General features: G+C 36.1%; 2 protein-coding genes across 10 annotated transcripts; one reads left to right on the top strand and one right to left on the bottom strand.

The window, feature by feature from the left end:
* Positions 1-3,866: 3,866 nt before the first annotated feature.
* On the bottom strand, positions 3,867-41,042 carry POLK (DNA polymerase kappa). 7 transcript variants are annotated; one of them, XM_039364004.1, is made up of 18 exons: positions 40,890-41,042; positions 38,136-38,180; positions 32,321-32,335; positions 31,746-31,862; positions 29,156-29,327; positions 28,443-28,562; positions 27,196-27,348; positions 21,188-21,319; positions 19,909-20,053; positions 18,499-18,750; positions 13,073-13,197; positions 12,344-12,510; positions 10,992-11,024; positions 9,389-9,482; positions 8,242-8,413; positions 6,095-6,931; positions 5,510-5,561; positions 5,308-5,392 (listed from the first exon to the last, which is right to left on the bottom strand). In XM_039364004.1, exons 5-18 carry the CDS (start codon positions 29,288-29,290, stop codon positions 5,308-5,310), a joined length of 2,502 nt encoding a protein of 833 aa, XP_039219938.1. In that variant the 5' UTR covers positions 29,291-29,327; positions 31,746-31,862; positions 32,321-32,335; positions 38,136-38,180; positions 40,890-41,042. The 7 variants fall into 7 exon arrangements, with proteins under 7 accessions (XP_039219939.1, XP_039219940.1, XP_039219934.1 ...); XM_039364001.1 differs by lacking the exon at positions 32,321-32,335; XM_039364005.1 differs by lacking the exons at positions 31,746-31,862; positions 32,321-32,335 and having other exon boundaries at positions 3,867-5,392; positions 21,200-21,319.
* Positions 41,043-41,205: 163 nt separating this feature from the next.
* Positions 41,206-105,858, top strand: CERT1 (ceramide transporter 1). 3 transcript variants are annotated; one of them, XM_039364007.1, is made up of 18 exons: positions 41,206-41,622; positions 52,812-52,946; positions 65,265-65,381; positions 75,597-75,704; positions 77,163-77,301; positions 79,111-79,194; positions 81,622-81,779; positions 84,241-84,333; positions 87,557-87,643; positions 88,027-88,119; positions 88,865-88,939; positions 90,015-90,110; positions 91,236-91,368; positions 91,570-91,640; positions 94,328-94,456; positions 94,831-94,960; positions 99,930-100,066; positions 102,956-105,858. In XM_039364007.1, exons 1-17 carry the CDS (start codon positions 41,527-41,529, stop codon positions 100,055-100,057), a joined length of 1,872 nt encoding a protein of 623 aa, XP_039219941.1. In that variant the 5' UTR covers positions 41,206-41,526; the 3' UTR covers positions 100,058-100,066; positions 102,956-105,858. The 3 variants fall into 3 exon arrangements, with proteins under 3 accessions (XP_039219941.1, XP_039219942.1, XP_039219943.1); XM_039364009.1 differs by lacking the exon at positions 41,206-41,622 and adding an exon at positions 42,065-42,223; XM_039364008.1 differs by lacking the exon at positions 88,865-88,939.
* Positions 105,859-107,711: the final 1,853 nt, after the last annotated feature.

The raw sequence follows: 107,711 nt of genomic DNA, 5'->3' as shown, positions 1-107,711 counted from the left end.
AAACAGTTGTATTAAAAAAATAGATAGCTTTAATCAATTGCTTATGCTTACAAATATCTTACAACAAAAATATATACTACATGCATTTTTATATCATTGTACTCCACTTTTTTATATATATGAAAAATATGGGAAAATATGAACTAGATGAAAACATCTAGGGGGGAAGGGTTAAGCAGCAACCTGTATGCTTTCTGCTAACAATTTCACTTATCTAAATTATGATTTTAAAAAAACGTAAATACATTTAGAATCCGATAAATCCAATACAGTAGGCTTGTTTCAAGAAAGGCTATTTTAAAAAAGCAAACAGGAAATAGTATTTCAGGGAATTCATTCAGAATAATTGTTCCTAACTCTTTATTTGTTAAATCATTTTAAATACTAACCATAACTTTTAATACTATTTTATAAAGCTACAGTATTATAAAAAAAAAGCTGCGTGTTTCCAGTAAACATATATATTTGAGATATGCAGGCCATACAGAATTACAATTGAGCTGTTTTCAGTTGGGCAAAAGTAGCAAAATGTAATGTATATAAAACTGGATAATAGAAGGAATGGTGCGTGCCCATTTTTCAGTTATTTTAATTATTAGAATGAAAGTCTCTGTAGATTATATCTGTGCATTGCTCAGATGCTGCACATTTTGTTAAAATTTGATCAGGCTCCTTTAATTTTAATCTTTAGTCTATGCTGCACGCAATTTCGCTGCATGCAATTTAATTTAATTTAATTCTGCTGCATGCAATTTCTGGTGCCTATAGCTAACAGTGAGTGCTTGAAGTTTAGTATGTTTAATTTGCTAAATTTATTTCTTTTTTTAGAGGTCAGGCTAGTTGAATGATCTAGAGCAGGGGTGTCAAACCGGTGGCCCGAAGGCTGGATGCATAGGCTATGCCCACCACAGCTCTGCAAAGACAAAAATGTTGCGATATGTCATGTGACTTGATTGAGTTTGACACCCATGGTCAACAGCTTTACAAAAGAATTAAAAACCTCCCCTTTCACAATGCTGTAATCTCTTAATCAATCAATCAATCAATCAGTCAGTCAATCAATCAATCGGTCTTTGGTCCTTAACATAGCATAGAGTGTAAATGCAAGTGGCAGGAATAGTGTCTCATGCTATTATCTAGTGTGCTCCCTAGTCCACCTCAGTTTAGATTATTTATAAATTCAAAAAAAAATGGAATTTATCATTATTCACAATAAAATTCCAGCCTCAGGCATTCCCTTCATTTTCAAATTATGTTTTTCAGCCCCAGGTAGAGAATGTGGCTACCTCGATAGTTATTGTTATTAGTGTATGATGAGAACACGACAGAAGGGAAATAAACATATACACACAATCCATGTAATTATATACAAAACTTCTATGGAAGTTTGGCAATGGCCTCACAACTGGATGTCCAATCCAGCTATCCAATCGCCTCTGACACTGCTTCTTGCCAATCTTCCAGGGAACTGGAAAATACACGTTGCGGGCAATCTTGCACAATATCTTTAATAGTTTGCATTATCAGCACCACAATCACAACAAGGGACATCTTTCTATCCCCACTGATACAGGGCAGAGGCACTTCTTCCAGTATCACACTAATTTTGTTCAATTTTTTCCAGACAAGAGTGAGGCAGGTCAAAACCAAATGGTCAGGCTACAAGAAGGTACCTTGGCCCATTCCTCTCTCCAGGCGTTCTTGGAGTTAAACTGGGTAGATATTAAGTGAATAGTTGTTTTCCATGCTGGCCTATGGGATTTCAGTTTATTTATTGTTCAGCATCCTTGACCGCAGCCAAATGAGTTTGTTGTCTTCTAATGTGGGACGGCACGATTATTGCTAAGTATGGTAACTAGTGCACAGGAGTGGGATGCAATGTGTCAAGAGATGATACACATTGTCTCGTGCAGTTGGACATCAACCATTTGGGTGTAGTTTCTATTAGGCTACATGCTGGCACATTATTCAGCTGTGAAATAAACCAAAGCCAAGGCTGTCTATGGAGAGTCTCAGTCATCCGGGTCATGGTTGTCCCAAAGGTGTTTTTTCAAGAGGCAACTGGACTTTCTTGTTTTTGTTTGAAGACGTTTCACTTCTCATCCAAAAAGCTTTTTCAGTTCTGAAAAATTTTCTTGGGTGAGAAGCAAAAGAAGCTTCTTGGATGAGAAGTGAAATGTCTTCAAAGACAGACAAGAAATCCAGTTGTCTCTTGAAAAAGCACCTTTGAGACAAAGTGAAGGCTGTTGTTCGTAGGGTGTTAGCATCAGCAGGATGTTTCTCCCCGTCTGTTCAGTAAATTGTTGCAGCTTTTCAATTTTGCAACTGTTTTTTTCTAGGTACCTGAACAATACCCCAGTATGAAAGTGTGTCCTCTTACTCTGAAAATATAAACAGAATAAACTGTTACCTTATATAAGTCATTCATGGATTCTAGAAGTGGTGGTAAAGAACAGCCTCACCATTTCACTTGCTAATAAATAGACATTCTGTTATTAGTGACCACTCATAAACCAACTTTTTAACCTAACAAAATTACAATGTAGGAAATTACAATGTAGGTGACTGGCTTCAGATGGTTGAGGAACTCAGCTTAAGACTAAGGCATTATTTTAGTCTTTGAGTATAAATTCAACAAAATAAACTAAAGCATGAACCAGCCATACAGAATTGAAAAAACTGAAACAAGTATATTTATGGTTCATAGAGAAAATGCAAACTAGAGTTTCATTAATGTGTATTTATTTTACATATTTTGTGCTCATTTTGCTAAAATCTTTATCTTGAGTCTTACAATTAAAAAATCAGTATCACATTTTTTGGGGAAAATGCATCTTAAATTAAAATTATTTTGCAAAATAAATTACACTAAATAAATTACAAATGAAATTATTTTAAAGCACACAAACTCCACAGAATCATAAAGTTGCCAAGCTCATTTAGATCATGGTGTCCATCTCAGTGCAGGATTTCAAAGTAATAGACCCCCAGCTTCTGTTTAAAGGAGAGTTCAAACTTACTAGGTCCCTTGGTAATTGACTTTTTCAATGAATTGCCCTTAATATAATAGAAAATTATCTCACCATTTAACAGGAATTCGAATTCCTGTAACTTTGATCATTTATTTCATGTCTTGATTCTGATACGTAGATCTTGATATTCTGTGTAACATCCTTCAGGTACTTCAAAAGTACCACTGAATTTGCTCCAACCTACCAACCCACCCTTAATATATTTTCTTCTCTCCATTTCCATCTCACCTCTTAAGGCTTATTTTCCAATTTTCTGAGTATCTTTGCTACATTTTTCTATATCTCTTCCATGTTTTCTAAATTTGTCTGACACCTGGGCACAAGGGGTACTCAAAATGGAATCTGGCCAACACAGAATATACTGACCAATTTTTTTCTTGAACTGAAAAGTACATTTCTAGAGTTGCAACATGAAATTACATTTGTCTTTTTAGCAACTGTATCACATTGCTAATGCATGTTGAGCTTCTGCTCAATTACAATTTGAACTTCATATAAATCTATATTATATAGCAGCCATTTATTTTTGGAAACAATTTTAAAATGTAAAGAAGTAAATAGAAGTACAGTGGTACCTCAGTACTCATTGTTAATTGGTTCCGGGAGGTATGATGAGTACTAAAAATGACGAGTGCCAAAGAAACCATGTGACTTATTTATTTATTTATGAGACTTATATACCGCTTTAAGTGCAAGCACTCTCTAAGCGATGTACACCAGTAAGCAATGTGTGTATATATATATATATATATATATATATATATATATATATATATATATATATATATATTTACATTGCCCCCAACAATCTTGGTCCTCATTTTACCTACCTCGGAAGGATAGAAGGCTGAGTCAACCTTGAGCCAATGAGATTTGAACCGCTGACCTGCTGAACACAGTCAGCTAAAGTGGCCTGCAGTACTGCACTCTAACTGCTGTGCCACCTCGGCTCTTTTTACCAACTGACTCTTTGTTTCAGCCAAGAAGGACTTCCTGTCTGTCCCTTTTTCTATATCAGTGATCTTCCCAGCATGACCGACTTTCTGTCTGCTCTATGTAGCCGCTCCCCTCTTCCTTTTGCAGCAAACCTCTCAGCACGGCTGACTTCCTATCCTGTTATTCTCCCCCTTTTCCCATTGCAGTGCATCGAGTACCAAACAAACGAGTACCAAGACATTTTCATGTCAAAATGCATTGAATACCAAATTCAATGAGTTTTGAAGCAGTCAACTACCAAGGTACCATTGTAGTCCTCAACTTATAACCATTTGTCTAGCAACTGTTCAAAGGGGTTTCAAAAGTGACTAACATCTGGTCTTCACACTTAAGACAATTGCAGCATCCCCATGGTCACATGATCATGATTTGAGAACTTGGCAACTGGTATGTATTTAACAACAGTTGCGATATCCCAAGGTTATATGATTACCATTTGTGACCTTCCCAGCCAGTTTCTGACAAGCAAAGTCAGTGGGGGAAACCAGACTCATATAACAACCCTGGCAACAGTCATAAAATCAGGAACAGTCATGTGATGACTCATGTAATGATGGACGTTCCAGTCCAGTAGCTCTGTTCAGGATATGTAATTAACATGAAGTTTATTTAGCCTGCTTTTACTAATATCATCTATTATAAGCAGTACATAAAGTTTTGTTCTCCAATGAACAGTCAACAGATTCCTGGTTCAATTAACAAAGGCTAGAAGTGCTACATGATTATACAAAAAAATGTGTCTGAATTTTGGATGCTAAATATTCCATATTTTCTAATATTTTTATACAGAATTAAGGAAAGCAAATTAAGTCTTAAATTTTCATCTTTCTGCCTGTAAGATAATAGTGCTGGATCTATAAAGCACAGCTTTTAATTTTTAAATAAAATCCAAATTCTTTCACTTTCCCTTCCTATCTAACAGTTGTGAAGATAATAGCCAATAGCCATTACTATCATGTTATTCAAAGAGAAACTGACTTTTAAAAGTGCTTGATAATCCTAAACAAATAACAATATGCTTATTAGATTTAATACTCTTCATACATTTCATTCATTCTTTAAAATATGGGGCTATGATTTAAATAAAATGGAGGGTTAGCTGGTGCAAAATCATATATATGCAATATACATAAGTATTATATAATCTATAATCATAAATGTATAAAATTTTATATAATTCTTTAATGTTACATAATTTATACATAATACATAAGGTCCAAGTGACATATTTTATTCTAAGCCTCTGTACCATAACAATAATTAAATTAATTTATTGTGTTCATTTGAAAAATGATTCTATAGTGCACCTAGTATTGCCTGACTTGGCTTTTTTGGATGTTGATTGGGGAATTATTGTTCCAGATCTGAAAAGAAAAAAAAACATATATTACTAATTAAACAGCCACAGCAACAAAATGTTTAACATTAATATATTCTAAATATTCAAATAAACATTCTATTAACACTCACTCAGAGCTTACCTTTTTGTTCCTGCTGAAAAATATGTATTATATTGTCCTCTATCCACAGTTTCTGGAAAAAAATTACTTAATTTTTTAAATTGAAAGCAAAAATGTATTCCAGTAGAATTATAATTAACAAATGGGATTTAACAAAAACATCTACTATTATTTTCTTCTCCTCCATTGAAACTGGCATTCTATAGACTTTTCTATAGCCATCTTGTTCTTGCCCCCTATTTATATGATTTTTGCTTGGGAAGGAAAAATAAATATTTGCTCTTTTAACAATTATGCAGATAGTCTATACTTCCAATGACAAGTGACAAATGAGTTATACTACAGACTGTTGCATAGCTCCTGCATAATCTGTGTATAACAAGAACCCAGCAATGTTTATTTGTCCTGCATTTAAAAACTAATTTGTTACAATTTACAAAATACCTTTTATTTATCTACAGAAACATCAGCCTCTTTCTACACAAAATGGAGAAATAGTCAACTCCTTTATAGAAACCTCATATAAATTTGCATTCTGCACTTCATTTAACATTCCAAAAAGATGACTTTAAAGTGTTTTATTTAAATGATTGGTAAAATACTCACCATTATCTGAATTTTCTGTCAACTGCTTGATAATGCCTTTGTTTAAACAAACATCCACGTGCCTGTTGAACAATGTGAGATCCTTTGTTTTTTGTTCTATGTTGCAAACTGGACAAACAAAAATATTTTCAGTAATGCCAGAAAAACTTTGTAAATTGCTTCCTGAGCAATTTGACTCTTTTTTATCTATTAACAAGGTTCCGGAAGACAAATCATCCTTAGCATGCATTTCAGATACCGAAGCATTAGGAAAGCCACATCCATTCTCATTCTGTTTATGAACTAAGTGCTTAGGTAAAACATCTTTGCTACTTGCAGAAGCACAATCAACTATATTTGTTGACTGTTCATTCACGGGTGGTTTACTTATTTTAACTTTTATCTCTTCTTTTTTTCCCATATCCACAGGAGGATCATTTTTCCATGATTTGCTATTATCAGTAATTTTTGCATTTTCTTTTTCTATTGTTCCACTAAGGCACATATCAATATGCCTATTAAATGCTTCTAAAGTGCTATCCTGCTGCTCTTCAAAGCAAATAGGGCAAATAAAGATCTGATGTTCATCATCCTTTATTCGTTCTCCTGAAGTTATTGTTGACATTGTATCTTCTAGATGCTTCTTGTTTGAAGATTCATTTAAAAATATCCCTTGATTGGTTTCTTCTCTTGTAGCTCTCTTTTTATTGAAAAAGCTTTCTCCTTTAGATACTTTTGGAAAAATGTTGACAGCTTTCTTAAAAGCACAGCCTTGTTTTCCTGGTCCTAAGAACTTAACAATGCTCTTCTGATGGTATTTTTTTTCTTCTTCAGTTAAAAAACCCGATACTCTTACACCTGAATAGGATAGACAAGCCACAAAAGGATCAGTGAACATCATAGTTGTTTAAAAATATAATCAAAACAACATATGCTGAATTGCAGTCTGTTTCACATAGACATGTATAGGAATGCATAATAAGGTCACTAAATTCCTACTTAAATCAATTCAAATTTAGAACTAACTTTTCAAACTTCTCCCAGAATTCTCTTGTACATACTGGTTTCAGCCTAGCTTTAACATATACAGTGGAACTGGACTCCTTCCACTTCACAGGTCTCCTTGGAAATATCATTCAGGTCCCATCCCCTCTCCTAAAGGGCATGTTATGGCTTCCAATCATTAAGACATCTGATGGGACCCATAAAGCATGTCTTCTGTATCTTTGGAAGACCATATCCCCTGAGATTCACCTGACCCTGACTCTGCTGGCATTTCATAACTCACTGAAGATTAGGATGTTCCCTCAGGTGAGCCTGTTGTATGAAATGTTGGTATTACTGCGGAAGTGGTGGCACAGCAGTTAGGGTGCAGTACTGCAGGCCACTTTAGCTGACTGTGTTCAGCAGGTCAGCGGTTCAAATCTCACCGGCTCAAGGTTGACTCAGCCTTCCATCCTTCCGGGGTAGGTAAAATAAGGACCCAGATTGTTGGGGGCAATGTAAATATATATATACATTGCTTATTGGTGTACACCGCTTAGAGAGTGCTCGCACTTAAAGCGGTATATAAGTCTCATAAATAAATAAATAAATAAATAAATATGACCTGGGTTAGACTGTCTACAGATGTCACTGTATTGTTATTTGTTATTATTATTTTTTATTGGTTGTGAGATAGATAACCATATAAATATATTTAAAGATATACATAAATAACTTAGTCATACAACCTTGTTTTCCTATGATTCCCCACTGCACAACCTACCCGTAGAAGAGTCAGGGTGGGGATGGAGATGAAGAGAAACACAGTTTTACTCATTCAATTTCACATGCTTAAATCTGGATACAAACTACAAGCAATGAGTAATACTTGAAGCACCAAATGTTTTTTTGACATTGGGAAAGTGTTAAGAGTTCAACTGTTTTTGGAAGGAGACAGTAAAGGAATCATATTTTAAACATATATTCTAACAATTAATAGTGAAGCAATGTTGCTTTGAGGAACTTTCAATAACTATAATAATTGTAAATGTATAATATTAGTGTATAAGAAGAAAGTTTAACAGCAATTGAATGTTGATCAAAACTTTCATTTCACTCAAATAACTGACATAAGTTAATTGCACAAACCAGTAAGGAGCATAATTATGTGAAATGATACTTACCCATTAATCTTAAACGCAAAGGTTCTGGGGCCACACTATCCATTTCTGATTTAAGCAACTCTTTAGTAATAGTAAATATTTCATCTTCAGTAGAAACTGCAGAAAGTACTGTATTAGCTCTTGTTTTCACTTCAAAGTCCACATTCTTCAGTTTTAAAGTTACAGTTCTAGCCTATTAAAAAAATAGAGAATTTTATATTCTGAGACATAGAAATAGCTTAATAATTAGATACCCAACTCTCTGTAGTAATTTTTTAATGAATAATTTTACCTTATTTTCATTGTGTTTATATTTAAGACTTTTAAGCAACTGATTATTTTAATGTCTTGTTTTGTTCAGTTTAAATCTTACAAAAATTCTCTGTACTCTGATTCTTCATATTCAACCATGTCCAAAAAATGAAAGTCAGAGCAAATCTATACAAATAGAAACAGACTTAATTTTTAATGCTCAAGTAGAATTTTTGATTGAAACAAATAGAAAAAAGGGGTGTGAGACTTTATTTTTTGAGTTGGGAAGTGAACTTCTAAGGGAGTTAGTCATTTGTGCACTGCTAGAAACCTTTCCTTCTATTTATTTTCAGTTGCTTACTTGGCAACACCAATTTTTTTTATAAGTTTCATGACTCAAGAAATAAGTCTCCGTGTTCTTGCACAGAAACGCTGTAACTTACTATAAAAGGAGTCCAAACAATTACTCCATTTAACATTTCTCCAGAATTTCAATGAAATATTTTGCAGCTAGGAATTAAACCGGGGAAATCAACAAGAAAAGCCAAACACCTACCAACCTCCTGGTGGGAAGTGTCTTGCAGTAAAGGTGAAGAGGAAGATCAGCTCAATGAAGGAGAATGGGGGGCCATATACCATTTTTAGCAATAGGCAGTCCATTCCTAAGCACAAGTTCCAACTTTAAATTTAAGTTAAAGGCAGAATTAGGAACTGAACTCGTTTTTAACCAGTGACTGCCTGCAAATCTAACAAATCATCTTCATCATCAGCATAAATTCTGTTCTATCTAAATTCCTATGACCAAGAGGAATGCAGACAAATAAAAAGTACTCCCCACCCAAACAATACACTAATAAACTCAGAGGATGTGACCAGTAATAAACAGGAGAATTACAGAAGATATAAAGTTACCTACTTTAAGTCCTTCCTTTTTCAAATCCTGAGCAAGGTCACTGCAGAGTTCTTGACATAATTTGTATTGTTCTGATGCATTTATTTCATTAAACGTCCTGCCAAGAGAGAAGAAAATCTCAGCATGTTCTGCTCTTGACAAATTATCCAAGTAAGTTTAAACTAAGTCGTGGTGGAGCAGTGGTTAGAATGCAGTACTGTAGTCTAATTCTGCTAACTGCTGGCTGTCAGCAGTTCGGCAGTTCAATTCTCTCCGGCTCAAGGTTGACTCAGCCTTCCATCCTTCTGAGGTCGGTAAAATGAAAACCCAGATTGTTGGGGGCAATAGGCTGACTCTGTAAACCGCTTAGAGAGGGCTATAAAGCACTGTGAAGTGGTACATAAGTCTAAGTGCTATTGCTATTGCTAAGCAGAAAATATTTGCAAAATCTATTGAACAATACCTAAATACAAAAAGTTATTTAAATTCACTGCAGCATTAAAAATGAATGTTTCAGCTTATAATAGATGCTACATACTTACTACACAAAAATCAAAAGCCACAACATGATTTTCTGTGCCTGTTATGGTAATATATCAAAAGGAAGTGAAACTTTGGAACTAATAAGACAGTCCAGCATCCATTTAATAGTGGATGACGGATTTAGAACTGGATCAAGACTAGTTGTCTCATTTAGTTTGCACTGAAATTAGACACTGCTTTTACAATTATTTCAATGGGATCTAATTATAACAAATTTAGTCTTAATCCAGTTTAAATCTTTTAATTTATTACAAATATCCAATAATGACTTTGCTTTTTAAAAAACTGCACAATGAAAAATAAATTTTGGTTCTTTGGAGATCCAACATTTAATTCTACTTGAAATTCTGCTTATAAAGCTTACTAGGGGTTGGATCAAGAGAATGATCACAATTTCTTGGTACCTTCTCCTTCACTATTTCAGAGGATTACCTAACACTCTTCAGATTTTCCAAGGGTACAGACAGCTTATTAAGAAAGAAATCAATGAAAATAAGATTTTCCTCTGTTTGGATCAGTTGAAGTTTTCTCCTGTATCAGATGCCTGTCACTGATGGAAGCAGCATATCTAGACACGGAGGGAAAATTCTATTTTTATCTTAGGTCTTCTTGGCACAGTCACAATAATTATATTTGATATTACTGTTCTAATAGAAAAAATATTTTTTCTAGAAGAATGTCTCAAAAGAAGCTCAGTTATGTTAGAATTACATATTTTTTTATCTCCAAAGAACCAGTATCTCTTTTCCATGATGGGGAAAGTGTGCTGGTATCAGAATTTGGATAAATTGTCATTGCAGAATTAGTGAGTAGCAACTATCTATTATCTTTATGTGGACAGAGTTTTAACTGTTTTTATGTTTTTTCTGCTAATGAATGCCACAGGAGGTGGGCAATGAATACATTTAAATAATAAATAAATGAACAAACAAATAAGCTAATCCATAATTCAGGTAACTCCAAACTTTATTTGGCAATTTTTTAGTATTGTATTGATATCTCTTGCATCATGGGGTGTGTGTCACATTTACAGTACATTTAAATGCAGTCAAGAGGTGCACTTGATATACTTTTGAGCACATACCTTTCTGTACTCATACTTTTTCTTTCCCCGTCCCTTAAAAAAAAAAAAAAAGAAAGTTCAAGAGTGCTAAATTTCAAAGGTTAGCTCCCAATAAAGTAATGTCAAATTTTATGAGCAGACACATACACACACGCAGCAAAAAAAAGGTGATGGAAAAATAATGTTTAAAAATCAGGAAAAAATAGTTATCTGAAAAACAGGGTAAAGCAAAGATAAGAAATATTAGTAAATCTCATCATTTTCTGTATGTGTTCAACCTTTTTTTGAAAAAAAAAAAAAAGTGCCGGAACTCACACACGTCATACAACCTGCCTTGCCTACCCTACAAGGTTCCATCCAAAAAAGGTGCCGGAAAAATGAGAATATACCATCAGAGGAAGAAGTGGTAAGAAAAATCCTGGACTGTGCTGAGATGGACAAATTAACAAAAGAGATTTAAAAAAAAGGAAGACACAGAATACTATCTAATATGGAACAAGTGGTATGACTGGTTGGAGACTAGAAATAATAGAGGAGAATAAATGTGGAAAGGTCAAAAGTGGAAAATGTTGTATAATAATGTATAGTAATAATAATATGTATGAAGGAAGAAAAATGCAAATAAGAAACAACGGGGCAATAAGGACAAATATTCTAAAGAGGAATAAGAGGGGAAATGTAAATAATAGAAGATTACCGATATGAAATCGCTGTTAAAAAAAAGGGATAGTGTGTGTATGTGTGTTATGTTTTGTTTTGTTGGTTTAAAAATAAAAAAATTAAAAAAGTATATATATTCTGAGGTTTTCGCAGGTGTTTGTATGTAGGTCTTTGGTTATTCGGGTTTTCTCCCGCGTCAAATTGGAAGTGTCTTGGCGACGTTTCAACAACATCTCATTCGTCATCTTTAGGCTGGTGTTTTCGGCTTCGTGCTTCTAGGACCACGAAGCCGAAAACACCAGCGTGAAGATGACAAATGAGACTTCGTCAAAACGTCACCAAGACACAAGCCCTGGTGTTCAATATCACTCTGTCCTTATAAGAAAGTTTATCTTTTATTAGAACATAATGGAACTGAATTTATTCAACAATTTGAAAATATTTTTCAATATTGAAAATTGAAGAATTTCGCTGAAATTTATTTTTTTAAAGTTACACGTATATAGGTAATCTAGTTTAGACGTAAGGATCTTAGGAGAATTGAGGGAAAGTTCTAAGATTCTGCAATTCTGCTTGGAATTAGAATAAAAACAAGACTAGATTAAAGAACATTGAATAATAAGGCCATTATTAATTTCATGTGAAAAGCAACCTATTAATAAAATGTTCAGAAAACAAGTAAAATAAGGATAAGTACATTTCATATAAAATACCTTTCCAAATGTGTGGAACCCAAGCCAAGAGAAATTTCAAGAAAATTATGGCAGGATATTTCAGAAAACAGAAGAGAAATCAGAGCCCTCTGCTGGTAGAGTTCTGTGCAAGTCTCTATTTCCAGAGCTTTTAGCATTTTCTCTGTTACTTTTCCTATGCCTGGTACCTAAATGAGAATGAATTATATACCAGTGAAACAGGAAGTTTTAATGTGAAATCTTAATTTTAACAGTTTCAATATGTAACCCATTATCAACTATTATTAACTATCACCTTGGAAACTGAGCATTTTTAAAAGTAACAGAAATAATTATATAGCTTGATAAACTGCTGCACATAACTGGTGAATTTGTTGTTCTGCACTGACATATGTAAGTGATGCACTATGCGACAGTATCTGATTTTTTTGACCGGTCATTAAGCAAATCACACAGTCTTTACATGAAACATGTGGTTGTAAATCTCAATCCATCCTCCTGAATGGGTGTTTTTTTGCTGGCAACTGGCAGAAAAATCACAAATCATGGTCATGTGACCAAAGGACACTACAACCAGTTGTAAATGTAAGCTTGTTGCTAACTGTCCAAACTGCAGTCACATGACCATGGAGGGCAGTGGCAGATATAGAAGATAAAATGTTGATAAGAAAATTAGACACCAAAAGACAACAACTATTTCCTGAACACAACATTCATAAAAGTAGTAACATTAAATAAATATTTTTTCACCTTTCTAATAGCTAATTTTTTTATGAAGTCCATCACAGCATCTCTTTCTGGAGGGATTCTATATTGGCCATTAGGTTTATTTTTATCACTGCACATTTTTGCCAACATCATATTTGGAGCTATGCCTATAATTAAATGAAAAAAAAAATCAAATAGAAACAAAAAAGAATTATCACTTTCCAACTTCAATTATATATTATGTAAGAGACATAGTAATTCAGATATGACATGAAAGTTGAGTATAAAGAATACTTTTGTGGCAGGATCATGGGTCCGATCAAAACATAGGCCCTGTGGGTGCCCCATCTTAAAGTGGCTCCGTGATAGGCACCACTCCATAAAATGCTACTTCACAGGGGGATGAGATTAAAAATATAACACTATTTGGTTATGCAAAGGAAAGTAGAGGCTAGGTTACCAAACTGTCATATCTACATCATAATATCGGTCATAATTTGGATAGTTCTGTCATATTTTGGCCATTATGCCACAAGCACAACCAATACCTAGTTTTATCTCAAGCATTCTAAAAAAAAAAGAAAAAGTAAGCTAGGATCTCTAGAATAGAAACTTTCCAAGCCAACATTTTGTTGCCTGCATCGTATCAACTATGAATGTGGACTAAATTTAAAAATGAGTGACCAGTATGAAAGGAGTAAAATGAGTGAAGTGATCATATAGACCAGGGTTTTTCAAACTTGGCAGCTTTAGGAAGTGTGTACTTCAACACAAAACAATAATATAGACAGTACAAGGATTGAACTGCAAAACAAATACATATATGCAGGAAGATTGAATGAAAGATTGAATAAAAAAGATGCTGAGACTCTAGAAAGAGTACAGAGAAGAGCAACAAAGATGATTAGGGGACTGGAGGCTAACACATATAAGGAACAGTTGCTGGAATTGGGTATGTCTAGTTTAACGAAGAGAAGGACAAGGGGGGACATGATAGCAGTGTTCTAATATCTTGGGCTGCCACAAAGAAGAGGGAGTCAAGCTATTCTCCAAGGTGCCTGAAGGCAGGACGAGAAGCAACGGATGGAAACTGATCAAGGAGAGAAGCAACCTAGAACTAAGGAGAAACTTCTTGACAGTTAGAACAATTAATCAATGGAACAACCTGCCTCCAGAAGCGGTGAATGCTCCAACACTGGAAGTTTTTAAGAAGAGACTGGACAGCCATTTGTCTGAAATAGTGTAGAGTTTCCTGCTTGAGCAGGGGGTTGGACTCAATGACCTCCAAGGTCCCTTCCAACTTCTATTATTATTATTATTATTATTATTATTATTATTATTATTATTATTATGGATCATCGCACAGTCAGCCAGATGTTCAGACTGGATTTGGCATTTTGTCTACCTATCGAGTCCTTACCCAGGACCTGGGATAGGCAGATGTGGATGTTTGATGGTATTACAGGTATCGTCGCAGGATGGAAGCAATTCCTAGTAAGGCCGCCTTTTGCAATTGACTAATAGCGAATTTGTCAATGCCAATGGTGTTCAAGTGGTGCTCCAGTTGTTTTGGGATTGCACCCAAGGAGCCTATCACAATTGGTACTACCCTTGCTTGCTTTTGCTACAGTCTTTCTATTTCTATTTGTAGGTCTTTGTATTTTGTTATCTTCTCCAGTTCTTTTTGTCTATTCTGCTGTCTCCAGGCACTGCCACGTCCACTATCCAGACTTTTTTGTCTTTCTTATCGACAATTGAAGTCCCAGAGCAGTTTAATTTTATCATTTTCTATGACTTTCTCTATTTTATGATCCCACCAGTTTTTGCTTACAGGCAAATGATATTTTTTGCAGATCTTCCAATGCACCATTGTTGCTACTTTGTCATGTCGCTGCTTGTAGTCAGTCTGTGCAATCTTCTTGCAACAGCTTACCAGGTGGTCCACTGTTTCTTCAGCTTCTTTGCATAGGCGGCACTTACTGTCTGTTGCTGTCTTCTCAATTTTGACTTTATATGCATTTGTCCTTAAGGCTTGGTCTTGTGCAGCCAGAATTAGTCCCTCGGTCTCTTTCTTTAATTTTCCTGCTCTTAGCCATTGCCAGGTCTTGTTATTATCTGCTTTCCCAGCTATTTTTTTTAATATATTGGCCATGTACTACTACTACTACTACTACTACTACTACTACTAATAATAATAATAATAATAATAATAATAATAATAATAATAATAATAAATCATGCCCTTCATCCACACAGTGACATTGACAGACTTTATCTACCAAGGCAAATAGGTGGGCGTGGAATGCTACAAGTACATCAGATGGTTGAAGAAGAAAAAATGGCTTTGGAAGAATATCTGAAGAACAATGATGAAGATGCACTGAAATTAGTATATCAGGAAGGCTTACTGACTACTGGAGAGACCAAACTGGCCTACAAGAAAGACCAAATGAAGAACAGAATAGAGGCATGGGAAGACAAAGCACTACATGGCCAATACATTAAAAAAATAGCTGGGAAAGCAGATAATAACAAGACCTGGCAATGGCTAAGAGCAGGAAAATTGAAGAAAGAGACCGAGGGACTAATTCTGGCTGCACAAGACCAAGCCTTAAGGACAAATGCATATAAAGTCAAAATTGAGAAGACAGCAACAGACAGTAAGTGCCGCCTATGCAAAGAAGCTGAAGAAACAGTGGACCACTTGGTAAGCTGTTGCAAGAAGATTGCACAGACTGATTACAAGCAGCGGCATGACAAAGTAGCAACAATGGTGCATTGGAAGATCTGCAAAAAATATCATTTGCCTGTAAGCAAAAACTGGTGGGATCATAAAATAGAGAAAGTCATAGAAAATGATAAAATTAAACTGTTCTGGGACTTCAGAATTCAAACAGACAAGCACCTGCAACATAACACCCCAGACTTAACAATTGTCGATAAGAAAGACAAAAAAGTCTGGATAGTGGACGTGGCAGTGCCTGGAGACAGCAGAATAGAAGAGAAAGAACTGGAGAAGATAACAAAATACAAAGACCTACAAATAGAAATAGAAAGACTGTGGCAAAAGCAAGCAAGGGTAGTACCAATAGTCATAGGCTCCTTGGGTGCAATCCCAAAACAACTGGAGCACCACTTGAACACCATTGGCATTGACAAATTCGCTATTAGTCAATTGCAAAAGGCGGCCTTACTAGGAACTGCTTCCATCCTGCGACGATATCTGTAATACCATCAAACATCCACATCTGCCTATCCCAGGTCCTGGGTAAGGACTCGATAGGTAGACAAAATGCCAAATCCAGTCTGAACATCTGGCTGACTGTGCGATGATCCATTATTATTATTATTATTATTATTATTATTATTATTATTATTATTAATTGAAACAAGTGGATGACTGAAACGGGATGGAATTTGTAAGATCCTCATAAAAGCAAGGTTCATTTGCAAGGACAGAAAATATGGAAAGGAATAATGAATAATGTTAGTGTAAATCTTCCCTCTGAGTTTCTTTATCTTACTATGTCTTAATCTTTTTTGACATTTTGTGTAATTCCATCATATCTTTTTTAAGGTACAGTGACCAGAACTGCACACAATATTCCAGATGCACTCACACCACTGATTTTTATAAAGGTGTTAATATATTGATGTCTCTATTTTTAATACCATTTCTTATTATCTCTTAACATAAATGGATGTACACTGTGTTGACACCTTGATTAAACTGTTTACCACTAGCTCAAAACTTCTTTCCTCATCAGTCACTGCTGCTCTGATCCCATTTAGTTTGCACGAATACTAAGCATTTTGAGCACCAATTGTACTTTTCTATCTACCTTGCTTAGAGATTTCCTATCAACTTCCATATGCAAAACTTGCTTGCTTGCCTTCTCTGATCTCAAACTCCCATAAGCTGCTTCTCTGGGTAAGGACCTGCCTGGATTGAAAAAAGAAAATGACTGAGGAAGAAAGGAAAAGAAAGGGAGGAAATTATCTCCCCATTTATCTCCACTTTGACTTCACTTGCCAAATTCTTGATTTCTTTACTTGCAATATTATTTAACTTCATCTGAACAGACCATTACAGGCCTGTCTAGATACATTCTCTGAACTATGCTTGGATAATATTCAGCTTCATTATTCATTTGTTTTACATTAAAATTTGTGCTATTTAAATATCATTAATTCTCTTGTGGGTGTTTATCTCTTTCCATTATAAATACTTTTATTTGGGTTAGCTCTTAATCATATCCACTGACAGAATAGCAAAAGCTCTAATTTCAGATCAATTCAGAACGATTTCCAGACCTCTGTTATTCCAGAAGGTATAAAAGATTGAAAAAAATTAAACAGTAATGGGTTCTTCTTCACTGAAAGAATTTAAGCAGAGGTTGAACAGCTGACATGGATTTGGATGACTTCCAAAGTTCCTTTCAACATTACATTCTTTAGCTTTGTAGATGACCTTTGGTTATTAGTGTTTCCTAAGCTATAGTCTTTTACAACCAGTTTTTATTTTTGTTATTCATAACTCTTCTAGTCCGAAACAACTGAATCCCGTGCAAAGGACTGGTTTATTTTTTTTTTCAAAAAGTAATCAGTTATTTGGCCATTATAATAATTGCTGGTTGCAAATTTTGCCTACAAGCAATGTAAGAACAACTGTCTTTCCCTTAATTATTATAGATCTCTTATTATATATAAACAATACATTCACTTCCTTTGATTACATCCAAATTATTATATTTATTCAGAAAAGAAATCAGAGCTAATTCTTACTAATCTGAATCACTTTCACTGATTGCAGCCAGCCTCCAGATAAAAATCAAGGCAATAGGTATAATTTACGTTGAAGAGAAAGTAGGTGAAAAGGTTAGGTAAATAACTGAGAGAGTAAGTCTTAACAATCTTTGGTTATGGCCCAATGGAGTAGTGAATGGGAAACTATTTAAATAATATATATGAAAAGGACATAATTACAACTTTGTTAGTTGTGAACACTACATTCCTAGTCCAAAGCCTCCTCTCTCCTCAAAACAACATTGTAAAATAACCTGCATAAATAACAACTCTACAGGGAGAATCAGTCTGAAAGCAATTCCGCCGTTGTACACAAATGCAGAAATTCTGTGAATGATGGAGTCCAGAGTCATACCAATTCTGCCTTAATTTAATGGTCAGTATTTGCACTGGGACCACGACAATGCACATATCTAATAAGTTGTACAATCTTATATAGACAGGAGCCACGTAAATGAAATAAAATCTAATACACCCGGGAAGTATAACATAATTATTCAGCTTTGCACTTTTTGACTGGTATGTGGTTGGATAAGTATATAGCAGCAAAGAATCACAGATACAACTGTAGTCAATCAACATGTCAGATATTTTGTGAACATACTTACAGTAAATATGTACAGTAAATATGTCAGTGTTATAAACAATAAAAATATATTTACCAGCGCTGGCAGTCAGCCCAGTTTTTTGTTCAATTCTCAAACGAATTTCATTTACAACTTTCTCAGCTGATGTTTCCAAGATAAGTGACTTTAACTGAACACTTGATTCCTGGCACCGCTGCTCTTCTAAGAGCAAAGATGGTTGAATAGTCTGCTTATCAATCAGAGTGCCACTGTCAAACAATACTGGTGAACAGGAATGCATATCTTCACTCAAGTTTGATTCATCAGATGCAACTGTGTTCTGCTTTCCTGGTTTTTAAAAATTTTAAAAAATCAGACTATCATAAGCAAAACAGTCATTTCAAATTCTCTTGTAAAGCTAATAACAGAAATAGCTTTAGACCATGGGTCCCCAACCCCTGAGCAAGGAGCGGTACGAGTCCATGGCCTGTTCAGAGGCGGGTTGCACATCTGGAGGTGAGCAACAGGTGAGCAAGTGAAACCAAAACCATCCTCCCCCTCTGGTCCAGATAAAAATTGTCTTTCATGAAACTGATCCCTGGTGGCAAAAAGGTTGGGGTCTGCTGCTTTACACTTCAAAATCACTTATTTGGCAAGATTGTTGCACATATTGCTTTTAGAAAAGCAGTATTCTTATTGTTACTGCTGCAGAGTCATCTCCCATGAAAGGAATGAAAGAAAAAGCCACGGTGGCACGGTAATTAGAATACAGTAATGCGGGCTAATTCTGCTAACTGCCAACAGTTTGATCCTGAGCAGCTCAAGGTTGATTCAACCTTTCATCATTCTGAGGACGATAAAATGAGGACCCAAATTGTTGGGGGCAATATGCTGACTCTGTAAACCACTTAAAGAGGGCTGTAAAGCACTGCGAAGTAGTATATAAGTCTAAGATCTATTGCTATAGCTATTTATATGCACCTAAATATCCCCTCATACAGATGATTTGCACGTTTACAGAACTAAAATTTGGTATTGAAAGAAACAATATGTCTCTCTATATCTATACATATGAATACATCTCTATCTATTAAAACGACTAAAGAACTCACTGGTGTAGGGCTATCTAAAATTATAGTAAATTAGTAAAAATTTAAAGATTTTCTCCTTAAGGTGTGCAAATTAGAACTCCAGTTTAGGATCACAATTCTTTTTCTTGACTAAATCACTGGTCCAAGATAATAACCAGAACTGGAAAACCTTCTCCCATTGAAATGAAGACTCTTACATTTAATAAGCATTCAGAATACTGTACATTTAAAATTCTAGATTAAGATCTTATCATTAGCTTTTGCCTTGGAATGAAATTAATTCAAAATAAACATGAGAGCAAATATTAAAACTTAAAATATTCTTGTGTCACACAGTTTCTAGGTTTACTAGATCACAAACATAAAAGCAACATAATATTTTATTCTGACCTGAGAACTCCTGATAATTACATACCATTTAGACCAAACTTGGATGTACTGAGATCTTTTCTTTTACAGCAGTGGTTCTGTTCTTCTAAGTACTCTGTTATATTCAAGTAGGCTTCATCAAGGCCCATGGGCATGAATTGAGGATCATATTCCGCTAGTATTTCCCTAATCTTGATAAATATAAATACAAAGTTGAGCTATTATTTACCCATGTTTTAAATATATACCATACATCTAATCAGTATTGGCACTGTATCTTTTGGCATACATCATGGATCGATCATACATCAGGGAAGAAAGTTAATTATTGAAGAGTTGTTTTTTTTATTTCACTCCCTGCTAACTATAGCATCTTGGTCACTGAAGGTATGCTATTAACAAGAAAAACTTGTTCTCAGTGTAATAAAATGAGGGCTCTAATAAAAAATTGATAGTTAAAATGTTTTAAGACAGAAATGTCTCTCCATAAAGACATACAAACTCGCTGCTTCCAGGGATGGGTATCTCAGTTATTATATTTTGTCTCACCCATTTAACAGCAAGTAATAAAACAGACTATATACATTGTGGGAATGTATACTCCTAGTTCAATGCTACAAAGATATGCACACAATTTTTATGAAATGTCAGAACCATGAAGATAAGATAAGATAACCTTTATTGTCATTTTTATACTGTGGGCACAATGGCACACATCAAAAATGAGATTTAGTTGCCCACTCTCAAAGTGAAACACATATATGACACACATCTAAACATACTATGAACAACATAGTATGAACTATACTATGAACCATAATAAACTCGATGTCAGAGTGAAGACTGACTAGCAATGTTTTGGGTATCGGCAAACTAAAATGGACTGGAATCCTATGTCACTTAAAATCAGAGAGCGTCAAACTATCTGTAGGTATGAAATTCATAGCAGTGCTAATGTAGCCATCACTATTAACAGAAGGTGACTTAACTCAGTGTTAAGACACAAGTCCCCAAAATGACAGAATGATCTCAGTCTGAATGAGAGCAGATCAATAATATTACATTGGCTTCAAACTATGCTTTAGTCACACATGTAGAGGAAGTATAATTATTCTCTGGAAACCTGCAACAACTTGTTAGCATAATGCAAAAAACAAAAACACAAAAGAACATCCAACCCCATAATTTATTAATTATGGGAAGCAATGCTAATAGTATATGGAATAATGGGAAAAGTGTAACATAATTTTTAATTGTAGGTGAACTGCAGAGAAATTAAAACAATTAAATTAATATGCATTCTGCTATACAAATGAATCACATACCTGTTTACTTACTTCTTTATATTTCTTAAAGTTTAAAGGTACTATAGTAAGATGTGGACAAAGTTTCTTAGCAATAAATCCTGGCATAGCTGCACGTACCCCATATCTTCTAGCATGGTAATTTGAAGTAGACTTAAAAAAGACAAAACCATGATTTTTTTTTTAAAAAAAAGCTTTTTAAAATGGTTTGTATTACAACTAGATTACAAAGCTGTTAGGAAAACGTAAGAGTCATTAATACCAATTCAAGTACTACTTAAACATGAAAATTAGCTTCTACTGTGAAATCAACTCTGATTAGAAAACTATTCCATTTTGAAGAGACTCTGTTTTAAGGGTGGGGGGGTTGATGATGTGATTGAAGGGATGCTCATCATATTTGCAGATTAATTAATTCAAAATAAACATGAAAGCAAATATTAAAACTTAAAATATTCTTGTGTCACACAGTTTCTAGGTTTACTAGATCACAAACATAAAAGCAACATAATATTTTCCAAGGCCATCATAATTACGAATGGCTATTAAATGACCGGTCATAAATTGAGGACTACTTAAGTAATTTATCACCATCTCTTACATTACAACATATACTTTTCACCCCATATTTCATATCTTAACTAAAACCAAAATCCAAAAATCTCATCATTCATTCCTTATAAATTACAGTTCAGTAAAGGATGCCAGATATTATCTATCTTGATCATTTTCTCAAAAAACTGTTCAAGACTTTAACTGATGCCTTTTGTTCAGATAGATAATGTCTAGCATCCCTTACTGAACTATGGCTGATAAAAAAAATTCCAGCAACCGTTCCTTATATGTTTTAGCCTCCAAACCCCTGATCATCTTTGTTGCTCTTCTCGGTACTCTTTCTAGAGTTTCAACATCTGGATGCAGTTCTTCATTATTCCACACGTACAGACAGAAACTTGCCAAACTAAAGCACCCTAACATCTGCATCTATCATATACTCCAAGAACTATTAGGAAGGAGCTATCTTCATCCTCTTTCACAAAAAAAAAAATATCTGGACTGAGCTGCCTTTTATTTCTCTGGAATGCAGCCCTCCCTTCTTGGGAACATAGGCTAGTACATTCCATCACAATCAGTTTCACTTGTACAGTTTTCGATATCCTTTTCACTGCTTGTCACATTTATATCCACAAGTTAACTTCAAACCTAACTGGAATAACTTGTTGTTTTTTTTTTGTTACTTCCTTAACACTTCATCTATCCATCATCATCCATCCAATAATTCTGAAGACCGTTTTTTATAAATTTCCACCTGAAAGCTCAGTTATATTTTATTCCATTCTTTATCTAAATGTATTCTTTATTACCCTCTAGTTCAGTTTCATCATACCGAAGCCAGCCCACCCCATTGCTGGTAATGCAAAAAGAGTCGTGATAAGTTCTGACATGTCACATGACGCGGCGAGTTTAAAACCTGTGCTCTAGTTCCATTTAGTGCCCAACCTTCAAAGCCCCATTCTATCTTGTTTTGATTTATAAAAAACTCTTAACAAGTAGAATTTTCCACCAAAGGAATTCCCCTATTTAATTGAAATTATAGTTTCAAGTCTCTTAATCCCTTAATCTACTATAAACTTTTCAAAAATCAATATTCTACATATCCTTTAGCTATTTGATCCAAAAAATTATTTTCTCTTAATCTTAAAAACTGTATTTAAAAATCATTTCTCTAAGATGGCAATCACCCAGCAACTACATAATACTTGCTGTTCCAAAAGGTTCCAGAATATTTCATTTTTTAACATTTATTTTGTCTTGTCACATATGTTTTGTGAACTTAAGTCAGTGAATATATCTAATGGTCCCACCTCCTATTTTCCCACAACAACAATACTGTGAGGCTTAGAGAAAGTAACTACCCCAAAATCACCTAGCCACCTTTCATGCCTATGGTGACACTAGAACTCACAGCTTCCTGATTTCTAGCCTAGCACTTTACCACTACACCAAAGTAGTTTTTGTGTTCATTTAATTTCCATAGGAATAAAAAAACCCAAATCCAAAGTTATTAGGAAATAGGGCTTAGCTAAGTTTTATGTCCTTAAAAAAGGATGCATTCACAACTGTGAGCAAAGATGGTTTCTCACACAACTCGCAGCCCCTCAACTCATAAGCCCACTGTAAAACATTGATTCCTGCAACTTTCTCACAAAGTACAGCTGTGCCAAGAGCACATGGGTGATGTAAGGATTCCTCCCTAACCTGGAGAGAATTTTGGCAGCCTGGATCCTGCATCCCTTGTAAAAGGAACATCTAGCTTGCTATGGCTCTAAACTGGAAGTCCCCCGCTATATGCAAACATAGTCAAGGTTAGTTCAATTAATATAGACAAGCCGTCCTCATACTGCATACAGGGGGCTCAATTTTGCCATGGTCCATTCTGAAGCAGCCCTAAAACTGGTATAACAGGGTCATAAAGCAATTAAGTCAACAGGCCAAAAGGGGTTAGTGGTTACACTACCTTTCTTAAATAACTGCTTCACATCAGCATAAAAAAACCTATGTTAAACCCAGTCTTTCAGAATCCTATTACACGTTTAAAAATATTGCCAGCATCACCTGCCATATTCCTTAAGTACAATGTTTCCTTTTCTTGAAACAAGCAATGTATGCTGATTTTATCTTCTAAAAGATGAACTGGTGAAAAAAAATTATATAAACTCACTGACCTTTTCAAGAAAATGAGATTTCCTACTTACACTTCATTTATTCTGTCACTGAATAAGGCTTCAAAAATTTGAAGCAAACTGATACAAGGGAACATCTCAAATGCTGAGAAAATAACTGACCATGTAAGAGGTGATTTGAACATATATGAAACTTATATTTTGCTGGGGGTTATGCTGACAAATACAAATACAAGATTATTTCAAAACAACTATGTGCCTTTGAAATGATATTAAAAAGGACTTGCAAAGATGGGATAAACTACACTTATCTCTATTGGGTAGAATCTCTGTAATTAAGATGAATGTTTTACCAAGGATGCCTTTTCTGTTCCAGACATTATCAATACTTGCAACTGATGCACCATTTATGACAAAGGGATATTTCCAAGTTCATATGTCAAGGGGAAAAAAATCCAAGAATTAGATATAAGCTATTGCAAGATGCTAAAGAAAGAGGGTGTTTGGGTTTACCAGATTTGAAATGTACTTTGATGCATGCTGTCTAGTCTGACTAAAGGAATGGGTGAACCTCCAGAATAAGAGACTACTTGATTTGGAGGGTCATGAATTAAGGTTTGGATGGCACGGTTATTTATGGTATGACAAAATTAATGTTGACTTTAACAATCACTTCACTAGATGTGTCAAACTAAGAGTTTGGAATAAATATAAAACAAGGTTTTCCACAAGTTGCCTCTTTGGGTGTCCCCCCAGGAAGTTTTTTTGAGAAACGAAATGGTCGCGAAGTCAGATTGGTGGACTTATGGTAAAATAATACTTTTCAACTCTGGTGACCCTACCCTCAAGTCAAGGGAAGAGTTAGAATCAGAAGGCTATGTTTGTCATTGGTTTACATATCAACAACTGAAAGAAAGATTCAAACTAGATAAAAAGAGTTATGGGTTTGACTTTGTTTAAAATGAATTGGAAATCTTATTGCGTGGTAGTGATGAACATATTATTGCTAAGGTTTATAAAATGTTATTGAAACTGAATTTGGGAAGTGAACGTGTAAAACACTGTATGATTCAGTGGGCAAGGAACTTTGGATATAATGTGATGCTTGAACAATGGAGAATATATGGACAAAAATCTTAAAATTCACATTAAATTATAATTTAAAAGAATTTTTTATAAGATGATGTACCGCTGGTATTTAACACCAGATAAGTTATCTAGAATGCATAAAGGTATTTCAAATGAATGTTGGAAATGTAAATGTAAAGAAGGAACCTTTTATCATTTATGGTGGACATGTGATAAAGCAAAGAAATATTGGAGTAGGATTCATATCCTAATACAGAAAATTCTTAAAGTAAAGATAAAACTAGAAACTTTTGTCTGGGCTTAATGGAAAAAGAAATTTGGAACTTTGATCTTATATATGTCAATGGCAGCAAGACTATTGTATGCATAACAATGGAAGGGCATTTTGATTCCCACTATGGGAAGCTAATGGAGTTGGCAGAGATGGCTAAATTGACCGTTTAGATCAGAGGAATTCTGGGAGTTGAAGTCCACAAGTCTTAAAGTTGCCAAGGTTGAGATTAAAAAAAAGAATAGAAGTACTTTTGTTTCTACTTGGAGACCGCTTCTGGATTTTGTGCTTGAGGTGGAAAAAAAACTGAAACGTTGATTTTGGATTTTACTGATTAGATTGATTTGTTATAGAAATGGCTAGTTTATACTATTATGGAAAAGTAAGGTTGAGGTTCGATGTTAATGCTTTATTCTACTACAACAAAGGAAGTCAGAAGTCAATGCCTTTTCTTTTCTTTTTTTCTTCTCTTCATCACTTTTCTTCTCCTTTTCCCTCCCCATTGTGTTCTGCTATTTGCTTTTGTATTCTTTATTTTATTCTATAATCTAATAAAATATTAAAAACAATAAAAAAAGAAACTTATATTTTGCCAATCAACATTTTGACTGTGACTGCTTCACAACAAAAATGATTGAATATGTTGTGCTACAAAACCACTTTAGAAATCCTGTACTATTAATTATAGGCATCTCATTAAGTTTGAAAATGTGCAATGGTGTGGATTTATATCTTGATAAATATTAACACTTTGAAGGCAAAAAATAGCAAGGAATATAAACAGCAGAAGAGGGGATAGTGATCATTTAGTTTCAGAGATTTTATAAAGAAATGCCACTATGTGAAGAGCTTTGCAATGAGATAGTTATTTAAAGCAATATTCATTTATACAAAAGCTTGATTTCAATGAAAATACATTGGAGATGGTTAAGAACTGTGAGGAGCAGCCAAAGGTTTCTACCAAGAGAAGAATGCGAGGCAGCAATTTCTTTTCTGTCTTATATCCCCAAGCATATTTTTGTACTGCAAAGGAGATCACAGCTCTTCAGAGTAAATTATTAAAATGCTCTGGGGTTGCAGAGGTTCAGAACGTCAAGAGAAAATGAAAATGGTTGAGGGGAACATTGTTCAAATCATAATGAATTGTACCAAAATGGTAAACACTTGTTTGAAATGTTGCCCTTTATTTTGTTGCTTCAGTTCATCCACTATACTTTTCTTTTCTTATAATGAAGATCAAGTCAGGATATACTGCTCATTTGAATTGCTTGTAGTTTGTGATGGAGTACAGGAACGCCTCATTTAGTAACCAATAGTTCATCACGCATGCAAACTTATGATGGCACTGGTATAGTTCCAATTGGACCTCATCACAATGTCCCTGCAGTTATAATTTGCAACTTTCCCTACTGGCTTCCTACAAGCAAAGACAACGGGAAGCCAGCAGGAAGTTGCAGTCATGTGAGGTCCTCACATAATGCCCACATAGTCATTTAATCATGGCAACTTAAATTGCAATCACTAAGCAATGGAACATCATGGTTTTTTGACTTATGACCATGTCTCTTAATGACAGAATTTATGGTCTCAATTAGCAAGTTTAAATGAAAATTACCTGTATATATGCTCTTCACAAATATCAGATATTCCATTTCCAGCTGTTTGGGGCAGATGCAGAAATCTCCCAGAAAGCTGCTAGTCAGAGTCAATACTTACAGAGGCATACTAAAGTCACACAGAAAATATGTTTGCTACCATGTTGTAAGTTAAACCAAAGAACTGTTTTATTTAAAACTGTAGCCCCAAGCTATGAACAAGAACAGGAAAGGCAAAATATTGATCTTAAAAAATATTTGTATAATACTTGCAAAAATAATTGTTTTGCTTCCCTATTATCACAAATTTAGAAACAAGGAACTTGTATAAAATGAAAAACCATGTCTGTGTTTTCTATGCAGGTATGCAAATGCTGTATTTCTTCTTACCAGCATACTCAATGAACCCACTGCTATGGGTTTGTCCCTTAATTCAGGATTGTCTCTCATTTCTACAGCTGCATAAAAGGCATCCATGTCAATGTGTACAATAGTACAACTAAGGTCACGATTCTGATCCAGTTCCATTGCAAGTTTATCCATCTGTTTGTAAACAGATAAACAAAACTGTATAAAGACAGAGTTTTTCTCTTACTCAAAGTTGGATAAGTTTATAAAAATAACTAGAAATTACTTCAGAATTGTTTCATAAAATATATACATACATACAGTATCAACATTGTTACATAGTCCCTTTTATCACTTCAAAGTCTTCTGCTTGCAATAATGTGTTATTATTTGCACAATAATTAATTTATATCCTAAGTAACAGAAATGATCACATGAACCAACCGTTATATAGATCATTTCAAACAGGCTCTGAACTAATTTACTGTGGCATGAGAAAGTGGCATATTTAATGCAATAATTATGCTGTGATTATCTTTATGGCTCTCCCGGTTAATTTGTTTAATGTCCACAATGCTGTTCTTTGTATGTGAGTAAACAAGAACTAAGTATAACTCACATGAAGTTCTACTATAATCACAATTAATTGCTGCCAAGCTCTTTTTCCAAGAGCTTTCTGTGTTTTGAAATATCATGTAATTGATGAAAAATATATGCTTTCCCATCACTGATGTAGAAATAGTCAACATTTAATTTCCAAACAATATAACATTTTTACATACATAGGATACTAGTAAAATCTACAATAATCATACAGCTTTGGGAAACTGCCCACATAAATTTACTTCTTGGAAACATTGGGGCTGTATTTAAAACCAACATCATAGTTATGTGAATAAGGTGTTGTATAGAAATTTAATAGCTTCTAAGGCTGTAAAAGTTGACATTCAGGAGCCCCAGAAACACTAGTTGAAGCACTACAATGGAAAGCCAGAGCTCCTAGAGTTTAGACAAAGAAGATTGGCAAGATTCAGCAAGTCACAAACCAAATTGACTTATGTTTACTTAAATAGCAAGCCTTAAATTGAAGATTATCTTAAAACAGCATGCTAAAATGTGAGGCTGACATCACATTTGTATTGTATCCTTTGTATTCTAAGCCCTAAGATATATTAGTTATTTCAGATTAAATCAAGCAAACCTATGCAAAATGGAGTTAAATTAAATGGAATAAACTTTTCACTTTTTTCTTACATGGCTGGTCTTTTCAAGAGCTTTAATAAAATTACCTGCAATTGTGCTTTCAAAATCTGTTGCTCTGTTATTTTACTTTTTAGTTTCAGCATTTTTTCAATCCGTTTATTAACCTGCTGGTCTTTCTTAAGTTCATTTTCATAAAATCTAGAACCCTGCCAAAGAGATTAAAATTACTTCAACCTGGTATATATCTGTTTAATTATTTTTAAGTTGTGAAAGTCATTAGAAGAGCACCTACAAAGGACTTTGACCACCAAGTTTGTTGTATTCACTAGTAAAGTGGCATTTCTTAGATCAGGGGTGTCAAAATGCCGGCCCACGGACGGGATGCATAATGCCAAACCATGCCCACCCCATTGCCGGCAATGGGGAAAAAGTCGCAATACGTCGCAACACATCACATGACATTGCAAGTTTGACACCCCTGCCTTAGCGCATGGAAGAAAACTGGAATCACTAAATAACAAATCAAACATAGATACTCTGAGCTGTGCCAGAATGTATATATTTAGACACATATTTTGTGCAATATTTTGGTTACGACATTTCACTTCATGAAAAAAAATAAAACAATATAAACAAATAATAGATTTAATTTATAGATTTATTTTAACATTAATTGTAATGACTATTCATGCCTATTACCTATTCCATGTTGGTAAATACCCGACATTTTTTACTGAATACAACCAATGTGAATAACTAAATTATTTGTTAACTTATAAAAAAACTTATATAAACAAACCTTGGAGGCTTCCATTATGATTTTGTTGATCTTCTCTTTATCCAGCCCTTGCATTCCAGCTTTATTATCATTAAGACCCATCCTAAGAAGTAACCCCTCTCTGGAAGAGGCATTATCTTTGTTTGCATTTTCCATTGTACAAACCCAAGCAAACAGTTTCTCAGTTATTACCCTGAAAAAGAAGAATTGCATAGTTTTAGAGTCTACTGCTGTCACTCTCACAACATCATAACATAACAGAATTATCTACACATGCAGTTAACAATGTTACATTGTTTTTTATCCACAGAAATATATTCAGATGAGAACCTGGGGAAAGTGTGCATATATCTCATTTTCATTTATTATCTCTTATTAATTTATCTTAGTAATTGCAATATCATTTGCCAAACAAGTGCAAAGTAGCAATGTTTCTGGTTAAATTATCTTCAGATCAGTGGTGGGATTCAAATATGTGAACAACCGGTTCTCTGTGTGGATGCCGCTTCTGGAAGTCCATTCTGGGCCTGGGCAACAAAAAATTAGCTACTGGTTCTGCCAAGTAGTGCAAACCGGTTGAATCCCACCACTGCTTCGGATAGATTTGAAGCCAGCAGCGCGGAGGCCTTAGAATTCTCTCTTATACCTAGAAGTTTACTTTATTTTAAAAAATAAAAACAAGAGGACATAGAAACAACCAGTATCAACACAATACCAATAACATGACTTTAGCCATGAAAGCCAGCTAGGTGATCTTGGGCCAGTCACACTATCTCCCAACTCACCTCACAGAGTTGTTGTTGTGGGGAAAATAGGAGACATGCATGTTGGATATGTTCACTGCCTTGAATTATTTGTAAAAATAAAGGTGAGATACAATAAATAAAAAAAAATTTGCATCTCTGGTATATAATCTTTCTCAATATTTACAATTACAATTCAACAAAAAACTACTTCATGTCTTGGCTCTGTGGGGTATCTTTTTGGAAAGATGGATTCACCTAATTGAAATGTAGTACCCAAAATATAATACAGGCAGTCTTCGACTTAGAACAGTTCATTTAGTGACATTCAAAGTTACAACAGCACTGAAAAATGTGACTTATGATCGTTTTTCATAGTTACAACCTTTGCAGCATCCCTATGATTATGTGATTAAAATTCAGATGCTTGGCAACTGGTTCATATTTATGACCACTGTATCTCAGGGTCATATGATCACTTTTGTGACCTTCTGACAAGCAAAGTCAATGGGGAAACCAGATTCACTTAACAACCAGTTTATTAACTAATCAGTTGTGGAAATTCACTTAACAACTGTGGAAAGAAAGTTGTAAAATGGGGCAAGGCTCACTTAATAAATGTCTTACTTACCAACAGGAATTTTGGGTTCAATTGTGGCCCTAGGTCGAGGACTACCTGTATTAATATATAGCCAAACTGTGTCTTCTTTTTTTTTGACAGAAATTATTTCAAATATTAATTACAGTTTAGCTCCTGAGTGTCCACTCTTTTGGCTTGCCTGCGTCACATGAAATGAAAAGGAATTGTCTTGGGTTGTTGCACATAATATGCAGTAAATGGATATAAATCTGGTAATTTTGTGGGGCCATATTACTAACTGTCCAGGGCCACACGTGGCTCACGGGCCAAGCTTGGATATTCCTGCTTTAGCAGATTCACTGGTTTCTATTCTTTTGAATTATACATTATCAGTTTAGAAACTTACAGAAAGATGATGACACTGGGTATTGCATAATTCTATGACTGTTTAGAAAACAATACTACAAGATTGTCAGGGTACTCATTCTCTGTGATACAATAAGCTGGATAATCTCCAAATTTGAAAAAAAAAATCAGGTAGTTTTATTTGGGGCATTTTTAGACACCTAGACTGCAAAATTAATTTGTATAATTGATTTCATTTCTTTATCATAAATCAAAATGACTTAAATGATAGTAGTTTTTAGGAAGTCCTCATTTAGTAACCACATTTGGAATCAGCAACTCAGTTGTTAAAGAAAATAATTACTAAGTTAAATAGTGACTCTGCTTACAATCTTACTTCAACCTTAGTTTGCTTTACAAGCCTGTGAAAGTTGTAAATTAGACCATAAAATTACCTTTTCATCAATATAGTAACTACAAATGTCACTAAATAAGGCAGCTGTTAAACAGGGATTACATGTAACTTTAAGGCATAACAAGGATATATAATTACATTAGGCTTTGTTTAATATTTATGAGGTACATATTTTCCTAGGCATTTTCTTTTTTATATAATTAAAAATAAAAAAGCTGACACATTGAAACACTGATTATCATTGTTAAGGAACAGTGGGAATAAAAAGGCTGTTACTATTTCTGTTCATTCAATCTGTAAGTGATAGGATCTATAATATCTCAAAACTCTTCTTGACAAAAGATTATACAAGAAGTAGGGCTATCTTAATAGGCTATTCTGCCTCATATTATTGCCTTGATGTTAGTTGATACAGCAGTCCAATTTAATTCAAAGCATTGTTTTGAGTAGAAAATCAAATCACTCCACCTCACACATTGAAAGAACTTGGGTTATTCACTCTAGAGGATAAGGGATAAAGACAGGCACCTTTATGTGATCTGGTACTTTGAAGGCAATGTTCTCTCTAATCCATGATACTACTTCAAAGACATGCTTTTACTAAAATATTATTGAAGCAAGGCACCTCTTCAAAGTTCTGCAGTTCTAACAGAGAGATTATTTTAAGCCAGTGTGTAAAAAGTAAAAATATATCCAAAATATATCCAAAAACAGGAGTAGATAACCTGCCACCCCAGAGCTACATACAGACCAGAATTTACCAGCCCCAAACCACCTATAAATATTGGTAATGTAATTTCCGACAATTTTGAAACAAGAAAGAGACATTTAAAAACAATGACAGCATAGTTTAGAATATTCAGAAAGTTCTTCCAAAACCAAGAACAATTATGTACAATTTTTTATATCATCACCCTGTTGAGTTTGCTTCAAGGTGACACCCACAATGGCCCTAGGTCAGGGATAGGCAACCTTGGCTCTTTTATGACTTGTGGACTTCAACTCCCAGAATTTCTTAGCCAACATAGAGGCTGCTGTGCATGAGTTCTCTCTCTCTCCCTCCCTCCCTCCCTCTCTTCCCCCCCCCTCTCTGATCTGCTCACCTGGCAAGCTGGCTTCTTGAGGAGAGAGAGGGGGGGAGGGAGGGAGAGAGAGAGAGAGACCACTTAGAATTAGAATCTTTTGAAGGTATGAAAAATAAAGTTAAGTTCATGTCTGGTAATAACAAAATAAAAAAATGTTCTGCTATAAAGAACAATGAAGATTAAAGCATTGTTGGAATAAGATGACTACCAGTACAAGAAAGCCTCAAGAAACAATGCAATTGTAATTTGAGAACCCGTCAAGAGAAAAAAATCCTAATCAACATATTGCTAACTAACTGATTTTTATATAAAGAAGTGTATTAATCAGAGGTAATATAAAAGGGCCAAGAAATGGTAGAAATGGAGAAGCTACTTTATACTTCTTTCCCATCATCAACTCCATCATTTTATCTTCATAATTAAATTAAAATAGGAAGTATATTCCACAGCTAAATGGTGAACAAATTTCCATAATCATGAAGGTTGCAATTATGTTCTTATTAAGAGCATTATTATAAATTATCTTTAGTATGGGATTTTTTAAAATAACATCAAGTCTGGAAGTTATATAGAAAGATATAGTTTATTGTAAACACCCATGTATACTTGTCTATAAACACAGGAGAAGGCTGTTCCTCATGACAAATATTCTTATGAGAAATATTCAGGAAACTTTATTAATGTGGAGAAAGCAGTCACATAGCAATTTCAGAGAACCTTGGATTAGGTGGATTATCTAGACCCCTTTCAGTCAGGGTTCAACCAGGATTTGGGACTGAGACAGCACTGATCGCACTCATGGGTAATATCTTTGTGGGGTGCCTCGAGGTTTCTGTTTTTTCTCTCCTTGTACTAAATATACATATGAGATCACAGAGTGAGCTGATCCATCAGTTTGGGGTGAGATACTATCAGCACACACGACACCCAGCTTTATGTCTCTACTTTACTTTGGGAGTGATGCTGTGGATGTCTTATCCCAGTGTCTGGAGCCTGTTGGGGACTGGATGGAGCAAAATGGGTTCTGATTCAACCCTAATGGCTGTGAGTATTTGGATCCCCTGAGGAAAAAAAAATCTTTCATCTTTGATTCTGGATGGGGATGTACTGCCTCAGACAGACCTAGCATGCAATCTGGGGAACCTCCTGGACTTGCAGCTCCTGCTGGAAGGAGTGGTGGTGCACCAGTTGCATCCATACCTGGATCAGAATGCTCACAGCAACTCATGCCCTTCTAAATCTCTAGGTTAGACTACTGTAACATTCTCTACAAGGGGCTGGCCCTGAAGACCATTTGGAAGCCTCAACTCATGCAGAATATGGTTATTCAGGTTATAAATGGGGCCAGATACATGGCACATGTAACACCACTTTAACGAGAGCTGCACTGGTTTCCAGTGTTTCCGGGTGCAATTCAAGATTACGTTAAAGACCTACATGGGGTACCTGAGGAATCACCTGTTTTCAAAGAGTCTCTATCCGTCCAACCAGATCGAGCAGAATGGGCATGCTGCAGATCTCATTAGCCAAAGAGTGTCGGCTGGCAGTGATCAGAAGACAAACTTTTTCTGTAGTGGCCCCTGCTCTATCGAATATCCTCCCTTCATAGATTAGAATGGCCCCAACTCTGTTGGCCTTTTTAAGACCCTAAAAACCTGGCTATGTACTCATGCCCGGGTTACTCAATGTCTTAAGGGCCTATTTCCTGACTGTATTGCCAACTGACTACTGTACATTCCGGCGTATAAGGTGACCCAGCGTATAAGACGACCCCCGTCTTCGGCACAGAGTCGCATGCCTAGAAAGTCATCTTATATGCTGGAAACTACCATTATTTCCGGCGTATAAGACGACTCGGCGTATAAGACGACCCCCGACTTCGGTGCTAATTTTAATGCTTGCGAAAGTTGTCTTATATGCCAGAAAGTATGGTAAATCCCTTACTCCTATGTATATTTAAGCTGGATGTTTTAGTGTTCTAAAATATTTTTAGTTTTTTTAATTGTAATGCATTTTCTCAATTGTAAGTCTCCCAGAATCATTGACTGAAATGAGCAGCTATAGAAATTGAATAAAGAAATAAAGATAATTTGGTTATCCTACTGATCAAATTAGAAACTGATGCAGGAGAATATTGGTAGCTCAGGGTTGAACTGTGGGGTCACTGATGTTCTCTGAGCTTGGTGGTTTTCTTGCAGATGTTTCATTACCAAACTAGGCAACATCATCAGTGCTCAAAAAACTGAATGAAGAACATTATTCTGGAATTATAGTGAGATATCTTTCCTATTCCTTACATTAAGAAAACATTTAGAATGCATGTTGTTTTGGTTTTAAACTATTTTTGAAGCGCTTTATTTTTCCATTTCGTGAAGCTGACTAGAATTTAAAAAACATTTTGAAGTATACAGTATTTATTTACTAGAAAGGTAGACTAACTTTTTCCAAAATCATTTACCTATACTTGAGTCATTTTGAATTTAAGAGGAGAAAATCATTTTAAATTCAGGTTTGTCTTACTTTTAGGTAAATATGGTATCTTTCTTAATATTTGCTTTAGTAATTGAAAAAAAGTTATAGTATGAGATCCTCTCAAAGAAAAATACTAATAGTAATTCTAATACAGGGCTTTTCAACCAGTGGTACGGGTACCACCTGTGGTACATTGGCACCTGGCAGATGGTACGCGACCATCCTAGAAAAGTGGTAGCGGGGAAGAGGAATGAGCTGAACTGGTGGCAGCACCACACAAGCCTGAGCGAGAGATGGCTGGAGCTGCATGGCTGTTAGGGTTCAGTAGAAGCGCCAGGATCAGCGCCAGGCTCCAGCTGGAGCTCAGCGCTGATCCTGGTGCTTCTTACTGAGCCCAGAAAAAGTGCCGATCAGCCGGAATGTTGCAGCATCTCCAGGGTCTTGTGATTTACATTCAGATGCTTGGCAACTGATTCATATTTATGACGGTCACAGTGTCCCAGGGTCATGTGAAGTGACCAAAACCTGCTGCAACCACCCAGCAGATGGGGGGAATAAAAACCAAACATCCCCCCCACCCCACCTCTGCTGCCAATCCTCAACAGAAATGCTCACAATGAAAACCTCGGACAGGAGGAAGAGCGCCGCCGGGCGGGCAGGCGTCTTGCTCGGCTGTGGCTTGGGGGCACTTTTTTCAGTGCCATTGTAACTTCCAACAGTCACTAAGCGAACTGTTGTAAGTCAAGGACTACCTGTACTTTATCACTTTTTTCCTTTTTGGGGGGGGTGTCATCAAGTTTTTGACACCTTGCTAGGCGACTGGTGGTACTCGGATATTGCCATATCCTAAAAGTGGTACAATGAGTGAAAAGGTTGAAAAGCCCTGTTCTAATAGGAGTAATAGTTTTTTATTCCATTTATTTTGGGCAGGATGCTTTCTAAAATAATTGGAAAAGTAAAATATAGTAAGAAATGTTTTTTGACTGCTATATTTACAAGACTCTTCTTACTGATAGTAATGAGATTTTAACACATATTGTATACATGGACAATTAATGATGAATATATTATAAATTAACCATCCATTAAAATGAATTTAAACAGGTGTACAATTTTTTGTGTATGTTGTCTAAAAAACTTTGTTTTTAGCTTCTGAGTATTTGAAAAATTATTTCTCATTAGCTATACAGGATTTTATATATTTATTGAGATTTTCAAGTTAAATATGTCTCTGCTATAGTCATCAAGTCCACACTGTCAAAGACCAAAGAACCAGTGAGCACACCAGTGAGTTCTTCAGAACCTCTCCAGACACGGAGAAGATGGGTGATTGCCCACATGTACTCCAACCACTGTTTCTCACCAGAAGGCCACAGGATAGCAGTATTCTGCAGCTTTGTCAAGAGATGAAGAAATCAGTCATCAAGCTCAGAACAGCCTTTCAAAGGACACTAAATTTGCTAACCTCATTTTCTAGTAATTTGTGCAAATTGCTTATTTAACCACCTTAAAGATACTAGAGATCTTCAGTGCAACAAGTTTGAAAAGCCACTTGGTGAGTCCACCTTCATTTCTCAGCAAAAGAAAAATGAACTGTAAGAGTAACAACTTAAAAGAATTTCAAATAAAAGGCAAAAATCTAAATAAGATTTTGAACTAAGAAAGTTATTAACAAATTAGGGTCCATACAAATTTGGAACATTGAAATTTTTACTATAAGATTTTGAAACTAACTATATAAAATAAATGGCTTTTTGTGGAAACCAAAACTAGTTTATCTAGTGTATATTGTAATAGAAATTAAAGGTTTATTATTTAAATTGAACACTACAGGGGGCTAGAGATTCCAGACAAGAAAAAAAAATGTAAACTTGCTTTTGGTTTTGATCAGTAACAATATTAAAAATATTAAACAATGTCTGCTTTTATGGATAGACTAATTCAAAAAGTGTCAATGAATGACAGTTATGAAACAAAGATGTGAGCAAGAGCTGTAAGTCTACTCTAGAGATAGCCCCAAAGTGCATACAGGTAGTCCTTGACTTACAATAGTTCATTTAGTGACCGTTTAAAGTTATGACCGTTTTTCAGTTACAACCTTTGCAGCATCCCCATGATCATGCAATCAAAATTCAGATGCTTAGCAACTGGTTCATATTTATGACTGTTGCTGTGTCCTAAGGTCATGTGATCCCCTTTTACGACCTCCTGACAAGCAAAGTTAATGAGGAAGCCAGATTCACTTAATAATTGGGTTACTAACCAATTGCAGTGATTCACTTAACAGCTAAGGCAAGAAAGGTCATAAAATGGGGCAAAACTCACTTAACAACAGACATTTTGGACTCAATTGTAGTCGTAACTCGAGGACTACCTATACTCTGGCAGAGTTAATAGAAAATCTCCGAATCAAAACAAAACCTTTATTGTGTTCAGTGAGCATCAAAATCTTCAGAACCCGGAGGCCTAAAACCCACAGCCACTAACTAATCTTGCCATGATTAAACTAAAGCCTATTCTCTCCTAACCAAACCCCCATAGTCTCTGGGCACCAGGAAAGGTCCTAGTGGCATCACTTTTTTTGGCTTAGGAGAATACAACTGGCTATCATCAATGAACTGATATTGTACACGTGTCATATGATTATTTTATCTAGTAGCTTCATGTAGATGTTAAATAAGACTAGGGACAGGGAAGAGTCCTAAGGCAAAACCAGCTCCAGGGAAAGGAGGAAAATCAGTCTGGTGCTATTATTTTCTACTCCCAATTCCTGAAATGGGCCAGAAAAAAAATCACGATCAATAGCATCGGAAGCTGCTGACTAATTGTATTAAATCTTCAGTAATGTTTATTTGCAATTACACAGCAGATAAGAACGTTTCAAGTATAATAATAACAGAAATCTTTAAAGTATGCAGATTTCAACCTACATAATCTTTTAAGCGTGTTAACTGAAACTAATGCTATTGACTTTGAAACCCTAACATAAACAATATTGCTGCAGATGGAAATATTTTTTTCTTTGTGGCTGAGGCTCTTGGAGCATCATTCCATGATGGATTGCAATTTTCAGAGAAACTGCACCATCTCCTGAAACTTAATTTAACTCATCCAACTTGTTTTCTATCTACCTCATCAATTCCCTAAAGGCAGAAATGAACACTTTCAAACCAACCTGCCATTATCTTTAAGAGGTTTATCAAATGCAGCCAGGCACAGAATGGATATTTTAGGCAACTGCTGAAGCACAGACAAAACCAAGATCAATAAGGAAAAAAAAAAGAAAAAGGATAGAATGTTGCAAGGGATAAAAGTGATTGAAGATAACTGCAAAAGCAGAAAAACTATAATTGATACTTACTCCCTCAGACTCTGTAGTCAAACCACATCACATTAGTTCTCCTTCCTAAAACAATAAGACATTTTCATGTTTCTTTTTTTACATACAAATAAGAACTACCTTGCTGGAATGAGATCAAGAGCTGATATAGTTCTTACTCTCCATTTTCAATTATGGCCACATGTCTGTAATGGCCACGATCATGTCCCCCCCAACCCTTTCAGAACCAGGAACCAATTCTGTGGAGGGCAGTTTTTCCATGGACTGTGTGTGTCTATGCCTAGATCCTACACATGTGCAGATGGGGCTTCACTCGCCCAGTTCCTGGCAAGCCAAGACCAGTGCTGGTCCGCAGCTCAGGGATTGGGGACCCTGGTTTAATTGCTAAAACTACTCATATATGACATGATATGGTATGGCTGTGGAAAGCATACAAAGGATCTGCTTCATAAAGCACACCAGTTGATTGAACCACCCCTTCCTGAAATCTTAAAGCAACAACATACAGCTACTTTGAGGGACAATTTTTTGCTGTTTGTAGACACAATACTTCCATTAGGATTAGCAGCAAAGCTGCTGCATGCACATGTAATTTCTTTTGAGTAAGCCAATGAATTCTTTAAATAATGTTGCATCAACACTTCAAAGAAATTATTTACAAATAGTCCTCAACTTATGACAATTGAGCCCGTATTTTCTGTTGCTAAGCAAGGCACTTGTTAAACTGAGTTTTGTTTCATTTTATGACCTTTCTTACTATGTGAATCATTGTAGTTGAGTTAATAACATGATTTTTAAGTGAATCTAGCTTTCCCATTGGCTTTGCTAGTCAGGTCACAGAATGTGATCACATGACACCAGGATACTGCAACCATCTTAAGGGGACTGGACTGGAGGGGACTGGAGGTAAAACATATAAGGAACGGTTGCTGGAATTGGATATATCTAATTTAATGAAGAGAAGGACGAGGGGGGACATGATAGCAGTGTTCCAATATCTCAGGGGCTGCCACAAAGAAGAGGGAGTCAAGCTATTTTCCAAAGTGCCTGAAAGCAGGACAAGAAGCAATGGATGGAAACTAATCAAGGAGAGAAGCAACCTAGAACTAAGGAGAATTTTCTGATAGTTAGAACAATTAACCAGTGGAACAACCTGCCTCCAGAAGCGGTGAATGCTCCAACACTGGAAATTTTTAAGAAGAGACCGGACAGCCATTTGTCCGAAATAGTATAGGGTTTCCTGCCTGAGAAGGGGGTTGGACTAGATGACCTCCAAAGTCCTTCCAACTTTATTATTATTATTAATAATAATAATATGAACCAGTTGCCAAGGATCTGAATTTTGATCACATGACCATGGGGATACTGCAATGGTCATGTGAAAAACTGTTATAAATCACTTCTTTCAGTGCCATTGTAACTTTGAACTGTCACTGACTAAACGAACTAATGTAAATCAAGGATTATCTATACTTAAACCACCAATGAATTCTGCAAAGTATCTCTCTTGAATTTTTTTCACGGGCTCTGTGGCTACATAAATATACAGCCTCAACTGTATTGTGCTTTTGCAAATCTTTAAAAACTTCCAACAGCCTGCAGCATATGAGTTATGATTCACTCCTTGGTAATAGATCATTTTTATGATCTTGATCAAGTTATGTTCTATTCTTTTCCCCAATGTATTGTTGGTCTTATTTACAGTTTGTTTATTATCTTATGCTTCTTAAACTAATATGTAAACTGCTTAGAATTGCCTGTGTTTGAGGAGGCATATATGAGGATTAAATACAGGCCACAGCTGAAGATTACTGAGAATCAGAGGTCTTCAAAGTACTTTTATTTGGCTCTAACAAGCTAACAAGGTTTGGAGAAAAAACTCAAGATTTTCACGTTGTATTTCACAGGGATTGTAATTTCACTGCAGTAAATTTTGGATGTTGTGCCTGGCACTACCAGTCACATAAGCCTTGTGCTTTATCCGTAACACACTGATGACAAAGTATTTGTGAAGACAGCTACTGCAACAAGAGGCATTATGTATCCTTACTCTCCATTTAACCATCTGTGCTCTGCACCAAAGTTACTAGTAGAATCTTAAGCTATAGATCAAAAGAATTTTTGATTTCTATTTGTTTAATAATAGGAACCAACTTTATATTACCAAAACGAGAACTCTTAAGGAAATGAGAAAAGTGTTAGGGTGAAATAACTAGGTTTCAATTCTAAACAAGATTCTATTTGTTTAGTTAGAACAAATTCTATAATCTTAAGTATGTTCAACCCTGTCTCGTCCAAACCAAAACGTCCGCCCACAAAAAAGTAGCCACAGGAACAAATTAACCCTAAATCAGCTTCTGTGACTCGCGGTATAGCAAGGCTAACATATTTTGCAGGTTTCAGATGTTCAACCTTATTAAATTCAAACGAACTTTTCCTCTCGAGTAAATTCGCATTACGTTGCAATTTCGTCTCCCTGTTTGGAACTGGCAGCACATGTAGCTTTTTTTCTCCTCATTTCATACATTTCCAGGTGATCTACATACTTCCACCATGTAATTAAACCAAGTAGCTGTTTCTATTACGAAAAAAAACCCTCAATGTCTTTCCTTCGCTCTTGTGTATAATATGTAAGAGTGCAAAAAGATAAATCATCCCATTTATAAGAAAGGCATAGAGAAACCTAAAACCCATGCAAAGAAGGTAGAAAAACTCTCCCACAAAACCAGTTCCTTCCTAATCACATATAATATAGCCATAAGGTCCCCAACACACCTCAGTCCCAGAAGCTTCACTAGCCCCCGTTTCCGCAATAATTAAATCGCACCAAGATGGCGACCAATTGTGTTTTCAAAAAAAGAGAGAAAAGGAGCGACGCCGGTACTTTGCGGAAGCAAACCCAATGCAACAACCAGGAAATCCAGAGAATTAGGGGAACGATTAACGCCCGCCGCCCCACCCGCTTCCCCAGGAGGCGATGCGCCTTCAGTCGACTACAATTCCCAGCATGCTCTCGTTCTAAACTACTCCGTCTGGTGAGAAGCGTTTAAAAGGTCTTGGGGGAAAAAAGAAGGGGGTGGCGAGAAAGATGGCGGAAGTAGTAATAATTGCAACAACCACCGCCACAAGGTTGAACTGAGTGGAGAAGGAGAAGACGCGCGCTTGTCCCACTGAAAGGCTGCTTCTAATGGTCAGGGCCACCAGCGTGTGCGGAAGGGTGGGGGAGATCCGCGAGCTGCTGTCCCGGCGGTGGCCAGAAGGGGACAGACCGAAGGAAGGGCTCTGAAGGCGAGTTAGGCTGGAGCGACGTAGCAACAGTAGTGGCTCCGGAGCAGCGAAGCGTCTTAATCAGGTAGAGAGCGAGCTCCGGTGGTCTCGGCGTTTCGGCGAAAGGGCAGAGGGAAGTGCCTCCATGTCGGACAACCAAAGCTGGCATTCCTCCGGCTCAGAAGAAGATCCCGAGACAGAATCGGGGGCGCCTGTTGAGCTCTGTGGAGTCCTCAGCAAGGTAAAGAAATAAAGCCCCTTCGTTTTCTTTCCCCGCCGCTATGGCTCCTCGGGTTTTGCTTGGACGACCGTCTGCCTTAGGGAGCCTCTTTTCCTTTCCCCCGCCCGCCCGCCCGCCCGCCCGCCCCTCCCCCGTGATTGGGGGGGTTGTGAAGGCATGTGGGGGCCAGGGCGGAAGGGTGGCACCGTCATGCTCTATCTTCTGCGAAAGAAGCGCTGGCAGGCAGTGGAGAGAGCCTGACGTTGAGTCACCTCGCGGGTTGCCCACCCGCCCGGCGGTGGCGGCGCCGGCCTTCTGTCGGACTGGCTTCCTGGTCAGCGGGAGGTCCCGGCACGTTTCCTCCGCCGCCCACTATGGAGCTGAGGTGTGTGCAAAATATGTATATGCAAGTATATATTTGGATGAAGCGCTTCGTCGCCGCAAGCGGAAAAGTCACTGAGGGAGTCTTTATCCGAGGAGCGGCTGCTTGTCTCCAAAACGTTTCATTCGCTGAAATGTCACTTGTCTCGGGAAATTTCTTGATGGCTGCAGGATTTTTTGCGTGAAAGTCTTGCTAAAATAACTTACGTGCGTGGGTCGTCTTATATTTTTTTTTCTTATGGTAAGACTCCTTATGCATCCATCTCTTTACAAGTGCCTGGTAGAGTATTATTGCAGACCACACTTGTAACAATTGCTTAGATGAGTAAATATTTTGGTAATGGCCTTCGTTGAGGATTGCTCAGGGCACACTCTTGGTATATATGCAGGAAGGAAAAGCTAACTTCATTGTTGTCCCTGAAACAAAAATCCCAAAATTTCTTTCTACTCGTTTTCATAAGGGGAAGAAAAATCATGTGTATCTGCAATTATAACAGATTGTGGCAAGATCACATAAGAGTTCTGTGACCTTTGGGCAAAGCATCAAATAGTGTCATAAAACAGGCTGGTTGGAATAAATAGTACCGGTAGTAGAAGTAGCTCTTGCTTTCAGATTTCAGTCTCTCTACTCTCTAATCTGTATTATGAATCCTTGCTTTGAAATTAAAAGGGATGGGCATGGTTGCTTCTTAGCTAGAGATCACTTTTGATTAGAAGTTTGAAAAAAAAATAACAAAAGGCAATGGCAAAAAGTTCTGTATTGTTGCCAAGAAAACTACATCAGTGTATCTATAAAGTCATTTGATGCTGAGCATAGTTTAAAGGAAATCTTAGAAATTTGATGAAAGTCATCCTTGGGAGAAAATTGCTTATTTTAAAAATGTAGCAAATAGTTTAGGAAACAGTGTATTTTTAGAAACTCTGGCTTGTGAACTGCACTGGTACAAACAAAATCTAGCTAACACAATTACTTGCTTAATAACTTTCATAAATAATAAATTGTCTACGTGTTTCCTTCAAATATTCTTAAATATGTAGACAAGCTCTTTCAGATATAGTTTAGTATTTTGTAACAATGAATAAAGAAAGCACTCTATACAGGGAATTCATTTGTTATAAGAACTCAAAAACCTCAAGTAAAAAGCTAAAAAGTTTATTCATTAGGTTATAGCATTTTAGATCAGTGGTTCTCAACCTGTGGGTCGGGACCCCATTTGGGGTCGAACGACCATTTCATGGGGGTCGCCAAACAAGGCTGTCCACCATTTTTCCCCCTTTTCTTTGGCCACGCCCCTGGCACCCGGTGATGTATAAGTGGTTGGGGGTCACCACAACATGGGGAACTGTATTATGGGGTCGCGGCATTAGAAAGGTTGAGAACCACTGTTTTAGATAGTCCTTAGAAATATGTAACTGGCATTACACAAGAATGATATACTAGACTGGGATGAAGGAAACTCGGGTTGAAGTCCTTTCTTGGTGTTAAGCTGTCCAAGTTATTTTAAGCCATTCATCTCAGTATTACTTCACAGGTTGTTGGTTGAAGGATAAAATAAAAAGATAACAGCATAACAGCTTGCACTCATAAGAACAGGTAGAATAAAAAAGTGGATAAAAATCAGTATGACATTTTAAATGTGCCTTATCATAGCTGTTGCTCTTTTTTTATCTGCTTTGAATACAGTTTTAAGGAATGGATGGAAAAGAACTGCAGTATGTATTTCAAGAACTTCACAATGCCTTATCTATCCATGTTTTTCCATATTTTTATTGATCCTTTTGTTTGCCTTTTGGTAAGTTCAGAGCAGATAATTCAGAATGAATAATACAGTAGTGATGCCTTTTCTCTTAAGTTTAGATGAATATTTGCACATATTTACAAGCTGTTCTTCCCATTGCATTAAAAGTACTTATCTGTTAATAAAATTTTGAAGAATTCACAGAAATTCACAATTTTGCCATCCAATATCCATTCATGATAATATTTCCTTGAAGTTATGATCTATTTGGTATAGGCACTGAATTCTGAAATGATACTTCTGGAAAGTTCTTAATCTTCTAAACTCTCTTAAGCACTTTATAGCAACTTTATCTCAAAGTTTTATTGGTTTGTAACCAATAAAGCCAAATATGTGCATTATAGATTTATTTATTTCAAGATATATAAGGCTGCCAAATTTGAGCGGTACACAACAAAATAGTAATTTACAACAACCAATATATAAATACTAAAGCTAAATGTAAAATGGCAATCGAGCACAGGACAAAACAAATCTCAGAGGGGGGACTGCCACTCAACCAACCCCTAACACCTGGAAGAAGAACCAGGGCTCGCCTTAAGTGCTTTCCTAAAGATAAGGAAAGTTGGGGCTGGAACCTGTCGTATAATGGGTATGGGAGTAAGATCATTCCAGAGAGAAGGGACAACTATGGAAAATACATGCTTTCTACATCCCATAAGATTTAAAAAAAAAAAAAAGAACATGGAATGTGCCCTCCCTGTGGAAGCATGTGGGATGGGCAAGTCTTGGGGAAAGGATGTCTCTTAAATACAGTAATCTCTTCCTATACCATTAGGTCTTTTATAGTTTTCCTGGGCTAAGGAGTTTTAAAATAGTTAAAATGCCTTTAGTTCCAAAAAGCTGCCCAGAGTTTTTTGGAAATTGAGTTGTATATAAATAATAGTAATAACTAAATTATTTTCCTACTGAAATATCCACATATAATAGAGGCAGGAACTTCCCTAAACTTTTTTCTAACCAAGCAATTTTCTACATTATTTAAAAGAGAAATCCTTGCCTTTAGAGCAGTGGTTCTCAACCTGTGGGTCGGGACCCCATTTGGGGTCGAATGACCATTTCACGGGGGTCGCCAAACCATGCTGTCCGCCATTTTTTTCCCTTTTCCCTAGCTGTCCTACTCCCTCTTATTGGTGGCCACACCCACTTGGGGGTCACCACAACATGGGGAACTGTATTATGAGGTCACGGCATTAGAAAGGTTGAGAATCACTGCTTTAGAGTCATAATCGCAGAGGTTTAAAACTTTTTTAAAGTTACCATTTTCTTATGACTTCCTAATATGAAAGTAGATGATCTGTCAACAAAGGACCAGAGTCCCATTCCCTCTCTTCTGTAAACTAATGTCATGCTAATCCTGTTTCATTATTCAAGGGAATTTGTTTAGAAAGACTTGTCTTTATGCATCGTTAAATGAGCTGCTGCGTGTTTTTGTATTCCTCTGTGTTTTACAGATATTTTTATTAAATTTAAATGTCATCCATCTCACTGATAGTGTGACTCTGGACAGATTACAAAATGGTAAAAAGATAAATGTAAAAAGAGTTGAAATTAAGACTTAAATAAGACTGGGATCCTTGGTGTTCTGAACTTGGTTGCTTTTCTGCAGATGTTTCATTACCCACATAGGTAACATCAGTGCAATGTTGGATAATGAAGTCTCGGTAAGAAAACCACCAAGAGAGCACCAAGGACCTCCACAGTTAAATCCTGTGCTACAAATTCTTTTCTATTGTTACTTAAATAAGAACTAAAATCTAGGGGGACAGACAGTACAGGGGTGAGATCTTTTCTCTTACGCTGTTAACCACCTCCACCCCCATCAGGGCCTCGAGCTGCTAGCAAAACCAGGTTTTAAGGTCCTTATACCAGGCCAAAAGGGTAGTGGCAAATCTCACCTCCAGTGGCAGAATGTTCCACAGGCATGGGCCATTGTGGAAAGGCTCTTCAAAAATATTAGACAATTCAAGGGATATTTTTACATATAAGCACACATGTCCCACAGTGTCTATCTTACAGTATTAAGAATTCAGTCTATAATCCAGTAGTCCATTGAACATAGTGTTCTGGAAGGGTTCCACAAGCTAAAATACATTGATTACTTTGTGGTTAAGTTTTATATAAACCCAGCCAATGTAATTGGTTTATCATTATAAAACCAATGTAATTGGTTTTGCGCAAACCCCAGCAATTGTATTGGTTAAAACTGTGATTCAACTAATTATAGTTTGACATTAATCACTGTAAATGATCAAGAATTGATAAGGCTGCTTATTTTGTAGCATTTAAATAATTTTATGGAGTATGTAATAAATTTCATTTGTCACTATGTGTTAGATAGCCAAGAACATGCACTGATATTAAAGACCATGTTCTCTAGGCAGAATTTGCCCATCATACACAATCAGGACACAATGCTACTCCTGGGAAGATCAAAGAGATGACCTATACCTAGCTCAGCAGCAAGAGCAGAACTCATTTAGCCCATTTCCAGCACTTTTATTAGTATGGTCATTCTCCAGCCTCAGAATCAGAGGAGTCCATAACAAGGGGGTTAGTGTCTGGAAATGTACTTTCTCTGTATAGCTCCTTGATTGTGGAACAATTTGCCCCCCTGTGGTCAGGTTAGTTCCCACCCTTTTATCCTTCAGGAAATTGGCAAGAATAGTAATCTTCCCTAGAATACTGTATCTCAACCTTTTTAATGCCGCGACCCCACCCAGTCGTAAGTCGAGGACTACCCAACTGGTTGTAAGTCAAGGACTACCCAACCGGTTGTAAGTCAAGGACTACCCAACTGGTCGTAAGTCGAGGACTTTCCCTGCCCAGGAGCACCGCGCATGCGTGGTGCCGCCCCCTGTGCCGGCCGAGGTGTAGCTGGCAAGGGGCAGTGACGGCACAGGGCGACCACTGGCTGGGCCACCAGCTGGCCCAGCCCAAGGGAGGTAAGGCACCCGCCGGGCCCCACGCGCGCCAGCAACCCTCCCTGCACCCACCGGCCTCCCACCTCCCACCCCTGGCCCTCTTTTACTTACATTTTTAGTAGTTGCTCAGCAGGGAGGGGTGGAAGCTTCCAGACAGCTCACCTTCGCTGCAGACAACTTGCAGCACTGTTTGCAGAATGGGACTTTTGGCGGGCTCAGCAGGGCAGATACAGCATGGAAAATTCCTATTAGCTTTTGAAAGCCAATAGAATTAGACTCTATTCAAGAGAGTCTATTCTATTGGCTTTCAAAAGCCAATAGAATAAAAGGGAGTAGCACAACTAAGGAAAAGGGGGGAAAATGGCAGACTGCGTTGTTTGGCGATCCCCGTGAAGTGGTCGTTCGACCCCAAATGTGGTCACGACCCACAGGTTGAGAACCGTTGCTGTATCTGGAAAGAAAAAAATTAACTAGGAGACAGCAATTGATTTTTTTTTATTTTTTATACATGGTGTTTTAATGTATTAATAACATAGGCACCTAGATTCTTCCAAGTTGGTTTATGAAAATCACTGCAAAAAAATAAAATAAGTGCTAGATTGTGCAATTGACTAGGATGGCAAAATATCGGCTATTCTGTCTACTTGTTGGAGGCTTAAATAACAGAAGGCAAAAGTAAGACAGTAATCAGAATGCATGGTTCCAACTGATGAAAGTGTGTGCTGCTGTGGTCCGGCATGTTACAAGAGTAATCCAGTTAAGGTTATGGAGCTGAACCCCAGTATATCACTATATGAAGTTATTTACAAAAAGTGAGTTTATAGTATAATTGAAATAGTATCAATATCAAATGTATCACATGTTTAAATATGCTATGCATTCCATAATGTAGCTTGCAGAATGCTGTTCAAGTTAATGTAAAAGGGATCATATATTTTAATCAGAGCTGACTGCATTCTGTGCCCAAATGAAGCATAAAAATGCTTTTTATAATGTGGAAATGTTAATATATAGTAGATGTAAAATCATAACATTAAAAAAGAATATTTAGGTCATTGAGTCCCAGATACTATTCTGGGCAAGAATCCAAATTAAAGTTTTAACAATAGATAATCCAGCACAACAAACATGCTTGCATTCATCCATTAAAGAGGACCTCTCTCCTTCCCATTATAAATGGTTGCACTGTTGCTCCTCATAGTACTTAGAAATTTTTCTTAATACTTATTTACAATTTCTTCCTGTAATCTAAATGTATTACTTTGGGATGATAAAGAAACAGCTGTTAGTTTTTACTTTCAAGTTTTACAACTCCAGCCTCTTCAAGATTCATTTTAAAGATCTCCTAATATAATTCACTGTGTTTCAATAACATTTTGATCAATTTATATCCAGTATTCTTCACTTCATTCCAGCAGGTCATCACCCAGATAACTGTTCTGCTTCTTTCTAAAGTGTTAATTCCAAATGAGGATAAGAACCAAAACAAGGCAATCAGACAATCAGAAATAGAAGCCCTAAGTATTGCAACAGAGGTGAATTGGTGTTAGGAACCAGTCCTTCTGATGTGTATAATTTAATCCTTAAACCAGTGGTTCTCAACCTTTCTAATGCCGCGACCCCATAATACAGTTCCCCATGTTGTGGTGACCCCCAACCACTTATACATCACTGGGTGCCAAGGCCGTGGCCAAAGAAAAGGGGAAAAATGGCGGACAGCCTTGTTTGGCGACCCCCATGAAATGGTCGTTCGACCCCAAATGGGGTCCCGACCCACAAGTTGAGAACCACTGCCTTAAACTGAAGGTTTATGAAAATACTACTAGCTCTGTGTAAAAAGTTAGAAAACAGGAAATTAGAGGAGTTGTCAATTTACGGAGAAGCATTGGGCACAGGGAGGTCTATTCAAGGACTGCCTCATTCTAGAAATCAGGGTTGTTCAGTATCAGCTACGCTGAAGTCGAAGCTGGCAATTCCCAATTAAATTCCCATCTGAGTATAATCTGGTATTAGAAGTGCTGTGCACTTTGACTTGGAGTACAAACACTGCCTTTCCGCATGAACTTTAGCTGTAGGTAGAACTCTATTTCCTTTGTACTTAGATACTTTCAAATTATTCCTACAATGGGTATGTGAACACATATGGAATGAATCTGCTTGGGTCTCTGAAGATTTCTGTAGGCCAGAATCCTTTCTTGGAAGGAGCACTACTAGTTTATTAAGGATTTTAAATATTGCATATATTACATAAAATAAGATCAAAGACTTAAACCAATATAGAAAAAGAAAAAAAATCCAAAAGAAGCATTGCTTTCTGAAGATGCTTGATTTCAGTCAACATGAGCTCAGGACCCTGCTACTTCTTTAGTCCAATAATCTCACAGACATCAAAACATTTGCACACAGCCTAGATCTCATCCATAAAATAGAAGAATAACAGAGTTGGAAGGGACTTTGGAGGTCTTCTAGTCCAACCCCCTGCTCAAGCAGCAGACCCTATATCATTTCAGACAAGTGATTGTTCAATTTCTTCTTTAAAATCTCCAGTGATAGAGTACCCACAATTTCTGAAGGCACACCATTCCACTGATTAATTGTTCTGTCAGAAAATTTCTCATTTCTAAATTGGTTCTCTCCTTGATTAATTTCTATCCATTGCTGCTTCTGCTTTCATATGCTATGGAGATCTTCTTTGTTACAGCCTCTTAGATATTGGAACATTGCTATCAAGTCACCCCCTAGTCCTAGTTTTCATTAAACTAGACAAACCATTCTTCATATATTTTAGCCTCCAGTCCCCTAGCATCACTGACCCTAATGTGCAGTCCAGATTAATTAGATCCAGCACTCCTGCTGGCTGGGAATTGGGTCTTGCCTTGCTTTCCACCTGCCTTGAAGAAAAACACACATGTACTTCCCCCCCCAAGACATAATGGATACTTCCCCCTCCATTTATATCCTAATCTGCATTTTGGTGTTTGTTTTTTCTATTGTATCTCCCCATTACCTGGATAGATAGCTACTTTCCACTTAAGCTATTAAGTATGGACTTTATGAAATGGAGTTTCCCCACATTCAGTACAGTTCCTTTGCCTGATAAATTTTCTACTTTAAATTATTCATCAATTGAGTCCAGTCCAAGAGGGTAGGATAGAACCTCAGATTTTAAATCTCAGAAATCCAATATCCTATCAACACCTTTTGCACAATCAGTTTTTCACCTTGCATGAATTGGAAATCTCCAGGTTTTCTGGTCTTCACAATTATGAGGATGTGGTTGTGTCAGTTATTTTGCAATGTTATTTATTCACACATTGATTAGGGGAAATGGAATAATTTTCAGTGGAACTGATTAGTCTTGAACCTTCCTATTCGGTAATCCCGGCAATTGCACACTTCATGATGCATCCTCCTAGTCAACAATTTCCACAGCTCTCCTCTTTGACTTCTTGCAGAATGCAACAGTATCCTATCTCCTGTTCAGCAGAGTATAATTTTTTTTTTCTCTAGAAGGATCAATGCCTATTTTTTCTAGGAAAGCCCAAGAGTTAATGTTTTCAAGTCCTGCTAGTGCAGAATACTTTCTGTGTTTCTGATTCCAGTTTTCATCCACTAGACTTTAATTTTCCTTGCTGAGAATAGCTTCTGTGGTTACATTTATTTTGTTTGATATAATGCATTTTTGTTCTCTTTTATTGTAAAGGCTGAAACTGACAAGGCAGAAGCGAATGGTTCTCAGATAGGATAGAACCATTACAATATGTAAATGTTGAACAGGTGGGCCCTAATCTCAATGCTGGAAAGAGAGTGACCACATTTCCATTGGACATTTCAATTTCCATCAAGAAAAGCAAGAGGAAAAAACCTATACTTTAAATCCTGGAGCAGAAGTATCTTTAGGTTTGGATGCAATTATCAGTTTATGTAGGACTTTTGTCTGTGATAAAATGACTTATTTAGCTATGTTGACACTGTGAGCAGGTCACATGAGTATTGGGCTAAGTATCTAAAGAATAAAAATGTATTGCCAAACCTGGCATGATGTCTGCCATTTATGAACTAAAGGTAGTTGTCCCTTTTATTTTTGTAAGCTCTGTTATAAGTTTGCACTTAATACATACTAATTTTAGGTAAGTACATAGACACGCCACAAATATTGCAAGTCATAACTTCTGAGATAATGTATTTTCATCTTCAAATTTGTTTCTTAAGTCACCACTACTAGAGGGCTTTTCTTTTTTTCTTCTTTCAACAGGCTCTCAATTTAGTAAGAACCCATTCTTTACTTAGAGGATATATTTATTAGAAATTTGCTTCCTAAAGTCATTTACAAAATTTCTGTGAAATCACTTCCTGGAAACCAAAAATATTCCTTTTATAGTAATGTACAATTTTATTTTAATATTGCTGATGATAACATTAGTTGCATTAAAATTATTCATACTAATAGTATAGTTTTGTTTTAAATATGAAATTTAAAAAGCACAGAGGAATGGGCTAGAATATCCTTCTATGATCTGATGCTCTAATCCAGTGGTTCTCAACCTTTTTAATGCCGTGACCCCCACCCGGTCGTAAGTCGAGGACTACCCAACTGATCATAAATCGAGGATTACCCAACCGGTCATAAGTCGAGGACTTTCCCTGCCCGGGAGCACCACGCATGCGTGGTGCCGCCTCCTGCGCCGGCTGAGGAGTAGCTGGCAAGCGGCAGAGACGGCGCAGGCCGACCACCGGCTGGGCCACCAGCTGGCCCAGCCCAAGGGAGGTAAGGCACCCGCCAGGCCCCACACGCGCCAGCAACCCTCCCTGCACCCGCCGGCCTCCCACCTCCCACCCCTGGCCCTCTTTTACTTATATTTTTAGTAGTTGCTCAGCAGGGAGGGGTGGAAGCTTCCAGACAGCTTGCCTTCGCTGCAGACAACTTGCAGCACCATTTGCAGAATGGGACTTTTGGCGGGCTCAGCAGGGTAGAGACAGCCTGGACAATTCCTATTGGCTTTTGAAAGACTCTATTCAAGAAAGTCTATTCTATTGGCTTTCAAAAGCCAATAGAATAAAAGGGAGTAGCACAGATAAAAAGGGGGGGAAAATGGCGGACTGCATTGTTTGGCGACCCCCGTGAAATAGTCGTTCGACTCCAAATGGGGTCCCGACCCACAGGTTGAGAACCACTGCTCTAATCCAAGTATTGGATTAGAAATGTTATGATCCCCACCAATTTATGGAAATATACAGTATTTGAGGTAATAATGCCATGACTATAGTGATATAATTACCTGGAATTCATTGTCAAATTCAGCAGACCTGGGATGTTATTGCTGTGAAGCTTTCAGTAGTATTGGTGATTTTTAATTATCTCTTGGAAATAAGCCTTTCAGAATCTGGTTTATTTAGAGTTCTTATATGATTTTCAGTTTCCCCTAAAGCTTCAAAAATATTTTACAAATATTTCTGGTTGCTATTTTTAATATACTGAAAGTTGGCATTCATTTAGAATAAATAGTAATCATTTTATTAAAATAAAGTTTAGTAAAGTATATAATAAAATAAGAAAATTATGTGAGTATGATGCCACAGCAATCTCTCTCTCTCTCTCTATATATATATATGTATGTATGTATGTATGTATGTATGTATGTATGTATGTAGGTCTTTCGGGTTTTCTCCCGCATAAAATTGGAATTTTACGCGGGAGAAAACCCAAATAACCAAAGACCTACATACAAACACCCGTGAAAACCTCAGAAAACAAATACATACATACATACATACATACATACATACGTTAGTAATTACACTAAAAATTGGCAGATCCTGGCCAACCTATAAAGGGGACTCTCCTACTGACCGGCATCTTGAGCCCTGATGATGTCAGCAGTCGCCGACGAAAGCTAGGCGTTTTATTGAAATTTTATTGGTGTTTTACTAAATTTTATTAAAAGTTTTATAGTACTCCCTGGTGCTCACGTTTATTTGTTTGGTTTTAAGTATATATATATAGATATATATATATATATATATATATATAGAGAGAGAGAGAGAGAGAGAGAGAGAGAAACTCATTATTTTGCTTTATTCAAAAGTACATATTTATTCTTTTTAGTGGACCAACTACATCCATGGGTGGCAGGACCGTTGGGTAGTACTGAAAAACAACACTCTAAGTTACTACAAATCTGAAGATGAAACGGAATATGGCTGCAGGGGCTCAATCTGTCTGAGTAAAGCTGTCATCACAGTAAGTGTTTTCTTAAAGTTTGATTAGTCTTTCTGACTAGTATATTTAATATATTTCGCAGTGGTTAAAACAGAACAAATTGGACAAAATTGTAATAATTTGTAAACTGATCATAGAAAATATTTTATGTAAAACTAAGTTTCTGAAATAATTATACACATTGAAAAAAGATGCTTATAGGCATATTTTAAAAAGTTTTTAGTTTAAAAAGTTAAGTTTAAACTTTTAAAGGAAACAAATGAGCTATAATTGTAAATGCAATCCATTAAAAAAACATATAAGGCATTTAAATCTTTATTAAATAGGGCTAATGTTTGTTTTAAATCTTCAGTAAGTTTTAAGAGACATTTGATAAAGATATCTGAAGCCTGATTAACATTTTGGCAACAGAAGCATAACAGTTATTGAAGAATTGGTGATGCTATTTGGTTGTGCTAATGTATCAGAAAGTATTTATGCATTAATAGTCAGATGATTACTTCACATGCTAGTGCTGGAAACAGCAATAATAACATAAAAAACTATTTTTATTCTGTCATTATGATTGCCTCCTTGATCTGCTAACTGACCAACTTGAGAATACAGATGCAGTATCAACTGCTCCATTATTGGCAGGAAAAAGATAGCACAATAATTGCAATGCACAGGTCTTCTACCCTTCTTATATGATTTCCAAGAATCAGAATAAGATGATAACATTCTGCCCCTCAAGGTTTTACAGTTATAACCGTGTGCATTGTATATTAAGGCAGTGGCCTCCAACATTTTGGGTGCCAGGGACTGGTTCCCTGGAGGGCAGTTTTTCTGTAGCAAGAGGGGGGGGGGGCATGTTTTTGCTTGCTGCCTGGATCCTGCATATGTGCAAATGGGGCTTTGCTTGCCTGTGTGGCCCAGTTCCTGGTGGGCCTTGGACCGGTGCTGGTCTGCGGCCCAAAGGATTGGGGGGACAACTTTATTAAGTTATGTCTAATATGACTGGCCATTGTTGCAACACATTCATGTCTTCTTAGTACATATAGTCCTTGATTTACAACCACAATTGGACTAGAATTTTGGTCATAAGTTGTTAAGTAATGCACCCATGTGACTGCCTTGTTCAATAACCACAATCATGGCCTTCCCCCAGTTATCATAACTAAACAAAAGGGGAAAAGAGCTGTCTGCCCAAAAAAAAAAAAATGCAGGTTGCTCTCCTCCAAATGGAGAAGTTCTGTGCTAGGTCTTGGTAAAGAAACTTGAATCCCAAGCATTCCCCTTCCTTCCATGTGCAAAAGGGGAACCGCCATGCTGACTTGGAGAAAGGAAGCTCAGATCACCAAAATCCAAGCATGGCGATTCCCATCCTCTCTCTATGATAGCCTTTCAACTCTTCAGAAACATTACTGTCAACGCTGCAAATACTGTATATTCTTGCTTTGACAATATGCAGAACTGTCTGGTATTTTTAGAGTTAATGCAGAGCATAAGAGAGAGGAAGGAAACCTTTGACCTTCACACTCATTGGATAACAGTGATATATGACAGCTAATTTAGGGAGGGAATATGCTGATAATTTAACTGCTCAGAGAAGAGAACTTAGATCTTAGCATAAACTTCGTTATGCCTGTTCGGACATTTTGAAGCAATAAAAGACTTTTAGGGAAATCAATGCCTGGAAGTTCTTTGAAGTGTTTCATTAGCCAGAACCATAACAATTACATTTGCTAGCTTTCTAGCATGCAACTTTCCTTGACAGTTTCTGCATTGACTTTCCAGGGAATTCAGCAAAGAGTATTGCAAATGCTATCACACAATTACAGGATGCTCGCCAACTGATCACAAGGGCAACCAGATTGTCAAGTGTGCAAAATGGAATCACATGATCACAGGGGTGTGGCAGTCATAGCTTGAAGGACAGGTCATAAGTAATTTTCCTGAGCAACTTGTAACTTCGTCCAGTTGATAAGCCACTAGTTGTAAGTCAAGGATTGCCTTTTAAGGGTGAGAAAGTAAATGTGACAACTTATAAGCTTACTTATTTTTGTATGCTAATTGTTTTAATGGTTATTTGTTTTAGTAGTTTAATATCTATTACACAGAGTCGTATCAGTCAGCTGGATAAATTTAATAAAATAAATAAAACCTAGGCAGATTTATTTGTATGCACTCAGCTTTTTGAGAAAAAATATACTACATTGCTTTTTTATGAATGTTTGAAAATAGCATAATATCTTGCCATTATTTCTATTCCATGGACAAATTGCTACTTTCATCAGACATAGAAGCATATAAACAGTGTGTGATAAGCAGGAGCCTTGGTGGCCCAGTAGTTAGAAAGCACTATTGCAGACTAACATTGCCCACAGCCAAATGCTGACATTTGCAAACAGCTCAGAGAGTGCTTTAAAGCACTGTGGAGTGGTATATAAGTCTTAAGTGCATTGCTATGATAGCCTGCTGTAACTTCATACATTACTTTACAGATTTCAGAATGCTAAATGTTTCTTGCATTAATTTCTTTGCATTAAAATTGTAGATTACCCACTGAATGAGAGTATATGATTTGATTCTAATTTGAGCCACATAAATAATTTTAGTACATTTTTGTGATTCTTTTATTGACTAGTAAGCATTTTTCAATTCTTATTACACTTATATGTTTAATTTTTTTGAACAAATATACACTGCAGGTTTATTAGTTTTAAATAGGTCTATGAGCGGATTAAAGACATTTTAAATGAGCAGTGAGTTTTAAATTTGCATACATTTACATGCAAATCAGTAGCACTGAATAAAAAGACCTTTTCTTTTTTTTAAAAAAAAAAAAAAGAATGCATGCACTTATCTCACCAGGCATCATGCCAATTATGCTGTTTTGTTAATTTTCCTTTTTTAAAGGTTTTTTTTAAATGTCATTTATCTATATAGTACCATTCCAAAACATACTTCTATATTGAAATGAAGGAGTATTCTCTGAATATTTTTGGATTTCCCCCCCAAAAAATAAAAATTGCTAGGGGCATATTTCCCCAAGATGGCATGCTAAGCAGCAGGGGGATTCTTTTCTTCTATTGACAAACAGCTGATTTTGCCCTCTGGATCTGATTGAGAGCTGCTAGGAACAACCCAAGATGACCCTCGAATGATTGTGGTCCCTCCTGGGAAGAGGAATTTTGAGGGTTGCAATTCCCAGTAGGGATGGTTGGAGACTTGGGTCTCCGTCTTTCCTCTCGGCTGTTCTTTTTTTAAAGTACGCCTGGGTTTTAACTGCACCTGGGTTTTAACTGCACTATTTGAATTTTCTTTTTATCTTGATGTTTCTTTTAAAATTAATTGACTGGTTGAGGGCTAATTTACTCTTGCTGGATTTTAATATGAATTCTTTAATGTTTTTTTACTGTTTCACTCTGCTGCAAATTACTTTAGCTTTCTCCGTATGGAAGTCAACGGAGATTTTTTGGGTAGTGAAAGTGACCTGTTTGGATTTTCATTTGCATTGGATTTTCACTACAGGGATTTCACATTTTCTTAACTTTTAAAAAGCTCTGGTCTTAATTTTTTAACACTTTATGGAAATTTTTTCCATCCTTTATTGTGAGAAATATTTCAATATTCTCTGTGGCTACTTTGTTACAAGGGAGTTGTTTATGTCTGGTTACAGATGCCCAGTTAGAGGGCTATATTAAAAATGCAAGCAATGTACCAAGTTACAGATAAAGCCCCCTGGGAAGCCTTTGAAAAAAAGAATGCTTTTTAACCTACAAGTTCAAATTGAAAACTTTGATAAAAAGTTTGATGAAATAACAAAGGTTTTAAATCAACCTAAAGAGCATATCCAGACACAAGCAAGTATAGCCAAACCAAACACAGAACTGAATGGACTGGAATCTAAATTGCTGTTTTAAAGATTTAAAGGAGAAGAAACATAGTATGGAAACTGCAGGTTTGTTGGAGAAAGTTGAAGGGGATATGGATTCTACAGATTTGGGAGTAATAGAATCAATTAGTGATGAAGATTGATTGTGATTGGGGAATAGACTTGTTCTATCTGGAAAATTTGGGCTGGATTTTTCGGGGAAAATGGATCAACAAGGAAGGTTTATGATTTTGGAGAATAAAACATAATTGTTGGAAAGTTTTCAACAAATTTTATTATTAAGAATCAAATGAGGTTATTTAATCCCAGACGGATCATACATAATGATTGTGGTGATTTATGATATTTAAGAAGCCATTGTAGACAATCATAGATTAAATACAACAATAGATTGTTAATAGAGGGCTTTGAAACTTAACTTTGCTGTTGCTTCACCTGTTAATTACTTTGCCTTTATATATAGTAGATACATGACAGGTCAAATTGGTTGCAAATAGAGGAAGAAGTTTATAAATGTTGGGCCTGCATCATGGGGGGAGGACTAATAGTGTTCCAATATATTTATCAATGTTCAACTAGGGGGAATAATATGATCATGTATGTTTTTACCTTTGGTCTTTTTTAATGTACATTTTTTTCTTTTCTAATGTTTTGTCTATCTTTGTTTTGTTTTTGTAAAATTTCTTTTTCCCTTTTTTGGAGTTTGAATTTTACCCTGATTTTCAAAATAAAATAAAATAAATATTTTAAAAAGTGCTAGGAACTTTGATAAACAATGATTTAAAAGCTTAGAGAATATTACAAGGCAAAATTTAAATTAAATAGGAAACAAGACGAGATATTGTGGAGCACTGAAATTTTGTAGCTATCAAAAAGAGCCGAGGTGGCGCAGCAGTTAGAGTGTAGTACTGCAGGCCACTTTAGCTGACTGTGTTCAGTAAGTCAGCGGTTCAAATCTCACCGGCTCAAGGTTGACTCAGCCTTCCATCCTTCTGGGGTAGGTAAAATGAGGACCCAGATTGTTGGGGGCAATGTAAATATATATATACATTGCTTACTGGTGTACACCGCTTAGAGAGTGCTTGCACTTAAAGCGGTATATAAGTCTCATAAATAAATAAATAAATATACTGATGCTGTACAGTTCTTTTCTAGCTTCTTCAGCTAATGAGACTGAGTTGTGAACTGGTGCATTGTATCATTAGTCAAGTAGATATAAGAAATAAAGATTGTTCTAGGCAAGATGAAAGTATTATTTGTCAATAAATTGATGGACCTAGGAATGGAGAATAAATCTGTTTTTAAACAAGTTGCAATCTCCTTGGAAATCTTGGAAATCCCTGGTCTTCCTGTTAGATTCCAAAATAGCAATTTTATCCAGCTTTGGCTAATATATCAAAGAAACAGACCAGGCAATGCATATTAATGGATGAATATTATAATTGTTTTATAGGACTGTACTGGAAAAGAAAGTTGATTTTAAAAGTTTCTACAAAGCCACCAAGTATAACCAGTTTTAAAATGCCTTTCCATATTTATTTGTCATATTCACAGGCTTAGAGTTCATTCTGGAAATAATTTCAGTTGTCAGTTATTGCTTTGAAAGCCCAAACCAAAACTGTCTAATCTGGTGCCCTTTGTATGTTTTGGACTGCCTTCTCCATTCTGGCCATTAATTGTGATTACCAATGAGGTGTTGTCAATGCTGTATAGGGCATCCCTAGGCTACATTGACTAGTAAGCCACCACCTGACAGTGTGAAGATTTGCATTTTTGGAATGATTCAGAAGGAGGGTTGGCATTGGCACTCCCTAAGCTTTGGCACCCTAGACAAGTATTTACTCAGCCTTAACTTAAATCGGGCTCTGCTTGTTAAATCCTAAAGAAGTTTTCAGTATGATGTGTAAATAGAAACCTGGCTTTTGTTTGTGATTTCTTGCTTTGTTTGTGTATCCTACCTGCATATCTAACTAATCCACAGAAATATAAGGAAATAGCAGCTGCAAAAAAGAAACAGATGAAAACAAAACTTGTCCATACAAACCATGGTTTGTTTATTTATTTATTTATTTATTTATTTATTTATTTATGAGACTTATATACCGCTTTAAGTGCAAGCACTCTCTAAGCGGTGTACACCAGTAAGCAATGTGTATATATATTTACATTGCCCCCAACAATCTGGGTCCTCATTTTACCTACCCCGGAAGGATGGAAGGCTGAGTCAACCTTGAGCCGGTGAGATTTGAACCGCTGACCTGCTGAACACAGTCAGCTAAAGTGGCCTGCAGTACTGCACTCTAACTGCTGCGCCACCTGTTTGCAGGTCTCACCAAGTTTTTTTGGCTCATTCAACAAACCATTGTTAAAGCAAACAAAAGATTAGCATGGTGTATGATCACAGTAATTTGTAATTTTGCAGTTACATTTTAAAAAGTGGTCATTGCTCTGCATTATGTTGGAATAGGCAGCCATTCTTGTAACTGAGAAACAACTCAAAGCTCTTGTGAAATTACGTCATAACTGATGGAGTATCATACAGTACTGTGTAAAATCGACTCCTTAGAGACATGATACAGTTCTTATAATTTTGTTTTGTTTGTTTGCTATTTTACTGAACTGAGAGGGAAGGATAAAGGAAAGAATTATAAAGGGAACTTTTAAAATCTTTGTATAATTACCTTGAATATTAAATTGTACATCTCTTTACTGAAAAGGCAAAGATTTAGTTTCTTTGTAAGATGTATACATTCTGCAAACGTTAGCTATAGAGATTGCTTCCATGCTTTTGAAAGAAAAAGCATATTCAAAGTATCTAGAATTCTAAAATCATTAATTATAATTTGTTAATTAATAGTATTTCCTAAATGTACAGCTATCTCAATAAAGTGTTCTGCACATTAAAGCTATCTTTTATATAACAATTTTAACTTGAGAAAGTGGAGAAAGTGGTCGACAGCCTACATAACCTAAGTAGACAGTGGAACAATCAGCTATATATAGTTAAGAGTAACAGGTAAATCAGTTGACAGCTTATCTCATAAATGGCAGTCTAGCCCAGGTGGAGCAAAATCTGGGAAGAAGTGTTTTAAATCATTCAAAGAAACTTCATGTTAATAAATGAGAGTGAGAAACTCACAGATTTTCTGGAGGAATATTTAAACTAAACAACGAGGACAGTGAGTTAATTGATACAGAACATCCCTGTCCCCGGCAATCAAAAAATTATAGGGTTAGCAATGCATGTAACATAGATGTGTGTGTGGACAAGAATATCAACCTTGCTGTTGAGCAAAATCAAGATTTTAATAGCGAGTGCCACACAAAATGCATTAACCAAACAGGTAGTAAGAAAATAGGGGAACTCAGGCACCACACAGGTTATGTAGAAAGTAAACACAGGGTCAGTCATAAAGGACTCAAATGTCTATACACCAATGCACAGTAAACAGGGTGAACTAGAAATTCAGGTAAATGAGGGCAGATATGATATTGTTGTCATTACGGAAACATGATGGGATGAAACCCACAAATGGAAAACACAGCTACAGGGATTTAAATTATTTAAAAGAAACAGACCAAATAAAAGAGGAGGTGGAGTTGCTCTCTATATAAAAAATACCTACATCTCTACAGAAATAGAGCACAACAATGATGAAAACTATCTTGAATGCATTTGGGTCAATATAAAAGCGGAGGAAAGGACATTGCCATAGGTGTATACTATAGGCCACTCAACCAAACAGAGGAAATAGATGAACTTTTTGCTAGTCAACTAACTAAGGTATGTAGGAAGCACACCACAGCAGTAACGGGGACTTTAACTACCCTGACATCAACTGGGAGTCAAACTCTGCACCAAGTGGAAGATCAAACAGATTCCTGATAAACCTAGCAGACAACTTTGTCTCCCAAAAAGTAGAGAAGGGAACTAGGGGATTAGCCATATTGGATCTAATCACTAGCAGAGATGAAATGATAGAAGGTGTTGAAGCCACAGGAACCTTGGGGGGAAGTGATCATGCAATATTGGAATTCAACATTATGCAAGCACAAGCAATAGAACACAGTCAAACTAGAGTCTTGGACTTTAAGAGAGCTTGGGAAGGATTCCATGGATGAGAATCCTCAAGGGGAAAATAACTCAAGAAGCTTGGGAAATTTTGAAAAGTGAGATAATAAAAGCCTACTCTAGCACAATACCAACAAAGAAGAAAAATAACAGCTCTCAAAAGAAACCAGCATGGCTGGATAAATAATTCTCTGATAAATTGAAAGATAAAAAGGACAAATATAAAAAGTGGAAAAAGGGGCACATAACTAAAGCAGAATATCAGCAAATAGTCCAAGCCTACAAAGATGAAGTGAGGAAAGCTAAAGCTCAAAATGACCTAAGGCTTGCGATCAAAGTCAAAAATAACAAAAAAGGCTTCTTTCAACATGTAAAAAACAAGAAAAAATTTAAGGAAATGATTGGTCCATTAGTGGGGGAAAGTGGCAAGAAGGTGACAAGCAACAAGGAGAAAGCAGAACTATTTAACTCATTTTTTGCATCTGTCTTTACAGTAGTGGCCAAAATTGTGGAAACCTTTGGGGAAAAGTGTATTTTTGAGGTTTGATGGCTAACAACAACACTTTTTTTGAGTAGTACCATAAAATTATATATCAGTGGAAAGATAATTTAATCAAGAATGTAATGCAACATAGTTTGTTCAATTATCTGTACTGTATTCTATGAAACATTATAGCCAAATAACCAGAAAAAGGAAGCGTAACTTGCTTAGGTTGATGTCAGGTAGCTTTCCCTCATTTGATTGTAGCCAATGAGCATGAGTGTTTAGAGACCCAATCAGGTGTCATCTTGTTTTGGCAATGAGCCAATCAGATCACAATAGGATTCAGTATTGATGTCATGTATTGAAGCTGAGAGGAGGACATTTTTCAGTGTGTTGTGTGATCGCTATTAAGTTGGTTGGGGTTTTTTCTTCTTTCATTTAGTGAGCTTGTAAAATGTAATAAAATTAAAGTAATGGTGCAAAGAGTTGACTGTTTGCCCAGAAAGTGATGTAAAATAGTATTATTAAGTGAACAAGGCTACAGTTATAAAGAAATTAGAAGAAAAATTGGTGGAAACTTAACCAAAGGTGGCATTTCTACTGTATACTTTTCCCAAAAGGTTTCCACAATTTTGGCCACTACTGTACACAAAGGGAAAAAACAGTCCAACCTATCAAAAACAGTACCATAAAAAATAGATTAGAAACACAAGTTAAGATAGGCAAGAAAATGGTAAGTGAACACCTGTCCAGCCTAGACGAGTTCAAATCACCAGGACCAAATGGATTGCACCCCATGGTTCTCAAGGAACTGGCAGATGTGATCTCAGAACCACTGAACTATATTTTTCAAAGATCCTGGAGCACAGGGAATTAACCAGAGGATTGGAAAAGAGCTGATGTAGTTCCCATCTTCAAAAAAGGGAAAAAAAATAGATCTATGAAACTACAGACCTATCAGCCTGACCTCAATACCTGGGAAAATTCTGGAAAAGATAATCAAACAACAAATCAGCAAACACTTACAGGCAAACAAAGTCATTACTAAAAGCCGACATGGGTTTGTCAAAAACAGATCATGCTAGACAAATCTTATTGCATTCTTTGTCCAAGCGACAAAAATAGTGGACCAGAGAAATGCTGTGGATATAATTTACTTGGACTTCAGTAAGACATTTGATAAAGTAGATCACAACCTACTACTTGATAAGATAGAAAAATGTGGGTCAGACAGCATTACCCCCAGATGGATTCATAGCTCGCTGACCAGTCTTATTCAGCGTGTGGTCCTCAATGGAACTGCATCTACATGGTGGGAAGAGTGTAGTGGGATGCCCCAGGGCTCTGTTCTAGGCTCAGTGGTCTTCAACATCTTCATCAAAGATTTGGACGAGGAGATAGATGGGAAACTCATCAGATTTGCAGATGTCACCAAGCTGGCAGGAATAGCCAACACTCCAGAAGATAGGCTTAAGATACAGGAGGATCTGGACAGACTTGAACACTGGGCGCTATCTAACAAAATGAAATTCAGTGGTGAAAAAAGTAAGGTTCTACATTTAGGCAAGAAAAACCAAATGTACAGGTACAGTATAGGTGGTATCTTGCTCAATAGTAGCAACTGTGATCTCGAAGTCCTAGTGGACAATCACTTAGATATGAGCGAGTAGTGTACTGCAGCTGCCAAAAAAGCCAACACAGTGTTAGGCTACATTAACAGAGGGATAGAATCAAGATCACGTGAAGTATTAATACCACTTTACAATGCCTTGGTAAGGCCACACTTGGAATAATGCATCCAGTTTTGGTAACCACGATGTAAAAAAGATGTTGAGACTGTAGAAAGAGTAGAGAGAAGAGTAACAAAGATGATTAGAGGATTGGAGGCTAAAACATATAAGGAACGGTTGCTGGAATTGAGTATGTGTAGTTTAATGAAGAGAAAGACGAGGGGGGACATGATAGCAGTGTTCCAATATCTCAGGGGCTGCCACAAAGAAGAGGGAGTCAAGCTATTCTCCAAATAGCCTGAAGGCAGGACAAGAAACAACAGATGGAAACTAATCAAGGAGAAAAGCAGTGGAACAACCTGCCTCCAGAAGCAGTGAATGCTCCAACACTGGAAGTTTTTAAGAAGAGACTGGACAGCCAATTGTCTAAAATGGTGTAGGGTTTCCTTCCTGAGTAGGGGGTTGGATTAGATGACCTCCAAGGTCCCTTCCAACTATATTATTATTGTTATTATTATTATTATTGTTATTAAATTTGTCTTAAAATTTCCAAGATTTAGGAAGATTTACCTCGGATGTGACAGGAAAAGTGGGGGGTGGGGTGGCAGCTATAAGCAAGTGCACAGAGATGGCTCAAGACAACAAAATCAGTAAGCAGGGCACATTTAGAGAAATAATGAATATTTTGATTTCAGCACAATATAGATCTACAAATCAAGAACCTAGTGTAAATTTCTGGCTTTTAGTTATTTCTGTACAGTTCCAATTTTGCCCCCTCATTGGGACTCTTCAGTTGTTATTGTATGGAGTTCAAACCCTCTACTAGGAATTGAAAGTGGTGCTCAGCATTTACAGGAAGGATATTTAAAAGTGCTATCAGAATGGTATATATACAGAAGATATAAAAAGTCTATATACCCCTGTTAAAAGTTTTAAGAAGTAAAATAGATAAATCACTTCAAAAAATTTTCTACCTTTAATGTAACATGTAAGCTGTATGACTCAATTGAAAAGCAAAGGGGAAAAAATAAAAAACTTATAATAACATGATTGCATAAATGTGCACACCCTTAAACTAATGCTTTGTTGAAGTGCCTTTTGAAGCCATTCCAAAACTTTGATCTTCTATTCATGAACCCATTCTTTTGTTGATTTGCTTTGGGTCATTGTGATGTTGAAATTCCTCTTCATCTTCAATATTTTAACAGAGACCTGAAGTTTTTGTGCCAAAATTTACTGATATTTGAAACTGTTCATAATACCTCCATCCTGGCTAATGCCCCAGTTCCTGTTGAAGAAAAGCAGCCCCAAAGCATAATGCTGCCGCCACCACACTTTTTCTATGGGTATAGTATACTTTTGATGGTGTGCAATGTTGTTTTTGCGCCAAACATACTTTTTGGAATTTGGCCAAAATGTTCAGTCTTGACTTCATCAAACCATAACACATTTTCCTACATGCCCTTGTCACCCTTGATGTAGGGTTTGGAAAACGTTGCTGGATTTTGATATTTTTCTTTGTATAAAAAGCTTCCATCTTGCCACCCAACTCCAGAGCCGAGACATAAGAATATGGGACACTGTTATCACATGTAGTACACAACCAGTACTCGGCAGTAATTTCTGTAGCTCCTTTAATGGACAGCCATTTGTCTGAAACGGTATATGGCATGCTTCATAGTCCAACCTGAAAGTTCTTGTGTGCAAATTATTTTACAGATCTTTGTTCTGTTTACAACATTCATTTTTCTTTCCTAATTTTAAAAAGTCATTTTTCTCAATCTTTTTGGTTAGATCAAGTTTATACAGCATAAGTCTACAGGTTGCTTGTGGCTTCTCAGTATTTTTTAAAAATGCAATAACTCTGCTGCTGCCAAGTAATGCCAGCATTACCCCAAAAGATTTGCTGCTGAGTGTCTCCAGTGCATAGGCTCATCAGCACTGCCAGCTCTAACACTGCCCCAGAACTATATCTACCAAACAATTGATGGGAAGGCCAGTTATTTTTAATTTGTTAATAGCCCTATCCCCCTATACAGATTTTGGTAGGCCTGGGTTAAATCATGATGGGGACTAATTAATATGTTGATAAATAAAATGTTTTTTTTTATTTAAAAGGTTCATGATTCATCCACTAATTCTAGTGCTCCTAATTATCTTTTTTTTTATCCAACAGCCTCATGAATTTGATGAATGCAGATTTGATATTAGTGTAAACGATAGTGTTTGGTATCTACGTGCTCAGGATCCAGATCATAGGCAGCAATGGATAGATGCAATTGAACAGCACAAGGTATGAATTGTTATTCTTTCCAATTAATATGTTGTGTGAATTAACTATCCCCTGGCTAACACCCTCTATATTTGCTGAATTTGTAACTTCCAGAATCATAACCCATGTGGCCAGTTCTGAGAATTGTAATTCCAATGGGTGTAGAAGTTAATAAAATTAGAGGAGGCTGCTCCAAATTTTTGCCTAACAACTTGAGTAATTCGGTATGAATAAAAACTAATGTTCTAAACTTCAACCACCAGAAATATCATAACATAAGGTTTTGAAATGAATAATACATATATATTAAGTTGGTATACAGGTAGTCCTTTACTTACAACCACTATTTGGACTATTTGTTGATGAAGCAGTCAATAAGCAAGACACTCACATGACTGCTTTACTCAATAAATGCAATCCCAGCACTTATTAAGCAGACAGAGCAAAATAGCTGCCTACCAAAGAGTTTCAACCCTGCACAGAGCAGAAATCCTCCTGGCAGATAGCTCAAAATGCTCCTGCACCCACCAAAAGATTTCTGTTCCCCTCTGTGTACAGATGGGTAATCCTTTGGTTGGTTGCAGGAAAATACTTTGTGGAGCTGCAGGAACATCTCCAGCAGCCTACTAAAGGGTTTCCCTCTCTTCCATGCATGGAGTGGAAATGGTTCAGTGGGCTGCAGGAACAATCCTGAAGATTTCAGTTCATTCCTGCAGTCCACTAAAGGATTTCAGCTCCCTTTCGCTTGCAACCTTCCTTGCCAGCTTCCTTATTGGCTTTCTGAAGAATCTGGCAGAGAAGATTGCAAATGGCAATCACTTGATTGTGGGGCACTTGCCAATTGGTCGTAAATGTGAGCTGGTTACCAAGCACCAAAAAAGTGTGTGTGTGAGAGAGAGAGAGAGAGAGAGACAGAGAGAGAGAGAGAGAGAGAGAGAGATTTTACAGTGGCCAGAAGAATACTGTTAAGCAGTTTTTTCAAGGCCATGGTAACTGAACATTCGTTAAATGACTGTTCAGAACTACCTGTCTTAACATTTTGCCATTGAGAGACATTGAAGAAATGTTAATGGAATAATGGGAAGCTGTAAGGAATTACAGTGTGGTAATATGGAAAACACATAAGAACTATTATCTCCAGCAAGTGGAGTTTAAATTTTTGTCTGCACTGATTATAAAGTTCAAAAGTATGTTGGTATAGGCAGTGATATTTGGATACAATACAAGAGTTTTTCCCTCCAGTATGATGACTAAGGGTAAAAAAAATGTTTATAATTAGCTTTAAGATTAACTATTTTAATCTTTTGATTTGGGTTTGAATACTGTTTTGTACTAGTATGATGGTGTGAATAACCAGGAGCAAATTTTCCAAATGCTTTTACAGATAGACAAACCTCCTTTTCCATTTGTTTTTCTTTTTCTAGCGGAAAAAACCCTATATTGCTTTTATTTGCGATCTTATAGGATGCCTCAGCATTACTCAAATCTTTGTAAAATAATATGCAAGAGAATACAAATAATCTTAAAATGAATAAAACTAAAGCCAGCAAAATCAATAATGTTCAAATAAATATTTAATAAGAGATATTTTAGCCAGTTATAAAATTAGAAGATACATATTCTGTGAAATATCATTCCATAGATTAAGTGCTCCTAATTTTTGGAAATGACATAATTCAGATGGTCCTTGACTTATGACTGTTTAATGATGTTTCAAAGTTACAACAGCCTTGGAAAAACTGATTTATGACATTTACTTGGACTTTGAACCATTGCATCAATCCTGTGGTTGGATGATCAGAATTTTAGCACTTGACAATCTTTTGTTTACTAGAGATTTCAGCTTCCTGTGCTCGCATGGTTATAGTTTGCTACATTTTTTTGCTGATTCCTGGCAAAAAAGACTTGCTAGATTTGCTTAAACACTGTGTGATTTGCTTAAAGTCTATGAGATTTGCTTAAAATCACCATAGAAATTGTCATACAATTGGATGTGACATATACAGCTGCAACGAGTTACGACAGAAATTCCAGTCATAAGTCAAGGATTGATGTGAAAAATAAATTGTCAAGAAGTGTGAGTTTTAATTAGAATTTTTGTCAAGCCCCTTTTTTCAGAGATAATCTGATTGATACACAGTCATGTGCATACATGCTTCTTAGGTCTCATGGTTGCAGCAAGGGTTAAAAAGTGCTGGATCTATGAAAGTGATATATTCAAAATGTTCTACAAGAAGGAATGTGATTAATGTCCCTAGAATATATAGGATCTAGACCACTTTGTGTTTTAAAGACAAAACAAGCACTTTTGAAATAAGCCTAGAGGCAAATAGGCATTTAGTGCAGATGAGTAAAATGTGTCTTGATCTTTGCATCTTAAGTCGTAAGGGACCAGCATCTCAAGATACCATGGTTATTTCTGAAAGATGCTTGAATATGTAATGTAGCAATTTTTGAAGGGAGATTGATTTTCGGTGCACATACTTGATTAGCCCAAGTCGCAGATTCATATTTTTAAGTAAATGTATGCAGGAACTGTAAATATAGAGTTTTTTTTTGTTAAGCTACTTGTGCTAGTAAGTTACAACTTTGGTATATTAGTGTCAATTTTTCCAGATATTTATGAATGCATGTCCTTCCTATAACCATCACCCCCGAAAAAATCCAAGGACAATTTACAAAATATATAATTATTTACGTTGAAGCATTAGAGTTCAAGCTCATAGTCATACCAAAATGAGCTACTAACAACTATCTGTGAAATTAAAACAAAATTTAACTCAGCCTGTGATTTTAAGTCAACAATCCAAATAAAGTCCTTTAAAGAAGACAGGTGAAGCTAAAGTTTATCTTTAATCATTCTCAATGTCAATATTTTTCAACATTTCTTGGGAGAAATATGGAAGTGGTTTGCCATTGTCTTCCCAGTATTGTCTATAGCTCAGATACTTCCAAGTATTAATTCTGCTTGACCTATTTTGTATCTGCCAAGGTCAGCTAAATGCTGCTATATTTTATGACATAAACTTTTACTCCATACTTAAAAGCCTATAATGCTTCCTCAATAAGCCAAGTTTCACTTTGGAGACCACATTTGAAAAAGTTTCTATGCCTTATGGCTTTCACCAAGGTGCACAAAATAAATACTCAGAAAGAGTTTTTCTCTTTCTATTTCTGTCTCTATACCAGGGCAGGCTAATATTGATGGATAGGGCCTTTGCATAAAGCTGCCCAAAATATTAAGGCTTAATATCAGGCTGGCAAATGATATAATGCCAGCCACAGTTTAGAATATTTGGAATTTTTTGAATCATAATTAAAGACTTCATAAAGAATGCATTAGAGTAGCCTAGATCAGAGATCTCCAACCTTTCTCAGTTGACGGACCAGAGGGAAAGGGAGGGGGAAGCTTTTTACGCACACACACAAACGGGGCCGCGAGCACGTACGATGCAAACGGCAGTGCAAGCGCCCATGTGACACTCGCTAGCACTACCCTGTTTTTGCCATGTGGCACCCTGTTTTTGCCACATGGCACCTTGTTTTTGTAGCAGTGGCAGCGCTAGCGCAAGTGGGGGTGAGTGCGCACACATGTGTGTGCACACTGGTCAACCTGTACTGTGGTTCAGTGGCCAGCAGGCCATGGCCCGGTAGTGGGCCACGGTCCACAAGTTGGGGACTCTGGCCTAGATAGCAAGGTTCATTTTATTCAGCTAAAGTCTTGCTAAATTAGCCTAAGTTGGTGTTATCTGAGGTTTATCTGTTATTATAAAGTGAAGTGAATCTGGCTTCGAAGCCATTGTTTAAGGTCATCTGTAAAATATCTTCCTAAAAGAGGATTGTCTTCTTTTTTAAAGATACCCTTTTCTGTTTTACTTTTCTTCTCAGAAAATTGAAATAAATTATGAAGTGCTTTACTTCAGTTGTAAATATTCATATAATTACATTGGACACTTTTTATGGAAAATCATTGTTTCCTATGCTAGTAATTTAATATACTACATCTTACATAATGTTTTATTTTCTTGGAATAACAAAATTATTTCAGATTTATAAAGGAACCTTTAAAAATTATATCATTTTTTCCAAAGTTTTTTTTCCTTTTCTGAGAAAAAAAAGAGAGCAATGATACCTGAGCATTTTAATTTCAGCACAGATAGTGTCTCAAGTCCTCTAAAGCCAGCACACTGCTGGCTCATATTTAACTAGGACAGTGATGGCGAACCTATGGCACGGGTGCCAGAGGCGGCACTCAGGTCCCTCTCTGTGGACATGCGTTCTGTCGCCCCAGTCCTAGGCCTTCAGCTGGGTTTTATAAAACCTTTTTGCTTTAGGCCTCTGCTGCCGTGTGTAAAAAAAATAAAATAAAAGCTTCAATCAGTCAATTTCAACTTCTTGTGGAAAAAAAAATCTTGCAAAGTTGAAATTGATTGATTGAACTTTTTAGTCCCATCTAGTCTGCCATTACCACCGCAACCACGTCCACCCAATGGGCTTGTCCAGCCAATGGGCCACACCCAGACAATGGGCCACACCCAGCCAGCACCCGACGATGCATAAGTGGTTTTGAGTTGCAGTTTGGGCACTCGGTCTCTAAAAGGTTCACCATCACTGCACTAGGACTCCTAGATCCCTCTCATAGTTACTACTATTGAGCAAGGTACCACCATACTGTACCTGTACATTTGGTTTTTCTTGCCTAAATGTAGAACCTTATTTTTTTCACCATTGAATTTCATTTTGTTAGATAGTGCCCAGTGTTCAAGTCTGTCCAGATCTTCCTCTATCTTAAGCCTATCTTCTGGAGTATTGGCTATTCCTGCCAATTTGGTGTCATCTGCAAATTTGATATCCCCTTGTCCAAATCGTTGATGAAGATATTGAAGAGCACTGGGCCTAGAATAGAGCCCTGGGGCATCCCACTACACAGTTCCCTCCATGTAGATGCCATTCCATTGAGGACCACATGCTGAGTATGGCTGGTCAGCCAGCTACGAATCCATCTGGTGGTGTCTAAGCCACATTTTTCTATCTTATCAAGTAGGAGGTTGTTATCTACTTTATCAAATGCCTTACTAAAGTCCAAGTAAATTATATCCACAGCATTCCTCTGGTCTACTAATTCTGTCACTTGGTCAAAGAATGCAATAAGATTTGTCCGACATGATCTGTTTTTGACAAACCCACGTTGGCTTTTAGTACCCAGGTATTGAGTTCAGGCTGATAGGTCTGTAATTTCCTGGATCCATTTTTTCCCCTTTTTTGAAGATGGAAGCTACATCAGCTCTTTTCCAGTCCTCAGGTAGTTCCCCAGTGCTCTAGGATCTTTGAAAGATATAGTTCAGTGGTTCTGAGATCACATCCTGAGCAAGGAGCCCATAAAATGCATTAGGATTGGCTTATCACATTATAAAGGAAGATAGGTGAGAGTGCTGTCTCCCAAAAGATAATTTGGACCACAATCCCATGTTGTCCAGCCCCTTTGCTGTGTTTAGTGTAGGGAGGGTATATAGGCCCATTATATCACTTCATGTCTTGTGTTTGATTTGTGCTGAACAAGGCTGCTTTGTAAGAAGCTTGATAGCATAGGAAAACATGAGCTGAATTGTCTTTTTTCCCCTGAGATTCTGATCATTGTGACTTACATGAATCAAGCCAAATGTTAATGTGACAGTATTCTTTGAATACAAAGAAGCAACAAGCCTAGAGGCATATCCTATGCCCACTTTAACTGCCCCCTTGTTTGGCTATTTCCAGCACGGATATTATTTGTTGGAGGGGGGATGCTATGAAGTGAGAGAGCGTAGTCCACTGAAATGACTGCTTGATGGCTTTCTTGTTTTTCTTTTTAGGACATTAGGTAATGTTAGCATTAACCTATAACTAAGGCTAGCCCTGAAGGGTGCAGGCAAGACTTTTGTGTAACTTTATGATAATAGACACTTCTGGTGAGATGGATAACTTAATACTGTTTATTAATAAAAAAGTGGCCACTTTATTGTCAGTGACCTAATATTTTTGTTTTCCTTGTGTGCTCTCACCCATGAAATTTAGGGAGTGCAGCCCCAGACTGTGCAGAGGATACCAGGTTAGGGGCAGACTGTGCTCTGCTTCTGTGTCTTCCTACATATAAGGCTATTAAGCATTGTTTAGATTTTGTATTGCTGATCTCTTGATGGAGTTAGGGTTTGTCCAGAGCCTTCATGGTGATATTAATCTGTAATTCTATTCTGTTTTTAAAGGTAAAATCTTAGCCTGTCTGGGTTACAGCTTGTATAATTTTATTTTTAAAAAACCTGAAACAGTGCAGGATTTGCTGCTGAAGTCAGAACATTTGTAAACCACCGATCATTTAAATTAGGAAGTCTTGAAAACATTTAAATGTAGACTTACTGGAATGTAATGGAGGCAGGATAAAGGTTACTGCTGGGCTTTGACCAATAGTAACCTCTAGGAATTGCTTCATATTCTTTTTATTGGCGCCATCTAGTGGCTATTATTGGTAGAGGACCTTGTAAATTTTATTTTTTCCTAAAGATTGCTAATTGTGTTTGGATGTGGTTCTGTGTCATAAATAGAATAAGTAGAATTTTATTGATTGTGACATAAATGCTAAAAACAATTCACTTATATGAATATGACCTGGATAAAGCTAGCTGATCAGCAAATTTTTTTGTCCCTTTCTTATGGCTTTTCACTATCTTGCATGATGAGCAGTACTTGAACACTTGCAATACTTCTGTAAAATTTCATTTGGTTTAATAAAAGCATTATCTCTGTATTCCGCTTTATTTTCTCTTTCTCTCATGGCCAACCCAGCTACTATTGCTTTTTCTAGGAGTTAAAGAGAATCAAATAGGAAAAGAAGTACCAATAAAGACATATTTGTTAATGCACAGTATTGGGACAAACATTTTTATATTTTGCATTTAAAGTTATCAGTAATCTTTGTAAAATTATTGTGAGGTAAAATCAAGAAGAAGCAATTGGTTGGAAATGGCTGCTGTACTTTGGAAGAACAGCGAGTATAAGAAAAGTTTGAAAATGACGGGTAATAAAAAGATGATGGAAAAGCAAAATGAGTAATGGTATTGTTAGAAATAAAGTCTTCATCCTGGTTCATCCAAGCCGGGAATAAATAAGCAAACATGGTGACTGCTTTGGGAAGAAGGTTACAGTTTATTGCAGAAAGATGGTCTTCAGGAAAGTGCAGAGGAGAGAAGAAGAGAGCGAAGGGCAGAGAGCACAGAGAGAGATTGAGCACATGGGCAGTAGGTTTTATACCCCCCCTAGCCTTTTGTTTGGAATAGTTTCCTGTTCCTGTGGCATGAACCTTGAGACTGTTTCTGAGTGTTTGTCTAGGCCTTGATATCTGTGGTTTAATTCTGTTATCATATCCTGCTTCCCAGGTGATGGGGCTGACTCCTAGAGTTTGGGTGGGGTATGCAGATCTTCTCTTTTGTCTTCTTGATTGCTCTAGCTCCAACTTTCTGATGGTTTTACATTTGCATTTGTATAGGGCTAAAGTCTTGCTTGGGGCAGAGAGATAGATTTGGGGCCAAGTTTGGTTTTAAAAAGTCCTTGAGGAAAAATATATTTTTCTGCCCTTTTTAATATTTCCTTCTGGGCTAACTTTCATCAGTATGTTCAAATGTAATAAAGACCTGGGTGGATGAGAAAGGAAGAATTTGAAAATGAAGGGATAGACTCAAAATAATTTTTAAAAAGAATGATGAAATGTAGAAAAAAGTAGAAAAATAATAACTGAAAATGGGATGAAAAGAGGAAAATAGTTCTGGAAATCTTTAAGAGAAAAGAGGGAGAAACAATAAAACATCATGGGTATAAAAAACACTGAGGATTCAGAATTCAAATAGATCAGAAAGGTATTACAGTCATAAACAAATGAAAAGGAAGATCAGGTGTATTTATTGTGGCTTAGTTATCCAATTATCTTGTTCTTTAAAGGCATTTAATTGCAGTCCTAAGTCACAAAAGCAAAAGATATCATAGCAAATTTGTCAAAATGGCAAAGCTAGCAATAAATATATGTCTTGGGATAAACAAAATGGAACATTTCAAAACATTTCACGACAGATTGTGAGATCAGTAGGCTAATGGAAGAATTGGGAGGTAGAAAGCGATCATGGTTACGAATGTTTTCCTGATGTTGCTGCTACACATAGAGATAACAATGTCCCATGTGTCATCATCATACATATGGTCATTTCTATTCTGCTGTGGCTACAAGTAAGAAACCAATAGTTACATAAGCCATCCTTGCCTTAAAAAGACAAGATTTGGATTCAACGAAGTGGAGAGAATTAATTTTCCTTAATGTTAAAAGTGTAATAAGACTAAAGAATTTCCTAGAAGAAAAATCAGATGTAGGACATGTAGGAAATAGTATTCAGATTTAAAAGAAAAGAAGAAACAGGTAAATTGGAAGAATTAGAACCATAAATGAAACTGTAGAGGAAGAAAAAGGAATTGCTTCAGAGAAAGAAAATTAGCAGAGTCTTAAGGTTTAAAAGATAGGAAGATAATAGAATGGAAATACTGTATAGAGATAGAAAATTAAATAGATTTTGGCAGATCCAAGGAAATCTGGTTTATTTATGTACAGTACTAAAATTGCTTTGATTAAAATGTCAGTTTCTTATTGCTATTTTTTTAAAAAAAATCTACTCTGTTCCCCCTTCCTTGACTCATATTGTGCTTTTGACACAATAGATTATCTTCTCTTTCTGATCTGTTCTTTGCTGTTTCTTTTCTTCCTTGTTGAATTCCCAGAAACTCTTTACTTGCCTCCATACTAATCCTGTTCAATAATCCCTCATAATGGCTATATGTGGTTATCCCCCGTTCTGCATTTCCTCTCCTTCTCTGTGACCTATCCTCTGCAGCTTAGTCATTATGGCATAAGAGTCTGCTACTTTTTATCAACATTTTGCCCTTTGCTCCTCTCTGTTCAGTATGCATATCATGCCTCATCTACTTCAAGATCATCTTCCAGTAGCATAAAGGTTCAGGTTCAGCCTGTTAATTCTCTAAGCATGTGTTGGTGATTGTACTCTTTGCTTGTCAATTTGATGGATACACTCTGCTTTAATATTAGAGTCAGATTTTTATGAAGATTAAAGCAGCCTTTTCAAAGACCCCGTACAAAAATAATAAAATCTGATTGTTTTTAACTAAGTAAATCAGGAATTGGCAATGTTGCACTCACAAATACCATGGCTCCACCAGTATCCTTAAATGGTGCTAAGTGATCTTCAATCACCAATGTAATTTTAAAGTACTTGAATTCATTGTGTTTTATTTTAAGAAAAATAATATGAAATTGCTTAATGGTGCCTGCCACATTAAAACATGTCTAAGTAAGCTGTTGTGCAAAAGAAATTAAGTTTAACTATAAAATGAGGAGAAATATTGTCAAACATCCCAGCATAATGAAAACCTACTCTAGGTGGCACTCTTGAGCTTTGTTTGAGAATCTGGATTGTTTCTAGGTGTTTCCTATACTTCAGGTAGTCCTTGGCTTCCGATCACAATTGTGCCCAAAATTTATGTTGCTAAGTGAGACATTTGTTAAGTGAGTTTTGCCCCATTTTATGACCTTTCTTGCCACAGTTCTGAATTGGGCTGAGAGGGAATGACTGGCCCAAGGTCACCCAGTTGTCTTTCATGGTTAAGGCATGATTTGAACTTATGGTATCCTGGTTTCTTAACCACTAGACCAAACTGTTTCTTTGTCTGTTTGTTTGTTAAAAGCGGCTGCAGTTTGCTTAGCTAAAGCCTAAGAAGGCAGATATCCAGAATGTGAAAGATGAGATACCTTCAAGCTGTTTGCTCAAGTTTCTACTATTGAAGGGCTGCATGATGGGGGAGAGGGGAGAAAAGAGAATAGGAAATATTATTTTCATATTTTCTGGTATTTAGTTAGCTTTAATGAAGATCTATTTTTTCCTTAGTTTTTCACTAGATAATTTCTGGAAGTTAGCTTGACTGAAATCACTTTGCATTTCATAATAATCTTTCCCTTTCCTACAACCAGCTAGGTTTTTCAGGTGAGAACTTCTTCATTTAGTATGTATTAAAGTGGTATATACCTTTTTTTTTTTTTTTTTGCCTTTCTCTAGTCCACTTTTTTCTTTTAGAATACTAGTCTGAGCAATTCATTTAATGAAGGTCTGCCTCTTTATTCCATAATTAATGCATGTATTTGTTTTTTAGACTGAATCTGGCTATGGATCGGAGTCAAGCTTGCGACGTCATGGCTCTATGGTATCCCTTGTATCTGGAGCAAGTGGGTACTCCGCAACATCAACCTCTTCATTCAAGGTTAGATATGAAAAACAGTGATACTGTTGAAAGAAACCTGTTTCTTTGTACATAATATGTATATAATTAAACCCTGAAAATACCTTGATAAGGTATGCTTTATTGATGAATTCTGTTACATTTTCTCATGTGGGCAAAAATACATGGGGTCAGAAACAATATACCTGAATATCACTTAATATAGAAGGAATAGGGAATGATCTTGAAGGATAGGGGACAGAGCTACTACCAAGGCAACAGACAGAAAAAGGTCTCAAGCCCATTCCTAGAAACTAATTTGTGTAAATATTTTAGAAAAACCTCTAGTTCACACAAAGATACAGGGAGGGAAGAGTAAAGTGCATTCAGACTTTAGATTTTGTATCTAAAGCTATTACAATAAAAGTATATGACCTATTTGTTTTGGTTTGTTAGGCTGGTCATTTATTTCCCACCTTTATTATTTTTATATGTAACTCAAGACAGCAAACATATCTAATACTCCTTCTTCCTTCTATTTTCCTTACAACAACTCAGTGAGGTGAGTTGGGTAAAAAATACTGACTGGCCCAAAAATTACCCAACTGGCTTTCATGCCTAAGGCTGGATTAGAATTCACAGTCCCCCGGTTTCTAGTGCCTTAACCACTAGACAAGCTGGCTTATAGGAATGATACATTAGCACAAGTTTGGGCGGTTATTTTATGAGGAGGCTCTTTGACTGGTAAGAACACTTCAATTTTTAAATAAGACCTATGTGCCTTATGATTTAGTAGCTCTCGGAATTCCTCTGGCATTACTTTAGAACAGTGATGGCGAACCTTTTAGAGACCGAGTGCCCAAAAAACTGCCCCCCACCCCATCCCCACTCCACCCTGCCCCAGTGGGCCACCCACCACCTCCATGGCCCGCCACAGATCACCATGGTGGCCACGCCCTCCAACTATGCCCCGCAGCAGCATCTGCATGCGATGGGGCACAAGGGCAGAGTCTTGTCCCCGCTGCCTGACTATCATGTCTTGGCTGCGCTGCTTCGTGTGGGCCGCGCCTGGGGGCAACTCTCCAGGGGGGCTGCTGGTGAGGAGGCCTTGGGAGGAGGCGGGGCTGGGACGACAGTGCGTGTGCCCATAGAGAGGGCTCCAAGTGCCGCCTCTGGCATGCATGCCATAGGTTCACCATCACTGCTTTAGAACAATGCTATATAACTCTCAAATGTATTTTTTTTTTGTGCTGTTCATAAAGAGTTATACCAATCCGAATACTTGGTAGTATATGTAAAGAACATTTTAAAATGTTTATGGTCATTGAATTAATAGACAGGATACATAAAATCTTCATATAGGAAGATGATCTCAATAACTTAAATATACAAACATTGAAAAGTATGTTGAAAGTCTATATGTACTGAATTAACATATTGTTAAAAGTATGAATATATATTTGGGTTAGTATAATTGAACATTTTACCAACACTTTTCAGAAGGGCCACAGTTTGCGTGAGAAGCTTGCTGAAATGGAAACCTTCAGAGATATATTATGCAGACAAGTTGATACATTACAGAAATATTTTGATGCCTGTGCTGATGCTGTCTCCAAGGATGAACTTCAAAGAGATAAAGGTATTAATTTAAATGTGTTTAAAGTAAATGATTCTGTCACTCTAAAATGATATATATTGCAAATTAACATTCATTTTAGGTGGCATAATATGATCTTATAAAACTATGGTGACTATAATGCAGGGGTCCCCAACTCCCGGTCCGTGGAGCAGTACTGGGCCGCAGCATGCCAGCAACCAGTCTGCACAAACAAGCAAAGCTCCATCCGCAGGATGCAGGCAACACACAAAACCACGCACTCTCTGCGGAAAAACCTCTCTCCATGGAACCGGTTCCTGTTGCCGAAAAGGTTGGGGATCTCTGCTATAATGGACCTAGAGCAGTGTCATAGGGAGCTGGTGTTATCCCTGTTGGTTTGCTTCATGTTCCATCCAAAGCCTTGGTTGCTGATCAGAATAAGATAGCTGAGGACTTTGATCGGATCATGGCCATGTGACCTGTCTCATCTCGGGGATTTTGTCACTTCCTGTGTTTATAGAGGAGCTGAGGGAGATGGAATGGGTGGTGTCTAGAGCATTGCTGGTGCTCAATAAAGACGAACTCATCTGAACATAAGTTAGAGTCATATTAAGACCTATGTTCAAGTAGTAAGAGCAGTGAAGCCCCACTACTTCTCTGCCCTTATTGTCATGCCTTAAGCTTGTTTCAGGTGACACAGGTCCACCTGGGTAAGGGAAGTGTGGAGATCCTCTTAAAGGGGTGTGCAGAGGAATTTGTGCAGCATCTATCAGATAAAGTCATTGGGATTCGTTCCCAGTTGGATGGTGGTCAGAGGTGAGGCCTAGAGAAGAATCTTGCTGGTTATCTGGGAGTAGTTTGAACCTGTTGTATCTGAGGAAGTGCACAGACTCCTCAGGACAGTGAGCTTGGCCACCTGCTTTTTAGATTTATGCTTCTCATAAGTGTTTTTAACGTGACCACGGGGTGTTATGTGAGTGGATTCTAGTGGTGGTTATTTGTTCTTTGAGTGAACAAAGTTCTTTGCCTCTTAAAGAGACGGTGGTTTGCTCCCTCCTCAAGAAGCCATAGCTGGATCCCACCATATTAGACAATTTTTGTCCAATGACTCACCTCTCTTTCCTGGGGAAACTGGTAGAAAATCATCACAGACTGGAATTGACCTTGACAGTTACATAATAGCTTCAGAGGGATGGATCTTTTACAGTCAAGATTCAGATCCGGATATGGGATAGAAATGGCATTGATTGTGCTTTTGGATGACTTCTGGTATGGGTGGGGTGGGGTAGTACAACCATCCTTCCCCTAAGCAGCTTTTGATACCATCAACTATAGTGTCCTTCTGGATCAGCTCAGTTGTGCTGATTTGCCTTCTTTCTTCAAGGTCAATTCCAGTCTGTGATGATTGGGGAGGGGACACTTTTATTTTCAGCGGAAATTTAAAAGCATATAGCAAATAAAGCCATGAAATGAAATCAGCATATAATAAGGGGTATGATTAAAGATCACCTTAGCTTTACTGCTTAACTGGTATTTCACATTAGCACTCATCTCCTCCCACCTATCCTTTAGTAAGCTGAATTATAACTATTTCTTCTAGCATTTGAATTTTTAATAATATTAATTTCCTACTTGATGTATGCACAATATACAACGTGTACAGGTATAAATGTCTAGTAACATGCATAGAATTTATATTTCACTTGGATATTGATTTAGTAAAATGTTTTCATGGTTTAGTAATAGAGAAATGCTAGCTAGCTGACACAACATTTGATATACAATTATTTCTCTGCTATCTTCTGATTCTATGCTATGCACATTAGTAATTGATCTATTTCTTTGTTGTAGTGGTAGAAGATGATGAAGATGATTTTCCAACAACACGTTCAGATGGGGAGTTTTTGCATAATACTAATGGAAGTAAAGAAAAATGTAGGTGTACTTAAATACATAATATAAGTGCTGTGGTGAAATAACAATCCTTTGAGTAAATCATGAGTACATCATGAAGTAATTTAGCATTGTATGCTAAACATGCCAACAAACAAAATCATTTATATTTTAATTAAATGTTTTATTTTAAATGCTCAGAAGATATGCAGAGTACTAATTATTTACATTTTATAATTTTACTTAAAATTATAAAGCTTTAAAAGAAATTAACATTTCTATAGAGACTTGCAATGCTATATAATATTTACCAAATAATTGTTATTGAATTCAATAGATTTACTCATAAGTAAATGGATATAGGATTGAATCATATATTACATTTAACTAATACAGATATTGAAACTATTTAGCAGTTTCATAAAACCAATTAATAACCCTATTCTTACTTGCTAATTTCAGGATGGTTTTATTCAGTCTGTTTTTTCCAGTTATATACATTTTTATGATAAGTTTAAGAACGAGTCTCTTTAAGAAAAAGCCTAAATATTAATTCTATTCAAGGCAGCTTATAATACTTTTAAAATTTGATTTCAATGATTTTGATATTCCTGTAGAACTTAAGGCTCGGCAGTCTGTTTGGAACAAAAGTAGAATGTTTGATCCTCTATGGCCGTAACTACCTCATGCTTATATTCATAAACAATTCTTATTGGTGATGCCTTAGCTATTTCTTCTGTTGATAAGTGTTCATCTAAGGTTTTGTCACTCATGCTATGCTTACATCATATTAGATTATTGTAATGTGGTTTCTACCTTGACAACTGCCTAGAAACCAGATACAAATAGTCTCTAGGAGGACTATGTGAAGTTATTGACCAGTATCTGTTCAATGAGTCCAGTTGGTTTCAGAATGCTATTCAGATATTTGCCCCCTTTTCCCCATTTCCCTATAGAGAGATATTCTACTTCTATTAGTATCACCAATTTTATGGTTACCAAATATAATATCTTATTAGAGGTGATCTATCTTAAATGTAATATTTTTCTCACAGAATTGTCTGCCGGATACCCTTTTTCCTTCTTCAGAGCATAAGCCAGAATTCTGTTTTTAAAAGTTTATAAGACTAACAAGAGACAGAAGACTGCATTTTGATACTGCTTGATTATTTTATTAAGCTAGGTAATTTCTTCTAGTAATGTTATATTTGACCTACATATATTATTTCATATTAATAGCCTTCAGGATAAAACTCTTTTTAATAATAAGACTATAGTACTGCTGTTGTATATGGAAAACCTGCAATATACTTCAGATCTTTTATGCATTTATCATTCTACTTTCTCAATAAGCCTTGAAGTTCATTAGATACATTCCTTGCTGGCCTTCAGGGGTGCTTTAATTATGTATTAACTGCATTTTGTTTTAATTAATGAACTATTTAACCTTTATCTTATTTCTTATATCTTACGCTAAATGTATTTTCAAGTTGTATTTTGTATTTTCAAGTTGTAATCCAAGTTTTATAACTCTATAGTGCAATGTTACTCCCATGACAATTTACTTAAAATGAATTCTATTTTAAAATGTGGATTTTTGCATTTTTTCGTATACAGTCATTTTTTTCTATGTCTTCCTTTTCTCATCAAATAGGAAACTGAAAACATCTGACAGCATTGCGTTGGGATGGGCTTAACTCATTATACATACAAACGTATATTTTATTAAAATACATCTGACATAGGTATATACATAGGTGTTTTAGGTATAGCATATATTGAACTTGCCTGATTAAATCCCAGCTCTTAGCAAATGGAGAAACCGAGTCTTAATATGTCAACATCCAACATAATTTGAATAATACATTTTTCCAACCTTAATATATATTGATGTATTTTTGTAACATTCTGCCTCATATACTTTTAAATAGATCATTTATTCAAACAAGCTTAGCAACAGATGGCTGTTGCAGTGAAATACTGAAATCAGCTGTAGCTATGGAAAATTAATCTATGTAGGTATATTATAATGTCCTTCCATTTTATAGGACATTATTACCATGCCCTGATTATTTTTCAGATGCTTTTATGGTTCATTATTAGATTCAAATACATGTTAATTATTGGTTTTAAATGCTGTATCTGCTAGCTTTTAAGGTAGTTCTGTTTTAATTAAATTGCACTTCAAGCTGTCAAACTACAATTGTTACAAGAATATTAACACTCCTGCCACCCACACATTTTCTCAAAGTAGTGTTAAAGCACTGAGAAACAGAGTACACAGGAATATAGTTGGAAGAAAGCATTTCTCCTACTGAGTTTTCTCTGTATTCTCCAAATGAACTTCTATTACCAAATGATTTTTGCTGTGTATAAGCACACTGCTACATTCAGAATTTTTTCAGGTAACGTTCATTTGAGTAATCAAGGTTTGTAATGATATCTATAATTTGTTTTGTTTTGTTTTAGTGTTTCCACATGTAACCCCCAAGGGAATAAATGGTATAGATTTTAAAGGTGAAGCTATAACTTTCAAAGCAACAACAGCTGGAATCCTTGCTACACTTTCCCATTGTATTGAATTAATGGTAAAACGTGAGGAGAATTGGCAGAAAAGGTTGGATAAGGTAAGGTTCTTGTGCAAGGATTAAATTGTGATTTTTTTTTAACTTCAGATATACTAAAAATATTGACCTGTATTTACATTCAGTTATATATGACAAGGACAACAGAAAATGTCTTCATCTGCATTAACACATTTTATAGCAAATGCACGTTCCATTTTGGTTCTCCATCCACAAATTTGTTACTTTTATTTAAACAGAATTAAAACATAGGCTTCAGAAATCTTGTGTGGAACCAAAGCTTTGAGCTGTGTTTGATATGCAATTCAAACAGAAATACACATATTGATCACTTTCATTTCTGGATTAGATTGTAGAAGTCTGAAATGTACTTTAATATTTGTTTTTTTATTTGGTTATAGATTTGTTTATTTATTAACTGTGATTGAGTCTAAAGAAACTTAATGCAGACAGAAACATGTTTTTTTAAATACTTTCCCTGAATTCTGGCATTTCTCTGATTCATTATGAGCCCCACTTTTGTTTGTTTTTGGGTTTTTTTCCAATTGTTTTAGGCCATTTACCTTAGGAAATGTTAAATACTGAGACTTTTGAGGGTATGAGTAAATTGTCATTTTTTTAAAGAGTTAGCGTGCATGTGTGTGTGTGTGTATAAATAAATATTATATATCTCTTCATTTACTGAATAGTCAATGTCAAACCATTGGAAGAATATAACTTCTCCTCAACCCTTGGAGAATTAGAGTAGAATTAATATCTCATTTGAATATTTTCACTTATTAATTTATTTCCAAAAGCTATGATGACCTGGCTTACAAATACTTAATTGTATTATACATAATACCATATATTTAGTTATAAGATTTATAAGAATATATTACTTTAGAATTTGAATAATTGAAAAAGTAGGGTTGAAGGAATTCCATAGTATTATATTGTGTAAAAATAGTGTTTATGTTGGGAAACACTGAGCCAGTAGGAAGAAGTCTCAACAGGGGAACTAGCTTTGAGATCCAGATCCATCCTAAACTCCATAGAACCTTATCTGTTACTAAGAGAAGGCAAGCAGTCTTGGGATGTTCCTGTATAATAGGCAGAATATAATAAAGTAGTTAACTTGAACTTTACATGTGTAGATCTGGTTACTGCACCTGACAATTTAACTACATTTACTGTATAGTTGTTGCTTCTGTGTTCCTATCTCTTGACAAATAGTTTGAAGAATTTTTTCATGAACCCTGCATTGTTTGTATTTCTGCACCTAAAAAAATACAAACATAAAGCAATGATAATGAAAAGTTTCTTCATTCCGAAATGCATACATATGCTTATTTATGTAGATGTAGTCTTATGGGATTTTTTTTTCTTTTTACAAATGGGTTTTCTGTGTAGTATCTCTCATGTAGCATTTTTGGGTACGGGTTTTTATTATTTTGGCAATTTATGACTGGTGACAACTAACTGATTATAAAGGTCATGCTTTAAAAGTGGTAGCATTTAAAGATATATGCCCTGTGCCTCCATGTCACTTCTTTCATTTTAAACTCAGGTTCAGCTTTTTAACAAAGTCTTGGTTCAACTACCATAATATATCAAAGCTACTATGTTTCCTTCCTGGGAACCTGTAATGGTGTAATTATTTCACACGATAAAAGATGCCCATGTCTTTCTTTTGTGCCTCCAATGTTTCCAATAAAGGAGAATATTTGTAGCTCAGGGTTGAAATGAAGGATCCTTGGTGCTCTCTGAGCTTGGTTGTTTTGTTACAGACCTTTCATTACCCAAACTTTGGATAATGAAACCTCTACAAGAAAACAAGCTCCAAGAGCACCAAGAGCACCTCATTACCTTGTTTCCTTATCAGTTGTAAAGGAATTCTTTCCCTTTGGGAGATCTGCTAGTGCAGTGGTTTCCAATCTTTTCTATACCCTGCACACCTTACAAAAGCTCAAAATGAATTATGCATATACGCTATAATTTTGAAACTTCTAAACCCCAGTTTTCACACCCCCTGGAAGGGGTGCGAGTACCCTGATTGGGAACTCCTGTGTTAATGTATACAGATACTCCCTTTAATCAACACTCTGTACAAGAGCTATGTGACCTTGTGGTCTTGCTCTTGACTTTTCTGGGTACAGTGACTCATTGTAACCATAGAATTAATAAATGATAGTTTGAACCGTCTCCAGTTGATGGTTTCTGGTTGAAGGCAAGGGCAATCAGTGAATATCTTCTAACAGGCAGTAAATTTATAACATTTCTTTGAGTTCTCTCCTTTGTTTTTCACTGCTATGTTACCTTAATTTAGTTAAGGGCTTTAGATAGCTAAAGACTGAAACTAATTGTTCCCAAAGCAAAAGTTCCTTCTTAATTTCCTTATGCTGATCATTTACTGTAGAGCGTGTATCTTACCTACTATACTTTATATTGTGATGCAGTAACTTATAAAATACTAATTGAATTGTTTAAGAATAAAACATACTCTTTTTTAATATTTTTGCAGGAAGTTGAAAAAAGGAGGCGAATAGAAGAAGCATACAAAAATGCAATGACAGAACTAAAAAAAAAATGTCATTTTGGAGGGCCAGACTATGAGGTATGCATTTATCTGCAAGTTCCCTGGATCTATATACTTCCATTAAAGGTAGATTTAAATAGGTACTTAAATATTGAGCAACAAAGGTCCATTCATGTATTGGTTTGTTCATTATTTATTTTGGGTTAAGAATACTCAGAAACAAGAGTTGGGTACACAGTGAAAAAGCAATAAGAGCCCCCAGTGCTCTCATTGTGTTCTCTGTATTAAATACTTTATATCTAAAATATACACAACTCTTTCAGATTATCAATCCACTTTATAAGAAGCAATATATTCTACTTTTCAGTTTTGTAATCACTATGAACAACTTGAATAAAATAAAATATGAAATTATGTAAAGGAGCATTGTAATTGATGAATTTAGTTATTTTTAGCTCTGTAACTCCAAAAATATTCTTGTCCTTCTATAGCAGACCCACCCCTCTCATGCTGGCAGAGAGGGGTACTATGGATCCCATCAGTAAAAAAAAACCTCTGGCTGTTGGGATCTAGAAAAAGAGCCTTCTCTGCCACAGCGCCCGCTCTTTGGAACATCCTCCCCCCAGGGTGAAATCTGTCCCCATCCTCCTATCTTTCCACAAGAGCCTGAAGATCTGCAAATTGGTCAGGGACCCAATGAGGGAGTACCACACTGGAGGAGGCTACTACATTGATAGCAAACCCCACCTTTCCCCCTGCATTCCTTGCTCCCCTCCACCCGTCTTTTAAGCTCATATTATGTATTTTCATTGTTTATTTGTTTATTTTATTGCTTCATTATTTTGCTACTATTATGTTTACAGTTCTTTTCATTTCTTTGTTTTTACTGTTAAGGTAAACTGCCTAGAGTAGCCCCACAGCAAGATAGGCAGCAAATAAATTTAACAAATAAATAAAGGTAACATTTAAATGAACAAAAAGTATTGAGAAGATAAATCTGCCTTTCTACTTTGTTCATTAATGATTGGAATATCCTTTCTTGTAACATGTTTTTTAGCATTGGAATAGAAGAGCACAGAACAAAGCAGAACAGAATTCTTTATTGGCCAAGTGTGATTGGACCTACAAAGAATTTGCCTCTGCTGCATAAGCTCACAGTGTACATATCAACAGCAAGTAATAGGTCATAGATCATAATCATAGTTAAAAATCATCAATCATAAGTTTATCAACAATTGATAAATCATAAGAAACTAATAGGAGAAGATAGTAGGAAAAATGAGAAGATGACAAATGAGACAGTACTGTGGGAATTAAGTGTTCAGCAGAGAGATAGCACGGGGGAGGGGGGGGAGAATACCTCTGCGTATGGTTGTTTTGGCATACAGTGCTCATAGTAGCATCCTGAGGGGAAACGTTGAAATAGATTATGTCCAGGATGTGAGGGGTGTACAGATATTGTCTCAGCCCTCTTTCTGGTTCATGCAGTATACAGATCCTCAGTGGAATGCAGGCTAGTTGCAATTGTTTCTTCTGCAGGCCTAAGTACTCTATTATGTAAATACTTAGATATTCATTGAGCTATTGAAAATCTGCACGTATATTCATCACCTCCATTTAATCCTTCTCATCTTGATGCATTTTATTCATGGATGGGTATCTTCCATTAAGAGAAGAAATCTAGATATAGAGAATATGAAAAGACGGTTAACATCCTTCATGACCTTATTTAATGCCTGCATGGGTAAGCAGGTAAAGGGGAAAAAATTCTCCCTAGAGAAAATTTTGGTGAATGCTTTTAGGGCTGAATGCTGTTCATCACCTTTGTTATCCTAAATGAAAGGAGCAAAGGTTGTATGTTTTGCAGGCAAGGATAATAGCCATTCATGGCATGGGTCCAGGTTACTTGAGGAACCATCTCATCCCACTGGGATTGGCTCATCTCACCTGTACCAGCAGAGGAGATGCTGCAGACCCATTGACCAGGAATTCCACCTGGCAGGGTCCAGAAGAGCTTTCTCTGCCATCTTTGGTGCCCTTTGGAACATTTTGCCCCCTGGGAGAGATTGACCTTCCACAAGAGCTTGAAGACTTGGCTTTGCCAGTTGGCCTGAGGCTCCAGTGGGGGAACATCACACTGGAAGTGGTTAAAAGATTAATAACAAATACCACTCCCCCCCTGCTCAACCTACTCCTTCCCTCATATTTCAGTGATAGCTGATAATTTGTATTTTTATAGTGTTTTCTTCTATACATTTTTGTATTGTAAGCTGGGAAAATGTATGCGTGTGTATGGGAAAATGTATGCATGTGCCCATGCACAAATGTATGTGTAAGCTGGGAAAATGTATGTGTGCCCATGAACAAATGGGCCGTGTGCCATCATGATGGTGCTGGTGGTGCTGGTGTCCGCGTGCATGCGCAAATTGGCTACTAGCACCTGTGCACATGCGCAAATTGGCTGCTAGTGCCTGCGTAGTGCGGCGGCAGTGCTAGTGCCCCATGCATGTGCAAACAGGGCCACTAGCACCTGCATGGCAGTACTAGCGCAAGTGGGGAGGGTGCGTGCAATCGCCAGCCATTCCCACAGTCTGGTGGCCAACAGGTCACAGACCAATACCGAGCTGCAGCTCACAGGTTGGGGATTCCTGCCATAGTTGGTTCTAAATAGTCTGGGCAAATGCGCATTGTGCAGAGATAATTGCTGAACTATTTTTATAGGAATAAAAGTTAAGCATATTTTGGTAATTTCATTGAAAGTAATATGGCCTGTTCAAGTCTTGATGATCATATCCTTTTTAATTTTTAAAACTTATAGATGTATTTATTTATATATTTATGTAATATTTACCTGTCAAATTCTAGTCAGTTCTTTTCTGTTTGCCTATATAAGCTATAAGTCAAAGGATGTCAATTGTGTACAGGATTTTATAATTTAAACTGTTTCTGACCCATAAATTTAATAGGTGTCTAGGGTTTCTTTGTCTTCTCCGTTATACTTCACTTATGGTGGCTTCTTATCTGTCTTCTACTCAGAGAGTGAACCTGTTTTTATTTATAATTAATTGATTTGGATTTTTTCCTCTAAACAGTAGTTATATGTTGATTCAGACATTTTTAATATTATTATAAAATAATAAAGCCCCATGTTCTTTTCAAATTGATAAAGTATCTAAAAATAACAATATAAGCAGATCTAAATAAATTTGATGCAGTATTTTTATTCATTTGCAGTAGATTTTTGAACTGTCTTAATTTTGCATCTGCTACTGAGTTTACTTTCTATTGATTTTTGCTGCAGGAAGGTCCCAACAGTTTGATTAATGAAGAAGAATTCTTTGATGCTGTTGAAGCTGCTCTAGATCGGCAAGACAAAATAGAAGAACAGGTAATATTAGTATATACGTTCTAGGCAGAACTGTGTCTCTGTGTTATATCATGGCCCCTTTTAGAATACACATACTGTAATAAATACCATCTACAGCATACATTTCATGGAATTCAGAATGAATAGGAGCATATTTGTTTGATTAATCCTGCCTTTATTACTTTTATAAGTATTTTGTATTAATTTTTTTTTAAAATGTTTACTTTAAAGTAAGAGACAATTGCTGTTTGGTGTTATGCAAGAATTATGTTCAAGGCTTTGCGTTCTTAACTTAGAAGATGTGCCTACCACTGAGAATTATTTTTCAAATTATTTAATGTTTTCATGGTACATCTAAAATTCTAGGATAATAAATATATTTGTATATGCATTTCTTCTTATAGTCCCAAAGTGAAAAAGTCAGATTACACTGGCCATCTTCCCTGCCACCTAGTGATGCTTTTTCTGGTGTGGGGAATCATAGATTTGTCCAAAAGGTAAGATGCTTCCAAAATGTGACCTGAAAGTTGAATCAGTTCTGTGTTCCAATTGACACAATAGCTGATGGTTATGAAATATGTAAAGAGCCTATTATGTATGAATAAAGCCATTCAAACTGCTGCACTATCTGCTAGAAGAAAAATTACTTTTGCTGCATTGATGAACTTGAGAAATGTTTTTCTGCTAATCGTGCATGCTTCAAAATTAAGTTTACCGTAAATGCCGGCGTATAAGACGACTTCCGCGAGCGCTGAAATCGGCGCCAAAGACGGGGGTCGTCTTATACGCCGAGTTGTCTTATACGCCGGAAATACTGGTAGTTTCCGGCGTATAAGACGACGTTCTAGGAATGCAGCCCGGCTATAAAGACGGGGGTCGTCTTATACGCCGGGTCGCCTAATACGCCGGCATATACGGTAACTAAACTGTAATAAGAAGGACTTTTATTTTCCGAAATTTCTGAAAGCTTTCATTTTTCACTCTGTTAAAAAATGGTTTATTATGAATTAGTGAACACATCTTGTATACCAATAATATTTAGTATTCTGAGAAATAATTCTTTACTGAGCAGTGTTTGGAGTATAATACATAATAGGTGCATGAATCAGCATTTGCTGCTGTACTTGCTGCTTATGGTGCTTTTGTTTCTTCTTCATAATCTTGTGCGTGGAAGTTGGTACAACATGCTCTGTTGTGCCTTTGTTCTGATTACTTGGTTTTTTCTTTGTCTGTCTCTGTTAGCCCTATAGTCGCTCTTCCTCCATGTCTTCCATTGATCTAGTCAGTACCTCTGATGATCACAGATTCAGCTCCCAGGTACTGTATTTCTACATGAAGAGTGGCTTTACCATGTCTTCTTGCTGTATTTCACCTTCATGGTCACTTCTTTTCTTCTTCTTATGTTAACCATTCACGCTTGTTTTAAACAAAATGCACATAAACTGTAGGGTGAAATTGTGTATTCTAGTAGTGAGTAGGAGGAAGGTAAATACGATTGTGAAAAAGTTTTGTTGCATATCAATCCAAGACATTCCAAATGTGTTTTATTCCATTCTGTAAAAATCAGTACTTGTGATTTAAGTAACGTCCCTTATATTCTTGCAATTTCTCACACATTGTACAATATTAAGAAAGTTTAATTCTTCAACCTACATAGTTAATTTTGTCAAGACAAAATGTATTCATATTAATTCAACATTCTGATGATGAGTTAGAGATCTACTATGTGAATTTTCATTTGACTTTTTGATCATGGCATGAGCAAGTTACGTTGGTACAGAGTAACACTCATCTTTTTTTGGTTCTTGTCCAATGTTTGTCATATGCTCAGCAACTCTATTTTTAATGACCTCCAAGTTGGAGAAGACCTCAAATTTGTTAATTTTTTTAAAGAATTACAGCAAAGACTAGGTATATTGATAAATACATTGATTGCTGGTAATTTAAAATAGTTTGGCAAATGTTCCTAACAATAATGGGAACATATTTCCAATTTAGACCCAGTTTGAATGTTTACTTTTAAATTTACTTATATTTAATATGTCAATTTAAGTCTGTTTAAATATATCCAGAAATCATATTAACATAAATTGTTTTCTAAAGGGACACAATAAAAAAATTAATGTCTTGTGACTAAGAGACACTTTTGTTTAAATCCCATGTATTTGTGCTTGCTTGCTTGCTTGCTTGTCCGATTATGGAAGTTCTTTGCCCAAGTCAGTTTCTTGTTGATAATATATTTTTGTGCAGTCATTTTACTTATATATTTATTTATATAATGATTTGTTTAATGGCACATTCTAGGCAATCATGTGATTATCTTCAGGCTATAGAAGAGCTAAAAATACTTCCATAAATGTATTTTTAATTTATTCCTGTTTTGTTTTGAAAGGTGGAAGAGATGGTGCAGAACCACATGACATATTCATTACAGGATGTGGGGGGTGATGCTAACTGGCAACTAGTAGTTGAAGAAGGTGAAATGAAGGTAGGCAGAATATTTCATATTTTAGAAATATGTTAAAATGAATAATAATTTAGACAAAGAGTTGCTAATTTCCCCGAGGCTGTTAATTCAGTAAAAAGATTGAAATTGGATCTCCAGATTTAGTCCAAGCTTTAAGCTGCTATTTGTTTTTGCTATTTAGAATGCATATTACTTTGTTTCTCTCTGTCTAAAATAGTGATTACAGTTCTAGTCTACACAATTGAAAAAACAATATGACAGTACTAGAAAAGTACAAAAATATTTCAAAAATGCTCAGAGAACTCAAACTCGTTCTGTACTAGAAAAGGCTGGAATGTTTGGAACTTTGGAACTTAAAGAAAGGATATGAAGTAGAGATATGATTGAACTGAGTGAAATCTTACATAGAATGGAAAAAAATAAAGTTTTTCTCCTGTCAAAATATTAGAATTATATTATATAAAGTTGATTGGAAAAATATTTAAAATGAACAAAATGAAGCATTTCATTTCCCTCCCCACTGTGTCCTATTACTTGCTTTTGTATTTTTGTATTTTATTTTATAATCTAATAAAATGTTAAAACAAAATGAAGCATTTCTTTGTACAGTGCATAATTAATCTGTGAAATTAATTATCAGTAAGTGTGATGGCCACTTACTTGGATAGGGTTAAAGGAACTAAATATATTAACTGAAGACAGGTCTTTCAAGGCCTACTGGCTTTAAAAATTCAGTTATCTTCAGCATGGGGGGGGGGTTAGCAAGTCTACAGATGCAAGTAACAGAGGAACAATAGAGGGACAGCTTATATATCCATCCCCAACTTGTGAATATCCTAGAGCAGGGGTAGACAACCTTGGCTCTTTTATGACTCGTGGACTTCAACTCCCAGGAATTCTGAGAGTTGGAAGTCCACAAGCCATAAAAGAGCCAAGTTTGCCTATACCTATCCTAGAGGCATCAGTGTGTGTGTGTGTGGGGGGGGGGGAGCCAGAATATGATAAGAGCCAAGTCAGTTCTTATGTTCCATATTTAAATGAATGGCATTTCTACTGTAATTTTACTAATCCAGGATTGTCTGTACCAATTTCAAAAGTGAATTTAGAATATAAAAAAGTTTTAAAATATTTTAAATTTATTCAAAGGTGTACAGGAGGGAGGTAGAAGAAAATGGCATTGTTCTAGATCCATTGAAGGCCACACATGCAGTCAAAGGAGTAACAGGGCATGAGGTCTGCCATTACTTCTGGAATGTTGATGTTCGCAATGATTGGGAAAGTAAGTAAAAGTAGTTTGTTTATTTGTATTTGCTGCTGTTCAACTGACACTCACTTAGTCCAGTTCCTCATTTTCAGCTAATATGTCTGGAAATTCTAGGACTTGCATTTCTAACTCATTCAGAGAATAGAGATTTAGCTAATTCTGATATGTGAAGGTATTATTGCTATAATTTAATTATTATTTTTGTATTCTCTTTAGCAACCATTGAAAATTTCCGTGTTGTAGAAACTCTATCTGATAATGCAATCATCGTCTACCAAACACATAAGGTAATACTTAGCATTATTTCATAACACTTCAAAGTGCTATGAAGAAAGAAATCAACCTAAAGGTTACAAATTTCTATCTTATCTGAACTGGTTTTTTCTGTTAGAACATTATCTGACTTATCAGGAAAAAATAGAGTTAAAGATTGATGTCTTCTATTGTTTTGCAAAATTTGGTTAGAAGTTTCTTTAATCTTGATCATGTATTTTTGTTCCAAGTAATTCAGATCTTGTTTATTTTTAGAGAAGCAAGTGCAATAATAATTGAGAAGAGACTATAGCTCAATAACGGAATATAAGCTTTTTATTCCAAAGTTCCCAGATTCAGTCTTTCCCCAGATGCTATGAATCTGTGAGTGGGTAACAGGAAGAAAATCATTTCCTAAATCATGATTTAAAAATTATTTCTAAAATGATGCCCAAATCATCATGTTACATTGCAAGCCAAATTAATGCTAAGACCAAGCTACAAATTGTCTTCAACTTGAAGGGTAACTTATTTTGCAGTAAAGACACAGTCTTACTGTATTGATAGAGCAGAATAGTTGTAACTCAGGGTTGAAATGAAGGGTAATTTGTGCTCTCTGCGCTTGGTTATTTTCTTGCAGACATTTCATTACCCAAATTTAGATAACATCAGTGCACTATTTTTAGTAATGAAACATCTGCAAGAAAACAAATAAGCTCAGAGAGCACCCCGTACCTCTGAATCTTAGAGTATCCTTATATTAAACAATGTATTAAAATTGTTTTCATTTATTTATTTACTTATTTTTGATTAATTTATCTGCATCCTCATCTTTTAACCTGTACAGGTAGTCCTCAATTTACAACCATTCATTTAGTGGTCATTCAAAGTTACAACATTATTTTTAAAAAGTGATTTGTCATCAAGTTTGGGCACTTGGCAACAAGCTCATATTTACAATGGTTGTAGCATCTCAGGATCATGTGATTGCCATTTGCAATCTTCCCATCCAGCTTCTGACAAACAAAGTCAATGGGGGAAGGTGATTTTGCTTAATGACTGCTTGATTCACTTAATAACTACTGTGATTCATAGTAAAATTGGACATGACTCACTTAACAACTATCTTGCTTAACAACCTAAATTTTGGTCTCAATTGTGGTCGTACCTTGAGGATTATCTGTATACATATTCCTTTATATTATTGTCCCAACAAACCTGAGAATTAGGGTGAGCAGTGAAAAAATGATGATATCGAATCATCCAGTAACTGGGTGTGTGAAGTCTAACTTGCTATTTACTACACCATTCTGGCTATGGCATAATTTACTTCATCAGATGCATGGATATCATTGTAAGAGAGGAATTTATTTTTCTATTGCATTGATCAGTTATATTTAATAAAATTGTCCTTATTATTTTTCTTGATGTTTGCAGCAGATGATTTGGGGAAACTAAAGTTTGTATCTTTACTTCCTCAATACTTAGATTGGTGTCCAAATACTCTTTTGCTTATAGATTGAGCACTTTGTCCTATTTGGATTGTAATGGACCAATGCTCTACAAAAGTGTGGGTAGGAGCTTGTGGAAAAATTCTCTTTCATCCTCTCACTTATTTCTAGTCTTGGGTGTAGTTCACCTTGTTCACAGTTGACTTCCTTAATAATAAGCATACAATTATTTTTGCAGTTCTCAATAGCATCACATTCTGCATAGCTGGATATGATAAATGATGGCAATTACTATTATTAATTATCCTTGCTTGGATCTAATGCAGAAACACTATTGTAAAATCTAATCCAAAATTATAATAAAAGTGTGCAAAACATTTCACCACAAAATATCCTGATCTTAAAACATACTGTTCCAAGTTATTTCCCAATCTCTGCAATATGGGTTTAATAATATTGAGCTAAATTATAGGTTTGCTTTAAAGATTAGAACAAAAATGTGATTTTAAAATCAAAAAAACATTTCAATAATATAGAAAACTTGTATCCAGCTGTTTGAAAATCTCAGTGTATAGAGTGTTAGGGATCTGTATGTAATGCCTCAGCTTGAACTCTTTGTGTACAGTAATTTCTTTTAAATCTGTGTAGGCACATAATCAAAAACCAGGCCTAAAAACAATTCATAAATATTATTTTTCTCCTCTAAAAATTACATTATGCCAATCCAAATCTTTATTGAAGGGATTGATGGTGATATATATTTAATGCATTTTTGTTTCCAGCAAGTTAGAAATAATAAATTTTGACAATATAGCATTAGTTATCAAAGATCTATAAAGCAATGCAACACAAGTTATTGCTGTATTATCTAAAATTGAGAAATCTTTCAAACAATATTTTGCTTTAAAATTAAGAAATACTTTGCATTGTTGCTAGTATGTGGAGGATTGCATTGCCTTGAAGGACACAATATGAGAGTCTTGAAGAATTGTTGAATTTTAAACGTCTTTGCTCTTTGGTTATAAATTTTGTTTTGGTTGTCATATTTTAGGTTATAAATGAAATATTTTGTAATACTATGTGTGTGTCTATATGTGTTCTTGCATAGAATCATTGAATAGGTATTTCTTTTTATATTTTTCTCTGGGATTATATATGTAACAATCAGTATCCTCAAATTTTGATTTACTTGTTTTCTGTTATTAGGATTACTACACAAGTGTTGTTTAAAAAACTGAATACTTTAAAACATATAACTTCTTTCCTTCTAGCGAGTGTGGCCTGCTTCTCAGCGTGATGTGCTGTATTTATCTGCTATTAGAAAAATACCAGTTTTAAATGAAAACGACACTGAGACATGGATTGTCTGCAACTTCTCTGTGGAACATGGTAGTGTTCCTGTAAGTAAAACTTGTAGTTTCTGAAGGTATTTATTGTTTTAAAATTCCTTTCTTAACTGGAGTGTTTGTAAACCAGGGGTAGTCAACTTTGGCTCTTTTATGATTCGTGGACTTCAATTCCCAGAATTCCTGAGCCAGCTTAGCTTAGCTGGCTCAGGAATTCTGGGAGTTGAAGTCCACGAGTCATAAAAGAGCCAAGGTTGACTACCCCTGTTGTAAACCTTAGGGCAATGATAATTTAAAAGAAAGGAAGGAAAAGATTTAGGATATTTAATGAGTTTTTTTCTAATGGAAAGAAAAGGACAGAGCCATAAGTATTTATTCACAGTCAGCATTTAATCAGCAACAATGTGAATGTTTGTATTTGTTGACAGACAAACAATCGATGTGTTCGTGCCAAAATAAATATTGCTATGATTTGCCAGACATTGGTAAGCCCTCCAGAAGGAAACAAGAAAATAAGCAGAGACAACATCCTATGCAAGATTACATATGTAGCAAATGGTAAGTCATGACTTTCTTGAAATGCATATATAGTTGTGTTAGTGTAAAAGGTTTTTTTCTTCTGATTTACAGATAAAGAACCATATGAATAATAAGATAAAGGCCTATGTACATACATGTGCATACATACATGACAATTACTTTTTGTAAAGATACTGCAACAACTAATTCTGTTTAGGACAGTGATGGTGAACCTTTTAGAGACCAAGTGCCCAAACTGCAACCCAAAACCACTTATGCATCGTCGGGTGCCGGGTGGGTGTGGCCCATTGGGTGGGTGTGGCCCATTGGGTGGGACTAAAAAGTTCGATCAATCCAACTTTGCATGATTTTTTTTTCCTGCGAGAAGTTGAAATTGACTGATTGATTGAACCTTTTTTTGTGTGTGTGTGCACGACGGCGGAGGCCTAAAGCAAAAAGGTTTTATAAAACCGAGCTGAAGGCTTAGGACTGGGGCGACGGTGTGCGTGCCCACAGAGAGGGCTCTGAGTGCCGCCTCTGGCATCTGTGCCATAGGTTCGCCACCACTGGTTTAGGAAGACCTGACATTGTTTATTGTTGAAACTACAATTAAATCCAAATGACAATCAAATTTTAAATCATTTTTGGCTTCTTTTAAGATGATAGAGATAGAATGAAGATAATAGGGCAGGAAGGGTTCATCTTTTTCCCAACTCAGGAGCATGTGGAAGGTGCATTTTATCTCTTAAGTAAAGAGTCAGGAAAAACTAAAATTTGGTTTATTTTACATTTAATAAAAAGAAGAAATATTACTGTAAGGTGTCTTCTTTTATATATATAATCACTTCCCTCTTCTAGTACATTCAAAATTACAATTTGAAAACCATTTTTGGACGGATTTGGAGCCCACAACCACAGCTTTAGGAGATTACATCCCTTTTTTTAGAGGCTGTGTTCGTTACATAAAATCAAATCTGGATTTCCTTCTGGCCGTGCGTTAAATTGAAAACTTGCTGTGAGATCTGCCCATTAGGCATGTATTCTATGTACACTATTTTATGTATGTAAGTTTTAAGTATGTGGTAATAATTGTAGATGGATTGTGATATGACCCCCACAATTTTATTTAGATTGATCTGTAAATGCTACATGGGGTCTAATTTAATATCCTATTTCTGTAATATCAAAATGAGAACTGATTTTATTACTTTTAATAATAGTTGTACATAATTAAAATTTTAGGATTTCAAAATTATCTGGGACAAGCTTTTTTTTAATTGGAAGTATAATCTGCAATCTCTGCTAACCCTAAGCAAATACCATATGAAAATGCAATTCCCCCTTATACCTAAAGCAGTTTAAATCCAACAGTTTATTTTCGTACCTGTCACACATGCTATTGGATACATTGCCAAAATTTACATTTCTCAGGATTAGGACTAGTAGGCGGCAATTAGTTGACAACATAACCAGCATTCATAGTCTTGAGAAACTATAGCTTCCAGCTAACTTCCATCCAGTATTTGGTTTTTTTTTTAATGATTGGTACAGTTAGGGAAAAATATACAATGTTGTAACCATGGCTCATTGTCAGCGCTGGCTTTTTGTTATTAGTGGTAATACTGATTACATTTTCCCATGTATCATCAAATTATTATAGGAAAAAGATAATCTACCCATTTCAGATGTTTATTTATTTATTTGCTTTTTTGTTTGTTTGTAAAATTTCTAACTCTGTTTCCCAGAAAGATTCTCCAAGCATCTTCAAACCTTTTTGAAGCTATTTAAAATAAATTGAAAGTATAGTTAAGATACTGTATAGTTTAAATAAAACATTCAGATTAAAATTCTTCTGAAAGTACTATATTTTTAAATTACCCCCTCTCGAAGCTTAAAGTACCATAACATGCAATATCAATAATAAGATTAAATCACCACCAGAGATTTAATCAGAATTCTGGGTAAACAGTTTCCTCATTAGCTAGCACCAAAGTTTACAATATGTACAATAAATATAAGTGCATTGTTATAATCACAAGCATGAGGCATGAAGTAAATCGTAAACCAAAAAAGTATTCAATGTAAATAAAATAATAACAACTTCAAAAGTTTGTGCAAAGTTATAACACTAATGTGGCTAAAGATTGTGTAAAGCTAATCCTAAAACTACAACATGATCAGAGGTATACAGGTAACAACTTATGACTGGTTGTTTAATGACCGGTCAAAATTTCAAGTGCCTTGGGAAAGGATTCTTTATAGCCCATAAAGACTTCTGTCTGTCATAAAACATTGTGCCGTACATTTCAGGCATTTTGCAACAAACTCACTTACTGAGATCAATAAGTGACTCAGCGGTGGCTAATAGAGTTATCTTAAGGTTATCTAGTCTTTCTGAAATATCACTTTGCTGGACCTTGGGCATGGCTCCAAAGGTACTAGTAAGTACAGCTAGTGCCTATTAGACTTGGCCTCCTTCTGCATATCTGTCTTATTCCCATGGTCTGGCTTAGCCAAGGGCAAACAGGAGAGAAGGTAATGTTATTAACAACAGGTTTTATTATTTGGAACACCATGAAGAACAAAAGTAGCTGAGCTGAACAAAGAGATTATCCCTCCATCATGAAAAGAATAGCAAGAAATTATTTCATTTTAAGTAATATGTGAGCTGCAATAAATTAAAATTTGGGTACTGCGAGACAAGCTTGGAAACCACTCAATCAAACACAAATCTATTTGCTGATGATGGCAGGGAAGAAACTGTCCCAGATAAATTAGAATTTCTCTTTTGGAGATCTAACAACTAGAATTAAGTCTGTTCAAAGATGCATGATATATGAAGAACAACCTGATTTAATTACAAGGTATAAGTAGGCTTAATTGAAATAATTTCTTTAACTGCTTGCGCACTTGCCAGCAGTTACATTTGTGATTTATTATTACTCAGTCCTGAGGGATGTTGGTTCACTCAGTCCTAGGAATGTCTGTTTGGCCTTGGACCTCAATAAAGGCAGAAAGTCTTTTTGTACATTTTTGGGCAAAAACCTCAAAGTCACTTTTTAACAGATCCAGGTTATTTTTAATGGAAACTAATTGCTTGAACACCGAAATGATAGTTTGTGCTGTAAGAAAACATGGTTTTGCCATGAATTTAGTTGCGCCCTCTTATATCAGCAGTTTCTCCTAGTTCTTACCACATGCAACTTGTTCTTATTTTCTTTAGAAGAAACTAGAGAGTGAATGGACTGGGGAATGATGGGGAGGGCCAGCGTAGAATCCGACCTGTCTATTAAATCATGTCTAGGGGAAACAGAACACCCCAATAATTGCTCTTTTTCTATTTTTGTATGTTAGTCCTCTTCAAAACCCTCAAATTTATTAGAGATTAGAAACATGGTTAATTTACTTACTATTGCTTTTTGCAGAAAAAGTTCATCAATTTTTGGTTGTTTGGCTGTCTTGGAAGAGTTCTACAAGCCAAGACTCACTTTATGACACTTCTTCCTTTCCCCTTTTCTCCAAGTCAGAAGTCTTTTCTCTTTCCTTCTCAATGCCCGACTCTTCTTTTTTCTCTCTCTCAGGAAAAGATGTATAACTGATTTAATTTGCTTATTTTAATAAGTCATAAACAACACTAAAGAGGCAGGATATAAAACAGGAACTTATAGAAAAAAATGTTAATAGTTTGCCATCTTGTTCGGGTTTTGTTTCCATTATTACATGTCAAGAGTACAATTGATTTTAAATAGTAAAGACAGTTATGCTTCAGTGTTACATTTAAAGTCACAATGTTTTGGTATAGTTAGAAAAATTGGCAAAAGAAATTGGTAGGTTAGCAAGATTCACAGAAATTTCTATATAAAAAAAGGAAAAATCAAGCCTTCTCTAAGTATGTAGTCACATCCATACAGTATCCTTGGCAATAATACCAAAGCAGTTTACTACCGGTTTTTCCAATTTTTTAATACTTCAAGATTCCTTGGCAATCTTTTGTTCAAGTACTTACTAGGATCAACTTTGCTTAGCTTTTGAGCCATAGAAAATATCTCTCTTCAACAATATACAGATAATCCTTGCTTAACTGCCATTTGTTCAGCGATGATTTGAAATTATGATGATGCTGAACAAATGGCAGTTATGGCTGGTCCTTGAAGTTAAGGCTGTTGCAGCATTCCCACGATCAAAATTCAAGTGCTTGACAGCCTGCCTGCATTTATGACCAAAGCATCCTCGTCAACTCCTGACAGCTACCTATTTTCTCTCCCCCATCTCTGCCTTTCTGGCTGCTCTGCACTCTGGTGTTGCTGCCTACCCCTTCTACCAGGCACCACCTCTAGTTGGCCTTTGCTAACTTTTTCCTCCTGCTGCTGACAAGGCTGGTCCAGCCAAGGCAGCTGCTGGCCCCTAAAACTTTGAGGTTTTAGGTGGTGGAATCCAGGATGGCTAAAAGGGAAGAAAGGTGGGTGGGAGGAATTGAAACTGAAGCAAGTGTGGCAAGGCAGGAGAAGCATGAAGTCCCCCTTGACAGTGGTGTGATCCTCACCCAAGAACTGCAACCAGAAATACTGGAGCTGCCATTGCTAAGAAATGCAGTCACGTGATGTTTCGTCTAAGTGACATTTCACTTAGTAATGGAAATTCCAGATCCAGTTAGGGTCACTAAGCGAGGACGGCATGTAGATGTTATACAGCTGAAAACAAACTTTGCAATGGCAAGAGTTGCCCTGGGCTCCTTATTTGCTAGTAGGAATTGTATAAAACTTTCTTCAATTTATCCAGTAAATGGAATTGGAAGAGATGTTAAGGAGCTCTTTGTTTATGTCTTGATAGAAATTACAGTTTAACAGAGTATGAGTTTGTGTTTCAATATTACCATAATTACAAGAGTAAACCTGATGGGATAATATTTATGTAATTTAAATTCTCATCAGATTTTATTGTTTGTGAATTTGCCACTCCATAAAAATGCAAATATATTAACCACTTAAAATCTCATCTTTGTTTGTAGTGAACCCTGGAGGCTGGGCACCAGCTTCTGTACTACGGGCAGTAGCAAAACGAGAGTATCCCAAATTCTTGAAACGATTCACATCATACGTACAAGAAAAAACAGCCGGGAAGCCTATTTTGTTCTAGTATAATCGGGTATGTATAATTCCTTTGGTTTTTGCTATTTATAATTATTTCATCATTAATTATATAGTCACTTCAGATATGCTGAAATATTTGAAATGTTTCTTTATTTGTTTTAAATAATGTGGGTATGTGGGAGATATGGCAAATTCATAGTTGGAAGAAATAAGAGGATACAGTTAAGATTATAATTTGGGGTTACATTCTTGATACCAAAATGTTCTGAAAACTTTCTCAGAATCTTCCAGGCTCCTGATCTCACTGAATCCTCTCTCCATCCCTCTCTCTCTCTCTGTCTCTAATTAGGGATCTTGCATGCTGCAAGTCAAACAACCAGCTGTTATACAGGTAGTCCTCGCTTACCTTGTTCAGTGACCATTTGAAATTGCAACAACACTGAAAAATAAGACTTATGACTGGTTCTTGAAGTTGCAGCCGTTGCAGTGTCTCTGCAGTCATCTGATTGTGATCAGGCACTTGACAAGAGGCTTGCTTTTACTTTGAAAAAAAAAAAACCATAATTTTTATTAAGAATTTTGATGGCTATTAAAATTAATACAATAAACTTAGAGAAAAAGAATAGCATATGGAAACAGATAAAAAGTTTAGGAAAGAAGAAAAGGGAAAGAATGAAAAAGAAAATTATATAAAAAGGTAACTTCCAATCATTATCACAAGAAGTATAAACAAATGTAGTACCTTTTCACACCTTACAAGGTTACAAACAGATCACTTCCTCCTATATCCTATAAGAAAATCCATAAAATTTCAGTCATGGTGTCAGAAAAAAGTCCTCAAAGAATTTGCAGGAAATTAAAAAAAAAACCACCTTATTTAACCTTGATCAAATAAACCAATTTTATATTCCTTCTTTTTACTTCTGTCTTAATATTCACTCAAATATTATCATAGAATTTGATCTCACTTCCCTATATCGTTGCACATATTTCTTGAAGGTTTTAGGAAGCCTCTTTTGTATATCTAATAAGAAAACAATTTCCAAATTATTCTCTGGCCAGTTTCTTTTGTGTATACAGTAAATGCCTTTTCTAAAACATTTCCTAGTCCAGTCATTTGTAGTTCTACAGTTTCTCTGTCTTGTCATATACTATTTGTCCATCTATCATTCATCATCATCATCATCCTTCATTAATATCTTTTCAACATAGTCTATTCACACAAGCAGAGATTGTTACTGACAGTGTTGATTTTGTAATTATTAAGTTCTGCCTCCATTCTTCAGAGACCTTTAATATTCCCAATATTATAACATTTAAGTCCCAGTATTAACTGACATCAAGAAAGGCTTGTATTTTTTTCCTGCTTAGAATCATTCATACCCTCCTTCCCCTGTAGTGTCCAGTTTCTAAAATTATAAAATGACTTATCTTTGATATGACTTGCAATAGGCAGGATACCCACAAGAAGCAATTTATTTTTATAGTTAATTCTAAAATCTATCGTAAAAGCCAATACTCCAAATTTATCTGCACTCTTAATCTAGTTATAAACAGCTGATAACTGTTTATAACTACATCAAAATCTTATTTAGGCTTCTTTCTGTTTATCTCAAATTCTTTAAGTTCTTAAGCCTATAATTTTTCTTTTGTTCAGAGTTGAAGAAAAAACTCACCTGATGACTTTTTAGATTTATGGTTCTGAAGGTCTCTAAAAGCTTTAAGGTAGTTAATAGGCAGTTTCCTAAAGTGAGTAGAAAACCAGTTTTTCTCCACTACAGTTGCAAGAAAGATGACTGATCCCTTCATCTCCCAGTACTCAAACCCACAGTTTCCTCACAAGGGGGAGCTGTCAGAAGCATATGTGGGTGATTTTATCTGGAGAGGATCTGAGGAACCAATATATTCACTGGATCCTGGGACTTTCCATGGTCTTCAGTTCTGCTTTCACAAAGCTGTCTTCAGTTTGGCATACCTTCCTGGAAATTGCATACACCTTGCATTTACAATGATTATAGCATCCTACAATCATGTTATCATCATTTGCTCCCGACAAGCCAAAATCAAGGAGAAAAATCAGCAGGAAGTTGCAAGTCACACTCATGTGCTGTTATGCTTAATGACCCATAGTGACCTGCTTAATAACTGCAGCCAGAATTGGCATAAATTGGTACAGTCACATGATGTTGCACTTAAGTACTGCACCACTTAGTAATGGAATAGCCAGTCCCTATTGAAGTTGGTAAGTGAGGATTACCGGTAAGCTTATAAACATCCTTCCGGACTGAACTACATTTTGCAAAGTTTAGAGAAGGAATAATTCAGATCAGATAAATAGACTACCAACAGATCAGTGTAGCTCGATATAGTTTTCACCTTGTCAGGTGCCTGATCCAGGCCACACATAGCAAGCAGACAAGATAGAGATTGATTCCCAGCAACCATTTAAGCTTCCAGTTACCAACCTTTGCTCCTAATTTCAGACTTTATAAACAAATTGCAAACATTGCGAGGCAATTCCACTTGCACGGAGGAAGCTTCAGTGGGATGTAGGCTGAAAATGTCTGCAGGTCACCTGATGAATACTACCTTGGTACTGATCTCCCCAAACCCAGAGAACCAACTAGCAAAAATTCATCAAAATCATCTTAATTTTGATGATTTTGTGACTTCATAAATAGAATACCTTACCTGCAAATAAATTAGTTGTGATAAGACAATCAGTGTAAATTGTGCTTAGCCATGAATGCACCCAATTCAACAGCTGGCTTTGTTCAACTAGAGAAACACATTTAAACCAATTTATGGATACCTTTGTTTTTCTGCTTATCAAGGGGAGAAGCAGCAGACATTGGCCTCATTCTAGCTTTGTGGTACTGGACACAAGTGGTACTGGACACAAGTGAGAAACTTCATCTATTTTCCCCTTTCTCCCTCTACCTAGTGATTGGAACAAGGCTGTGTGAACATTCCATTTGGAGAAATGAACCAAAATGAAGGCTCCAAGCTGGAACGTAGGATCTACAGTCTTATGGGCCAAGTCCTGCATTCTATACACAACTGAAGAATATTGCAATGCCATGAACTTGAACTTTCACTGTCTTCTGCTAGTTCACTTTGCTGAGTTGATGTGTAATTATAAAAATACATGTGTTGATACATGTATATGGCTCTGTTTGCTTGCTCTAGAGGAGAATACTACAATTTTGGGTCACCAACTTGGTTCATTGCTTTAACTTTTGAATAATTTGAGGAGATTTCATTTACTGTGGAACTTCATAACACACTTGCACAGTTCTTGTTTTGTGTATGTCTAAAAAGCACAAGAGACGAATACACATCTAGCATATCATATGTGCTTTATGTACACAAAAACATGTCATAACTTTTTTTCTCATCAGGTTTTCAGTAAATTCTGTGTCCTTTCAGAGGAAATTTGTGTATGCTTTGTATAATCATAGTTCATTGCTGCTGAGTTTCTATGAGAAATCATATTATGTAAAACTTCTCTTAAAATATGAGGGCTGTCAGGATCTTTATGACTTGCCTTTTCTATAGTCTTGCTCCTATGAAGGTCTTCTGGGATCTGATGGAGTAGGCATGAAAAGCTTTATTTTTTTCAGATATCTTTATATTTCTATTTTTATTTTTAGTTCTGTAATATGTTCTATAGTAATTTAGTTCCAGAACATGATCCCAAAAAGGTATTATCTTCTGGTAATATCTAAAGTTATTACTAGATACTATATAAGAAGACCTGACTGCCAGAAAACAGCTACTGCTGTATCTTGCCCAGATTGTGTGAATATGGGCTACTTTCTAGCAATTGGAACTTACACTGTGTAATATTTATTGAGTTAAATTGGATTGCTGAAGATAACATTCCCAGTCTTGGAAAAAAATGCTGTTGTTTAGTCCTACACTTTGTTTCCTGTTGAGTAAGGCTATGCTATGAGATTCATATATAAAAACTTGCCATACACGTAATATTTGCCCCATGATCTGCCTTGTCAGATATGAAAACAAATAAAATCTAAAGAGAATTCCCCTTAGTTGCTATGAGAAGTTAACTGTCAAGGATCTGACTGTCTTTAATATCAACAAATACAATATATGAAGGGTGAACTGTATGAAAAGACTGGTGATCCTTTTGAGGAAATGCCTTGGGTTGTACTTTTAAATTGAGATTAGCCAGATGACCTTTTTAGCTGTCAGCTTGTGTATATACGGTATATAAAGAGAGACAAAATTTGGATATATTTTTGAAAACAAAGCAGAAAGTCTTTAATCATATAGAGTAGCTGATGCCTGAAAATAAATATACTTTTTAATGAAGATTCAGCTAATGAAAATCTTCAAGGTTGGAAGCAAGTTATTTTGGGTATAAGCTGATGTGTCTTTGGTACACTAAAACAGGCACACTCTAAAGTTGTTTTATGTACTGTATACAGAATTCATGCTTTTTAGTATCCTTCATTTGCCTTTCTCTAAATAATGTGCATGGAAAATGCCTTACTACAGAATAATTCTGCTCATGATTTAAAATGTAGAAAAGTGCCTATAGGGTAATGCTGGCAAGGCAAAGAGTAAAGATGGTGAATTTGATCTGTTTACTATCTCACCAGTAAGCATTTTGTATACCATTTCTTATACCTCAGATAAGTTTAATATTTTTGCAATCAACTGGAAAAAATATTTATTCACCATAGCCACTGATGGGAACTTCAATATCAAAATATTACTTAGACCCTGAAAACAAAATCAGCAATTTGCCATTCCTGATTATGATCATGGAACACATGCAGATAACTATTATTTAATTGGATAGCTTTATTTTAGAAAGAGATGGAAAGTTTACAAAGCAGTTTATAAATCTTAATGTCATTAGTTGCATTTGCACTAAATGTGATGTATTTTGCAAATCTGTAAATAAAAATTACACTAAAAGATATTATTTGTAAACTAAGCTTTACTTTTAGACAAGTGGTGTCACTTCATTACAGCTAGCCCTGCCCAATCTGTCTTGAAATTTCTTAGGATGTATAATAAAATAATTGTGGTCAGTGCTTGACTAGCAGTTCTTAATGTTTTTCCTGAAATGGATTTTTATTTTTAGTTCCCAATTGATTATCGATTTTTTTTTCCATCTAGCACATCTATCCACCTGATACTTCACAAGTGGCATCTTTTGCTATAATAAGTGATGAGCAAATTATAGTCCCTACATGTTTAGTTTTTTTATGAGCTAAACTATAGTTAAATTCTGTGGATGTAGGTGGTTTTACTGTATCTCTTTAGCTTATTGTTCCAAAGACTGAATGGCCACCAGAACCAATATTAACATTAGAATTCTATCAAATGGTGGAGTTTCCTCTTTAACTGGGAATGGAAAACATATTGAGACATATCTGGTTTTTAAAAATCTTTTTTATTATTACATTTTGCAATCTGACTAAATGTTATAAAATCTTTGAAGGGGTTAGAGGTGGAATGCTGGGTCATCTTGAAAGAAATTTCTCTTACCTTATTGAGTTGAGCTGACTTGTAAGAAAATGTACGGCACTCATTAATCAAATGGTTAAGTCAATTTTTCACAAATCTTTTTGTCAACTGTTGGTTATATAAATGAAGCTGTATTTGAGTTATCTTGTTCAACTACATACTCAAATTATAAATCAGTTTCTAGAATGTCCCGAGTGTGTAAAATGTGACTGTTCTATGATAGCTTTATGATCCTGTTAACATTAAAAATAAATGACTAAATGGAGTTGCCTCTTCCATATTACAATCACAGATTTGAAAACCAGTATTTAAAAGTGCAAAGTATTAAAATATATTACAAACACATTTCTATTTTGTATTTATTTTTTAATACTCAACACCAGCATTACATTATTTTATTCTAAAAAAGAAACTTTACTCCTAGTATGATGTAGTTGGAAAAATACTATTGCTTTTATGTGTGCCTGTGACAAGTAGCCAAAATATTTGGTGACTGAAAGGCATTAGTAGCAATTGGACCATGAGTGAAGTTGGGTGGGGTTAAGATTTGTTTCTGGAGTATTTTATTTCCCCCCAATACTTTTATCATAGGAGGCTTTGTAAGCCATAAAAATATTAAGGGCCACATGCATTATCTTCCTGTCTACTGAAATAAATGTGATTCAGAATTTATATAATAGAATAAGAAAAGTTTATATAACTCAACTGGTATTTAGGTTTAGCCATTTCTGTGTTCATATGTTCTCTAATTAGCACCAATTGTCATTTTTTTCAGGTTCTATCTTTACAAAGTTTGCACTGGGAGCAACTGCCTCCCAGGTCTGTTTAAATACACACTTGTAATTATTACCCCACCCTTCACCAATTACTACCCCACCCTTCACCAATAATCCTCAGCCACAAACCTGTTACACTCTGCCTAACAATCTACAACCCCGCCCTCTACAACCCCGCCCTCTCGTCTCCCAACCAGCACCCAGCAGCAATCAGAGAAACTTCAACCACCCCTGAGGCTTCTCTGGGACACTCTTGACTGTTAAGCGTAATTGCCAGCTACCGCCCATCAGCTGTGCAGCGGCTTGCTGCTCGTCAGCTGTTTGGCGGCTTGTCCTTCTGCGCAGGCACAGCAGTGTATCTGCGCATGCGTGGCATCTAATGATGTCCGGAATATCCCTTTGCTGCTCTAGCGTTCAGAACAGCCGCCGGAGGATCTGTGGCTCACTCACTCTTCCAAAACGGTGAGCTGCTTAGATCCTGTGCTGGTTCTCCTCTGTCACCAGGCTGTCCCCCCCTTTTTTGTGTGTCGAGCCCAGGAGGGCTCGACACATTCACTTGGATTTTTCAAATTTTTATATCCACCCATCTCACTAAAAACAATTACACAACATGGAAGTGGATTACTAGGAAGCAGGGAATGGTGATTGTTGTTTTAGAAATGGCCTGGAGTATTGTGAAATGTAAAGCAAAAGGCTAAGGTTATAACTTTTTTTTTTTTTTGTATCTTACTGCACTGAAAAAAGTTGGAAACCACTTCTTCTTTCTCTTCTCCTTTAAATACTATCTGCCTCTGCATTACAAATATTTGACTTATTAATGAGGCAGCAATACATACTTGTTCTGTTTCAGTGAAGCTACTTATGCTCCACCTGTGGATGGAAATAGTCTCCCATGTTTTCCATTTCCTTTCCTCCTTTTTCTGTTTTGCTATTCCCGCTGAAAGGAAGGAAGAAATATATGTAATTTGTCTGAAAATCAAAATAGGGTGTGGGAATGTGAGGAATCAATTATTTAATTTATACAAATTGTATAATTTATATACAATCCTTGGGGTAAGTGATCTGAGATTGGTTCTCTGACTCCTCAGCCACAATCTTAACTCCCAGGATTGGGAACAGGCGGCACAGTATTGTGCTGGTTCTTCTCCTTTCTCCAAGGTTAATACCAGTCAGTGTTAATTGTGGACAAGAAAGTCTGCTCTCAACTCCTGTGAGGTGCTACAGGGTTTTTATGCTGTCTCTGCTGCTATTAAACATTTACATGAATGTGGGGGGAAAAAGCACGTGCAGCAAACTGCCATGCTTTCCCACCCCCCCAAAACCTCATAACCTTTTGATACCCTTTGTCCTAATGAAGCAGCCAAAAGGTCATCCCCTTTTGACTTAATATCTCACCTACCTAAATAAATAATTTGCTTAAGT

The sequence above is a fragment of the Crotalus tigris genome, unplaced genomic scaffold, assembly GCF_016545835.1.
Source record: "Crotalus tigris isolate CLP2741 ecotype Arizona unplaced genomic scaffold, ASM1654583v1 scf7180000019642.961951, whole genome shotgun sequence".
NCBI lineage: Eukaryota > Metazoa > Chordata > Lepidosauria > Squamata > Viperidae > Crotalus > Crotalus tigris.
Note: the sequence above shows the minus strand (reverse complement) of the source record. Positions and strands in the feature narration are given on the sequence as shown.

Coding starts and splice junctions, on each gene's coding strand:
- POLK (XM_039364004.1), bottom strand. CDS start 29,290: ATGGAAAATGCAAACAAAGATAATGCCTCTTCCAGAGAGGGGTTACTT. Junction 21,320..27,195: donor TGGGTTCATTGAGTATGCTG/GTAAGAAGAAAT, acceptor GTCTTTTTTAAG/TCTACTTCAAATTACCATGC. Junction 5,562..6,094: donor GACAGAAAATTCAGATAATG/GTGAGTATTTTA, acceptor ATTTTTTTCCAG/AAACTGTGGATAGAGGACAA.
- CERT1 (XM_039364007.1), top strand. CDS start 41,527: ATGTCGGACAACCAAAGCTGGCATTCCTCCGGCTCAGAAGAAGATCCC. Junction 65,382..75,596: donor ATGCAATTGAACAGCACAAG/GTATGAATTGTT, acceptor TTTGTTTTTTAG/ACTGAATCTGGCTATGGATC. Junction 87,644..88,026: donor AAGACAAAATAGAAGAACAG/GTAATATTAGTA, acceptor TTCTTCTTATAG/TCCCAAAGTGAAAAAGTCAG.